Source organism: Perna viridis, chromosome 8 (assembly GCF_037379345.1).
Source record: "Perna viridis isolate PV_CMFRI_1.1 ecotype Kerala chromosome 8, ASM3737934v1, whole genome shotgun sequence".
Lineage (NCBI taxonomy): Eukaryota > Metazoa > Mollusca > Bivalvia > Mytilida > Mytilidae > Perna > Perna viridis.
Genome location: NC_142452.1, coordinates 10,393,999 through 10,517,825, shown reverse-complemented (window position 1 = coordinate 10,517,825; position 123,827 = coordinate 10,393,999). Strand labels below are relative to the sequence as shown.

The 123,827-nt window shown below is 32.5% G+C and overlaps 6 protein-coding genes across 24 annotated transcripts; 3 read left to right on the top strand and 3 right to left on the bottom strand.

The window, feature by feature from the left end:
- Positions 1-7,482: 7,482 nt before the first annotated feature.
- Positions 7,483-24,829, bottom strand: LOC148609280 (phosphoglycolate phosphatase-like). Of its 2 annotated transcripts, XM_088540731.1 has the most exons (8): positions 24,708-24,829; positions 22,746-22,813; positions 22,155-22,247; positions 19,927-20,064; positions 18,672-18,737; positions 17,782-17,929; positions 10,518-10,659; positions 7,483-7,722 (listed from the first exon to the last, which is right to left on the bottom strand). In XM_088540731.1, the coding sequence occupies exons 1-8, from the start codon at positions 24,784-24,786 to the stop codon at positions 7,533-7,535; spliced, it is 924 nt and encodes a 307-aa protein (XP_088396857.1). In that variant the 5' UTR covers positions 24,787-24,829; the 3' UTR covers positions 7,483-7,532. The 2 variants fall into 2 exon arrangements, with proteins under 2 accessions (XP_088396857.1, XP_088396858.1); XM_088540732.1 differs by lacking the exon at positions 18,672-18,737.
- A 184-nt stretch (positions 24,830-25,013) lies between these two features.
- Positions 25,014-96,176, top strand: LOC148609277 (C2 domain-containing protein 5-like). 12 transcript variants are annotated; one of them, XM_088542740.1, is made up of 34 exons: positions 25,038-25,144; positions 26,741-26,863; positions 30,412-30,519; positions 30,788-30,874; positions 32,079-32,119; positions 33,123-33,253; positions 33,560-33,655; positions 35,090-35,245; positions 36,111-36,171; positions 36,494-36,622; positions 36,789-36,800; positions 37,012-37,032; positions 41,339-41,487; positions 41,677-41,777; positions 44,912-45,020; positions 46,839-46,953; positions 47,604-47,807; positions 48,407-48,511; positions 50,168-50,257; positions 51,836-51,893; positions 52,989-53,042; positions 53,403-53,477; positions 72,551-72,613; positions 72,921-73,019; positions 84,272-84,376; positions 85,222-85,350; positions 86,121-86,207; positions 86,525-86,614; positions 88,385-88,487; positions 91,156-91,257; positions 91,516-91,559; positions 92,257-92,382; positions 92,953-93,099; positions 93,689-96,176. In XM_088542740.1, exons 3-34 carry the CDS (start codon positions 30,430-30,432, stop codon positions 93,824-93,826), a joined length of 3,117 nt encoding a protein of 1,038 aa, XP_088398866.1. In that variant the 5' UTR covers positions 25,038-25,144; positions 26,741-26,863; positions 30,412-30,429; the 3' UTR covers positions 93,827-96,176. The 12 variants fall into 12 exon arrangements, with proteins under 12 accessions (XP_088398868.1, XP_088398864.1, XP_088398859.1 ...); XM_088542733.1 differs by lacking the exon at positions 36,789-36,800 and having other exon boundaries at positions 25,027-25,135; positions 41,156-41,487; XM_088542741.1 differs by lacking the exon at positions 36,789-36,800.
- LOC148609279 (uncharacterized) lies at positions 56,760-67,762 on the top strand. The gene is made up of 2 exons (XM_088542744.1): positions 56,760-56,880; positions 65,229-67,762. The coding sequence occupies exon 2, from the start codon at positions 65,294-65,296 to the stop codon at positions 67,748-67,750; it is 2,457 nt and encodes an 818-aa protein (XP_088398870.1). The 5' UTR covers positions 56,760-56,880; positions 65,229-65,293; the 3' UTR covers positions 67,751-67,762.
- LOC148609278 (uncharacterized) lies at positions 73,650-80,761 on the bottom strand. 3 transcript variants are annotated; one of them, XM_088542747.1, is made up of 7 exons: positions 80,688-80,761; positions 80,269-80,350; positions 78,228-78,355; positions 77,585-77,683; positions 76,456-76,554; positions 75,216-75,317; positions 73,650-74,435 (listed from the first exon to the last, which is right to left on the bottom strand). In XM_088542747.1, exons 2-7 carry the CDS (start codon positions 80,318-80,320, stop codon positions 73,950-73,952), a joined length of 966 nt encoding a protein of 321 aa, XP_088398873.1. In that variant the 5' UTR covers positions 80,321-80,350; positions 80,688-80,761; the 3' UTR covers positions 73,650-73,949. The 3 variants fall into 3 exon arrangements, with proteins under 3 accessions (XP_088398873.1, XP_088398874.1, XP_088398871.1); XM_088542748.1 differs by having other exon boundaries at positions 80,660-80,694; XM_088542745.1 differs by lacking the exon at positions 80,688-80,761 and adding an exon at positions 80,537-80,664.
- Positions 96,177-99,052: 2,876 nt separating the features above from the next.
- Positions 99,053-113,033, bottom strand: LOC148609276 (uncharacterized). 4 transcript variants are annotated; one of them, XM_088543379.1, is made up of 8 exons: positions 112,855-112,979; positions 109,141-110,543; positions 107,727-107,878; positions 106,262-106,441; positions 104,779-104,914; positions 104,359-104,472; positions 103,982-104,140; positions 99,053-102,255 (listed from the first exon to the last, which is right to left on the bottom strand). In XM_088543379.1, the coding sequence occupies exons 2-8, from the start codon at positions 110,510-110,512 to the stop codon at positions 101,462-101,464; spliced, it is 2,907 nt and encodes a 968-aa protein (XP_088399505.1). In that variant the 5' UTR covers positions 110,513-110,543; positions 112,855-112,979; the 3' UTR covers positions 99,053-101,461. The 4 variants fall into 4 exon arrangements, with proteins under 4 accessions (XP_088399505.1, XP_088399503.1, XP_088399504.1 ...); XM_088543377.1 differs by having other exon boundaries at positions 99,054-102,255; positions 112,960-113,033; XM_088543378.1 differs by having other exon boundaries at positions 99,054-102,255; positions 112,876-113,003.
- Positions 113,034-113,141: 108 nt separating this feature from the next.
- On the top strand, positions 113,142-123,431 carry LOC148609275 (uncharacterized). Of its 2 annotated transcripts, none has more exons than XM_088543372.1 (3): positions 113,142-113,203; positions 119,211-119,373; positions 121,159-123,431. In XM_088543372.1, the coding sequence occupies exons 2-3, from the start codon at positions 119,212-119,214 to the stop codon at positions 121,951-121,953; spliced, it is 957 nt and encodes a 318-aa protein (XP_088399498.1). In that variant the 5' UTR covers positions 113,142-113,203; position 119,211; the 3' UTR covers positions 121,954-123,431. The 2 variants fall into 2 exon arrangements, with proteins under 2 accessions (XP_088399498.1, XP_088399499.1); XM_088543373.1 differs by lacking the exon at positions 113,142-113,203 and adding an exon at positions 113,302-113,514.
- The last annotated feature ends 396 nt before the right edge of the window (positions 123,432-123,827 follow it).

Below are 123,827 nucleotides of genomic sequence, written 5' to 3'. Positions count from 1 at the left end.
AGTCTAAAAGGAAAGTCTTAAACGGACGCCTCAAGTCAAGATGAAAATAATATATAGAAGTAAAAAGCACAGAAAATAAATTTGTTGACATTATGAAAATCCATTGTCTTTAACCTATTTATGTCGAAATCTGCTGTCTTTCTGCTTATTTCACTGATAGAGTTGAAGCTTTTAGACCATTGACGTATCCTGGCTTCCTGTTAAAAAATAAACGCATGGATTGTACTATATGCATTTGCAAGCTTCTTGTCTAGATACTAGCGACAGTGTCGATGTAAACGGATGATATCGAAGTATAAGAGATCGGACAAAAGTTCGTTCAACCAATACTTGATTACTATAATTTCATTTAGACTAGGAAAGATCTGGGATTTCAAACCATTTTGAGAAAATTTTGTGAAATTTGAAGAGATCGCAAAGCAAAATTAAAGCTTAAATCTTTTTTGCCTCCTAGGTAAGCATATACTTTCCCACTTTGGCGGATTGATATTATTGGTCTGTTCGCCGTAACTGTTTTGGTGTCTTCAATCAGCGCACAGATCAACTAATCATACCCGTGAAGTTGGGTGTTAGCTATGATTCATTGCCGATTATACATTGTTCTCTTCACTTTCAGCTTCATTAAATATAAGTTTGAATCTGATAAAAGTTGTCCAAAACCGTTTAATTTCGAGAAAATTTCCTTTCATCTCAGTATCATAGCGTTGTTCAAGGGGAGACTGATTTTCAAAGTGCAATCAATTTTACCCTTCCACTTCACCGACGCCTTGCTGTACAAACGAATGACTGATAAAGTTCTGTTAATGTGTGACCAAATATGACTCCTCCAACATTCTATATGGAAGAATAATTTTGATGCAATATTACAAATCTGATAAGCTCTTTTGAACAAAATAATAGCCTTGTGTTAATGAATATTTTACCGATAAAATCTGATGAAGAATATTTATTATTTGCATTTGTGACAAAGAAATGGCGTTTGAATACCGCCCTGAAAAAAAAGGACAATGACAACAACATCAAACCCAATACACGTGATCAGATAAATATGTTAGTACAAGTTTTTTTTTTTACTTTTTAAAAATATATATTATATAAAGAAATATACTACGTGCGTTTGTGCCTTAAAATCGGTATATTTGACTGTTACTTGGTCGCACACAACACGAAAGCCAGAGTAACACGAATATGTTTAAACGTATTTTCTCCACTTCAGGATTCACTCAACTGACATAAAACACTGTGCTAAAATGTTCACTTTAGCTCAAATGTCTTTTTGATGTCCCCAAACTTCATACATCCTTCCACTGCATACTGCAAAGCATGGAAGTCCTGTTTTCTTAGACGAAAATTAATTCTCTGATAAAAAGGACATAGTATATCGCTTATCGTGTAAACAGTCGCATGTTTTGAAATTATCTTATCCTGTGAAAAGTGCGATGTCACTCAAAGAAGCACCATTCCGTAAATTGATTCCATACCAAAGTATAGATAAACCTTCAAAGACCACTAAATTATTAACGCTTAACTTGGCCCAATTATGCAGATCTAAATTTATCTTTTGATAAATGGAAAGTGTTCCCACACATTACAAAGGTATTACGTTCGAGATCTAAAGCCCGACCAAGATAAACCTTATTAGGGTCACGTAAAAGTCTTTATCAATCTTGAGTTCCGTAAAAAGTAAAACTGCACGTCATTACCATAATTAATCGAATTGAGTAAGAAATTGATTTATGACTGACTGATATTATAATCCTTGAAGTATCAATGAAGAACCAACAAAAACCATGTTAAACATTTATGATAAAAAACACTTCCCCTTATCTAAAACAAAGCAATTTCACAGCTCGTGATGATATTTCCCAACATTATTGACTCTATACTGTACAGTATATACACCAACAAAAGATACCAGAAATTAGCAAGTTATTTTTTTCCTTCATATACCACGCTGGAGCACTAAGGAACGGATTCCCGACCTCTTACGTTGTAGGAGTAAGAGAGTAATCAAGGGAACCAAGATTCTAGCGGATATCAAGAGAATGTAATCCAGGGACAAAGACCTGACATGGAAAACAAACCAACACGACAAAGAACATAAAATAACCAAAATAATACATACAAATAACATATGTAAACTCGGACTACTATAAAAACTGGGTGCATGGACCTGGTGCACCGGTAGGGTAAGCGTCTTCTGCTTTTCTAGAAACACCCGCCGAGTTGCTAATAAAAACTCGAAGTCCAGGGTGGATGAAATAGGAAAGGAAAACTATGACACGTTGAACAAATCAGTTTTCATGGTGCAGATGGATACACCGTAACGATCCACGGGTTCATGATGACGACCATAAAATTTCTGTAGTGATGACTTCAGTTTTGTAACAACATAACCCTTGTTCCAAGAGCCTAATTGTAAGAAGTCTAGCGCGATACAGAAAGCCTGCATAGTTAAATAAACTAATAGTGGATATTGTAATTGTATGTTGGTCGAGAGTTGACAAAAAACCACAATGCAAGTGGAAAAAAGCTCTACATCCAAGACTTTTAGAAAAGTTCAGCTTATTTTTGCAATTAACCTTCCATTAAATCTTACCAATATTTGTCAAATTTGAACCTGGTCTTCCGTAAAAATAAAATAATTATTACTCAAAAGACAAGCCCTTAAACATTTTATTAGGGAAAGGACTGATAAGCCATTCCATAACACTGTCACCATAGCAAGATTTTGACTCAAGAAGGCTATGGTAGGAGTTATCATAAGGATTATTTCAGCAATTGAAAGTTTTTATCTGTCATAGTTTTCAAGAAATTGACTGAAAACTGTAAAAAAAGAAAAGAAACAAGAGGCGCCCAGGAACCTGAATCGCTCACCTGGTTATAGATTGTCTTTCAAGGGCAATAAATTTAACAATGAGTTGCCCAACAGTTTTGAATCAAGAAGACTTTGGTAGGACTATCATAAAGTTCATTTCAGTGACTGAAAGTTTCTATCTATTATAGTTTTTAAGATATTGGCTGAAAACTGTAAAAAAAGAATCTTTTTTCATCTTTCAAGGGCAATAACTCTTACAAGGAGTCACCTGATAACTTTGATCGTTGAGATCTCACTAATCACTGCTGGGTCAAATGGCCATCCTCCTATGTAGTACCAACAACACACTGAAACTAGATCTATGCATTGTAAGTGCATTATTTGTGTGTATTCTGATCAAAAGTAGTCAGAAAATGTGTCTTTAAAATCATATTTGTAACTTACTACAAAAGTGTATGAATATTGTTTACATGTGTGAGTAATTTGCCTCCATGATGTCAGTTTGCAGAAAAGGTAAAAATATGGATTTTCAGTATTATTTATTTAATTAATTTTGTGAAGAATTTCTACAATCATCATACCATTAGCATAATTATTTTGAAAGCCTTATCTTCCAAGCTTCGCAAGTATGCAACTTTAAGATGTCATTTGTCCTGGGAATTCACAGTGAAACTTTGAAAATTACTTCTTTAACGTGAAAAATATGTGAAAAATTGTCTGACCCCTATGTTCTATTTTTAATAACGGCAGCCATGTTTTCCAATGAATCAAAAATTCCCATGTCAGTTCTATGCAGGATACCCCAAGGAACATTCATACCAAGTTTGGTTCCAATTAGTCTAGTTGTGTCAGAGGAGAAGATTTTTCAAAGAAATAATATTGAAAACAGCAAAAACGTCGAAAAAAGGCAATAACTCCAACATGGCTTAACAGATTAAAATGAAAATTTGACCTCTGATAGATCTCATCATGCTGAACACTTTTCCAAAGTGTGAATTTGGCTAAACCTGAACAATGTGGAGATATATGCGAAAAAGTATTGTCTGACCCCTATGTTCTATTATTAGCAAAGGCGGCCATGTTTTTTGATGGATCAAAAATCCCCACCAAAGTTCTATGCATGATACCCCAAGGAACATCCATACCAAGTTTGGTTCCAAATGGTCAAGTAGTGTCAGAGGAGAAGAGTTTGAAAAATTGTTAATGATGACAATAACGATGATGGACGACGACGAAAGACGTCAAGTCGTGGCAATAGCTCACCTGGCCAAAAGTTGATTTTTGGGGTGTGACCTTTTTACCCCTTGAAACTAAAAAGATTGACATATCTGAAATCTAATGAAAAATGCAGGCAGGGATTTTCATAAGCAATAACGAACATATTAATAAAAAAACCTAAATCGGCCCAAATGTACCCCTTTTTAATACAAAACAATAAGCCTACCTTGTAAAAAAATTGACATAAAAATCAGAACAATAAACTTTCTCTATTAATTCTAATGATAACACCCATTTTCCCACTTTAAGCCCCTTATTTCTACAAGGGATGGGGCAAAAACCTATAGGGTCATCCGTCATATCCCTAGTAAAAAAAATTCATATAGAAAGTTTTACTCAAGTTATTGTAAATTAACTAAAGTTAAGGTATTCCAATGACAAGACCAAAGAAATTCCCAGTATCTTTCTATAGATCTATCTCTTCCCTGAAATTGTTTCTTTCTTTTTTTTTAAAATATGTCATATTTAGTTTTATGTAAAAATAATCTTTTTTACACAATATCAAGCACAATTTGCTCATTGAATCTCTATGTTTTTATGTTTTATAAGACTTCGCAAGATGACTGGAAAAGACACTCTGTGTAATGGATATAATCTACCTGAAATTACTACAGCAGTTATATCTATCAACAGTTCCTCCTTTCTGACAAGATAACAAAGCTATGAATATCCAGGGCTGCTTCTCTTCAGTAAGTCATTTATAGTTGAGATAAGTTCTAGGTATACACAGGTGAGATAAGTTCTAGGTATACACAGGTGATTTTTATCATCCATAAGAGATCTAATACCCAGTATATAAATTAAAGTTTTAGCTTTTGAGTTTGGTTAAGCTGAGCAAAGACTAAAAAATCATTTCTTTTGGAAGATAAGTTTTAACACCAGTACAATATTACTGTGGTTATCAAGTTACTCAAAGCATGTCATAGGCAAAGAAACAATCCTTTTTAAGGAAAACTCAGTAAAGTGTTTTGAGATTATAAACAGGGTTGCAATTTTGAAAAAAAAAAAATCTCAGCCAGTTGAAACACAACTATAAATGATTTTGCTATAAAGACAGTGAAATCTGAAAATTTAGCCAGCCCCACTCATAGACAGACGGACATACAGACAGAAAGAAAGGCCAGTATTTGAAACTCTGCTTCAAAAGTAAATATGTCACATGTAATATATCTATAGCGCCTATAAAATTGTGCTTTCTATAAGCAAAAATACCTCAATGACATGCATCAATCCAGCATATAAAACCCACAAAATAAGAAAAATATATTCATTTAACTTTCAAAAAGAAACAAAAAATAAAAAAAAATACCTTGCTGGGTGTAGCTAGATATGCCCACAGAAGTTAAACCCTGAACAAACTTCAAGCTTGATACGGCTCTAAATTTTTTTGGGATTATATATTTGACACGAATATATAAAAATCAAAAAAAATTTACATTAATGAAAAAACCCACAAAACTTCATGAAAATTATTTGAGGCATTTCAAAGTAATTGTGCAATTACAGGAAATCCCCCCTTTTATGAATGAAGTCCAAAAACTTAAAAAAGAAAAATAAGTTCCATAAGAAATTCATAACAATTGAAATGGAAGCTATCATCAATAGTAATATACTATTTTCCAAAGTTTCATGAAAATGGGTGCAACCACCACTGAGTTAGAGTGAAAAAAACAAAGAAACAAAGTACCAAAACTCTACATTGTAAATCACAAATTTACAAAAAAATGATCAATATAAATAAAAAATTCACCAAGGTTTCATTGACATTGTTACAAGGATTTTTAAGAAACTCGGAAAAACATAAAATCACCCCATTTTTGTACAAATAAAGTCCCATAAATCAAAAGGAAAAGGCGGAAATTAAAAAAAAAACAGGTGAAAGGGAGCTCACATTAAAAAAAAAAGAAACAATTCAGTAAAGTTACATAAAAATTGGTGGCTGCATTTTTGAGTAATTGTGCAAAATGTGAGCAACCGAAGGACACCGGTATACATCTAGACAGACCTGTGTATAAAAACTATAAAATATTTACGTAACAATATGATATATCTATTGCATAATAGCTGGTAGTTCTATAATAAACACATTCTTATTGCTCAACCTAGCACATCATTGTTACAAATAATTTGCCTGTTGGACAAGTTATGGGAATTTTAACTTGATCAAAAAATAAAACGTTTCCTCTGGTGTGATACTATAATTTTTTGGCAAGGTACTGTAAAGATGTAAATTGTTCCTGTCATTTCTCAGCTTTAGTCTTATTTTTAATATTAAAAGATTGAAAAAAAAATTTCAACAAATAGGCATAAAATCTATCATTATAATTTCTGAATTGAAGGGACATCTAAACATTGAAGATAAAAAACACATCCAATAGTACACAGGAAAAACAGCAATGAACATATTATGGGTGAGATAAGTCATGTATGTTCTATGTCCATATTAAATACCTATTACAGATGAAAAAGTCACATCTGTGAACATCCATCCATCACTAATTTGTCTGTGTATAGTCAATAAAATGTTCGCCAGGATTTTAAAAATTAGTTTTTCTGACCTTTAGATGGGATGGGATATTATCATACTAAAGTGAAACATTTCTCAACCTATTGGGGTTTAGAATTTCATTCCATTTAGAAACATATTTTGTTAACAAAGGTTTAAATAATTTGTATTGATTTAAAGGCACTTTAAAGTGTGTGGTTTAAACAGGTTTTTGGATTACCCAGTGTTGAGTTAAGACAGATTTTGGGATTATTCAGTGTTGAGTTTAGACAGATTTTTGGATTATTCAGTGTTGAGCTTAGACAGGTTTTTGGACTATTCAGTGTTGAATTTTGACAGGTTTTTATATTATCCAGGGTCAAGTTTAGACAGGTTTTTGGATTATTCAGTGTTGAGTTTAGACAGGTTTTTGAATTATTCAGTGTTGAGATTTGACAGGTTTTTGCATAATCCAGTGTTGAGTTTAGACAGGTTTTTGGATTATCCAGTGTTGAGTTTAGACAGGTATTTGGATTATCCAGTGTCAAGTTTATACAGGTTTTTGGATTATCCAGTGGTGTGTTAAGACAGGTTTTTGGATTATTTAGTGTCAAGTTTGGACAGGTTTTTGGATTAATTAGTGTCAAGTAGACAGGTTTTTGGATTATCCAGTGTTTTGTTAAGACAGGTTCTTTGGATTATTCAGTGTTGAGTTTAGACAGGCTTTTGGATTATTCGGTGTTGAGTATAGATAGGTATTTGGATTATCTAGTGTTGTGTTAAGACAGGTTTTTGGATTATTTAGTGTCAAGTTTTGACAGGTTTTTGGATTATTCAGTGTTGAGTTTGGATTATCCAGTGTTGAGCTTACACAGGTTTCACTGCAGTTTAGAACCTGACAAAGAATCATTATAAATATATTAACTATATAAAACCTAAACAAATAGATCATTAAGATTGATTTATAAGTTCTCCTAAGTCTCCTAGTTTGTTACAGTAATATTTGGGTAGATTCAGCTTAGAATCGTCAGTATTGGCTGTTTTCTGGAGCTCATCCAGCTTCTCTTGTGTCATATCTCCAGTAAAGACAAGTAGTGATTCCATACCACAAATGTTGGCCATGTGGATATCTGTGTCACATCTATAACAACAAATATAAATAGAAATGCTTTTATGAAAGTAGTTACAATATTTTGGATGTTTTTGCTGCAAAATTTAATTTAAAAACTGTTTAGCCAACCAAATATGGCATTGGTTTTAGATGTATTCATCTTTAAGCCAGAAGCCTAATAAAACAAATCAGATACATTTTAAGACTGTTAATAATTTCACTGTCTAAGTTCTAACATTAGGAATGTATCATCTTCATATTTGGCTTAATAAAATTTCTTTCTCTTGGACCATAACACCATGAATATTTGGATCTGACTTAAGTTTAACAGCTAACAGTTCAACATCTATAATAAATAGATAAGGTGACAATGGGACCCCTTGTCTACAACCATATAGAAGAAAGTTGACATATTAACATTATTTATTAAACAGCTTTTGGCATCTAAATAGAAAGTCTTGAACCACCTGCAAATTGATGGACTACTTGTCTGATAAAAAAAACTTCAATGGCCAGTCTCAAATTTTAAACTTCTGGGATTAGAATTTTCATACAATTTAGATGATATGCTTCATATTAATTATTCTAAGAGGGTCAATGAAATGTCTGGTATATTGAAGTCATGGGAACATAGAAAACTCACACTCCTTGGTAAGGTTACAGTTATTAAAACTCTTGCACTTTCAAAGATTATACATTTGTTGACAACTTTACCCAGTTTCTCTTAAAATGGTATAAATGAGATTAATTCTTTATTTTACCACTTTATTTGGAATGGGAAATCAGAGAGAATTACGTCTAATACACATATTGAAGATTTCAAGCAAGGAGGATTAACATGGTTCATTTGGAGTCATTTGCTTATTATTTAAAATTGATGGGGTATGTAAGGTACTACAAGATATAGGAGGGACATGGCAGTCACTCTTACTCTCTGATTTAAGAATGTTTGGGGTGAAAGAGGTTTTGTTTTTACAAAAGGAAAAGTTGAAAGAGTTGTCAGCTTCTATTCACAAACATGTCTATAGAGATTTTTTTCCCCCAATGTACAAAAGAGATTCTTTCTCTAGATATTTTGAACTTTGTACCTATGGTAGATTTTATGTTATATGATTGATGGAAGCATTATGGTGTTCACTTTTTAAAGGATATAATAAACTTTGAAAATAATAGCTTTTTCACATTTCAAGAGTTCAAAAACAGTTTTCACAAATTAATTTTTGTGTTACTATAGTATCCTATCACAGATTCCCATCAGCATTAAGATTTTTGTTAAAGAGCACTGTAATAAGAATACTTTAGTTAATTTTCTTTTTACTGACACATTTCTTGAACAGTTTTATTAAGTTAAAAAGTTATAAAAAGTTTTTATATAGTCATCTTATCTGACATATTTTGTCAGCCAATAAAAAAAATTTTGAAGTGGGAAGAACTGTTAGAATCAGAAACTAAAGACTGGCAAAAATACTTCATTTTAACAAAAACATGTTGTTCTGACAGTAATCTGAGAAGTTTTCAATACAAACTACTACATCGTATCATTCCTACAAATTCCTTCTTATACAGGAGCAAGCTAAAGCCAAGCAATCTGTTAAACTAAATGAATAAATCATCGAGCATTTATTTTATGACTGTCATATCACAAAATATTTCAGGTTATCATTTTTGCATCAAATACATTTGTAAAACAGAGACATTGTCCTTACTAAGCAGTAAGTATTATTACGGTTTGCTACTTTAATTAGTTGTTTATAATTGCAAAAAACTATCTATATAGATGTTAATTGAAGGCCACCACACAAAATATGGTTGGCCTCTGAAACTGTATTAGACAGTACCAATCTCTTGAAAGTTGAGTCACAAACAACAATTTTTTATTTGAAAAATTTGAAAAGGATTGGACTCTTTAATAAGCTATTTTTCCATCATAATTACACTACACAGGGATTGGACTCTTTAATAAGCTATTTTTCCAACATAATTACACTACACAGGGATTGGACTCTTTAATAAGCTATTTTTCCATCATAATTACACTACACAGGGATTGGACTCTTTAACAAGGTATTTTTCCATCATAATTACACTACACAGGGATTGGACTTTTTAACAAGGTATTTTTCCATCATAATTACACTACACAGGGATTGGACTCTTTAATAAGCTATTTTTCTATCATATTTACACTACACAGGAAAATTTGTATTATTGTTTTCACTTTTCTTTCTTGATGTTTTTAACAATTGAAGGTCTGCTGTGTCATTTCTTTTCTTTGGATATATTGCAGTCCAACTTATATATTATAATGAATGAGTGGTAAGTGAATGATATGAGAACGGGAAATGAATATATTTATTTTTTTTTTCATTTGTTATTTTGTAAATATGTTTAATATATCTATAAAATGTTTGTATATCAGTGATAATTTCTGCATTAAGAACTCCTTGTACACCATAGTCAGGTGGTGATGTAAGGGAATTGTGCAAAATCCTGACAACTAAAAAAAAATAGAAAAAAAAATTAATAATGAGAATAAGTATGGTGTATGTTTCAAAGAGACTGGGGTGAAAACTGCCTATCACAAAATTTAAAATTTAAAATTTATGATGAGCATTGCAATAGATTATAAAGAAAATCTATAAAACAACTAGTATTATCAACTGGCTATTGTGAATAACCAAAATATAATAACTCATGCCAAGAACAGTTTGAGTTTAACTCATGTGTGGAACAAGTTCTGCACACGTTAAATCTAGGTATTTTCAGCACTCATGGATATATTTTGGTTATTCACTCTCCCAAATTAATTATCCTATTATTCTTACCTGTCTCCAACCATCATACACCTAGCTGGGTCAAGGTCATGATCTTTCCTTAGAAGGTCGAACATGAGTGATGTAGGTTTTCCTACAACAATGGGTTCCCGCCTTGCTGGTATCTTCACAGACCCTACTATTGCACCAGTCCCTATAAATAGAAAACATACAAGGTAGAGAAGAAAGTGGACACAGGAAACATATGAAAGAGACCTACTAAATAGTGAAAAAGTAATCTATTGGCCTTCAGTGAACATTGAAAAAATCCCACATTCAGTCTGTCTTTCCCTGGAAAATGAAATGTCATATATAACAGTTCAGCAAAAAAAGTTATCATCACACCATAAAACATATAAAAAACCAAAATTAACAAAGGTTTGATGTTCCTGACTTGGGACATAGTTTAAATAAACAATCAATTGATAGTAACTTTATTTGAGAAAGTAAGGGTAATGATCAATCTTTTGTACTCTGTATAAGTTATCAGCCTGAAAATAAATATACTTCAATTCCCAGTGGTAAATCAAATAACATTTAACATGCCAAACAGTCATTATAGTGGTCAAAATTATTAATACAGATAAAACACTTGGTTTAGTGCTTAATTTTGCATGAACAAATATACTAAATAGAGCAAGTAAGAATATGATATTTCATGTAGACAGTTTTTGCTCCATTTGCTTCAGTGTATTGGGTAAGTGTGGAAATGGAGAAGTCATTTAAATTTAGGTTTGAAAATCAAATTTAAAGCAAAAATGTGTTAACATGACACAAATGCCTGCTCAGCTTTACCCAGTCCCAAACATGAAACAGCACTTATTTTAAAAGTTCGAAACTAAAAGTACATGATCAGCAAGTTTTATACAGAAAGCAATACAAATAGAATAAAATGCTTTACATGGTGTGATACAGAGGCCAACCCTGAACAGTTGGGGAAAATATGGACCCACCATTCAAGCTTGATACAGAGGCCAAACCCTGAACAGTTGGGGAAAGTATGGACCCACCATTCAAGCTTGATACAGAGGCCAAACCCTGAACAGTTGGGGAAAGTATAGACCCACCATTCAAGCTTGATATTGAGGCCAAATCCTGAACAGTTAGGGAAAGTATGGACCCACCATTCAAGCTTGATATAGAGGCCAAACCCTGAACAGTTGGGGAAAGTATGGACCCACCATCCAAGCTTGATACAGAGGCCAACCCCTGAACAGTTGGGGAAAATATGGACCCACCATTCAAGCTTGATACAGAGGCCAAACCCTGAACAGTTGGGGAAAGTATGGACCCACCATTCAAGCTGAATACACCTCAGAATTTTGAAGCAAAGTGACTCCTTTTTACCCTTTATTCAAAAATTGTTTGAATTCACAACCCATACAATCAATCCCAGCCTTCATTTAGAGTTAAGGCACTATGTGATATAATTTCAGTGAAATCCATTTACTTATAGTTAGTTATTAACAAGACAACAGAAAAATGCTTGTTTCTGCTCATAATTCCCAAACAGTTCAAAACAACCCAAAAATCCATCCCACTCTTCCTTTTGTGGTATAGCACTGTGTGACACATTTTTAAAAAGGGCTTTATGCTTAAATTCAATGTATTGTCTGACTGAAATGTCTACAGATGAGGATGACAACAATGAAACAGCTTAGATAGTGACAGCATGATACCTTTATACTAATTTATACCACTACAATTTTTGTTGTTGTATAAAAATAGCTCCAATGAAATCTAAACATACCATATGACAGGCTGATAGCAATATACAGATTTAAAGTCAATATATAACAGTGCTCTTATTTGACATAAAGTTGATATACAATGAAGGCTAATTACAGCCACAAGAAAATGGGGTTGACCAAGCATTTTTACTGGTGGAGTTCAGAACACTATTATTGTCTTAATACTGTGATAATTAAAACAAATAATGTTTCAAGTCAGATAAAAAAACATTTTTGATTCCATGCCATGAAATCCTGGCAATTTCTAAGCAATGTAACATTTGTAATTATACAATAAAAAAGTTTTATACAGTAACTGACTTTATATACCACCTGTAGAAGGTCAATGTAATTTGATTGCTCAAAGAAATATTTGCAGTATAAGTATTAGAAAAGGACAACAATTATTATAAAGTACAAGTAATACCACTAACAAATAAGATACCCCAAATTGGGATATTTTGGTGTCACATTATTTTGGCAGTTTTCTGTAAAATGTGCATGTTTAATTTTGGAGCATTCAGAATGATGAGTGTTTTATTTTTGCATTATCTTCATGGTGGAATCAAACTGTCCTTTATTATCCTAAAAAGAATCTAACACTACAAGTGTCATATTCATGAATACGTTTTACCTGGGTACACAAAGGATCAATTTAATTGCAGACACAAATTACGATATTAATCTTGTTTTTGTCCACACGTACCAATACACTGATACATACTGGCCTCTTCAATTTTTTGAAAACATTATATATTTTGTTGTGCTTAACTTTGGCACTTTCAAGAGATGTGCCAAATAAACCTAGAAAAACTACAGCAAAAATTTGTCCATTTACAGTATTCATCACAGATAAATTGATGGACATGGATAGGGATGCCAGTAACAAAGCATATGCAGCATTACAATAGGCAGCTAGTGGTAACAACAATGGGAAGAAATTATAACAAAAAAAAAAAAAACATGGAGAAGAGGCTGATGTAATATTAATGTGGAAGTGAAGAGATATCGGCCACAAAATCGTTGAAATAATTGTCCTTTGACCTCAAGACAGTATTGGAGATAACTAGACATAGGTATAGAGAGAAAAAGATGAGGAAATCATTTTATAAATATTCACGAGAAGGAAAGTAATAAAATCATACAATACTAATATAGTTGTCATAAAATGTATAAGGACATATCAGACAAGAAGTATCTTTGACATGGAGAAGAAAAAAGGAGTATCAGACAGCACATCAAAATACTAGTCATTGCCATGCAGGCTGGGATTCATAGGGAAAAATAGCTTTTTTGCATGAAATCTTGATTTTTCAAAAATTCTACCCCACAAATGTTACTACCTCCCTTCACTCTGCTTTCAATTCTATCAACCCTTCCTAACCTGAAATCCTGAATCTGCTCTTGCCATATGTACCTTGGACTAGAAATTATATAAGTACTCCAATAAAGGAAGAGTGTTTTAAATCTCCTATCTGAACTTTTGTTACATTTGTTATAAATTTTATCAAAATCAATTGGGAAATGTAGGTGTGAAAGATTTCAATGAAATCTCAATTCCATGGGAGATAACTCTTCAGTATCAGGTGTGTTCTTCTTATACAGAGAAATGATGTAAGCATTTATTTTTAAGTATGACTATTTCTTGGTCATTCTTAAACTTAACTGTTTTGTATAATTGGTACTATTGCAATAAATATGAATATAAAAACTAAAACAGGCCTTATCCTGTAATGGACCATTTCTACTTTGAAAGTTATTTCAATTCCATTAGAAATTCACATTAAGTCTTTAGAGAATATTGCCCTATGTACTGCACATAAATTGAGTTGTTAGTTCATGAAAACTATAAGAGAATACATGTGTAATATGTTCTCAAAATGCTAGCAAATGTCTAGTAAATGTTATCATTACTAAAGAGTAGTACAAATAAACTTACTTAAGGATGTAAAGAATGGGGAAATCAAATTATGAATATTCATGAGAAGGAAAGTAATAAAATCATATGATACTAACGTAGCTGTCAATCATAAAATGTAAAACATACATACGGACATATCAGTTAATTGGTGTGACATAGCAGATAATTACAATTATTTCAATTAATTAGACATTAAAATCAGCAGATCAAAAGAAATCATATGCTGTACCTGTTAAAATTATGAAGACAACAGCAAGCATGTTATGTTATTAATTAAATTTAATTTAATTGGTTCACGAAACCAAAATTTAAAGCATCTACATAAAAACCTAACAGATATTGCATTCCTGTCTTTGATTGGTTATAGGTATAAATTGTAATAAATTAATTTCACACTTTGTCATTGGATGAAGAATGCTGTTTTTATTGACAATGTAAATTATATCTTTAAGTTTAATTGTTTTCCTTACTCATCCTAATTGCTTTGATTTGCACTTTATAATGTTTAGTCATGAAAGAACAAAGAAGTATAAAAATCAGAAGAGACATACAATTCTAAAAAAACCTTCCTCAATGTGTCATCAGGAACTGTTTGAACATGAGTTAATGAACAGTTATGTAAATGGTCACTTTTATGTTGACCAACTAATTATGTAAAATAAACTTTTATAAAAAAATGATCTCAAATTTCTCTTGCTTTATTCTTCTTTGATAACTGTACAGGTGTACATCTTCAAAGGGATGACACATAAAAGGACAACTTCTTCTTACTAATTACTTATGAAATTATTATTTATGTAATTAATTAAAAGAGTAAAATATTTGTCCACTATTTTTAGGCAAGTTAAATAGGGCAGCCATAAGCCTCAGGGTCAGTATTCCAAAAAAAATTGTTACTACTTAGTATACATGCATTAACAAAACAAAATTTCACATAACTTGCAAGTATAAGATTCATTTAATTTTTTTTTTAAATGTCTATAAATGTAGAATCTTTTTTATGCAGCAGTTGATAAATACACATTTCCAGTAGAAACAGTAAAATATTTAATTTTGAAAATGTACAAATATGTCAAATGATTGCAAATGTTTTGTTTTATTTTAATTCAAAAAGTTACATATTTTGTTATGAGTTGTTAAGTTGTTTGTCATTACAATTGCACGGGGAAACCAAGAGATTCATAGATGTAAATGAAGATGAAGCTTTATGTTCTTAATTACTCTTTTGAGTCTCACAAGGATGGAACAAAAACCGACAAATTTATTTTCAAAAGCAAATAAATCATGTGATGAAAATTTCAACAAAGAATGATTAATTTGAACAAAACAAAAAAACAAAGGGCAAGAGTATATCTGATACAATATATATTTGTATAAAACTGGTGATATATATGATCACTCATAAGAGAACAGCCAGGGTCATTGAGGCCACATGGTGTATAAAGTCGTACATGCATTTTATGAGCTTGATGAAACTACATCCTTATTCATTGAAATAGTTTTTATTCACATAAGAATAATGCAAATTAAACAATTCTTCAAAAAATAAAATTTCCTTGGCCATTTCCGGCTTTTTTAAAAAGTAAAACTTCATAACACGCAAATGTAAAATTTGACATTTATACAAATCAGAAGGGAGCTTATTTCAATAGATATGAACAATTCTCCAAAGTTTCATTAAAGTTAGTGAAAGTGTTTTTGAGTTATTGTTCAAAGTGTGGACGACGGCCAGACGAACAATGGTATACCATAATACGTCCCATCTTTAACGGGAGTATAAAAATAATACTTGACCTTTGTTTTGTCACATGAAATAGCATATCTAAATTTGAAAAGAATGTGCTAAATAATTTTCAAGTTATTGCACAGGCAAGATTTGGTAGCCACTTACCTGTACATCCCTATATAATAACTATTTTTTTCTTCAGAAAATCTGGTCAAAAACATGATAAATCAAAATATTTTATCAGCTTTCTTTTAAACCAAAAAACATTCACTTTTGCAACCTCCTTCATTACTATCATTGTTTTAATTCACTATCGATATATACATGTACTGGATGCATTCACACTATTGAGATATATAAGTACAGGATGCAGTCACACTATTGAGATATACAAGTACTGGATGCATTCCCACTATTGAGATATACAAGTACTGGATGCAGTCCCACTATTGAGATATACAAGTACTGGATGCAGTCCCACTATTGAGAAAGTTGAGAAAAGTTATGGCCAGCACTCTCTGATTAACATATCAGAGATAATGAATTTCCATAGTTTTCTGTATTTTTTTACTTACTTCTAGAACTTGACTAAAGTTCATGACTAATTTTATTGTACTTGAAATTGCCATTTGTTTTACTGACTATTGCCTTGAGTGTCATATTAATGACCATCAACACCTTCTAGTTTAATAAGTTGTTGTAAATTTGTATACCTGGAAATAAGTTTTATAACAGTAAGATCCTAAAAACAATATCTTCAGGTGCTGAACAGGCCAAATACCGGTAGTATACTGAATTACAGAGAAATAGCGTATATCAGCAAAAAAATTGTATCTACCATGATTGATATTTGTTTAAATGGTTTAAAATTAAAAAAAATACCAATCATATACCAATCATCTACCACATGGTGGGTTATTTTGGCAGGTATAAAATTTGGTGATTTCGAGGCAAACAAGGTATGCAAAAACTTTTGGGTGATTCTAATTTTGGCAGATGCTAAGTGGTGCACTAAGGACTAAAGCCCATAATAAATATTTTGAGGAATTTATTTTGCCGTTATGGGGATTTTATACACTGCATCTTCCCCAAAGAAATTGAGATAAAGGACACTGCAAACACTATGAAGTCAGCCTCATATCTTGACCTAAACTTAGAAATCAATGGTAAAGGAAAACTATTGACCAAACTTTACGACAAACGTAATGACTTTTCATTCAAAATTGTCAACTTTCCTTTCATCTGTGGCAATATCCCTTCAGCACCTGCGTATGGAGTGTTCAAATCACAACTAATACATTATGCCAGAGTTTACATACTATATATACTTTTTACAGTTAGGCTTCTGGAACAGGGTAATGTTGCTTCAAGATTGAAATCGTCACAACAGAGATTTTATGGTTATCATGAACATGTGGATTGTTATGGTTTATCCATCTACTCCATGAGAACTAATTTGTTCAACATGTCATAGTTTTCCTTCCCCCTTTCCTCTACCCCAGATTTAACTTTATTTGAGCAATTCAGTGGGTGTTTCTAGAAAAGCAGAGGACGCTTACCCTACCGGTGCACCTGGTCCATGCTCCCAGTTTTTAGTGGAGTCCGAGTTTACTTTTGTTGCTTTGTATGTATTATTTTGGTTATTTTATGTTTTTTGTTTTGTGTGTCTGTTTTCCCTGTCTGTTCTTAGTCCCTGGATTACATTCTTTTGATTTCTTCTAGAATCTTGGTTGCCTTGACTACTCTTAAGAGGGACCACTAAAATATGCCAAAATTAGCACCCCATGAAAATTACCTGCCAAACCATAACAGATGCAACAAGAGTACATGGTGGAAGAAACTTAAGACATGAGAGATCTGTAAATTCAGATAATTTTGACAATAGATTCGTAACATTACCTGGAATTACAATATCCCCAGGTAAAGGTAGATTTGTGTCTTCATTTGTAGCTACAAAAACTGTCTCTTTTCTTTTCAGGTAGCTAGCAGCCTTCATGATCTTGTAATAACTTATATGAGGATCAAAACCAACTAGTACACAATTCACCTGAAATAATAGTGTGAACAGATTACTTGATCCTGTGTTAGGTTAAAATTGTCCTTTCCCCATTGCTAAATTCTTAATGAGTATAGTATTGAGCATCTAAAAATATAACACAACCACAAATTGAGGTCTTAAAAAAAGATTGATCGAAACCACGAAGCATACCATCTATTTAAGAGATTATCATTCTCCTATTGTGAAAATACCTCAAATTCAATAACAAACCTAATATACTGAACAATTGTACCATCAACCAAGAGAACTTAAAACCACAATAATTCAAGAATTTTTAACACAATTGTACTATTTCATGATGTTCAAAATATTTCATTACAACATGACAAAAAGTAATAAATTATCATTTTCCCCATAAACCACATCTATTTGTTGGGCATGTTTGACTCAATCAATTGAAATTTATTCCATTAACTTAATTTATTTTAAACAGTTGTGCACAGGTGTTAATTTTTAATTTCTATAAAGAATCATGAAATACACTTTAAGTAAACCATAAATAATAGGCCATGTACAGTTCAGTTAATTGAAAAAAAAAAAACACATAATAAAATTGGTAATGAATTGTCTTAAGTTTAGATTTGAAAACTTTTTTCATTACGAAAATTTTTTATGTTGATGAAAAATCAATTTATAGATACAATTAGCTTCCTCTCTCTTTACAAAAAACATACCACTAAATATTTACATGTATCAGATTTTTGTTCAGTTTTATTTTTATTGAGATTACCTCAGGATCTAGTGGAAAATTTCTAGGAATATCGGATTGTTCCTGAGAATTCTGTACAGGATCTGGCTAAAATAAAATATCACTACAAATAAACAAAGTACCAAACAAAATGTACTATGTGTTTTTGTTCACAGTATTGATATCCCTGATTTGTTCATTCTTGGCCATGGAGTAACAAATATTGGTATTTTATTCTCTTCTTAAAGCATAAATTGCATTGACTTAAAGACAACAGAGGCTTAACACACTGTTTTAAAGTTTAAATTAACAGACATTACAGTGAAGAAGCTAAGAGAATACCCCTGCTTCAAACTGAAATAAATGTAAAATGGTTTAACCCTGAAGTTAATCATTTACATTCATTATATTCCTTCATACAAATCTACATATAATAACCTTCCTATAAACCTTAAATTCTCTTGAACACTTTAGGGGGACCAAAAGAATACACCCTACTCACAGTAGTAAAGAACCAGGTTAAAAAGCAAAAAAAATAATAATAAGGCATGTTTCAAATTACAAGGCCTTGATAAAGATCAACCAACAGAAGTCATAATCAGCTGCTCATAAAACATACACCACTAAAAAACAATGACCCATGTTTAGTCCATATGTAATTCATCAATATACACAGGCACCAAAAATCAGATAATACATGTATCTCCAGAGTCTAGTCACCTGATGGTGTTTTCAAAGTGATTTCACATAATGGCTGAAATTCTCCCTCAAATCAGAGGAGAAAAATCAAACTTAATCAGTAATTATTAAAGACAGATTAACATAACGAAAAACAATTCAATACCTGAATATGTAAAACTGCCTTGTCTAGGAAGGTGAAATTGTTATGATTTTTAGAAATTCCAAGGGCTCTAATTCAGGAAAAAAATCAGCATGGTGAAATGAAATATAAACTTAACTACAGATTCAAATGCCAAAAATCAGTTCAATGTCTAGCCCTGGTGCCACAAAACTTTAAAAATACTTCTTACTGAGAAAATTGCTTTCTTTCTTAGTAACTCCCATCAAAGCCTTTAATTTGATGATTTTGTCAGCAGTTCAAAATATTCTCAGAGCTTAAGCATTTTTTTTCAGTTGTATAGTGACAAGGCTACTAAGTAATTGTAAAATAAAAACATCTAGAAAATGTTTGTTTCAGAACAGTGGAAACAAGAACGCACAGGACAGACTACAAATACATAACACTGCATAAAGATATTTATGACTACTCAATAAATTAATTATTATCATAACTTACCCCTATTCCCAAATGTTTAATTCCAAAGCTGTCTAATTCTGTTCCCATTGAGACATTACCTACAACATACACTTTCCTAGGACCTTCTAAAGAATTAATGTACTGAGCTGCAGCATGGGCTGTACATATAACATCGTCCTGAAATGTTAACATAACAACCAGTTAATGTTTTGAATAAAATAAAAAAAAATTTGGAGTTATCTGCCTTTACCTTGAGATTGACTGCTCACTTTCATAACATAACTATAATAGTATGAAGTTGATCTTCTTTTTAGTACTGAGACACCAGAATATTGATGTTGTGTTTAGACATGATTTCTTTGGATTGACATTATGTATGGGAACTCATTTTTATTACACAGCATCTTGATTTAAAAGATTTTAAGAATTTTTTTCCCACATATTACAACATATTTCAATAAGACTTTATAAAACATAGTCCACTACTGGCATGGAAATAAAATACTATTAAAAACATGCAAAATCAGGGGTTCAAATTTACTTTCAAGAGTGATAGGTCCCGGACTCATTTGCATTGTAAATGAAAAGTCCTCTATAAAAAATTGAAAGGTCCTCCATAAAAGTAAACATAAATATGGTAGGTCCTGGACCCAGGTAAATGACATTTCAATGGTCCTGCATCAGAAATTGAGGGTCCAGGACATTGGACCAGTGCTAATTTGAACCACTGCAAATGAAACTCAAAACATCGAACGTAATTCTTAAAAAAAAAAAAAATAATGGTTTGACAATAAAAACTATGAAAATCAACAAATTCTGGACTCAATCATCTTCTTCTTCTTTCAATTTTCAATACCACAGAACAAGCTGTAAGTTACATGTACGAACTAGTTTTTGCTCACAATGACAAAATTTTTGGGTTATCTTTCTTCTATCTGTATGATCTTGAATAAGTTACACTCGAAACAATTTTTTTGTGAGGTACCAATTTTCATGGCTTTATTAGTTTAGTAAAACCAGGAATCAAATTACTGATGCAAGCGAAAATTTCAATCTCAATGTGACATGATACCAAACCCACAGATTTAAAAACCCAACTAACTAGCACATTTTCAAAAATATAGCATCTAAAGGAACATTAAATGCTATCTCACCACATTGAAAAATATTTTGGGGGTTAGAACAACTTAAAATGGTCGTAACTTTTGATCAAGCTGAAAATCAAACTTATTTTATGATACTCAATAACAAAGTTTGAAAAATATCCTTGAATCTGTTCTTCTGTTATCATCTAGAGACCTTTATTAAGGGACAGACAGACGGACAGACATACGGACAGACAGACGGACAGACATAGGGACAGACATCATGACAGACGTATGGACAGACAGCAAGACAGACATACGGACAGACATATGGACAGACAATTGTTTGGAGAGTATCATATAATACCTCAGTACTTCTTATGGCAGGATATAAAAACCATGAATATTATGCCTAAAATAAAATTTTATTTTAAGATTTCATAGTAATAATAGTTTAGTGAGATTTACAGAGTCATTGCACAGGACTGTTGATAAGTAATTAATTAGGAGATTTTTGATAAACATTAACGAGGACATAATTTCACAATTTTTTATCATTACAATGCCTGTGTTCAGTTCCCAGTTATCAAGAGACTGCTTGCAATTGCAGTCAAGGACTGATAAACTTGCAGATAATAGCTACATGTAAAAGACAAATACAGATCCTTCAGAACAAGAACATCAATAGAATAATGCTGTAAATCAAACACATTCTGTTTTGAACTAGACTGACATGCTGGGGTAGAATTTTTAATGTTCTAGATTAGGCCAAAAATAATAATAGTCTCTTTTCCTACAATCAGCAAAAAAAAAAAAGGGTAGGTACATGTAGGTAAAGAAATTATTTTATTTTTCAAAAACATTTTTACATTAAGCTAATGGGGCAACAATCTAGACTTTAACAGTGCTTGAACCAAAATGCCAATAAAATGTTTAGGGTAGGGAAAAAAATAGGGTAGGTAGGGTAGCAGGAAACTGACAATTTATTTTTTTTTTTGCCTTAAAGACAGCAGCTGACAGGAAGGGAAGTAACCCAACACAACACAGATTCATTCTGACTCAACACAAACATAACCGTCACTTGGTTGTGTAGCACAACATTAAGTTTTTCTTTTCTTTCCGTTGAAAAGAAGGTCGTCACTTAACAAAAAACAGATATATATAGAAATTGAAGTGACTTACATCAGCTGCCTGAAATCCAAGACTTTTACATTTCTGCACATACTTGGCCCTTGTCTTACCACTATTGTTTGTGATGAAAAATATTTTCTTACCCTGAAAAAATGAAATAGCAGTCACTCACATATAAGAATCAAGAAATTTTACTGACAAAATCCATTGATCTGATCACAGCAGTTTTTTTCATTTTCAAAGTACATATACTGGCCTTTACAAGACAAAAAAAACAAAAAAAAAACCCAAAACACTGTTTAAACCATACAAAATTGAAATGTTTAAACAGGCTGCTGAAATGTATGCTTTTTGACAGCTACATGTATCTTTCCTTAAAAATTAAATTGTTTATGAGCAGGGAATAAAATTTTACTCGTTTCTGCAAATGATGTTTTTTTATGGCACTGCTTACGGTAGTGCATAACTAACTGCCTGAATCTTAGACAGTAATAATACACCATGAAATACTGTGCATTTTTGTCATCTTATTGTAAACAATGTTCCTAACAAATAATAATGTTCTTTTTGTTGTGATGATGCTTAATCTAATCAAATAACATACATGTACTACATATGTAAAGTTACAGAAATAAGACTTACAAGTTGTCTAAGAGCAGCAATAGTATCAGCACTTCCTGGGATAGGTGTATTTGATTCCCAAAGCACACCTGTAATACACACATACAGATTACTGTGTTCCTAAATGTACACTGAAGTTTCTTATCCTATTTTATTATATACCTGGTATCATGCTTCTTTTTTTAAACAATGTAGTAACTCAAAGGGAGTTTTCAGTTCAACTAAACTGGTCCTAAAGTGGGGAAAGTTACAATATGCTTTGCAGAGTGCAGCTAGATATTTCTGCAGAAGTCAAACACAGATGGGGCAATACATAAACATAAAATTCAAGCCTGATACAGCTCTGAATCTTGATTGTCATTTAATATTACACAGAAAATATATAAAAATCCAATATTTATCAATACATATTATTAGGGTCCTAACCTGCCTTGGAAAAAATGTAACTCTGATTTTATTATCCAAATTGAAGCATAGCTTTTCTCAGATAAGAAAGGCAATCATTTTCTTGTTTGGAATTTGCATCTGAATTTTGTTTATGTCACATGATATGCGTAAAATATTCCCACCATCCATGGAGAACTGTAATATTTCTGGTATCTGTACAAATTGATCTGACCGACTAAAACTGAAAAGAATGTTGCTTGAGATGCCCTTAAGGGTTAAAAACTGTAAAGTATGGCAAAGTGCTACAAAGTTATCAACCATTTTGAAAGTGAGGGAAAAAAGAGCATGGGGTTGGGATTTTGGAAAAAAAAAATTTTCTAAGTTACTCATTCATTGAAAAAAAAATTCCCCCATTATTTAACAAGGCAGATTTTCAAATAAAATGATTGATTTCCCTTGCTGCTGAAATACAAATAAAAATATTGCACTTGCGAAACAAAAATTCTCACACCCTCATCCCCCTTTTGTAATGTGCTTTATTATTTTTACAAGTCTGGCACAGACGGTACATGTATGGTTAAGCTCATGGTGCTCGCTGATTTAGGCAATGCCTACTCCATATTAGGCTTTGTCATAAGGATCATTTAAAAAATTGAAGTTTATTTCCTTCTATTATGTTTTTTCCAGTTATAAGCCAAAAACCACAAAATTTGTCATTTTTGGCCTTACAAGGGCAATAACTTTATCAAAGAGAAGTTACACAACTGGGAACATATGGGAATTTCTGTAGGCCTGTTCGTAAAGTGTATTTCAATCACTCTACATGTATATCTTCCTATCTATTATGGTATTAAAGCTATACATGTTAACTTATAAGCTAAACACAGAAATCACCAAATTTATTCTTTTCTAAATGTCTAATATGTTACATATTATGCCATCATGTAAATGCCTTGTATGACTTAGTCCTTGAGCAACGTTTTTCATTTAGATGTTAAATTTTGTTTGTTGGGGTTTAACGCCCGAGCAGCTATTTATATATTTCAGCCATATTCAGGTGATGAACATGAAAGGGATGATAAAATGAACATGAAATGATGATGGAATGAAAAAAGGGATGGGACACAAGGATAATAGGGGAGACTAATTTAGATTGCCACTAGAAAATGGGGGGTGGGTAGGGTCCGGTGGAGCCCTATGGTTCCTACTCCAGGAGAATACCACAGTAGGGTTCTTTAACGTGCAAGGAACGTGGCATCTTTCCCAACACGGTGCACCACTATGGTTTGCAGTCAGGTTTTCCGTATTATAGCCTGACAACCCCAGCATGTCACACGCCAGGGGTACCCCATTCCAATACCTGGGGCACACAACCCAGTTGCCCAGTGGGCAAAGCACCCTAGCCCTCGGCTAGGACTCCGAGCAATATTTAATTGCCTTTTACGACAAGCTTAGCGCTGCTGCAGGTCTACTCTTTTGACACCCGGACCTGCACGGGGCTAGATGTTAAAAGTTTGTGATCAAGTTTTAACAAGTCAAACATTTTACAGTTAATGAAATATGCTTCAGTAATGCATATAAAAAATAAAAGTCTACCGTCACAATCAAAAAGGAAGTTATCAATGTTTTGGAGTAGTTTTATTACAACTGCCCGGTCAATCTTTCTGCATGCCATAATTCTTGACCTGATCCGGATCTTTAAAATGGGGAAGCTGTCAACGTACATTCGATGACACAAAATAAAATTTATTTATATCCTCACATCCCCTGAAAGTTGTTTCTAAGTCAATTATATTAAATAGAAGCTAACAGTAATAAATGCAAGAATATGTTAATTCATTTTTGTTGATGGTGAAATGGTTTGGTGCTTTGAAATGGCCCTAAATCAATATCATTTGGAACACTTCTGGACTCATTATAAATAATTCAAAATGGTGGTGACCTAGCTGACCGAGCACCTTGCAGACGAAAATTCTCCGTGATATGCCGTCGTAGACAAACTCCCAGTCAAAAACACATTTAATGTACACCCTGTAAGTTATAAAATGTACATTTGAAAACAGGAATAAAGTTGTCACTTCTAATTTTACTTATTAACTGATGAATAAGCTAGTCCTATTTCTCTCTGACTCTGTTAAGTGTTATTTGTAAATAAGATCTACATGTATATTTTGGTGGTAGGATATATATAAATAAATAGTTTATTTTTGGTGATAGGATGTACTTCTACTTCTACTTCTACCAGTTCGCGACTGCCATCAATTACTGATGATACTGTCACTTTTAGTGCGCAATGCCCTATTTTACTTTGTAGCCATTAATTAAAAGAAAAAAAAAAAAAAGTGTGCTGTACAATTAACTGTGCAAGTAAAAACAATTTGATTAATTTAATCAAGTAAATGAGCCTTGAAAGATTCAAGACTCTTGGCAGAGGCAATGTCAGTGGGCAGAGCATTCCAGTCCCGGATGGTTCTTGGGTAGAATGACTCTTTCCTCAGTACTGTGTTGCATGATGGTAATTGGTAGGAGTGTAGGCCCATATTTCGACTGAGTCTTACTGGACTGCTCAATCTGTTGGTCGCGTCGATTTTCACCAGACCATTTGCCAGTTTGTACATTAGTACGAGTCTAGCTCTCCTCCTACGTTCTTCTAGTGTTGGCCATTTTAGATCTTCTAGCATGTTGGTAACAGAAGAAGTGTTGTGGTGTCTGTTCGCTACATATCTGGTGGCTCTACGCTGGACCATTTCAATCCGGTGATTTCAGTCCTCTTTCAAGTATGGGTCCCAGGTTGTGCATGCGTATTCCATGGTTGGTCTAACTAATGACTGGTAAGCTTTCTCCTTAATGTTGGCATTTCTGATGTTAAGATTTCATCTCAAGAAGCTCAAAGTGTTGTTTGCTTTCTTGCAGATGTTTGATATGTGCTGGTTCCACTTCATATCTGATGTTATAGAAACACCTAGATATTTCACAGTTGTTACGTGCTCCAGTTCATGACCATGGAGGAAATAGCTGTTCTGAATAGGCTGTTTCTTTCTTGAGATTGACAGAACATTGCATTTCTCGGGATGGAAGCTCATTTTCCATCTTTGTTCCCATTCTGCCAATTTATTTAGGTCATCCTGTAGACCATCTTATCGATATCAGATGTTATTGTAAGATATACAATAATGTCGTCTGCAAACAATCTGGTTTTTGATATGATGTTTTCCGGCATGTCATTGATGTAGTATAAGAACAAGCTGGGGCCCAAAACCGATCCCTGAGGAACACCAGATTCCACCTTTATGTATTGGGATGTTTCTCCTTCTACAACTACTGCCTGATTTCGATTATTAAGAAGGCTTTGTATCCATCTGTTGGTGTTACCTCTTATCCCATAATGATGTAATTTGTGGGTCAATAAGCTGTGGCACACTTTGTCAAAAGCTTTACTAAAATCCATAGTCAGACAGTCCGTTTGTTTACCGTTGTCAAGGTTTCTGGTTATATCATCAACAAACTCAACAAGTTGAGTGTCACAGGACAGACCTTTCCGTAACCCATGCTGTAGTGGATGTAATATATCATGTCTGTCAGCATGTGCCATGATGTTGCTGGTGATGATATGTTCCATTATTTTGCAGGCAATACAAGTCAGAGATACTGGACGATAGTTTATAGCCTCAAACTTCTTGCCTTTCTTGAAGATGGGACAAACGAAGATACTGGGTATTTCTCCTGTGTTATAGGACTCTCTGTATATGATGGTAAGTATCGGTGATAGATGAATGGCCAGTTCTTTCAGGACTCTTGGTGTAATATTGTCCGGTCCAGGTGCCTTGTGAGGGTTCAGGTTTTTCAATAGTTTAGTAACACCCACTTCTGTAATCTGGATGTCTGGCATGGTATCGTATGTACCTTTCATAATACAGTTGTCAGTAAAAGATTCAACTGATACTTCGGACTTGATTGAAAATGCCTTCTGGAATTGTTTATTTAAGATGTTAGCTTTATCTTTGGAATCTGGATGTAACGTTCCATCTGCTTTCAATGGTGGTATATTGTTGTTATCTGATCTTTTATGCTTTATATAGGTCCAGAAGCGTTTCATACAGTTTCCACTTCCTGCACGGTCATCTGTTTCTGGTGTCACTATGCCCTCTATATACTGCCAATATGCTTGCCTAAGTTGTCTCTGTGTTTCCTGTTTTAACTTTATATTTCTCCTTATCCGCTTTGTTGCCAGATTTCTTCTTTCGTTTACAGCATCGGTCTCTCTTACGGATCAATCTCTTTAAGTCTCTGTTTATCCATGGACATCCATCTTTATTTTTTGCTGTTTTGTGTGGTATGTTTCTTTTCATGCTGTCTTCTAATTTAGACTGAAAAAGGTTCCACATACAGTTCACTGATTCCCCATTGCTCTTCGTATTGATGATTTCTTCATGGATGGATTTGACATCATTGACAACATTTTCCCATTTTGCTTTGCTATACAGTGGAATCTGTCGTGGTTTCTGTTGTTGTCTAGCTGGAATGATATCTATTTCAGTGTAAACAATGTCATGGTCAGATATTCCTGGAATGATCTCTGTCCTACGGAAACTAGTGGGGTGGTTTGTGATGACGAGATCAAAGGTGTTGGTACCTCTAGTTGGTTCTTCTACTATTTGTGTAAGACCATGATCGTCTAATATGTCTGTAAAATTATGATGAATTTTTGCATACTGAGTGTTCGCCTTTAGTGTGTTTCCTTTCCAGTCCCAGCCAGGAAGATTAAAGTCTCCAGCTACCACTACGAAAGCATTTTTTATTCTGGAAGCTCTTTCCAAGCTCTTGCCAAATTGGTTCATACTCTCTTCATTGGATGTTCTAGGGTTGTAGTAAGTGCAAAGATATATAGCTTTGTGGCCGACCAGCTCTAACTTGCACCATACTATTTCACAGTCAGTTTGTAGTTCCGGTGTAGCTGTAGCAATGTAGTTGTTTTTTACTGCTATAAGGACACCACCGCCTGATAGATTGCGATCGTTTCTGAAAATGGTATAGCCTGATGGAAAAATCTGTGGGTCTTTTATACTGCTATTAACCCAAGTTTCTGTGCCAAATATTATATCTGGGTTTGTACTGCTAATCATGTTGTCGATCAGATGTTGCTTTGTTTTAATGGACTGGAAATTTACATTTACTATTCTTAGTGGTTGTTGTTTTACTCACTTTGATGTTGACGTTGTTCTCGTTGGTGTTGACGTATGCACTGGTTTAATTTGGTTAGATGGAACTGGACTGGCAAAGGAGGTGTCTGATAACACACTAAACTGGTTTGATGTAATGAAAACCATGGAGAAGCAAAATGATGTATAGTTTGGGCAGTTACAGGCAAGGCAATCCCAAGCGACAGCAGAGTCGTTGACATGTTCTAAGTATAGGCTAGATCTCATGGACTGACAATTTGCATGATACCATTGGTTGCATGTATCGCATACAATGCCTTTATCATCCCATGTAACTGGCTTGTCACAAGTACCGCATGGGTAAATTGATCCAGATATTGATGGTCCAGGATTGATGTTTACATCATTAGCCATTGTGATAAGGAACATGGACAGGTATGCTAAGATGATACTAGGTCGATGTTTTGGAAATGCATGCATATCCCTCCCATTGTTCTGATTAGTAATCACTCTAATAACAACACAGTCGTAATCTGTTGAACAGGTATGGTTGTTTACGATGATAAATGTGTGAACTTCATCTCTCAGATGGATAGATGTGTATCAGATGATGAAGCCTTGTGTTAAGATGACTAAGATCAGTTTTGGTGTCATAGACGCCATTATTGTTTACGGTCCCATCAGAGAAAAAAGAAAAAAAAAAAAAAAACTGATGGTGACAACTACTGGGCAAAATTCTGTATGATGGCCTTCAAGGTGTGTTTCTCTGTGTGATGTTTGTGTAATGCAATCTTACCCACTGACCACTACAATTTTGTAATCAATTTAGGATTTAGAAATGTGAAAAATATCGAAAAATATCAGGAGCTGTTCAAAATTCCTGCCATTTTGTTGGGCATGCACACATCACCTTCATGTATATGGACCACCATGTCCATCCATCTGAATGTCAATTTTTCTGTGGTGTACCCTGTAAGCACAACTTCTAAACAGTTCAGTGGAATTCAATCTAATTAAAATTAGAATTTAGATCTATATCTATTGCTCCCCATTTACTGATATGTTGCATGGAGCAAGTGAGAGATTTTATTAATAAGATTGAGTGGATTTTGATGAAATTGTTATCACAGATGTGCACAATTCTTTGAAGGCAGATGTGCTTGTGAGAGTAGATTATCCAATTTAGGGATTTTCATGTTGAGAATGTCCAAATGAAAGTGTTATCTTGTTGCATTCTTTTACTTGAATTAAGTTCATGAGGCCATAGGGCTAGAGTCTTGTGTAGATGAATATTTATATTCATTACATGAAGAGATGAATATAACCCCAGACTCTACACAAGCCCCTGTGATTCGGCTGTCCCTATCACGTATACTGAATTTTTAAAATTTACTGTAATAATATTCTTTAAATGTTGTATTGCAATTTGGGCAGTTAGACATACAATCAGTATTATGGATATAGTGTGCAGCTAATGCGAAACAAAGTGCCATAGAAATGGATGATTACAGTGGAATTTAAAATATTTCTTACACCTATCCAGTCAGTAATTAACATATATTTAAGTTAATAAATTAGTAAACATGATAACAGGGAACACTATTTGTTTTAACATTTATCAAGAAAGGAAATAATAGTAAAGTGACTTTTATGGCAAGCCAAAGTGGACAAAAATGAGCATTTTCTAATATTAAAAAATGATTTTTTAATATTACAAATTCATTTTCTAATATTATATATTCAAATTGTGTAATATTTTATAATATTACTAAATCAGGAATTTGTAGTATTAGAAAATGAATATTTAATATTACAAAATGAATTTCTAATATTAAAAAATCTTTTCTAATATTAAAATAATGATTTTGTAATATTAAAAATTCATTTTCTAATATTACAAAATGTTGATTTTGTCCACTTTGGCTTGCCGTAGACTTTCTAAAAAAATAACATGAAAATCAACTGTTATTCCCAATCAAAATTTAATAAATAAGAGAGATGCTCTGTAGGATATGTAGAGTGAGTATTGCTATTTCCTCATTTCTCTTTTTAATTGATGAAATATTTTATAGAACATGATTAATGCTGTTTAATTTATATTTTTTAAATATTAGTGTGTATATATCATTTGCTAATTATAGGAGAATTGAGATAAGAAAATGCCTGGAAAGTTAAAAGTGAGAATACTGGCGGGCAGAGATTTGCCTGTAATGGACAGATCCACTGATTTGACTGATGCGTTTGTTGAGGTTTGTATAATGGTATTTGAATCTTCTAAATAGATGTTCAGAATGATTGAAATACTTTGTGATTTGAAGGACCTAAAAAGAATTACATTGATAAAATAACTAAATAAGTGTCTACTGCAAGTACGTGATGCTTGAATCATTTTAAAAAAAAATGATTTCTTAAAAAAATGATTTTGTCTATATTCAGGATGTTCTATACATTTCCATTTGACTTGGGATTTATAGAAATCAAACATTATTGAGAAGGTATAGATTTCCTATATTGCAGGTCAAGTTTGGGAATGAAACATTAAAGACAGATGTGTATAAGAAGTCATTAAATCCTCACTGGAATTCAGAATGGTTTATATTTGAGGTAATATATATGTACTATAATTCATGATATCATGCAAAAGATCATAAACATTAATTTTTCTATGACTTAACCGATTTATGTACTTCTTGGAGGGCTAGATATTTGCGATTTCACACCATGGACGATGTGATATGAACTAATAATATGAAAACTTGGTTGTTGTGATTGGTTGTTGTGTGATGGTGTTTCATTTTCTATAAAACCTGATTCAGTGATTGGTCAAAAAGGATGTTGTGACATTTCTAAAATTGTTCTCCAAACACCATTTGTGACATCATAGAAGGACAATTGCTAGAATTCCCCCATGACTGATGCCAAATGGCTAAAACATACCAAAAGAATCGTAGAGAAAAAAGTTTTTATGACTAGTGAAAGTTGAATTTTGCAAAATATCAAATGTAAAAGTTATTTGATTTTACATCAGAACAAATGAGCCATCGGCTTGTTATGATGTTGAAATTAAATAAGTTGAGTTGATATGTTGATATTTATTAACTAAATGTCTTTATTTTCAATTAAGGGCCCTGATGGTTTACAGTTTTCAACAATTATTTTAATTCCATATGAAGTACAATAAACAAATACTACAAATATGTATATAGATATATATATAAATATAATTTTGTGAATGATAACTGTGTTTTTGACAGGTTACTCAAATGGTAAAATAATTTAGCTATGATGTCTTAACTGATGGCATTATAAAGTCCTTTTCCATTAATTTCCAAATACAGTTCAACATGTTTGAACTGAACTGGTTTTTTTCTTGAGATGGAGTTTCCATTGGCATCTCATATGTGTATTACATGTGTTATGTAAATAATTGAGACTATAACATTTCTTCATGCCTGATAAGCCTGACAAGTCTGACATGCCTAACAAGTCTGATATTCTTTGTAAAGAATCAACATAAAATGTTATTATTTGCTGAAAACTTGTGCTGGTCACTAATTATTGTTTGAAATACGTTTTATGGAAGGATTGAAAACAACCTTGAAAATGAATTACTTAATAAATAAATAATGTGCCTAGCATATTTAATGTATAACTGGTGAAAGAGCAAAATCGTATATATGAACAACAAAAAATGTTTAATTCATTCATTGAATATTTTCACTGGCATTTGATATATATTACTATTTATGTATAAGGAACTTCTATGTACATTTGTCAGTAAGTATTTATTTCAAAGATATTTTTGTAGGTTGAAGATGAAGTGTTACAGGATGAACCACTGGAGATAAGGTAAGTTTATGGATATACTTCTCTTACTCTGGATCAAAGACATTTCATCCCAGCTGTTTATTTCCACTTTTCATATCTTTATACAAAATTAGTAAAATGGATTTAGTCATATTTTTGAAGTTTACTTTTCCTTTTGAGTGGAATCTTTTGTCTTTGATTAGAGGTCACATGCTGTTGTCTCTTCTGATTTAAGAGGTCACATGCTGTTGTCTATTCTGATTTAAGAGTCACATGCTGGTGTGTCTTCTGATTTAAGAGGTCACATGCTGCTGTCTGTATTCATTATGATTTGTAATTATTATAAGTCATATGCATGTTGTTTTCTCTATTTCTTGTTATGTCACATGCTGCTGTATTTATTTTAATGTCATATTTTGTCTATTTGTTGTTATGTCACTTGTTGTTCTCTCTATTGATATGTCATATGTTGTTGTCTCTCTTGATATGTTACTTGTTGTTGTCACTATTTGTTGTTAGGTAACACGTTGTTGCCTCTATTTCTGGTTGTGGTTAGGTCACATGCTGTTGTCTATTTGCTGTGATGTGACATTCTGTTGTATCTATTTATTTAAGAGGTCACATGCTGTTATCTCTATTTTATTTTCTGAGTCTTATGCTGTTGTCTCTATTAGTTTTAGAGGACACATGCTGTTGTTTTTAATCTTGGTGTTGGCCAATTCGAATCCTGATATATTAGGTATATTTTTATGAATTTTTAGAAAGGTGACCGGTGATAGGGATTAGAGGGGGCATGTGCTTTTTATCACATATCTGTCAAAAAAGTCCCATTAAAATCAGAATTTTTTACCAGGAGTGTTAAAGAATGGCCCATTGAAATTCTGAAGATCATTAGAAATGGCCCATTGAATTCTGAACTTTATTAAAAATGGTTCTTTCTCAAATGGTTGATCCCAGTCACTGGGTCACTTGACAAGACTTACAGAACATATTAGTGATTTATATGTGAATCCATGTGTCTTTAAATGTTCTGTTATTGTTTCAGAGTACTAGATTATGACACCTACAGTGCTCATGATGCAATTGGTAAAGTTTATATAGACTTGAGCCCCCTGCTGTGTAAAGAGACACCCAATATGATCAGTGGATGGTTTCCTATCTACGATACCATGCATGGTTAGTAACTGGCTAGAGAGATACTATGTAGCTAGAAATATGTACATTGATAGAACTCTACTCTGCAGATTTTCATTTTTTTACATACAATTTAGGAAATTTTCTCAAAATTACAAAAAAATAAAATATCATTTTTTTACTAAAATGACAAAATTGCAATAATTAACATATGCATAAGAATCTGCATTTACAATTAAAATGCCACATAAATTGTGGTTGTATTTCATTGCGAATATTGAACGGTTTGTAAATTTGTAGGCTGTACACATGTATTTGAATATTAAATTTATTAATTATTATATTCAGGTATAAGAGGAGAACTTAACATAATTGTTAAGGTGGAATTATTCAGTGACTTTAATAAGTTTAGACAGTCATCATGTGGAGTTCAGTTCTTTAGTAGTAAGTATTTGCACTAATTTATAGCTGTTATGTAAAGTTTGGTAGGTGTAAAGTTTTTAAGATCTGAAGAGATGTTCTATTCTCCTCCTTCATCATTTTCAAGTAAAAATTTAGTGGCAAAATGTGAAGTATGTCTTGAAATGAAAACACCTATAAAATCTATTGAAGAATGTACTATAAGGCCACAATAAAAAATTTCCTAGATTCTCATCCAACTTTTCTGAAAAATTTAGGTGAGGGGTGGGGGGGGGGATAATTCTATTTGTAATTCTAATTTTATTTCCAACTGTCACTCATGCTGAAAATTTAGTGTTGATGTTATCATTATTTGTGTGTGCTTCGTGATCAATTTTTACCAGTACAAACATATTAAAACAGCTTCATCAAAGTGTATGTGGTTCTACTGCTACACCCTTTCCAATTTTCATAGATTTGGAACCATTTATCAAAGAAATAGCATCAATGATTTACAAATTAGAAGTTCCTAAATAATGATTATTATACAACAGACACGACATGGAATGTTTCAGAAAGTGTAAGTTGCAAATCATATTTCAAAACATATTTTGGAAATTAAAAAAATTTGGGGCAACATGAAAAATTGGGTCAGGCAGGGATGAGAATCTTAGGAATTTTTCTATTATGGTTTAAATAAAATTGCACAAAAACACTGATCATATGGTAAAGGAACCCATGATATTCTGGGTAAAGTAACATTTGAAAAAGCCTTAAATTTCAACCACTAAACGATGATTTTAACTATGGAATAATACCACCTTGGAAGTTCCAATACTTGATGACTTTAACTATGGAGTAATACCCTTACAGATGTTCCAATGCCTTAGGGCTTTAACTATGGACTAATACCACCACAGACATACCAATGCCTTATGGCTATAACCATGGAGTAATACCACGATAGATAATCCAGTGCCTTATGGCTATAACTATGGAGTAATACCACAATAGATATTCCAATGCCTTATGGCTATATCCATGGAGTAATACCACCATAGATGTTCCAATGCCTTATTGCTATATCTATGGAGTAATACCACCATAGATATTCCAATGCCTTATGGCTATAACCATGGAGTGATACCACCATAGGTGTTCCAATGCCTTACCGCTATATCTATGGAGTAATACCACCATAGATATTCCAATGCCTTATGGCTATAACCATGGAGTGATACAACCATAGATGGTCCAATGCCTTATTGCTATATCTATGGAGTAATACCATAGATATTCCAATGCCTTATGGCTATAACCATGGAGCAATACCACCAAAGATGTTCCAATGCCTTATTGCTACAACTATGGATAATACCACCATAGATATTCCAGTGCCTTCTAGCTACAACCATGAAGTAATACCATCATTGATATTCCAATACCTTATGACCTTATGACCTATCTTGTTTTTTTTAGCTGCAGAGGTACCGAGTGGTTACAGATTACAGATGATACATGGGTTTGTTGAAGAGTTGGTTGTCAATGACGACCCTGAGTATAAATGGATAGATAAAATCAGGACACCAAGAGCATCCAATGAAGCTAGACAAAGACTGTTTTCAAGACTCTCTGGTAAGATATGGCATCATATTAATAGTAACATGGACAAGATAAGCTAATGGTGAAAAGAATTAAAAGTTTACAGAATGTTTGTTTTGAATACATAAAATTAATTTTGAATTTATGATTTTATCTCTTCTATTGTTTTTTTCCTGACATCTTTTGTGTTGTTGATTGCCAAATTTGTGTCAGTACATTAAAAATAATCTGGAATACAGTAAATGTATTAATTATTGCTAATTTTTGTTGATTCTGTCAAGTCAACATATTTGTGCACATCAATTTTTGCGGTTTCATAAAATAATAAGCTTTGAACAGTGTTAAAAATCAATTTGGCTGGTACTCTTTTTCATGCTTTTCTTTTCACTGCAAAAATAAGTACAAAGCAAAAATTTATATTTTTACAGTAGTGACTTTAGAAAACTTTTAAATGAATTGTGTCTTAGATTGCTTTTTTTAACATGAAAGTGCTCACATATTTGCATTTCAAATAATGTGTATACAATTTTTCCATATACCTTTTCCTCTCAATTTGACAACATTTCTAACATGTTAAACCTATGTAATTAACTGCAATTACATTATAACATAATAAGTATGGAAAGGAAATTAATCAACCTTAATGGTATAAACAAATGATAAATATATTCTGGTAGTAAACAAATATGAAAAAAATACAGAAATGTCACTATTTAGTGATGAACCTTTGGTTCCATTGTTGTGTATGTGGACAAATTATTAGAATTTTCAATCAGCAAATTCTTCCTGGACCAGAAACCATTCTAACAGTTTATATTTTTCATAAATATTTATCAGTACATGTATATATTTTCTTGTTTACTGATAAATGACATTTACTTTAAAGCTAATTTTGCAGGGGAGCTTCAAAGGAAAATTGGTGTGAAAGTCTTGGATTTAGGTGGAAATGCTTTAATTGGGTATGTTTCAATAACGACTTAGATATGAATAATTTTTTTTTATTAGTGTTATTAAGTTGTTATATGTTCTCATGCACAGTCAACACTCAATATATTAATTTAGTGAACATAAGCATCAATCATAATATTAGATAACCACTTTTGTTGGTTTGTATAACTTTATCAGTACAATAATTATATTGTCTGAATATAGCTGAAATATTGCTGCTCGGACGTTAAACCCCAACAAACAAAAAACAATAATTATAAATCTTGTGTTTCTTTTTGTCTCACTGTGGCATGTCTTGACTAGCTAATGGGTAAAATATCCCCCACTCGTTAGGTATTTCCAGTGCTTTGATTTGGAGGGAGAATCCGGAATAGTGGCTCGAGGGATAGGAACTGTGGTTAACATTGCCAAACTTCATCAACAGCCTCCTTCTCCACAGGGGGTATCACCTCTTCTGAAAGAGTAAGTAGATGAGTTATCTGCCCTAATTGCTTTATTATAATAGGTTCAAAGTTACGAATTCTTTAATACACCAATATTGCTTGATAGTTCAAATAGTTATCAATAGTATGGGTTATGTATTTATATTGCATTTTGTCTATAATTTTTTATTTCATTTTTTTTCTAGTGGGAGACACAGGTAATTTTAAGCTGTCATTTAGAGCAGCAGGGCTTGGGTGAAAAATGTTTCTATTAAAGAGGTTGATTTAATTTTGGATAGTATATCTTTAAAAAATGTGAAGATTGTTTTCTCCATAACATCAGTCTAATTTACATACTTCTCTTGTTACAATTTCCTATGTGAGAATATACATGGGCAACATTGAGGTGATTATGATACACATTTGTAGGGACATCAAATACAGACTTTGGTAATTGAATGTGATGACATTGTTGATAACATAACATCAGGCTTTCATTTGGTCGGCATACCATTTACAAATATTTTAATAATACATTTGAGTGTAGTGTAGAGCTTGTAAGTCTCATTCTTCATTTATTTTTTATCTATAAATTCTACTAAAATACAAAAATATCAATCATATATATTTGCAAATTTCTTTATTCTGTACAAATGTTCCAAGGAGTAACCTCTCATCAGCAGCATTATAATCAAATGTATAGGAAGTTCTTAATCCAAAAATTAATTATATACAAGAAGTACTCAAAAACCAAAATTATTGAAATAGGAATGGAGGTTCTACTATGTGCAATACACGGAATGAAGCATCAGTGTTTTAGGTATTTTGAAATTCGTAATACACATGTACTGCAAATCTTGATAAATTTGATAAATAAAATCTGATATATTTTGGGTCAGACAAGTCTGACTACTGGATTGGTGAATATTCTGAAATGGTCACGTGACAAGACTTACAAGCCCTATTGTTAATACATATTTCTTTTTTTTTCTTGATGAAGTAATGCTTTCTTTCTGTGTGCAGTCACTGAGATTTAATTTAAGAACTAGTGTGTAGTATGGAAAAATAACTCAGCTGTTGTTACTTATTTGGATTACTTCTATTTGTATGGTTCTGTTTTGCCAAAAGACATTTTACTAGTGTGTTCTAAATTAATAGCAAGTAAAACTGGAGTCATTAAATGATAAGTTTTAAAACCTTACATTGAAGGAAGTTTGATGATTGATTGGATGTTTAGATTGCTGAATATGACACGTATGTTAACAGATAATGACTTGATTAATGTTCTAGTTGTAGCAATATTATAATCATTCCATTGTTCTCCTTGATATGTTTTATTATTGTCTTTTCCCTATTTTAGAAATATCCTTGAGATTATTAAATATATGTTTGAGTTAATCATCAAATTATTCTATCCAGATTGGAGAAATACAATAATCTATGAGTCATAATGTAAATCCTGATCCTCGAATTTTTCAAAAGTACTGTTATTTGTCTTCGACAAATGAAGCATTTGTTTCTCTGATTTTTTTATCTTGTAAAAGCACAATAGATTATTGCAGTATGGCTTGTGGCTTATCAGAAACTTCCAGTTATAGAATTGTAAGTCTGTGTGAAGGACTGTCAGAATATCAAGTGTTTCAGAAAAAAAGTTAGTGATACATTACACATTACATCCACTATGTAGTTAACTTACCATATTCTTAAAAACAAATAAAGAAAGTATTTATCATGTTTTTTTCAATACAATACAGAACCATATACACAGGCAGACAGACCAAAATGTTTTGTACAAGAAATATAAAGAAGGAGACTCTCTGTAATTCATACTTCGTTATTTCTATTTTTAACCTGTTGCAGAAAAATATTTCTACTCATGTGTGAGGGCTTGATTTATCCTGCTGGTTAGTTGATAATGTTTTATTTTGCAAGATTATTTTATTTAAGGTTTATTTATTTTATGACTACAAAGAACATTCAACAGTAAAGGAAAATAGAAGTTTTCATTAGCATAGATTTGACTGTTTGTTGTTGTTTTGTTAACATTGTGCTATTAATGACATGTTGAGTGACATTATTCAGGGAAGGTTACCATTTTCAGGTGAAAATGTTATTTCAACAATAAAAATACTATTAAAAAAGTTAGAGATAGAGAATCTAATTTGGTGAACAGTTGACCTTGTTGACTGTCATATTTCAAGAATCTCAAAAGTTGAACTTCAAAACTTCTTGCCACTGCATAGAAATTTACATTTCAATTTGATTGAAAAAAAATCAACTGCTTGCAGAGAAAGATTCAGTATCTCACTAAGTTATTACATCATGTTATAGAGATCATCCATCATTGGTTGAAGACATTTGTGTGCTTATGTTTACTGAGTACCCCTGCGCTTTGATATTATGACAACTGCTTGATTTAAATTCATTAGTGCCTTTTCAATTTTCATTTCTTTTTTATGCATCATGTTTGCTGTTAAAAAGGAAAAGATGGTTGCATTTATGGTAGAATTTCCTTTCATTTTTGTTTCGTTTTTTTTTAAACAAAAGCACAGATTACTTAATTTCAATTATCTATTTGCATCCTGAATTATGTTTTGCATGATGCATGTGGCACATGCTGTTGTCATATTGTATAATGCATGTACGTTTGAATATAATGACAAATGTTAAAATGTTTGTTTTTCCATGGTTGTGCTTAATTTATAAAGTAAAGAATAATTATGACAAATATTGGATTACTTATAAAACTGCCACATCGACTTTTAGTTACTGTTAACCATGAAATTTTTGTTTAATTCTTACTATTTTGTTGGTAAGACCTGACACGTAAAAATTCATCTGTCGTTAATGTTTTTTTCTTAAAACATTATGATTTGATTTGAGTAATAAAATAGATTGATAGCCAAAACAGGGTTGGGGGATGTGAGAATTTTACCCAAAAACTTCCTGGTTTACAGTAGATAATGCAGTGAGTTGTATTGATAATCACATAGTTAGCATAGAAATCTGTTTACATACAAAATTATCAATATCAAGCTAGTTAATATATTTCATTTAAAATGTAGTTTAGATTTAATATATAAACAAAGAAGTTCATCAGTTATAATTGTTGTAAATATACCATAAACAAAAAAGTTCATCAGTTATAATTGATGTAAATATACCATAAACAAAGAAGTTCATCAGTTATAATTGATGTAAATATACCTCAATATATAAATTTAGTTTAGGTTAATTATAGCTATGCTTTTTTTACTTCTTATTGATTTACTTGCCATTGGTTCAAATACTGGAGATATGGAGGTCGTGAAAAATGGAATTAAAATGCTTTGGTTAAATTTTTGCATACATATGAACTCTGTCCAGAGGTGAGCAGAAATCTCATTTTCATTGATTTCCCTCACCTAAAATTTTAGCAGTCTAATTGGCCCCTCCTATATTTATTTGTTTTCTTGGGAACAAAAAAAAAAAAAAAAAACAAGGTCTAATTTTAATGATAGTGAAATTTTAATTGCTTCCTGTGGGGTTCTGTTTATCACTGAGAAGATACTTGGGTAGAAGTTGAATGTTGATGCATTCTCCTCTGTAGATCTATGACCACTTCCTGAATTACTACTTTTCACTTCACTAGCTAAAAGGCTCTGCTATTCAGGATTTGACAAAATTCATACTCATGAGCACTACTCATAACAATCCATGAAGCTGTGTTAGTTGTACTGTACTAATTTGCATAAAATGGTGGGCTTAGCACTGAGTATGGCACAGATGAAAGGCTTTGAAATAGGGAACATATCCTCTGTGCAGGAGATTGATGCAGATGTTGACTGTTCACATCAGTTCCATTTACCCCAGCCCGGAATAAAATAAAGAACCCTCCTGGTCTTCTAGCCCCAAAATATCCCAATTTGTCACATGTGTGCAAATTATTACAGTGCATCTCTTTGATCATTTTATTTTCTTTGGACATATCGGTATAATATGTCTTCCTTTCTACAGTATTTACCACCAATCTCTACTACACATTGGTGTTATGCATTACTGGTAAGTGTGCACCATTGAATATCAGTTTGGTGTTATATTTTTTTTGACTTGTGAAACTTTCTTAACCTGCCGAACTTTTTGCAGGGCTTTTGTCATTTTGCATAGTTTTCTGTTGGTTCTACGCTAAACCTTTACATTTTTTGGCGCTTTGAAGGAAACTATTATTTGGCCTACTCATTATAGTTGTCAAAATGACATCCTGGCTGGTTTATTTTGATAAGGATCAACAGAAATCTGAATAAAAACAAGTGTACTACTATATAACATTTACTGGGTAGTATTTTGTTGAAAAAATCTGTAATTCTTTATAAATATTCTTCATCTTGGTATTACCAAGCTAGAAATAGAGATACATATAGTTTTGCCGGTGTCTGATAATGATGCTTTAATGTTATACATCATGACCAGTTTAGAAAAGTTTCACTGTTATGTTAACAATACTTTTAAGTTTTTGGTGTTAGTTAACAATCATTTTAGTTTTTACTAACTGTACTAATGTTGTGCTTTTGTTTTCTTTCTCTTTTCTTTCCAGTTTGAGGCTGTATACAACACCTCATAGACACACATTACAGAGTGTATCTCCGCCCATTCGGTACACCCAGCAAAGTGTAACTCCACCCTCTAGACGTGCACGTAAACATTCCATTGGCTCTCCCCCTCCCTCTGCTCCACCCTTCTTCTCCAGTAGCCAATCAGCATTTAGCTTTGCTTTCAGTTCCCCAGTTCCTGAAGATACAATGCCACCCTCATCACCCCCAGTTCATGCTGTCAGAAGTACAACTTCCCCTGTAAAGATGGTGACCCCTTCCCAAGGAAACAGAAGATCTTCAGATTCAGATGTCAGCACTAACACTCCACCTAAAGGTGAGACCTGTTACAGCCTGTAATGCGAGTACTCAGTTTTTATTTTTCATAAACAGATTATGCATGAAGTTTGCAATCTATTGTATCAACAGATTTTCCTGTTGGTAGGGGACTATGTATTACCATGTATTACTTTCAGAATGCTTGTTGTTTTTGTTTTTACATATCACAAAATTAAATTTTTCATAGGATCCAGTTTGACTGGAAGTAGTGGTAGTGGTAGTGGTATTGGGAGTGGTGGAAAATCAGCTCCAAAACTATCAGCACAGCAGCCTAGTATTGATTTAATGGTATGTACCAAAACTATCTCCACAACAGCCAAGATTCGATTTAATGGTATGTACCAAAACTGTCAGCACAGCAGCCCAGTATTGATTTAATGGTATGTACCAAAACTATCTGCACAGTAACCCAGTGTTGATTAAGTAGTATGCATCAAAACTGTCAGCACAGCAGCCCAGTATTGATTAAATAGTATGTACCAAAACTGTCAACACAGCAGCCTAGTATTGATTTAATTGTATGTACCAAAACTATCTGCACAGTAACCCAGTATTGATTAAATGGTATTTACCGAAACTGTCTGCACAGCAGCCCAGTATTGATGTAATGGTATGTACCAAAACTGTCTGCACAGCAGCTCAGTATTGATTAAATAGTATGTACCAAAACTGTCAACACTGCAGCCCAGTATTGATTAAATAGTATGTATCAAAACTGTCAACACAGCAGCCTAGTATTGATTTAATTGTATGTACCAAAACTGTCTGCACAGTAACTCAGTATTGATTAAATAGTATGTACCAAAACTATCTGCACAGCAGCCCAGTATTGATTAAATAGTATGTACCAAAACTGTCAGCACAGCAGTCCAGTATTGATTAAATAGTATGTACCAAAACTGTCAGCACAGCAGCCCAGTATTGATTAAATAGTATGTACCAAAACTGTCGGCACAGTAGCTCAGTATTGATTAAACAGTGTGTACCAAAACTATCTGCACAGTAACCCAGTATTGATTAAATGGTATTTACCAAAACTGTCTGCACAGCAGCCCAGTATTGATGTAATGGTATGTACCAAAACTGTCTGCACAGCAGCTCAGTATTGATTAAATAGTATGTACCAAAACTGTCAACACTGCAGCCCAGTATTGATTAAATAGTATGTATCAAAACTGTCAACACAGCAGCCTAGTATTGATTTAATTGTATGTACCAAAACTGTCTGCACAGTAACTCAGTATTGATTAAATAGTATGTACCAAAACTATCTGCACAGCAGCCCAGTATTGATTAAATAGTATGTACCAAAACTGTCAGCACAGCAGCCCAGTATTGATTAAATAGTATGTACCAAAACTGTCAGCACAGCAGCCCAGTATTGATTAAATAGTATGTACCAAAACTGTTGGCACAGTAGCTCAGTATTGATTAAACAGTGTGTACCAAAACTATCTCCACAACAGCCAAGATTCGATTTAATGGTATGTACCAAAACTGTCAGCACAGCAGCCCAGTATTGATTTAATGGTATGTACCAAAACTATCTGCACAGTAACCCAGTGTTGATTAAGTAGTATGCATCAAAACTGTCAGCACAGCAGCCCAGTATTGATTAAATAGTATGTACCAAAACTGTCAACACAGCAGTCTAGTATTGATTTAATTGTATGTACCAAAACTATCTGCACAGTAACCCAGTATTGATTAAATGGTATGTACCAAAACTGTCTGCACAGCAGCTCAGTATTGATTAAATAGTATGTATCAAAACTGTCAACACAGCAGCCCAGTATTGATTAAATAGTATGTACCAAAACTGTCAACACAGCAGCCCAGTATTGATGAAATGGTATGTACCAAAACTATCTGCACAACAGCCCAGTATTGATTAAATAGTATGTACCAAAACTGTCAGCACAGCAGCCCAGTATTGATTAAATAGTATGTACCAAAACTGTCAGCACAGCAGCCCAGTATTGATTAAATGGTATGTACCAAAACTATCTGCACAACAGCTCAGTATTGATTAAATAGTATGTACCAAAACTGTCAACACAGCAGCCCAGTATTGATTAAATAGTATGTATCAAAACTGTCAACACAGCAGCCCAGTATTGATTTAATTGTATGTACTAAAACTGCCTGCACAGTAACTCAGTATTGATTAAATGGTATGTACCAAAACTATCTGCACAGCAGCCCAGTATTGATTAAATAGTATGTACCAAAACTATCTGCACAACAGCCCAGTATTGATTAAATAGTATGTACCAAAACTATCTGCACAGCAGCCCAGTATTGATTGAATAGTTTGTACCAAAACTGTCAGCACAGCAGCCCAGTATTGATTAAATAGTATGTACCAAAACTATCTGCACAGCAACCCAGTAGTTATTTAATGGTATGAATAACTCAGTATTGATTAAATAGTATGTACCAAACTTTATCACAACAGCCCCAGTATTGATTTCTATAATATTCACCAAAACAGCCTGTGCAACTATCTTATAGTCTTAAGTATTGATTCAGTGGTGTGTCCCAAAAAACTGATACTGAATCATTGGTACAAACAAAAATACAGTACAACATTTTTTTTTTTTATTTTCATGGTATTTACCAAAACGGTGTCACAGCAGCCTAGTAAAATCTAACTTTGTATAATTAAATACTGTAAATGAAGAAATTGTTGCCTTCATTGATTATTGTGATGTTGACATACAATTTGATAATTTGATTTTGAATTATTGTAACTTTGAGAAAATTGCCAATCAGTAATGTCAAAAGTCCAAAATGTGAGTCTTTATTATTGCAGTTTTAAGTTTATTGTAATTATCACAATCATGAAAACCGTCACAATAATTTTTGAATTTTCGGTATGCCTATTATTGTGTTTACATTGATAATACTGTCACCATTATAATCTCCATTAGTAGTTATGCTTTATCTTGGTAATATCATTTTTTTTCCTATCAGTTTTTTTTACTTTTTATTTTACGTGCTTCCTGTATTAAAGTTGGATCCAAATTATCAATGACAGTTATTAGAACAAACTTGATATATTTAGTTGCATTTAAAATGTCTTGTGGACTCTCAGGTTGCATTATAAGGAGATGCCTTAAAAAGTATCTTGTTTTTCTAAGTATGAATATTTACAGAAAAAATGCAATACTCTAAATTCAGAAACTATTTTGTTTTTGTTTGTTTTACCAAATACTAAATTTTCTTTTTGCTGTAGATCTCCCTTGTAATAAATTCCAAAATATAAGTTTTAATTATTACCACAACAACCCATCTCAAATTTTTGCCGATATTAAATAAATCTCACTTGTTTCTGAAATTTCAGTATCTCATAAATGTGGAGAAATTTTACTACTTAATAAAAACTTTTATTTTATTATATTACATGTCTCTATTTACAGGAATATCCATTTTTCACCATGACAAATTTTCCTGCTGGTTTTATTTCACATCTTGGTGGTGTGGTGTCATCTAAATCTGTCAAACTGCTGGACAAAATCCTCAATCCAGGTAATAGAAATATGAGACATTTTAATATTTTAATTGCAGTTCAATTCTTACTTAAAAATAAAACAGGAGATAAAGGAAATATAAATGATGATATAGTGTATTTATGTAAGATTTAGTAAAGGTAATCATGCTTTAAAATAAAATTATTACTACAACGCTTCTCTGGGATGAGTGCTTACAATCTCCATTGGCATAAAAGCATTCTTTTCTTCTATCATGCACATTTGTATTACTGTATAGCAGATTTTTCATTGGTGAATACTTTTGAAATTTGTTCTATGAGGAAAAGTATTTTAATACACCCGTCTAAGACGGGACGTGTTATAGTATACCAGTGTCCATCCGTCTGTCCGTCCGTCGTCCACACTTCGGACAATAACTCATAAACACTTTCACCAATTTTTATGAAACTTTGGTGAATTGTTCATATCTATTGGCATAAGTTCCCTTTCGATTTTTATAAATTTCAGATTTTTTGTTTCCGTGTAACGAATTTTTTACTTAAAAAAAAGGGGGATTTTCAAGTTTTTGGACAATAACTCAAAAATGCTTCCATCAACTTCAATGAAACTTTGGTGAATTGTTCATATCTAGTGACGTAAGCTCCCTATTGATTTGTATAACTTCAAGATTTTTCATTTCCATGTTATGAATTTTTATCCCTAAAAAATGGGAGATTTTCAAGTTTCCGCACAATTACTCAAAAACACTTTCACTAACTTTTATGCAATATTGGTGAATTGTTCATATCTATTGAAGTAAGCTCCCTTCCGATTTGTATAAATGTCAAATTTCACGTTATGTGTCATGAAGTTTTACTCTTTGAAGAAAAAAAATGGCAACAGCTGAGGAAATTTTATTCTTTGAAAAATCGTTTAAAAAGGACCATTTGTTATGATGATCGACTAATAAATATAAAGGTACCTGGTAACTTTGTCAGAAAAGTGTGTTTTAAACAAGATAGAAATGTATGGGTGAAAAATCAAGACAACTAACTTAGTTAAAATTGTGGTAGCCTTGATAGTGTCAAATTTTTTGTGCATTTTTTATTTACTTTTTTTTTAGGGGGGAGGGTATTCACAGTATTTCTAGTTGATCATATAAATTCATTAAAAGCATAAGGACAAGCTAAAAGGGCAACGGGTGTATCATGCGCTTAAAGCGCAACTGTTCATTGGTATAGCCAAAATGTGAAAACAGGAAACAATCTTCATTGACAATAATACAGAACAAAATACAATAACACATACAAACTGAAGATAAGGAAAATTAGACATGATACTAAAGCATTTACTATACAAGAAGTGACATCAGGTGCTCTGGAAGGGTAAGTACGTCTTAATTGTCCAGTGGCACTGTCACATTGCAAGTGAAGAAAATTAGGTAAGAGTCTAGCCACAGAATTAATATTGTGACATCTTGTAATGATGATATAAAAAAGCTGAACATAAGTACTTATCAGCATATTGAAGGAAAGCTTTGTTAACTAGGCTCATCATGTTTTACTAATTGATCTAAAATTATTTCATGTACTGTGTAATCCTGGAGTCAAATCATAATCTAACCCATCAAATTCTTCCTCATTATACAATTCATTGAAATTAATAGAAAAATCTTTAGATAGGAGGAATCCTCAGTGCATTATTTAGTTTCATAATGAATAGAAACCTGTCCAAATTATACTTCTATGTGTCTGTAATTATTGGTTAAAAACATCAGTTAACACAGGTTTATAATTGGAATGTATACGTTTCCCTGTAAGTTAATTTAAATTTGACAAAATTTGTATGAAACATTTGTTATTTGATTGTCTTACAGAGGAACCAGAAACTAGAGACATGTGGTGGTTGGAGATCAGGACTGAAATAAGATCTCATATGAGAGCTATGGGTTGTCATGCTGTGCTGGGCTATATAGAACAGACATCTATTTGGTATGCTCAGAATGGTCATTTTTTTTCTTTATGTGGAATTGACACAGTCTTTATAGCCCTGATCTGCTGTGATAAATTTAAGATTGTTTAATATTGTTAGCAACTTCTTGCACTTGTAATTTCATTTCTTTCTACTTGTGTTTTTTGCTTGTGCGAGAATTGGAAGTTTACATTAAAAGATAAAACAATTGGTTAGCACTGAACATTACCCAGTTTCCAATTCAGACACAAGGGCCTGTTACAATTGATTGTATAAGATTGCTAAAATTTTTAGAGAAACTTGTAGAACGAAAACATTACCACACTTCCTGGTAACCAGTTGTTTTGCTCGGGTCATCACAGTTACTATAGAGTAATCATATAAAGGTAAACAAGATTCTAGCAGAAGTCACATGATTTTAGAGCATATCGCATTCATGCCTTTTCAAATGTTGAAAGCAAGCCAAAATCAGTGGCATAAAAATATTTGATGATTAGCGACCTTAAAGATTTCAGTCTTTGATTCAAGGATAGTTGGTTCTTTTTTAAGTACTGAAATGCTGCTTATCAATGGTATGTGATGCCTTGAAAATTTATGGTACAAAACTTGCAGCATGAAGACTTAGGATAATCTATTATTCAGACTTAAGTCATTATCTTTGGTATTTCAGTGATGAAATAATAGTCCTTTCAGCAACAGGCACGGCCGCAAGAGTACAGGTGACCTCTGACCCTATCCTTTCATCCAAGTCTGTTTCGACACCGCTGGTTCCCAGTTTGGATAGGTTGCAGCTAGACAAGGATGGTATCAAGAAACTTTTTGTAGATGTCAATCTAGCCAATCAGAATGGTCAAAGCAGACTTAGTTATGAACAGTAGGTCACAGAATTGGAAAATGAGTGTCCAGAATTTTTAAAAGAGACAATAAGCCATTAATATAAAGTCCAAAACAAATTTGCTCTCCCATATCTTTACAGTTTCAATTTTGTAAACAAATGTTTGAAGAATAAAGAAGCTGATAGCATAAGAAGCACTAAAGTGGAATTATCTCATAATATCAGTTGAGCCTTTGAAATTTCATGGAATGGATTTTTAATGTTTAATTTATCACATTTTAAGTCAGTCAATAAAAATGCACCATTAAACAACATGAAGGTGATTAAATTTCTGCAAGATATTTCCAACCATTTTACATTTCCCTAGTTTTATCATGGGAGAAGTCGATTCTCCGCCAGCCTTTTTAACTATTTCTCCAACTTCTGTGGTAAAATTTACCTAAAGTTAGCATGTTGAAAATGTATATTTTACAATCAAGTGGAGAAATAATTCAAACCTCTAATTACTGAAGAAGTATCTGAAGTCAGCAATTGTATGGAGAATGATTGTTTGAACTTACACAATTCAGTTTTGTTAATGCATGTTTATCTGTTCACAAAGAAACAAACCGTAAACAAGGCGTGTTTAATATTTACAGAGGAGATGATATGTCGCCTACCTTCCTGTGTTCTCTATGTCATATACCATACATACCATCATCTCTACCGTTCCCAGTTAATCTGTCCTCCTGTGCTATTTGTAGGTGAGTATGCATATACCATACATACCATCATCTCTACCATTCCCCGTTAATCTGACCTCCTGTGCTATTTTTAGGTGAGTAGTCATATACCACACATACCATCATCTTTACAGTTCCGGTTAATCTTTCCTCCTGTGCTATTTGTAAGTGAGTAGTCATATACTGTATATACCATGATCCCTACCGTTCCCAGTTAATCTGTCCTCTTGTGCTATTTGTAGGTGAGTAGTCATATACCATACATACCATCATCTCTACCATTCCCCGTTAATCTGACCTCCTGTGCTATTTTTAGGTGAGTAGTCATACACCACACATACCATCATCTTTACAGTTCCGGTTAATCTTTCCTCCTGTGCTATTTGTAAGTGAGTAGTCATATACCGTATATACCATGATCTCTACCGTTCCCAGTTAATCTGTCCTCTTGTGCTATTTGTAGGTGAGTAGTCATATACCATACATACCATCATCTCTACCATTCCCCGTTAATCTGACCTCCTGTGCTATTTTTAGGTGAGTAGTCATATACCACACATACCATCATCTCTACAGTTCCGGTTAATCTTTCCTCTTGTGCTATTTGTAGGTGAGTAGTCATATACTGTATATACCATGATCTCTACTGTTCCCAGTTTATCTGTCCTCCTGTGCTATTTGTAGGTGAGTAGTGGTATACCATACATACCATCATCTGTACCGTTCCCAGTTAATCTGTCCTCCTGTGCTATTGTAGATGAGTAGTGGTATACCATACAGACCGTCATCTTTACTGTTTTCAGTTAATCTGTCCACCTGTTCTATTTGTAAGTGAGTAGTGGTATACCATACATATCATCATCTCTACTGTTCCCTGTTAATCTGTCCTCCTGTGCTATTTGTAGGTGAGTAGTGGTATACCATACATACCATCATATCTCCTGTTCCCCGTTAATCTGACCTCCTGTGCTATTTGTAGGTGAGTAGTCATGTACCATACATACCATCATCTCTACCATTTCCAGTTAATCTCTCCTCCTGTGCTATTTGTAGGTGAGTAGTTATATACCATACATACCATCATCTCTACTGTTCCCAGTTAATCTCTCCTCCTGTGCTATTTGTAGGTGAGTAGTTATATACCATATATACAATTATCTCTACCGTTCCCAGTTAATCTGACCTCCTGTGCAATTTGTAGGTGAGTAGTGGTATACCATACATACCATCATATCTCCTGTTTTCCGTTAATCTGACCTCCTGTGTTATTTGTAGGTGAGTAGTCATGTACCATACATACCATCATCTCTACCGTTTCCAGTTAATCTGTCCTATTGTGCTATTTGTAGGTGAGTAGTTGTATAGCATACATACCATCATCTCTACCAAAATTAAGTTTAAATCTGGTATTTTGCATTAAAAAAAAAAAAAAAACATGGTCACAAGACATTTGTTATTGGTCCCTTGTCTGCCAATCATTCATCTGTCAAATTCTGCTTTTAGGGACTGTTTTTGATGTAAATGTAATTTTATGTAAATGTTCATGAGGCAAGATACCATAGCTTTTGCCAGATGCTTGCAAAGGGTGATAATGATGCTTGAGAGATTAAAAGCAGTACATAGAACATTCACAGAAATATTGACTTATACTTTTCAGTATATCCTTATTTATTACAGGAAGAAGAAAGTACCAGATGTTTTATTCACCACTATAGACCCACCATCTGAGATACAAACCTATGGGAGAGGTTCTCTGATACAAGCTAGGTTAGTTGAGACATCAGAACAATATAGCTATCTGTTTGGCTTTAACTTTTATTGAAGAATAAACCCTGCTTTTTATATCCCGTTTTTATATCGGCATATTCTTTTTTGAATTAAGTTCTGTAATTATGAATGATTATACCCCCCTCTTGTAGGAGGGGGCTATACTGCAAAATTTTGTATGTCCATTTTTATATTCATCAAAAACAATTTTTGTTTTATTTTCTCTGATTTCACTTGACAGAATAGTTTCAGATTTGGTACAGAGCTTTACATAGAGTGTTGAATATTCCTTAGGATATCATGTACATGTACAATAATTGTGTTGAGATTTATGATCAATGCAAAAGAAAAAAACATAGCCACCAGTGCTAAACATAAAACATATAAAATTTAGCAAAAATTTGGAATGATACAATATGCCTTATTTTAGCTTTTTCATACATGAAAAGAGGATTCAATGCTTTTGCTTTAAACCTTTGCAATCAGAAAATTCAGAAATTACTGTCATGTTATTATATAACTAATAATGTAATTGGGGCCACCATGAAAAGTGAAAGACACCCTATTGTGATCAATATGTCTGTCCGTCTGTAACAAATCATATCCTAACTGTAACTTTTTGTCTTTTGATGTAGTCTTTTGATATTGGGCATGAGGGTAGATCAGCTCAAGAGGATGTGGTTGTTGACCTTTCACCTTGAACTTTGACCTCTAGATCAAATTAATGATTTTATACATTGCTAATGTACAACATTTTTGCCCACAGAGATGGATTCCATTGCATTGATATCTAATCATAATTTAAAATCATTTTATTTTGAGTATCATAGAAATTCTTACATAATATATTACTTTATGTAAGTTCTATAAAAACTTTCACTGTCTCTAAAACTGTGTATTCTAGCAACGTGTTTGGTCTGATTTTCTCCTCAGAAAGTACATCACATTGGTCAGGTTATTTGTTTATTCCATTAATTTAGATTTACATGTTAGAATTAGTTATAATCAAGTCAATATGATGATAATAATTTAGATTTACCTGTTAGAATTAGTTATAATCAAGTCAATATGATGATAATAATTTAGATTTACCTGTTAGAATTAGTTATAATCAAGTCAATATGATGATAATAATTTAGATTTACCTGTTAGAATTAGTTATAATCAAGTCAATATGATGATAATAATTTAGATTTACCTGTTAGAATTAGTTATAATCAAGTCAATATGATGATAATAATTTAGATTTACCTGTTAGAATTAGTAATAGTCACGCCAATATGACAATTCATTTGTCTTACTGTCACTAAATTAAAAATTCAGTTTGAATTATTACCAGAGTGCCAAATCCTAGATTGCTGATTCATATATTGTCTGATTTCATTACCATCTTTTAACTCTAATATAATAACTGTTAGGAAAAAGGGTACAATAACTTCTGAATTGGCTGCATTGTATTCATAAAGAATGAACTTCTCTCAGCTTGATTATGCTTGTAATACCATTCTATCTACCATATTTCTGTTTTTATGTTTATACTTAATCCAATATTACAAGTCCCTTGTCCAATCTTTTTAGGGTTTGTAAATCTAAGTTAAAAGCCAAAGGTGAACTAAGTGCCAAGGAAGTCAGTGATGTAAGTATTCCTTTGAACCATGATCAAATGTAGAAGACTTATTTTAAAATGAGTGACATACAGATCAAAATTGATGTAAAAACTACATGGGTGAAAATGCTTTCAAATTCTTAATGTTGCAAAATAAGGAGATGTTGTTTCTCTATTGACTTCATTGAAGACCAATGGATGGCCTTTTACTGACATTTTTTCATTGAAGACCAATGGATGGCCTTGGACTGACATTTTTTCATTGAAGACCAATGGATAGCCTTGGACTGACATTTTTTTATTGAAGGCCAATGGATGGCCTTTTACTGACATTTTTTCATTGAAGACCAGTGGATGGCCTCTTACTGACATTTTTTCATTGAAGACCAATGGATGGCCTTGGACTGACATTTTTTCACTGAAGACCAATGGATGGCCTTGGACTGACATTTTTTCACTGAAGACCAATGGATGGCCTTTTACTGACATTTTTTCATTGAAGACCAATGGATGGCCTTGGACTGACATTTTTGTCCTGTTGAGGATTGTTATCTCTTTGACATATACACCATACCTATTCTTGTTTTATTCAATAAAATTTTCACTCAAAAAAGTTAATGTTTGCAGGTCTTTTTTATTAATTTTCTGATAAATGATTTGAAGGATTTGACCATTGATAATAAATAAAAAATTATACTGTATAATGATTTTGTGTAAGCCTATATTTTCATTAAAATGTTTGAATAACAGGAGACAAGAAATGTAATTTTTAGTCAGTATTAGAAATGAACATTTCATATGTTTGTACTCATTTCATTAATTGATGTATATGCAGTAGATTGAATATCTTCTTTTTGTAAAGCTAATCTAATTACCAAAGATTTAAAGTGAGTGTCAGTGTGATCTTCTTTCAGTAGAATTTTTAGGAATAGATAGTCTTGGTGTTCAATAATTAGTATATTGACTTCTTACAAGGATTATTTCCCTTGTCTCACAAGAGTTCACAAACTGAGTATAATAGTAGGAAGAAAATTGGGTAGAAACAATTTCTAGTATTAAGAATTACCTGGCAAATGCAGCTGCATTTCCTCCTTTTCTCACATCTAAGTAATTGTTATGTTTTAGAACCTGCCATTTCTTGAGTATGAACTTCACAACCAGCTAATGAACAAACTAAAGGTATGTATATTTATCTGGAGAGAAGTAAGTGTTATGTAATTGTGGTTTTAGGAAACGTGAAAAAATATGATTGAAGAAATGCACATGGAAATGAAATGAAATGGTGTACTCCATCTATTTCCACTTTTTTACATCCTTACCTGACTTTTAAATAGGGGAAATAGAAGGAATTAACAAATGATTTTTATTTAAGTTTTAAGTTAAAAGACGAGGTGAAAAAAAAATTGATCCATGGAATAAAAAAAAGAACACAAAATAAATTATCAACCCAGACTCCATCATTAAGTTGGTCTAACATGAGTTGTACTGGTATGGTATTTTAGTACATCTTGTTATGTTGGATATTTGTACTATTTTCAGTTACGAGGGATGAACGGACTGTTTGGTTTAAGGATACAGATATCTGTAGGAGAGACATACCTTGTTGGTGTGGCTGTAAGTAACTATATTGCATTACATACTGCATGTACTTTGTTTTGTGCAGAAAGGGAGAAAAACATGTCAAATCAGTGAGGGAAATAAAATCAGGGGAAAATGCATGGGACAAATTGTTGATTATTTATGAATGAACCATTTTCAAGATGGTTCATTCATAATTAATGTTTTCAAGCCCCAAGTGTGTGCCCTGTAGTTTTCATTTTGTCCTTTTCTCGGTCAATCTGTCTTAACTTAAATCTCAAAACCTATACATAGGGTTGATTGAGAATTTGTCTATGTAAGATTGCTTATTTAAAGATGTGCATTTTTAATTTTGATAAGGATTTCTAGAAAAATGTTTTTCTAATGCTAAATTACAGATGTTAAGAATTAAGATTTTGGAAGTACATAATTTGAAAACTATACCCTGAGCTGGTATCAACAACCTATTAATGGGTCTGTCTAAACACCACTTAGCCCGGGCTAAGTGCACTTAGCCCCTAACAGTGCACTTAGCCCGGGATGGGAACACTTATATGTGCATATTAGTATCAATAGACAAAATTTGAATTATGAAGATGTTGTATTTCGATTTTTGTAAGTATCGCTGCAGCAATTATTGATTTAAATGTGTTTTAAGATATCATAATGACACGTGCCTGTATATCCAAGTTCAGTAGACCGTGAAGGATTATCACACCTACACATTTTATTACTAGTTATTCAGATCATTGCGTTCTTTTAAGGGGTATATTTCTGGACAAAAAAGAAACAATGATCAAATAAATCTTACTAACTGAGTTAATTTCCAATGTGCAACAAGACGACCGGCGATACATTGGGGGCGATATATATATACTCAGCGGTCAGAATTTGTTCAGATATTTATTTCGTTCCATATCTTATAATTTTATAATTTATATTGTAAATACGGAAAGTGATAAATGCATTACCTAAAAAAGAAACAACAATCTTTCATCTAAATTAATAATAATTAATATATATATATATATATTTATATATACCTCTTGCAATCTATGTAAGACCATGTCATAATCAACGGACGTAGTTGATGATCCCCAAGGACGCCATATCTCGTATATTTTGTGAAATTTATATTGTATATTGTAAATGCGCTCGCTATGAATGTCCAGAATACTGATGTTCCATATTTAAATGATATTTAATTTTACTCAAAAAATCTTACCAAAACAAGAAATCTTTTTAATATTGCGACAAAAAAAGACTGTTTTTATATTTTATTCTTTATCGTTCTTTGTCTAAACTTAAGATGTTTTTATGAGATGAACATCAAAGACCATTTGTCCAAGCTAGTGCACATTTATTTTTCGCCAATTCTATTGAATGGGTCATTATTGCATATAATTGAAGACAAACAATTAATCATAATTAATTGACAAGCCATATATTGCTTGATTAACTTGTTAATTTGTATACGCATGATAGCACACGAAATTGCCGACACACAGACAGCGCGTGCCGTTTTAAAAACCGTTTTTTCTTAAAATATAATAACAATATCTCTAAACAAAGTTCAAATATATAACCATATCTGACATATCTTTTCATCCCAACCTTCAAAAATATAGATATTAATCAATATTTGGGGCTAAGTGCACTTTTAAGGGCTAAGTGCACTTAGCCGGGGCTAAGCGGTATTTAGACGTACCACCTATTAATCTGAAATCACAGATAAAAGGTCACAAGAAAAAAGTCTCTGGAAAAAAGTCACAATTTTTACATATGTGGATTTTTTACAGAAAAATATCAACTGTCAGTGATTTAAGTGTATATTGAATAATTCAGTGATGATTTTGTATTATATCTGTTGATTTCTGAAAAGCTGTAAGTTTAATTTTTATCAAAAAATAATAAGATAAAAAAAATGATTTAATGAAATACAAAAACTATACATTTTGAAATGATTTTTTTTTCTGACACAGTTGTTATAATCTTGCTTTTTACCCTTTGATCTTAAGGATGCTCTTCTGTGGAAACGCAGGTCACCTAAAGCAATTCTGTTTGCTGATTGGCCAAATACTGATAACTTGTATCGAAAATTAAAATTGCATGCCATGTGTTTTTTCTTGAAAGAAATATAGATACTTAGAAATAAAAAGAAGAAAATTTTACTGTGTCGGCTCTCTTTTTAAGATAGTACTTTTTTCAATTGGCAAGGAAGCCATTTAGTTTCTTTATTTAGTGATTAGGTACATGTATTTAAAAAGGGGGGAGGCCAAGTCTACCAGAAAAAAGGTAACAATACCCAGCAAAATTTTACAATTAATGAATTTTTATACCACTATTGTGCACAATACTGGTATACCAGTATTGTGATCATCAAGTACAGGAGATCCAAGGATTCATATTATTCTTAGTGTCAAAACTTATTTGAATATGTAAATAATTGTTTTCTTTAAGTTAAAAAAGAAATAATTATTTATTTTTATTTAAAAGTACTACATTATGAGTAATAAATGGTTGCAATTACTGAGTAATTACTGTGCATTCTTACATGTTTAGATGGTGATTTAAATACTATATTGTCCAATTAATCAATATATGACAAAATCTGACACTAACATATAATCTATCAGTTTTTTTTTAAATATTTTAACTGCAAAGTATTTTATTAACTATAATCAAACTGCAAATTTATGCATGAAACTCCCCTTACAATAACTGTTGCAAATGAGTATACATCTGAAATACCTTACATTGATTATTTATTATTGAATTATATATATTTTTAAAAAAATTTCTGGGATTGAATTTGAGATTTTTTTCCAATACCTAAATCTAGAAAGTACTGATAATTTACACTAGCTAAATCTAAGTTTCTTGGATTAATTCTGAACTGAACCTATGAAATGTATAGAATTCCACAATAAAAGTATAGCTAGTGGAAATAATTTCCACAAGCAAAACTGATTTTAGCTTGCATTAAGCGAGTATTTGAATTTTATCCCTGTTATTTTTACTGATATTGTGTTGAAGAATTGAAATTCAATACAATACAATACACCTGTTTGTTTACATAATGCTTAATGACCATCAACCCAATATGTATGAAGTCATACCCCTTCCAATAAACAATCCCCCACCCCTGGTCAGGTAAATAAAGGAGAGGGGCCATAAAGCACCTGCCAGTGTGGCTTCAGGAGTCACAATTTGACACCGATGTTTATTCCACTATAGTTTCAACCTCTTCAATGTATAAATGTCGGACTGAAATGAAGCCATCTTTTTGTTTTGTTTATTCTAGAAAATAACAGGCTTAATTTTATAAAAGAACTTTTTTTAAAATTGGTTACATTTCACCATTATGATGTGAAGATATAACTACTGCTGCATTACAGAGAAGAATAAAGTTGTAGTCCTGATCATTTTGCTGAATTTGGTAAGTTTTTTGTCATATGTATTGAATGACCAATATTTGTGCGTAATTTTATTTTTTGAAGGAGTTTAGTTGGGCTTGTCTTACAACATTTTCATTATACACCTAAGCACAACATTGTGACTTTAAAATTTGATTGAAACCTGGTTGCCCTTTGTTTTCAACTAAGGCCACAAAATTTAAGATATTCTTTGTATCCATGTTCATTTTCTATAAATTTTTGATTTTCGGTACTTTTTCATAAAAGAGGGATTTGTTTTTCCTTTTCATGCTCAACCAACAGGCTTATTGTGTGCTTTTTATTTGTTTTAAATCTTTAATAGCAAGTATACAAAAATAATTTTTACATAAATCTGAATAAAATGATACATATACTACAATTTCCTTTGATATTAACCATTTGTAGACAATAAAGTGTAGGTACCTGTTTGATCAAAATTAAAATTGACCCTCAGGAAAAATTATAGTTTTGTGTATTATATATAAAAATGTTCAGTATAAAAACTTAACAAGTTAATAGCATATCACATGGATTTTAAAATGTAGATACAAAATGTTCATATTTTTTACAATAAATGAAACTACTTCAATGACTTAGTGTTACAATAACATTCACTATTAAAGTTTTTTTAGCTCACCTGGCCAAAGGCCATATGAGCTATTGCCATCACTTGGTGTCTGCTGTTGTTGTTGTAAACAATTATACAAAACTCCTTCTCCTTTGATACTACTTGACCAATGAGAACCAAACTTGGTACACCTTGGGGTATTGTGCATAGAACTTATGTGGGGATTTTTGATCCATCGAAAAACATGTTCGCCGTAACTAAAAATAGAGCATAGGGGGTCAGACAGTAGTTTTTTGCATATATCTCCTAAACTATTAGGTTTAGCCAAATTCTTACTGGGGTAAAAGTGTTCAGCATGATGAGGTCTATCTGTGGTCAAATTTTGATTTTGATATGTTAAGCCATGTTGGAGTTATTGCCCTTTTTCAACTTTTTTTTTGCTATTATGAATGTTATTTCTTTCAAAAATCTTCTCCTCTGACACCACATGACCAACTGGAACTAAACTTGGTATGAATGTTCCTTGGGGTATCATGCATTGAACTGTTGTGGGGATTTTTGATCCATAAAAAAACCTGGCCACTGTTACTAAAAATAGAACATAGGGGTCAGACAGTAGTTTTTTGCATATACATGTATCTCCTAAATTGTTAGGTTTAGCCAAGTTATTTCAATTGCTAAAATGATCCTTATTTTTAGGACTACAATAGTCTTTGGGCATAAAATTTGTCAGATGCCTTCTTATAAGAGTTATTGCCCTTGACAGGGGAAAATGGCAGTTTTTTTTTACAGAGAGGGAGCCTCTTGTTTTGTAATGCTTTCACCAACTGATTTTATATTTTGTATGTAGTCTTACTATGAGAAGTTACAGATTAAATTGTACTGTTGTTACAGTTGAATGATTTTTAGGGAAGTAATGGCCCTTTGAGAAAATTTCAGTGAATTTAAAGTTTTCCTCACTTTTTTTTTGCGGGGGACATTGGAACGCTGTTTTATTTTGACTACTTTTGTTGCATACTTCTAGGTTCAGTGTGTTTTTTGGTACTACATAGGGGGGTGGCCATTTAACCTGGAAGTGGTTAGTGAGACCTTAAACGTTAAGATGTTGATTTTCAGTATTTTTTATTCAAGTAACTTTTGTGAAGAATTTCTAAGGTCATCGTACCATTAGAATAATGATTTGGAAAGCCTTATTTTCCAAGCTTCGCAATGGTAAGAAACTTTAAGGTGTCATTTGTCCTGGGAATTCACAGTGAAACATTGAAAATTACTTGTTTAACTTGTAAAGTAATGGAAATGTTAGAAGTGTTGAGACCATAAACTAAATTATAGCATATTTCAGAGAAATGCCTGTTTTGATGTATGCCTTTCCTGGTCATTATTTCAATTTTCGCATAATATCAGTATAGTGATATTGGTAATCTGGCTATAGTTTAAAAGGTGCATTGTACAAGATATTATAAAAAAAACCCAACATAGCAACAAGGTTTTTATTAGTAAAACTGACTCATAACTTGACGCCATCCCTGAAATACCTGACATCACTGCTTGGGATATTTAAAGTACTCAAATGGTCATACAGCACAGACTAAGAATAACACAGTGATGAAATAAGCATGATATTAATTGTTGAAATCTGTCCTTTTTTCATAATAATAAATGATATTACTATTATAACTTAGTGAATTATCATAGATATTAATTTGGTGTGACAAGTTAGTTATAATTGTCATTTTTTAGTAATTTAAGGAAAATATCACCAAGGGGCATGATATAAAAAAGACCATTTCTTTGTAGTCCCATGTCTGATTTTGATAGTTTTGGTCTTATTAGACTCACAATACCACAAGCTTTCATAAAATTAAAAAAAAAAGAAACATAAAAACCCATAAAATGTTTTTAAGCCATGTTGGAGTTATTGCCCTTTTTTTGCTACTTTTAAAGTTATTTATTTCAGAAATCTTCTCTAACACTACGCGACCAAAAACATGGCTGTCGTTACTAAAAATAGAACATATGGGTCATACAGTAATTTTTTTGCATGTATCTTCAAAACTGTTAGGTTTAGCCAAATCCTTTCTATTGCAGGAATGATCCTTTTTATAAGGCCTACAAAAGTCTCTATGGATCAAAGTTATCAGTTGAAATATGAAAAATGATGTTTTTTTAATCTTTTAAACTATAATAGAAGAAACTATCAGTTGCTGGAATGATTCTTATGATAAATTCTTCCATAGTTGTCTTGAGTCTTGAGTTTTTGGAGAACTACTTGCTAAATTTATTGTCCTTGAAAGGCAAAATTTAACCAGGTGAGCATTTTTGGCTCTTGTTTGATGCTTTTTGCTCTTTTTAATGTTTTCTCTTACAAAAATCTTCTCCTGTGCAATTGGTATCTAATTTAGTATGAATGTTCATTAGGGTATTCTGCAAAGATCTGTTGTAGGGATTTTTGATGAGTTGAAAACAGCTGCTGTTACTAAAAAAACAAGGGGCCAGTCTGAAGTTTTTTTTCTACATCTCCAAAATCATTAGGTTTAGCCAATGTCTTTCATTTGCTTAATTTATACCTATTATAAGGCCTACAACAGTCTGCATTTTATCAAAGTTGTCGAGTTATTGTCCTTGACAGGTGAAAAATGATGACAATTTTTACAGTTTTTACCCAATATCTTGAAATCTATGATAGATAGAAAAAACTTACAATTACTGAAATGATCGTTCGATGGTGCCTACAATTGTTTGTAAGGGGGAAAATGTTGCATAGCAGTTTTCTTGAAAACTATAATAGATAGAAAGAAATTTTCAGTTGATGAAATGATCTGTATAGTAAGTCGTACCAAAGTCTTCTTTTGAGGGAAAATTGTCTTACAATTCCTCGTTAGAGTTATTGCCCTTGAAAGGCAAAAATTTAACCTGGTGAGCCAGATTAAGCCCCCTGGCAGCCTCTTGTTTATTTTTGGCCCAACGTTAAAAATTTGTACATATGAAGTGTATTTTCAATTTTCTGCTTTGTTATGCCCATAAAGAACTAAGTCACTTTACTTAAGTGTGTCAAAAACTAATATTGTGTCCACTAAAATCTTGGTTTCCTTGATTAATCTTCCACACTTACCCAAAAGTTACAGATTTTGATATGCTGAGGTTGTGTCATGCTGCCTCCAAGTAGCTCTTTATTATTTATAAATATCAAAGGCAAAGGTTATCATAAAAGCGAAACTGTTGTCACCTTGTGCTATATTATGTCAAAACCATTTGTTGTGTCCATGATGTTATGCTAAAGTCTGTCAAAAGTAATACTTGAGTGAAACTGGCAGCTGCACTTTTCAGCTGATATTTAACATCTTTTAATTTTTATACATGGGCACTAGTACTTTTGGACAAAATGCTATGCATTTATTCCATAGTAACAAAGAAACTGTTGTGCATAAAAATATCTTTATCTTTCAGTTTCATTTCATAACTTTTTTTGTAATTTCAAAATTGTCAACATAATATTCTAGCACAGTGCTTTTTTATATTGAAGATGTGGAAAAACTTGCTAATTTTTTCCTGCATTTTTTGGATATTAAACTTGGTCTCAAAAGCCCATTCCCCATCCTTTCACTGTGCTTTCATTTATGGAGAAATGTTTTGCTCGATATGTATTTTCATTTCTTGTTACTATGTTGTGGATTATACCTTCCCAAACGAATGAAGTTTTGAGGGGTATATAGGAACATCCTCCTCTGTCTCTCCGTTTTTCCACATTTCTTGTAAGTGCAACTACTCCTGGACATTTTGATTTAATTTAACAGGAAAATTGGATATCATATGTAGATATGCATGAAGAAATGTAATTATTGTGGGGAAGAATCCAAAGGGAGATAATCCAAATTAAAGGGGTTTGAATGTTAAAACCTTGTATGTGTAACTCCATATAAACTTTACCGTATAAGGGAGATATGTCAAATTAAGGATTTGCATGTTTAAACCTTGCAAGTGTAACTCCTCCTTAACTGCTCAAGGCATTTTGATGAAATTTTTTAGGAAGTTTGAGTATCATATATTATTTTGCCTGAAGAAATATAATTACTGTCAGAGGACTGCAATGGGAGATTATCCAAATTAAATGTTTTAAATCTTGTATGTGCAACTTCTCCAAAACTACTGGCATTTTGATAAAATTTTATAGGAAGGTTGGGTGTCATATGTAGATGTGCATGAAAGAATATAATTACTGTTGGATGACACCAAAATGAGATAATCCAACAAGTGTTTTCCACACAAGACCATTTGAAGCTAGGTGTATTCTCTTTGCTTGCTCACAGTATTTCTTGTGTGATTAGTAACTCAAAAAAAATTTTGAATCTGTATTATTTAAACTTTGCACAGCCTTCAGGTACACATTGAAGAAATGATAATTTAGTAATCAGTTTTACCATGAGTATACTTAATTAGCCTTGGACTGTGTTCATAAATTGAAAATATGCACTCAATGTGATGACTCAGGTCCACTAAAACTTATCCAGTCTATTTGAAATTTTAACACATTGTTCCTATGAACATGGTAGAGGGCGTCAAGTCTTCAGAGATTTTTTACCCAATTCTTTTGGAAGGAAAAAAAGTGTTATCATTAGAATTGATAGAAAAAAGCTAATTGTTTATCCAATTTACATGCTTTAGACAATCTGTTCCTTTTGAAATTCTGTTTTGAAAATTCTAACAGGGTAGGATTATCTTAAACTGTTTTGGAGATAAGGGGTACAAAATTGGGCAGTGCCCAAATAACCTCTTTTTTGGGTCATATTTCAAAATTTTTTGTTTTAATAAATACCTTATGAAAATCCCTGTCTGCATTTTTTAAATCAGATTTCAAATATTCCTGTACCATTTTTGAGTAAAATGAGTCAATGGGGCCACACCCCAAATATATAGTCTTTTTTCTGGTCAGATTTTGAATTTTTTTTTATTAATTTTCAAATTATGTGCTATATTGTGTCCAAACCAGTTGTGGTCTCCATCATAAAGTCCCTATGCTTTAGTGTGTCAAAAACTAACATTATGTCCACACTTGCCCCAACTGTTCAAAATTCGCTCCCTGGGATCACATGATGCCGCACTATGCAAATTAATATTGGAGGGTTGTCCCACCCCTTTTGGAAATAATTAAGCCTTTCATTTCTTTCTGCAGCATAAACAAAATGTGAGAACTTAAAAGCGAATACTAACACTAACTTGGTATGAATGTTCCTTGAGGTATTCTGCATAGATTGATTGATTGATTGTTGGGGTTTAACACCCAAGCAGCAATATTTCAGCTATATTCAGGCGATGAACATAAAATGATGATGAAATGAAGAATGGGACGGGACACATGGATAATGGGGTCAACAAATTTTGATTGCCACTGGAAATAGGGAGAGGTGGGTAGGGTCGGGCAATGTAGCATCCTGTGGCGGAGCCGTATGGTTCCTTCTTCGGGAGAATACCACAGTAGGATTCCTTAACATGCGAGGAACGTGGCATCTCTCCCAACATGGTGCACCACTATGGTTTGTGGTCAGGTCAGGTGGGGCACACAACCCAGTTGCTCTGTGGACAGAGCGCCCTAGCCCCCGGCTAGGGTTCTGAGCACTATTTAGTTGCCTTAGTGCTGCTGTAGGCCTATTCTTTTGACACCCGGACCTGCACGGGGCTCCTGCATAGAACTAATATGAGTATTTTTGATCTGTCTAAAAACATGGCAGCCGTTACTAAATATAGAGCATAGGGGTCAGACAGTAGTCTTTTGCATATATCTCCAAAGTCTTTAGGTATAGCCTAATTCTAACAGAGGTAAAAGTGTTCAGCATGATGAGATCTATCTGAGGTATGATTTTCATTTTAATCCATTTAGCCATGTTGGAGTTATTGCCTTTTTTGATGTTATTTCTTTCAAAATTCTTTTCTGACACTACTTGACCAATCAGTGTTCTCCACAAGCCCTTAAAGTACTGCACTTTACAGCGCTATTGAGTTAGAGCGCTGTGCTATTGACCTCCCTTGTTATCTTGCTATCAGCACTGTGCTCTGAAGTTTAATATGATGATTAAAAATCAAAAATGATTGGAAATGTGTGTGCCCCAAGGTCATTTATGGCATCCTACAAGGTAATTAGCATAACAAATAGCAGTAAACACGCTATGGTCTGTTGATCATTTATTTTATTCCCAAACATTATTTATTCCATCAGATACTTTCACTTTATTCTTTGAAAAGAAAAGGGAAGTGGCCGGCCTTGTTTACATTTTCATGTTTTTTGTGTATTTGCACATGTTTTTGGCAGGAAAATTAGTTAAGAAATAGATATTATTAGCCAACTTACTACAATATGTATAGAAATACCCATCCTTTATGAACCGCAAATTTCGACAACTGGTCACTATGAACTGGAAATTCCTGAAATAAATTTAAGTTGGTTAATAAAAGTATCAATGCATGGCCTTTTTCATATTGGCCCTGTAACATGCCCTTGGTATTAATAATGGCCTCGTATGGCTGTAATGGCCATTATTTATACCTCGGGCATGTTACAGGGCCAATATGGAAAAGGCTATACATTAATACTATAGTAAAACACCCCGATTCTAAAAATAGTATCACAGGTGTGATGAAAGTTCTGTCATGAATTAACTTTATTTTAACATAACAGTAATTAAAACAAACAATGCAACAAGTGTGTCCCCCTTAAATAACAAGAATAAGATTTATGTTTTTGACTTTCTGAAATTTTGGCAAGATGAATTTGAAGACCAGTGTAGTCTAGTACATGTACCTGTTAGAGAATTCTAGATCTATAAATATATTGAAAGTCAGAAAGAATCCATAAAGAATTTGATAGAGAATGCTCTTAATCAAGTGAATATCTAATTCATAAAAGGTCTAAAACAATGGGTCTGCTGTCAGCAAAAATTTGCAGGTAAAACATCAATGAAGAACCCTGGATGTGTATAAGTTGAAATGTTAAGAAGAATTACTTATAATATTTGTGTAAATATGAAAAATAAAGAATAAAAAAAGTTAAAGTTATAATTACTGCAATGGTAAAGTATTCATATAAACATAAACAGCAAAGTACATTTTGAATACACAGATCAATTTTTCAATAACACATAAAATACAAAGTGGCAAGGGACCTATTCATGTCATGTCATGCTGAATATAGCACTATCCTAAAATCCTTGGGAGAATGCTGCAATTAGAACCAAATTTGGTATGAATGTTCCTTGGAGTAACCTGCATAGAACTGCATGACGTGGGGATTTTTGATCCATGGAAAACATGGCTGCTGTTTCTGACAATAGAACATGGGGGCCAGACTGTAATTTTAAGCATATTATATCTCAATTTTTTTCAGTTGCTGAAATTATTCTTTTTATAAGGCCTGTAAAAGTCTCCTGGGATAAAAGTTGTCAGTCGACACCTGTTATTGCCTTTGAAAGGTGAAAAAATGACATTTTTTTACAGTTTTCAGTCGATATCATGAAAACTTTGATAGATAGGCAGAAACATTCAGTTGCTGAAATGATCCTCATGGAAAGTCCTACCAAAGTCTTCTTGAGTCAAAATTCGATATTTTCAGTTTCTTGAAACATTACTTGAAACATAGTGTGTATATTCTAGTGGAAAGCCATGCATATGTATGCCTGTATGTCTATCACACCTAGTAAGTGCTTTCAGGCATATATTTCAGAATGGATTTGGATAAAATTTATACCAATGGTTGCTACTATAAATCATGCAAATTCATTTTTTTCTTTGTAGGCCAAGGATGATTTCCTGCCAGACCTTTTATTCTCAAGAGTCTTTTAACCAACAACCACACAGAAATGCCTATTCAACAACATTGCTCAACACCAGTAAAGTCACAGAGGTTGTCAGACTACTGCAACCAACTGTCATCTCCTGTCTATACTACAACCAACACTACAGCTTCAACACCTGACAGACTAACGGTAGATAGCACACCAGCATCCTGTTCTTTTAAAGCCTTTCTAAAGATGTTTGCAAGTAAAGACTGTCAGAGTACCAATTGTTCCTATCTGACATCATCAGAAGACGAGTCGCCATATTTCAACCTTGGAAGTGATGAGTCAGCAATTACTTACCCATTAGACCTCAGTACAGATTACTCAGACTCAGTATTTGAAGACTCCTGCAGTACTCAGTCATCAGAATCTGTTTTGAATGAATCAAGCACCCACTCATCAGAGGCTGAGCTTAACCAAGCTTTTTGTTCAGGTCCAACATTTATACCCATTGTCAACCAGTCTCCTTTCTACACCAGCTTTCTGAAGATACCATCACTCTCTGACCAGTCCAGTAATGACCAAGCCATATCCCCAGTGACTACACCACAGTTATCATGCACTAGCAACACAGAACTAATACTTCAGTCACAGCTTAACCCTTCTCAGTATCTTGATCAGAGTAATCAACTGTCTTCAGCCTTTCACTCCATTCCAGTTCATCATGTACAAGCCAGACACTACTATCCATATGCTCAATTACACTATGAACAACCATACAAACTCTACCAGTCATCAGGTCCAGTGTTCAGTCAGCAAACATCAGCAGTCTGTGACACACTACCAATCATCACCCAACCAGGAAGCAGTTCCTATCTGACATTGTCCAATCTACAACAACCAGAGGACCACTACTCAGTACCAGTTCATTTTCCAGGAGCAGTACTCTACCAGACTGTGTACCAGCCTGTTAATCTTTCAGCAGACTGTCTTTTTCCAGCTCCATCAGTGAGAGAACATATCCAAGCCATAGAGAGAAGAGTTTCAGAACAGTCCAACCAGAGACTTCCACTAAATATACCAAAGAGTTCCAAGTCTTTACCACAGTATGTTCCAGGTAACCAGCCTTCAGCAGGAAAACCTACTCTATACACATGCCATAGTTCTGCAACCTCTGACAAAACCATTCCAGTTTCTACCATTCTACCAGCCACAGCATTCATCAACCAGGTTATATCACCAGTTCCAACTTCACCTTCATTAACCACAGATGACTGTACTAAGCAGACCCAGACTGTCATTGACCAGCATCAAGCTGACACCATCCAGTCTTCTCTAAGCAACAGCCAAGTATGTAGCATCTCAGACCAGATGCTTTCAGCATACTCCCACTTGTCATCACCAGAGAAATCTGAGTTAGAAGTTCAGACATCCCTTCTAAGTGATGCTGAGCTCTGTGAACTGCAAAGTATTCTTCAAGACTCCTTCATCAGCATGACAGAACCCCCATCAGAAGACAGCAAGAAGACTGAGAAAGTGTTAGCTAGTGAGTTGATTGAGACATTGAACCAGACCTACAACAGACCAGTCCAGAGGAACTCCCTGCATGATGAACTTATTTCACTCACCACAATCGACAGTGTAGAAGTCGTACCAGAGCAATCCTTTGGTCCTGACAATGTTAAAGTAACAGCTCCTCCAGCTATTGAGCAATTCAGCACTAACAACTCATCATCAGTAGATCTGTTGCCAGATCCTATCACAGCACCATCAAGAGTTTCACCTGTTTTAACAAGGTCAGCTCGTAAGCGGTTGTTTCCTTCAACACCATCCACTAAGTCAGCTGATGTCAGTTTTAACACTTTTCCATCTCTTCATGACACTTCTGTAGTCAAGAAGAGAAAGACCTGTACTAGCTGTGATGGTCCAGTCTCAGTGTACCAGATGTGTTCTGCTGCTACTCTCTCTGAAAAGGTTGACAAGTGTCCACAGATCAGTCCTTCCAAGATTGCCAGATATATCAATCAAGCATATGAGGGGCAGAAGATTACAAATAAGTACCCAGCCAAGAACAGCAGACGTAATATAGAATCCTTGCTAAAGATTCATCCTTACAGACTTAAGGGATCTGTTCATGTCAAGACTCTAGCTGGTTACATAGCAGAATATCAAGACATTCAGTATGCTGACCCATTACAGTTTTACGACCCAGTCACCATGGAATTTACTGACCTAGCTAAGAACTTTTGTGACCCTCCAAAGCCACATATATTTGCCAGAGATCTGATGTACCTTGTCTTCACCATTGGTGACCTCAGCAAGTGTCTGGTTCCTGGTACTGGACTAGAAGCTTTAGACCAGAACATCATGGCTGCTATCAAAAGAGAGACTATCAACCACTTCAGTAAGAAGCCCAATTACAGTGAGATCAGCTGGGAACATGACTGTAAACTTCCTCTCCAATATCTCATCAAAAGTCTCTTCTTTAAGAAGATGAAAGAGTCAGCCTTCCACAAGCTTCTACACAACAACATCTGAGAAAACTTTATTGTGCAGGTTATTGTACAATGGACACTTCATTAGCAAAAAGCAGACATTTCTGCAAATGATCATTCTTTGTAAATGTGTTTTTATCATTTTACATGAAATAAGTAAGGAAGTTTGTTATTTTCTGAAGAGATGTTGTGGTGATATTATTATCTATTGTCCAGATAAATGGAAACAGATGTTTATAATTGATCAAAGGGAGAACTTTGAGGATTTCTTCTTGTTATGTATTTTTCTTATATGGTAAAAAGAAAAATAGCTCATTACTTTAGTAATTTTGCAGATATCTGTAACTTTTATACTTAAAAAAAATGAATGTATGTACATATTTTTTTGCTGTGAGAATCAGTTCCGAGTGAGATTGATATTGCTTGAACATTTTATTTATGTTCCAAGTGAGATTGATATTGCTTTATTATTTTATTTATTGCTTGAATGTTTTATTTATTGTGTGACAGATTTGTAAATAAATGTGTGATGATGTTGTGCAATAAGATGGTTGATGAGTTATGCAATAATTGTGCAATGTTGTTTAGCTCTGTTAATGAGTTGTGCAATGTTTGTACAATGTGGTTTAGCTGTGTTAATGAATTGTGTGATATTTGTGCAATATAAAAGATGGTTTATGAGTTGTGCAATAATTGTGCAATGTTGTTTAGCTGTGTGGATGAGTTGTATGATGATTGTGCAATGTGGTTTAGCTGTGTAAATGAGTTGTGTGATATTTGTGCAATATAAAAGATGGTTTATGAGTTGTATGATGATTGTGTAATGTGGTTTAGCTGTGTTGATGAGTTGTATGATGATTGTGTAATGTGGTTTAGCTGTGTTGATGAGTTGTATGATGATTGTGCAACGTGGTTTAGCTGTGTTGATGAGTTGTATGATGATTGTGCAATGTGGTTTAGCTGTGTTGTTGAGTTGTATGATGATTGTGCAATGTGGTTTAGCTGTGTTGATGAGGTATATGATGATTGTGGTTTAGCTGAGTTGTTGAGTTGTATGATGGTTGTGGTTTAGCTGTGTTGTTGAGTTGTATGATGATTGTGGTTTAGCTGTGTTGATGAGTTGTATGATGATTGTGGTTTAGTTGTAGTGCTTGGTCTTATATGAAATGTTTGCAAGTGTGTGTAAGAATGAATGTTTTCTGTGATTATTGTATAGTATTTATCTTCCTTATAAAGGAATTCAACTTCCATACTGTAGAAAAATGAATTTAAATATTTTATAAGAAGACATCTTTTCTTCCTTTTTGAAAAAATTCAAAGAAAACAAAGCTGTGATGAACTTACTTTTCCAATTTGCTGTTTGTATAATTTTTGCTAATGTTTTGTTCTGTTCAAATATTTATTTTAATAATAAAATATTTTGAAACCTATATTTTAGGACATTTTTTTCCAAGAAAACATGCCTATGGTAATATTGAAGGAAAAGGAGGTGAACTTTGAACTTTGAGCTATTTAGATGAAATTTAGTAAATAAGTTACAAAATAATCAACTTTAATTGTCAAAAATCATAAACATTGTAAAAAATAAAGTATAAATATAAAAATATACCTTCAAGGATAAATTGCAAAGGAAAAGAATACAGAAAAAATGTTAGTAAAAGATTAGACCATTTCATAATTATTTTCTGGGCATGCTCAGATTGGTAATTTTGCTGCTACAATATCCTGTAGACATATGGTTGATAACTGCTTATGTTTTTACATTAAGGTGTAGAATTTACTTTGCCAAAGTATCAACTTAGCCTGTTAAGAGAATTATCATGATAGGATCTATTGTTAATGGAGAAAAATGAATAAGACAAAGATATTTCTAGAAGAGTAAATCAGCATTGGTTTTATAACACTGAAACTTAAGCACACAAAATTAAAAGCATCACTAGGAACCACTAATTACAATTTTATAAAGAACAAATTTATTAGGATGTTCAGTAGACATTGCAGTCAGCACAAGTTTGAAGTTCCAGATTTCTTCTATGGGCTACAACCAATAAACAATACAATAAGATTATAGACAGCCTGAGGAAACCTAAACAGACTACCAAGACATTTTAAGTAGCAGTCTTTATAAAGGTCAGGCAGGAGGTGATACATGTATTTCAAAATCCCACAAAACATATACATTGTATTATGTTCAGTAGGTTTTTCTACTCTATGAATCACCTACCATAAAAAGCAACAGAATTTTATACGGATTGTTAGCTAAATACAAAGCATTCATGATATGGAGAAAAAAGTTTTTTAGTTAAAAAATTGAACTATGAACATAGTGAACATTATTGCAGGTTGACCTGGAAGAAATAGTTTTAAAAACTTTCTTATAAAAGTCCACATCATTTATCAGAAACCAAGCAAAACATAAAAAATGTGATCTGACAGTTTGCAACTTTCCAAAAAATAATGTTAAAAACCCATGAGGATACAGAAGGGAGCAACACTATAGATTTTTTTGAAATTTCATACAAAATTTTATACAAAAGAAAAGAAAACATGAAAAGATATAATGACAGCTTTTTTTATATATAACAATACAAATATGGCTGCTTCGTCAAAAACTCCTCAACCCATTTGTTCAAAACATGATTCTGCTGGATTTATCCACTTGATAACTTGTATAGATTGTACTAGACTCTACCAATGGAAAAATTATGTCTAGTGGTTAATGCTTTTGAATACAGGAATCCGTATTTCTTGCCCCCCCCCCCCCTCAAAAGTAAGAAAGAAATAAAACATGACATAAAGTACAACTGTAAATTGCAGGAAACAAGTTGATCTCAGTCTTGGCACAACAATATTGACTTCATTATAAGGCTTACAGTCCACTACAGGCATTAAAGGAAACACCTTTCTTATATATTCTCTGGATATAGAACAGTATTTAGACTGAAAAAAATACTCAGAAAGAGGAGTACATTGAACTTTGGTATTTAATCTGTTTAAACATGTTAGAGTGTACATCCACACTAATCTATCAGTATCAACTACATGTACAATGTTATTGATTCACTCTACATAGAGCTTGTAACATTAGCTACATGTATCGAAAGTGTGACTGTTTCATTGTGTGTGGAGCCAGTGACATCAGCAACATGTACATTGTAACTGTTTCATTGTGCATGGAGCCAGTGACATCAGCAACATGTACATTGTAACTGTTTCATTGTGCATGGAGCCAGTGACATCAGCAACAAGTACATTGTAACTGTTTTATTAACATGGAGTCAGTAACATCAGCTACATGTACATTGTGACTGTTTCATTGTACATGAAGCCAGTAACATCAGCTATATGTACATTGTGACTGTTTCATTCTACTTGGAGCCAGTGACATCAGCTACATGTACATTGTGACTGTTTCATTGTACATGAAGCCAGTAACATCAGCTACATGTACATTGTGACTGTTTCATTGTACATGAAGCTAGTAACATCAGCTACATGTACATTGTGGCTGTTTCATTGTACCTGGAGCTAGTCACATCAGCTATGTGTACATTGTGTATGTTTCATTGTACATGGAGCCATTAATATCAGCTACATGTACATTGTGACTGTTTCATTGTACATGAAGCCAGTAACATCTGCTACATGTACATTGTAACTGTTTTATTTACATGGAGTCAGTAACATCAGCTACATGTACATTGTGACTGTTTCATTGTACATGGAGCTAGTCACATCAGCTATATGTACATTGTGACTGTTTCATTGTACATGAAGCCAGTAATATCAGCTACATGTACATTGTGACTGTTTCATTGTACATGAAGCCAGTAACATCAGCTACATATACATTGTAACTGTTTCATTGTACAAGGAATCAGTGACATCAGCTATATGTACATTTTAACTGTTTCATTGTACAAGGAACCAGTGACATCAGCTATATGTACATTTTAACTGTTTCATTGTACAAGGAACCAGTGACATCAGCTATATGTACATTTTAACTGTTTCATTGTACAAGGAACCAGTGACATCAGCTATATGTACATTGTAACTGTTTCATTGTACAAGGAGCCAGTGACATCAGCTACATGTACATTGTGACTGTTTCATTGTACATGGAGCTAGTAACAACAACTATATGTACATTGTGACTGTTCTTCAGTACAGTGTGTTGGACTACTACAAAGCTTTTGATTGGTCAATTATTCTTATCCTAAAATGCATGAAACGTATGCCATCAATCAATTAATTACTATGCAATCAGACCTGAAACATTCATCTAAAAAAAAACCACCATTCTGACAATATAATTTCACTCAAAGAAGGCTTATCTTCTTGAATTATCTCTGCATCAGTGGATATGTTCATTAAATTTAGGTACTTGCCACTAACTGCCTATGAAATAGTTTATTTTATGAAATTGATATGGAAAATGTTGTCTTAATTTCCTAATTCTGATAGTACAAATGCTTTAGTCTAAATACACTGTCAAAGTAGGGAGTCATTTCATACAATGTTTCACCCACTTCCTGAATCTTACAGACACAGACACTTGATTCAAACTCATTCCATACATGTTTGTAATTTGCGCTAAGGTTAAATGCTTGCTTTGTTTGGAAGGTACTAGATGTAGGTCTAAGTTGAAATATTTCTCAGTGACCTACATTTCAAGGTGTCACTTTTATTGACCACTTTTCTATGGAGCAAACATGACATTTTGGCACATGGACAAAACTAGCGACTATACAGTACATAGACTTAGAGATCTTTGAGATTTTCATACTTATAAGTATGAATATTTTCAGTACCTTTAAATATGTGTATTTTATCTTTTCAGACTGCTACTGCTGTATTCCTGTCAGCTCTACCCCCTCCTCCAATACCAAAAGTGTCGGGACCAGTAAGTACTAGTAGATGTATTTATTGGGTCTGCCAACAAAACTGAGTCATAGACTTGTTTTGGATAAACAATACTTGTTAAATCATTCACATCTGAATGAGATAAGACATTCTAATTAAGATGTTGTAAGTTTTCAAGTTTAAATGATACACGTTTCTATTAGTTCCTATTTAGTACTTATTATTTTTATTTTGATCATGTCATATCAGGCCCAGTGTTTAAAGTTTCTAGTCGACTATCACCAATTATATCTGTCCAATTTAAAATGAACTTTATGGAGCCTCTTTTTTATATTGTACCATTTTAGGTAACATCAGATAGGGAGTGTAACCAGCTAACAGATCTACAGAGAAGGATTGTAGAAACAGTACAGAGAAACAAAGAATTTCATGACATTGGTAATTTGGTAGGTAAATTATTTCTTGATGTAGTTTGTGATTCTATATCAATGAATAGGATGGTATTATAACATACTGTAAATGTATTAATTGTCGTGGATGCTAATTGTCGCGGATGCTAATTGTCGCGGATTCTGTCAAGTGAACATATTCACAGTTTCAAAAAAAAGGTTACCGATAGCATTATTTGATGTTAAAAATCAATTTCGTGTGTACCATTTTTTGCAGTTTTCTGTCCACCGCAGACACTGCAAAAATTAGTACATTTACAGTACTTATGCAATTAAAAAGTTAATCAAGGTTTTGCTATTCCGGAACAGATTCAGAAATTTATTTAGAAATAAATGGTTACCATCCAGAAAATTACAATAAGGGGGTTCTTGGCTATCATTTGGTAGTTTTTGTTCAATTTTGCTAAAAAAAAAAAAACACACTGCTCTTTTACACTTACTTCTTCAAGGCTATCAGTATATGTTTGCCAGTGGTTTGTTTTCCTCTAAAGGTTTGTGCTCAGAAGTTCCATGAACTTATTGTTTTATCCAAATGATTGTATGTGTTCTAATTTCTTATATTTATTATTGAGGATTTGAACAATGCTTTGAATGTGTTTTTATTTGGGCCACAAAAAAACCTACATATTTATTGAAAAATTTATTTATGCAATGCAAAATTTCTACATTAAAAATATTCATTCCCCTGGAACATTTACAATTAGCATTAAAGTTCATCACCATTCACAATTTTGTGATACTTGATCTAAAAATTTTAAAGAACAAATGCTTTAATAAAAACATGATTGAATAATGACAGCAAGTCATGCCTAATAGTCATTCATAATTTGTTTTTATTTTGTTCTCAAAGAGACCTTTCTGCTGTAATTTGCTTTACAAATTTAGATATTTATAGAATTGGCTATGAAGCAGTTTCTGTCAGCCATTTTACTTCTGGGTCAACCTCTCAAATACATTCATTTTCATCCTTTCCTTATGCTTTTTAAAGGTTTCTGAAGACAGGTCCTTTTGTTCTGGCTTTGTTTTTGTTGAATCAGTTGACTCTGATTTTTCAGCCTCTACAACAGGGGGTTTGATTTCAGCTATGCCGTTTTTGATTGGTGGTTGCTTGGCAACTTCTTTTTCAAAGTTAAACACATATTCCTTTGGTTCTGATTTTGGATAAACTTTGTCAAATTTGAAAGGTGTGAAAATTTCATCCAGATTTTTTTCAGCTGTATCAAATGCTTTTTTATCTTTCTCTGATGTATCTCCAGAATATTTTTTAAGAATTTCATCGAGCTCTGAATCACCAGTAGAACTGCTTTCCTCAAATTTCATATCAATCACTCTTTCAGGAAATCGTAGCTTGTATGACTTGAAAGCATCTTTTGTTTCTTGGTTTGATGCATAGAATTCAGCATTCTTGTTTATCTGAAACATGTTTAGAAAAATCAAAATACCCAGTAGTAATTTTTCTAATTAATGAAAATAGTATAGAAAAACAGAAATTTTACTTAAATAGTTTTTATACATGTGTCTGTTATTTACCAGTTTTGTTTTAAGAACTGGTTTGTACTCAACTTGGGAAATGTTTTCTATTTGTATTGACCTTGTTGGAACTATGGATATGCCTTCCTTGGAAAAAATATTGTGGATATATTCTTCAACTTATGCCTTATGCCATAAGAAATTTTGTGCAATATTTTTTAAATGCTTCAAAGTTTTTTTTAATTGATTCTACGCTTCTCTTAATACGAAAATTCCAAAATTTAAATTACTGGCCACATAATTTTATCATTGATTTACCACACACTGGCCATTGATGTTGCCTTATTGTACCCCAAACCTGGATGTTTTTTTATTATAAAAGTAGTTTCTTCATATCAATAAAAAATGCAGGCTATGTGTTGGATAAAATGAGGCCCATTGTGGTTCAAAATTCTATTGTGATGTCTGTAAAATTGTAAAAACTTCTCTTTAATGTACGAAATAAAATCATCATAGGTTTATGATGTTGTGTATTGGTTTTGTAAGACCTTTGAAGCATATCATATCAGGTTAAAGAATAAGGATGCACTGAGAAAAAAGGCAAACTTTAACAAAAATACTCTGCAAAATTTAACACCATCTGCAGCCCCATACCATTTTAGGTGTCATTTGAAAGGGTGTGAAAGTCCAAAATGAAAAAAAGAATTTCATGAATGACCCTACCTTGTCTAGCGCATTAACATCCGCACCATGGTCTAGAAGTGCTTGTACAATCCTGTGATGTCCTTTTTGTGATGCTTCATGTAAAGCTGTCATTCCACTAAACTAAACAAATATCATCTCATTTTATAAGAAACATGTTAATGGTTGAATTACAAAATTCATCTGTTATCTCATAGAAATATGAAAAAAATGTTTTTTTACCTGTCAGTTCAAAATAATAATTTAAGCTTCTCACCTGGATGCCAACTCTATTTTTCAAACTCTGGGTAATGGTTAGTAGCTATTTAAGTCTAGAAAAATTTTCACAGAAGTTGGTCAAAGGGGATATTTTTGGGGTGAGGGATTTCCACACGATTACTTACATCAGGGAAATAAAACAATGACCTAAAAATAAAACAGCTAATCCAAAACAAATAATTTTGACTGTTCATTTGTCAGAAAGAAAAACATTTGAATTTATATGATTTAAGCACTTGTACTTTCCCAGGAACCTTCTGACAATAGACATATATCTCCTTTCTTGCAGCTTTCAGACAATAGTTACATTGTCCTTCCTCCAGCCAAAGAGTTAAATTAATGACTGTAATCATGTTAAATTAAAATAAAAATACTAACAAGTAGGCGAATACCATAACTGGTGTGTTTTAGTAGTCTGTAGTTAAAACATATTTTTTGGTCATTCCCTCCGTGGGACTCAAATTTCGTACCACTGTGACATCTATGGCAACACTGTCTGCACTAAGTCCAGTGCCCTAGACCACTATTTGATGTCACAGCGGTACGAGTTCGAGTCCCATGGAGGGAACGACCAAGAAATATGTACAAATGGGTCAAATGTTGAAGGTGTGTTTTTGGGACTTATGATTACAAAATGAGAAACCGTTTGGATTTCCTTATATATTCAAATACTGATTTAAATATTCTTACATTTTGATCATATATCAGTCTACCTAAAAACACCCAAATAATATCCAAAAAATATTTTTTCTGGACTTATTAATTAGTAATTAGTGTATTGCTAAGCAATCCCCCAAAATTAGAAAAGCAAAATTTTTTGCTTTAAATTGCAAAATTTAATAACTATCATAATAACCCACCATATGTTATGTTTTTCAAGAATTAAAATCTCAAATCTACAAATTAAATTCATTTATGATTAAGGGAGCACTTTCAATTTTTGGGGGTATTTTATCTTGATACAAGGCAGGACATGCCATTGACATATTTGTAGTTAACAGACCTTTGACATAGCATTGACCTTGCAGTTGTGTCGTAATAACTCTCTGACAATTTCTAAGTTTCCATTTTTGGCTGCTAAACACAAAGCTGTTTGTCCAGCCTGGAATATAAAGAAAAAAATGACGAAGTCTGTATTTGTAAAACACAATGCTGCTTGTCTACCCTGGAATACAAAATATGGTTAGTATTCATAAAACTTCTCTTCGATCATATTGTTGTCATAGGTTGTAATGTTCAAAAATTTTAAAATGGGAGATCCCCCTCTCAAACTTTTGTCAAAGGGAGAGATTAGCCAAGTTTTTGTTATCACGGCATGTTTTGACAAGAATTAAAGTTATCTGTTACAGTTTTAAGCTGAACATTTAGAATAAGATGGGAGAGAATTATCTGATAATGCCACTATACATCCCACTTTGATATGGTCATGAAAGTGTGGGATTGTTGAATTTTTCATGAAGTATCAGGAGGCTTGTGCTAAAAGTGTGAGACTTAATGCCTATTTTGAATTATGAACAAACTGTAATGGTTATTGAATTTATTGACTCTACCTCTTTGCCTTACTACTTCTCAGACTTGTATTAAGTTGGTATTTTTTAACCGAGTGGTGATACTGATATCAAAGTTATTGATCATAATAGATCAAGTTTATAATATTCACCTGCTTGATGTATTCTCATGTTAATATTCACCTGCTTGTTGTATTCTCATGTTAATATTCACCTGCTTGTTGTATTCTCATGTTAATATTCACCTGCTTGATGTATTCTCATGTTAATATTCACCTGCTTGATGTATTCTCATGTTAATATTCACCTGCTTGATGTATTCTCTTGTTAATATTCACCTGCTTGATGTATTCTCATGTTAATATTCACCTGCTTGATGTATTCTCATGTTATTTCCATGTGTTGACTATATAAAGTATAAGCTACTACTTGTATTTTTACATGAAATGAAAGTAAATTTTGTTTATCTGTAACAGGAATACTTATGGTCAAATTACATTGACAGAGAAATGAAAAAAATGATATTGACAGCAGATCTAGCCTACGTGGGTGCCACTTGTAAAATATCTGTACTGTGTATGTAGACTGTCCCTCCCCTTCCCTGACAGCATTCCTGCTACTTACATTATTAACAGAGTTGACAGAAGATCCAGACCTCAGCAATGCCACCACAATATCTGTACTGTCTACATAGGATGCCATCAGTATTGGTGTCATTCCATTCTTGAAATAGATATTTTAAAGATATATAGGAATGTATGACTGCAGGTTGTAGAGATGACATGTTTTAGTGATCTATTCTGAAGTCACCTAAATTATAGCATCTTCCACTTAGTTGAGAAAATCACTTGTAACATTCATTCCATAGGTATTTGAGTGTAAGTCAGTTGTCAAGTTTATTACCTGAAGAAGTTCATCTGGTGATGGTTGTTATTGTATGTGCTGTTAGTATGTTTTCTTAAAATCAAATCATTGACAGAAGTATTATTTGAAGGAAGGCTTCCTGAAACAATATCCATACTATAGTTTATAGTTGTGAGCCAAAAAAATATTATAATAAAGAATATCTTCAGTCTTTGCTAGTTTTAGCTGCACCAACTATGTAAGACATGTAGCTGTATGACTTTTAACCTCATGGATTTCTGTGATATCTGTAATGAACACAGGAACTGTTTGACCAAATTAATTTGTCAAAGTTTTCATTTTCATTGTGTCATATAAACTGACAGAAAAAAATGTTAAGCTTGGTGATAAATAGTAAACTTACTCTGTCAGGTAAATTAACATCTATGCCATCGTTAATTAAATTTCTGACAGCTCCAGCATCCTTTCTCTGTAAGGCAGCCCAGAACTGTAGTGTCATATGATCTTCTATAGGGTTAGACATTGCCATTCCTTTTCAATGGAATTATTAAATGAGAATTTATAGTTATATGTCTGTCTGTCTGTTTGATTATTTATTTGCCTGTATGTGTACTTATTTTGTAAAGACAACTCCTTTTCAGTCATTCAAGGGTTGAAGATGTATATGAAGCATAATTATTATATGTTGTTTACAAAGGAAGGTTGATAGGCTTTACTTGGTTAAATGTTAAAGAAAAAAAAATCATCAATGATGAATGAATATAATTTTAATTATGCGAAGATGGTTCTTTTTAAAGAATAATGGTGCATAAAAATTTTGTACTGCAATCGTTCTATTTCAACAACAGCAATGTGTCGACAGTATATACCAGGTATATTGATGATTTACTGTCACTGACAGTATATAACATTTTGGTTCCAACTACTTTTCTACCCTTGTATGAACTACCTGTTTATCGTAGAGTAAAAAAATATGGGGCCACTACTAAATGAGAAATGTAATAAACAAGTATAAAAATGAAACTTGATTTAAGAAATGATCGAGATAGCAGTATAAAGAGATTAACAGTATACTGACTAGAAATTAAAACAAAATTGGCATGAATTGAAAAAAAGAATGCTTGGCAAATGCTTCTAGGCCTTATCCGTTCATTGTTTTTGTATCAAGTCAATACAGTGTTATTTTCTATATTATTGTTAAATACTATCAAAGGGGCATAATACAGTGAAGTGTAAACATTCTCTATCCCTTTTGTTGAATTTCTAGATAGAATTTCTTATACAGTCTATAAAATAGAATTGTTGATAAATTAAAATAGAACTTATATTCTGCAATATTTAAAACCACTCTTGTAATGAAGTTTTGAAAACATGAAAGTTTCTATATGATAAATTGTATTTTACACGTAGTTTATCATTAGATGTAGAAAGCTTAAAATTTCAAAGATGGTCTAGACAGTTGTGGTTACAGGATGCCAATTTATTTTCAAAAATTATTTTTTGTCACTTGAACTATAAAATCTGTTGCCACCCAGTTTATCAAGTTTATATCAGGTTTAGTTATTGTCTGGATTACTAATCTCTTTGCTGGAGGATATTAATGGTATTTAAGACATTAACTTTTCAAATAAGCCGCTATATCATTAAATGGTTGACCGACTTACAGTTATTGTCATGGTAAATCCTGTATAGCATTTAGAGAGATTTTCTTGTTTTAAATAATTCAGATATTAGTGTCTTGGGCTCCTAGTACCAGTAATTTTCCTTGGTGAGGGGCGAAGGCAGAAGTTCCCGAGGATACTCACCAGTCCAGTAGTCAGACCTATCACAATTACATCATAAATCATTTACCAAAATATGCAGCATCACAAAATTCAAAATACTAAAACATATTGGCTTCATTAATTCATTCATTCCTTCTGTTTGTTACATAGAGGGGTACCCATTTAGTATTTTTGCATTTTGGTAAGGTGTTTATCATGTTATGAACAAAAAGTGATATTGAAGACTTCATTCCACTTTATTCCTCATAATTCATCTGTTAGTTTTATTGTGCTTTGTTTTTGTCAGAGATTACCAAATAAGTTAAATTCGCCACAAATCAAAGTAATTTCTTATACACTTTACATTGCCTCCAATCTCAGTGGTTCTGCCCAGAATGATTTGAATTTCACCACTGTTCAGCATTTGTTTTTTTCTTATGCAAACTACGTGAATGTTATAGCTGAAAATGACTTTTGCTTATTAGAAATTTTTTATTGGGATACTAGTTATATAAAGTTAAAAAGGAAGAAAGACAAACAGTGCATACATTCAGTATCACATAGAGGAATATTTTTAATTTAATTTCTACACAAGTATTAATGAGAGAAACACACAAATATAAGTAAATTTAATATGTACTTGAAGAAGAATAAATAATAATAAGTATTAATTATACTCACGCTCCCTTATGGCAAATATATCCACTTTCGGTGTGGTTTTTTCTGATGCCATGTTGAGTCAAAGTTATATTCTATTGAATTTCTGAAATCAAGAAAGAAATAATCATATTGTTTTATCACAAAAAAATCACTTCACTGTTGATATATTCTTTTGAGAGGTTTTGTCATTAAAATTTCAAACACTATTATCCAATAAAAACTTATTGCTGAATTAATGCTCGAAATAAAAAAATAATACCACTTAAAATCACTTCAACCATCCAAATACCTGTTTTAAATCCAAAGTCCTGTTTTTCAGATTGAAATATTTAGTCCCTAAAAGTCGTATAAATTCAAATATTTCCATAAACTAGAAAGTTCTGTTTCACTGTCTCAGTAGCTAAATTTTTACCTGTAAGGTGTAACAAGACTTTACATACCTGGATACTGAGTTAGAATGTTAACACACCTTTGTATTACGATTTTTCTCTGAGGTGTTTGCTTCAATAAACCATTAATCTTTAGATGATGTTGTCATAGCTCCAAGGTATCATGTACTGTCACAACATCCAAATGATACATTTTTGTGTGGATATTAGTCTGTATGGTGTTAACATGTAGAATTTTCTAGAAAGAAAATAGAAATAATAAGATAATATTGTCTAATTCAAAGTATTCAGTGAAATCTGTCTAAACTGAACTGTGAATAATGTGATAGCCTGTCTAAACCAGACACTTAGTAAACTCCCTTTATTTATAAGTGTATTTTGAACCTTTATAAACCTAACACCTGTCAAACTAGAAATGATTTGATTTAAATAGGTCTCACTGTATTTATTTCATAGAATTTAATTCTAAAAAACAAGGTATTTGAGTTTTGAATTACAGGTATTTTGGATTTAAGAAAATAAGTGAAATAATTATTTATAAAACTGACCCCTACTAAGGGTGTTAGTCATGACATCATGACTTAGAGGGGTTAGTAAGTTCTTTGACTTTTGTTATCCTACTAACCCTACCCCTTAACCATGCCGGCATGACTAACCCCCTTAGTAAGGGTTAGTTTTACAAATTTATTTTTTGTCATTTTCCTAATTATAAATAATTCCAAATTCAAACAACACCTTGATCAACCGAAAATCTGATTTTCTTTTAATGAAGATCCCATCTAAATCTGTATAAATAAAAATCATAGAAAATGAAGTCTAACTTCATAAATCATTGATATGAATTGATGTTTGTAGAAGATAGTGTTTCACATAATTGATCTCTAAATACTAGTTATTTTCTCTCGCAATTTAATTCTTCAAAAAAAATCCCTTAGTTCTTAAAACCCTAAAGGTACATGAGGAGGGTAACAAGCAGAATACTTCTGAAAAGCATAATCTGATCCCTACAGGATAAGATGATGTCATCATGAATGTAATTTATAAACTGGAGGAAATATTAAATGCAAAATTTTTGCAACTATTGAATTGTATTTGGATGCAGGTTATTGTTGAAGATTTAGTCAATCTGTCCTTTGATATTTTGTCATATGATGTCATCCTCGAGTCAGATGCATGTTTTGGGTGTGGATGAGATTTTATAATTTGACATAGTTCATCATGGTCACATTGAGTTTGTCCTGAGGATAAACATTGTACAAGGTGATTTTAGGTGGATCTGTCTGTATTTAAGCAATACACGTACATGTATTACATTAGATTATAAAAATAAGAATTTGTTTGAATGAAAATTTTCCTACTTTTAAATTTTCTCTTAGTAACATTTAGACCATAGGCTTGTTCTTCCCATCTTGTACATTTTTATTGACAATATATTCTAGAAAATATATTTTTGAATTATTTCTCTCATATACTGTGTATATAACATATATAGTTGTCTTCAATCCTGTTGTTAATTTCCTTCAGCCTTAAAAAATAATTTAAATTTGGTTGACATTAGTATGAAAGGATATAAAATTATGTTCTTAGGTATAACTAACATGTCTGCTTACTAATATCTGTCTAGGTTTATATGTATGTTGTATGGAACATATTCCAGCAGTCTGCACGTGCAATGTATGAAACAGTTTTAGTCCTTTAATTCTGAAATAAGTTCTTATAGTTTGTTTTTTTTCAAGAAATGTCCCCAAAATGTCCTGAAAAATCATAACTGTATGAAATACAACTAACCACATAAAAACCCTGATACCATCATTAATGTTAATTGGTATATTTAATCTGAGTCAGTAATTAATGGGTCCTCAGGCATAGAACTAAGTTTTAGTTGTTGTAGGTGACAATGATACCATTGCAGCCTCCCATTGTAATACAGTCTGTTGGAAGACCCTAAAAAGATGAAAGATTAATATATCAAGGGCCTAGAATCTTCTAATGATTCAGCTATATGACCAATATGTTATGCTGTTTCGAGTCAAAAGTCGTGACGCTAAAGTTGTTCATGTAACAGATCGATAAATGTTGATCCTTAATTCCCCATTATCTATTTTTTATTGGGTAAACTTGAGAAGTAATGAAATGTGATCCCTGTGGTCTACAAGCATGTTTTAACTCCTTCACTTCCTAGGAGAGAATTTAGTGATGTAAAGTATGCAGCTTTAACCCATATCATGGAAGAATTTTTCAGTCATTCATATTTGATATTTGTTACTAACAGATGTCAGTGTATATACATCATTTCTAATAAAGATATTTGCTGTAATTTATTTGCATAAATCACACCTTAAAGTGCTTTGAGGGCATAAAGACAATTTCCCTTGAATCCATGTAAATATTCAATATTAATATAACTCTGTAAAAATTACATGACTGGACATCATTTAAAAAAAACAAATACCTGTAGCAAATCATTAAAAATTCTTCTTTTAAGGTAATTAAAGGCATTGATTTAGAAAACCTGAATACTTTTTTTTCTTTTTTGATAGTTAATAAAACAAGTATTTTATGGTTTGAAGTAGTTAGGTTAGATAATTTTGACATGCTTATTAAATCCTGCATTTGACATTTCCTAATTTTAAAGGTTTAAAGGTATTAACTTTTTTATATCTCTGCTAGACAGTTCTGGAGTATATTGCCAAATATTCCTTATGAACTTTGATCTGAGTTGGACAAAATAGTAATACCAGGCAGACACTAAATTCCAATGGATATTCTAATGGGTTTCATGAATATCAGTTTCATTAACTACTCATAATCTTTGGAATGCTTGACAAAAAGATGGATAAAATCAACTTTATACACTCAAGAGAATTTTTAGAGTGATCTAAATACAAGTTACAAGGATTATTTTGTTATTGTGCAGGACATGTTTATGTATTTACTCTTGGTTTAGAGACAATCAGAAAATTGAATCACACTTGCTGCCCTAATATTTTGTGTGGAGTGTCCTATGTGTATATATGTGGTCCTGAATGGTCCCATATATTGTATCAAATGATATGGTTCAAGCTACAGCCAAATTTGCTTGTGAAAAAGAAAAGCAAGAAGGCCTATGGAATCAATAATCAAAGTACTTTTGCCTCATGTGAAACTCATGTCCCTAATCTGTCACACTTTTGTTTTAGAATATTTTCAAACTACAACAGCATCTGTAGGGCCATGAAAAGTCAAAGTTTTTTTATGATGTATGATATAATGAGAATAGGTATGGTGAATATATAAAAGAGACTACAATCCTAGCGGAATGAAAATGTCTGCTTTAGGCCAGCATTGGTCTTCAATGAACGATGAGGAAACCCTCACACCATAGATGTGGGGGTTCCTCTTTGTTTTGTATACCTTTCAAGAGTTATGAACTGTATTTACTTGGAAAAATTATTATTTAGAGGTACCAGTATCTTAGATGACCAGATTGACTCTCTATGTCTTAATGCTGTTAAGTCACGGTAAGGTTGTATGGTTAGTAGTAGATGGTTCACATATGTAATTTCTTCAGTGTGTGCCAATGTATTGGATATATTTTTCATTTTTTACGAAGGTACTTTGGTAAGAAGTTAAGAGTGAATATTTTATTTTTGCAGGACACAGGTCAGACAAGTCCTAGAAGTCAGCTGACTGATGATAGTGAAGATGATGTATCTGATCTGGAGATATCTACAGGGAACAAAGATACATTCATACTAGAGGTTTGTATTTATACTGTGATGGTAATTCAGTGTTTTTTTATATCTTTCCACCATAAGAATCAGTATTCATATATATGTACTAACTTTTATTCTTGTAACACATGTTTATCATTTATTATTTGTTCTTTTCAGCGAATAACAAAGACCTGCTCGTAATTTTTCATTAGTTATTAGCACAATTTGCACTATTTACACATTTAAGTAGAACCGGTGCACAGAGTCAACTGTTATCATGATACATTTTTTTTTTTACCAAAAAACAGTTTACACATTTAGAAAATTAGGATTACTTATGTAGATGTGTATGATACACTCTTAGTTTCATTTAACTCGTTGATGAAATTATGAATTTTTATTTATATTTCTTGATTATTGATTGTGAGTAGTTAAAAGAGCTTTACAAGGTACCATTTGTCATGTTTATGAGTTACATGTCAACACTGTACAAGATCAAGTTCACAAGTTTCAAAGCTACAACTGAAAATTGATGAATTACAAAGTAAAATGATAGAATTTGAATCACTTTGACATTATGTACATAATGCTTTGTGAATTACAAGTATTTATACCCCTAGAAGAAAATTTTATAGGGTATATCATCTGTACATATTTCTTGTATAAAGTGCAACTCTTTGTAAAGTGCTCAAGGGATTTTGATGAAATTCTGTAGGAATGTTGTGCACCATATGTAGGTGTGCATGAAGTAATATAATTATTGTTGAAGTACTCCATAGACAGATAATGCAACCTAAGGTTTTAATATTTATCATTATTTGAAGTGGAGGAAATTTTATTTTTGAGCTTGCTCACAGTATTTTTAGTTTTAATGTGTATTTCATTATTAGGTTGATGATACTAAGGACCAGAACATAGCATCATTACTGAAGGATTCTGTCTTACCAGAATGGTTCCAGATGTGTAATACACAGAAAATACCAGGAACTACACACCAAAACATGATCTGTAATTTACAGGTAGAAAATTTATATTTTATAGGAAAAATAAATTATGCAAGCATAGAAAATAAGCTTTAAAGAAGGGATGAATGTCCATGAATCATTTCCATTTTGTAGGAGAAATCAATGCTGTCAGTTTATAGTAGAAAATTTTAAAAATTTGTGAAAAACTTCTAAGATTATTGTACCATTCGTATAATTATTTTGAAAGTCTTATTTCCAAGCTTTGTAATGGTACATGTATATATATGCACCTTTACAACATCATTTTTCCTTGGAATTCACAGTAAAACTTCTGAAAATAATTTTTTAACATATAAAATAAGGTATACATTAGAAGTGATTAGTGATGTCCTAGACTTTGTCCATCGTCTTTAAATTCACTTTTGAGACAAATTTTATAATAGATTGTATATGAAATTGACACTTCACAAGAGATAATTATGATTTGGTTGATTTGCAAGGAAGATAAATGAATATTTTTTTTTAAATACACAGTTATAAAAAGGACTATAGTAATGTAAATATACAGCATATGGAGACCAAAAACAGTCATTTGTTTGAGTTTTTTTTGGTATTTTTTGTATTTTTTGTATCTTTTATCACCCATGCCATTGGTGGTGTCTGAAAAAAATCTGCTGTGACATGGATTTAATATAATTCCAGCTACCTTATAATGATACAAATATATTTTTAAATAAAACAGGAAAAAAGAACAACTAAGTTCTAAAGAGTTTATACATGTATCTCTCCCCATGACTAATGAACATTTTTTTTTACAACTTTAGATGTTCACACAAGTGTTTAGGAGAGAATTTAATCCAGCTATCACCAGTAACAGTGCTTTATCAGATATGTTTGAAAATCTTATAAAAGTGAGTTTATGAGTCTCAAAATTAATTGTTTGAAATGATTTTATGGTTTCTCTTGATGAAAAAAGGAATAGAATAAAGTGCATTATCAATAATTTGTTAACAATCTAATGAACATATGTGTTACTTCATAGAAATTATAATTGTTTTATTAGATGTTCCCTTCTTTGTCAAATACTATTGCCATCTGAGAACCACTCAGTAGTAATATAAAAAATTGAATGACTGAAAACTCTTGTTCCATCTTCTCCCATCATTTCATTTCCTAGTACATATTGTAGTCAAAAATCATGATGTTCTACAAAATTATTCTATTTCAGAAAATATGTTTTAAGTTGAGAAAGATGGCTCCATGTTGTGTGTGTAATCTAGACTTTAATGTTGATCTTCCTGAGGAAAATGAAATACAGGTAATGTATTCTGTTTTTATTGATATTACCATTAAGTGTATCAGATGTCCCTAAGGGTATTCACCAGCCCAGTGGTCAGACTTGTCTTACCCAGAATTATATCATTTATCATTTAACTAATTTGCAGTATCACAAATTTCCAAAACTCTAAATTACTAAGGCTTCTTTAATTGTTTGCACATGGTAGAATCTCTCTGTGATTGATTTGGGTTCCTATTTTGATAATTTAGGTTTTGAGTACTTCTTGTAGACAATTATTTTTATATTCCTGCTCCGGGGGAGAGGGGGATATTTTTTTTTTACATTTTCTGTGTTTTTTTTCTATCAAGGTTGTCTCAGCAGCTACTGGTCACATTGGCATGAAATTTCATCACATTCTTTCTGTACATCTTGTTGAGAGACATTTTCATAAAAATTTCGACAACAACTTTCTGATTACCAAGGACTTAGTTTATTTTTTTACTCTATATTTTTGAAAGTTGAAATTTCTGTCACACTTTTCTCATCAACTACTCATATCAGCAGCTTTAAATTTTAACTTTCTTGCTGTGTGTATGCCATATGATGGATCCATATTTGGACAAATTTGTCAAGAACCTCCTGTTTACCTAGGACTTAGTTTATTTTCAATATATTGTGACTGGAAGCGGGAGTATTACTAGTGAGCCACCACCTACAGATATCTTATTGGATTTAGAACTTTGAAATTCTTCCTATGTATTTGATTGTAATGCTGCTAATGAGAGTTTACTTCTTGAAACACATGTATAGCATATTAATATCTGCAGTATAAATATGATTAGTACTTTTATATTTACAATCAAAATTAAACTTTTTAGCTATAGTGACTTGTTTCAGCAAGTATCGTTTTTAGGTCATTGCTTATATTATACTGTTAAAGGTTTTGGTACTAAAAAGGAAATATTCAGCATTGAATGTTCTACATGAAATAATCTGTCTACATTTTTCACAATGTCATGATTTGTCTTACACAGGAAAAATCCATGTTTTATAACATATGGAAACATATGTTTTAGACCAATATGGAAATTTACGTTTATGTGCCTATAAAATTACATGGAAGCAAATTTTTTTTCCTAAATTATATGAAAACCATACCTTATCATACATTAAGTCCTATGAAAGATATATTATTACCATTTTATTTTTATATGCCAGTACCTTTTTAAATGAATTAAATTGTTTGTCATAAACATATATTTTTCAGGTGTTTTCAAAACATATGAAAAATATATGTTGTAATTTTTTCTGTGTACAGCACATATGTGAAGCCACACGGATTTTGTAAATTGTATATGAAACTTCTTACAAATAAGCTAATGTAATAAAATTATGTTGCCACAAAAGTAAAGTCATCACTGTAAAGGGTTTGCAGTCAACACCATAAACTTATTGATCATTATGGTGTAGCCATCTTCACCCTGAGAACAAATTTATTTGTGATGCTGTAGTTTCATCTTTCGTTTAAAACTGGTATTAATTCTCATGAGCGACTTGGTGGGTATTTCTAGAAAAGCAGAGGATACTGGTATATGCTTACCCTACCAGTGTACCTGGTCCATACTCCCAGTTTATGTGCTCATTTATTCTTTAGTTTCTGTATGTACTCGTATAGTTAATTTGTGTTATTTATAATGTTTATTCTGTTTTGTCAGTCTAGTTTTGTCAGTGTAGTTTTGTAAGTATAGTTTTTGTCCCTTAATTAATGACTAACCTCATTCTGATGGTCTACTTACCTTTACTTTACAGATAAGTCTGACCGGGATATGTGTTGGACTTAGTGAAGTTTCTACCAGGAATTCTTCCAGTATAGACCTACCCATTGTTGGCAAAAACAACCTTTTAAAAACAAGTAAGTAGGAAACAGCAACTGAGTATTTTTCACAAAACTAGGAAAAATAATAAATAAAATATTGCTTTGGAAATCACTTTCATAAGGAATATGGAGTTGGCAAAAATAACACTACATGTGGATGCAAAAGAAAATAAATTGTTTGTGATATTCTGAACATTGACTCTATAACATTCCAATATTATGATGGTATGAACTGAAATGTCTTTATTTCAAGTATTTCTGAGTAATAAGGATATAGCAGACTACTTATATACTGTAAAGGGGTAACATACAAATTGTACGATTTTGCATTGTATTGACCATTCGTGATTGGATAAAACCATTGTTCCAAATAACCGAAGCAGCAATATGCAAATGAGTATGATACACAGAAAATCTATCTGCCATTGATGAAAATATCTCAATGAACAATATGCAAATGTCCATAAAAGGAAAATCCATCCACCAATGAGATTGACATTGAGACTAATATAGAACTTTCAAACAATTTGACCTGAATGTCCTGACAAAGATAATTCAAACACATCAATGGCCAGTGTTTACATTTGACCTGAACACCAAGACAAAAATAGATTTTACCTAGTAACTACCAAATAATTTCCAAATAAACTTTGAAGAAATATAGTTTCCTGCAAAGATTAATTTATTTCTCCATAATATAGGTAAGCGAAATCATACAAAAATGTTATAAGCTCCTGTAACCATCTATAATTATTTAGAGAGTCAGTAGATCTGTTGGAAGGATTTGTTGGAACGCCTCACCCTCCAACAAAATCTACTGATTGTCTAAATAACCATAGACGGTCACCTGAGAGCTTATAACTTAAATTACAAGTTCAAGCTCTGAAATTGATAAAACTAACTTTTTATCATATACATATCCCACAAATGAATCATGTACGGTGATACATGACTACTAACAATTATATACTGTTCACAAATACAAAATCATTAAATTAAGCTATAGCACATAAGTAAATAAATCTCTTAAAATTGTACCAAAAACAGCCAAACCCTTGATGGAAGGTTTGGATTGATTTTAGAAGTTGTGACTAATTTGAGGGCCACAAAGGGGCCACTTTGATTCTTGTCAAATTCTTAGCCTATGTCAAATTTAATTGCAATTGCAATTCAAAGCTGTATCTATCTTGAATGGTGTGACCATATTTGCCCTTACTGTTCAGGGTTCAACCTCTGTGGTTGCATGAAGCTGCCCCTGTGTATCATTTTTAGCTCACCTGGCCAAAGGCCAAGTGAGCTTATGCCATCACTTGGTGTCCGTCGTAGGCATTGTCATGGACAAATTATTAAAAATCTTCTTATCTGAAACTACTTGACCAGCAGGATGTAAACTTGGTATGATTGCTTCTTAGGGTGTTTTGCACAAAATGACCTTTGGGATTTTTGATCCATGAAAAAGAAACATGGCCGCTGTAACTGAAAATAGAACATAGGGGTCTGAATTGCAAATAACCTAAAAAAACCGTTGCCTGTGAAATTCTGGCATGGGATGATATCATTCAGCATCATGAGATGGACCTATTCTGAAATTTTCAAAACCATTTGTCAACTGATGTGGGAGTTACGGCCCCTAATACAGTTTTTATGGTTGTTTTTCACATGTACAACTTTGAAAATCTTCTCCTCTAAAACCATCAATTGATCATTTAATGAAAATAGGCATATTTGTCCTTTAGTGTATTGTGCACAAAATAACTGTTGTGAATTTTAATCTGTGAATAGATATGGCTTCATCTACTAAAAATGGAAAATAGGGGGATGGAAGACAGTTCTTTGAAAATAATTTAAAAATTGTTGCCTTTTGCAAAATTTTGGTTCAGGTCATAAAAATACTATTGAAAGCGTTTCCTGCATTTGACAATTCACTTGATTTTAACTGTTTCATTCCTCAAGTTTTTCAAAAAAAGCAAATGGTTAACCAGGTGAGTGATTCAGGCTCTCGTGAGCCTCTAGTTAACTCACCTGGCCAAAGGCCATCTGAGCTGTTGCCATCACTTGGCGTACATCATCATCATCGTCCATCGTTGTTGTCTGTCGTCGTTGTAAACAATTGTACAAAACTCTTCTCCCCTGCAACTACTTGACTGATTAGAACCAAACTTGGTATAAATGTTCCTTGGGGTATCCTGCATAGAATTGATGTCGGGATTTTTGATCCATCAAAAAACATGGCCCCCATTACTAAAAATAGAACATAGGGGTCAGACAGTAGTTTTTTGCATATATCTCAAAACCGTTAGGTTTAGCCAAACTCTTTCAATTGCTGAAATGATCCTTTGTTATAACGCCATCAAAGGTCTTCAAGGATTAAAGTTGTCAGGCAACTCCTTGTAAGAATTATTGCCCTTGAAAGATGATTTTTTTTTTTTTTTTTTTTTTTTTTGGTACAGTTTTTAGCCAATATCTTGAAATTTATAATAGATAGAAAGAAACTTTCAATTGCTGAAATGATCCTTATGATAAGTCCTACCAAAGTCTTCTTGAGTCAAAATTGTTGGACATCTTGTTAAATTTATTTCCCTTGAAAGACAAACTTTAACAAGGTGAGCAATTCAGGCTCCTGGGAGCCTCTTGTTTTTTAATAACTTAGCTAGATGAAAAGTCAAATATATATTAAATAGCAATCATATTTATATTTGATTAGCTACTAGTGAGACCAGTAAGGGAAGTGATCATGATGATATGATGTTCCAAATGGAGGAGCTATCTGATACTTCATCACTCAGTATACAGGGATCCAGTCGAGGTAGGTCTGCTACATTCAAATTTCATTTCAGCATTGTATAAGCATCAATACTACTACATGTAATACAAAGAATAAACAAGCTCAGCAGCTTATAATTAAAACAATGCAATGCAAAGAAAGTTTTAGTTTCAGTGTAAAACGTATTTAAGCTAGTTATACCATAAAATTGACATTTTATCACATAAACCATTTTTTTAAAGTTGAATTTTCAATACTTAGAAATAAGAATTTTTAGGACTTTTTTTATGCTTTAAACAGGACCAAAACAGCTGAAGTCTGACCATAGCCGACTATTTCCACATGTAAGTATAGCATCATTAATAGTTCACATGCACTTTAAAGCCCAGTAAATGTACCTCATATTTTCTAGGTTTTTAATATCTGTTGTTTATTGTAAAAGCTTTTTTAGGGTTTTAGGTAATTACAACTTTTTTTTTTATTATACCTCCACTCAATGAGTGGGTGGTGTATTGGAATCACCTTGTCTGTCTATCTGTCCATCCTTCATCTGAAGTCTGTCACTATTTACCCTGGCTCCCAATGCATGGGTTGATTTCAAATTTGGTGTGAGGTTTTACATGGATTGGGCATACATTGTAGGTTAGGGAACTACCATTTTATTTTTATGGGGCTAGGATTAAATTTGAAAATTTGATCCCAGCCCCCCATAGAAATCAAATGTTTGCTCTATTACTGGCAAATGTCATCTTCTTGTACAATGTATTTCTATTATGACAATGTGTGCAGTTTCATGCATTACAGTGTTCAGAATAATTTTGTATTGATTATGGTGATAAATTCATAATTGGGCACTTTTGTTTGAAATAGATGTATAAATTGTGGTTCACATTGTGATAGTAAAGAAACCTTTATGTTATTTCATAATTAGATAGGATATCAGCATTTATAATTGTAAGTATGTTGTACATTTGTCTGAATATTACATAAAAACCATATACTGTATAATGTTAAGTGAATGAGTTTTGTTGATGTTTTTAGGTATTTCCTAAGCACAGGATCGGGGTTGAATTGACTCCACTGTCATACATTCAGGGAGCAAGGATAGAAAGATATCTAGGGCATTATAACTTTTTCTTTATCAGGGAAACTGGAGCACTTAGAGAAGTATGTTTATAAAAATGAAAATAAACATTTTGTACAGATGACTATGCGTTAGATGTATCCTGTCAGTAATGTTAGTTAAAAGTTAATACATTTGTATACACATTTTAAAAAAAACATGAATATAGTGATATATACACTGCACATTTAGTCTTTAATGAATGTCTAAAATATTAATTGTAAATAACAGTCCTATAAATATCCTTTGCATAAAAAAGTTGGAAATAATTTTTGCCAGCTTGGAACTTTCTGTTTAAAAGAAGAAGAAATAAACTAGAAATGGTAAATACAAGTAGAATGAGTTTTCTTGGACACGCTCAACATGCTTTACAAACATTTGTATATTCTGTGAAGGTATTATTGTGCGTGGAGTATCAGTTTTCAAAATTTTCTCAGGTTGGTTAAACTATGAAATTTGGTTCCAACAAAAAAGAAATTTCCCATTCCTTTGTATGATATCAAATCCACAAGGTCAAGAATCTACAAACTGGTGCTTTTTTTCTTTAACCACACACAGTGGTACCTACCAATAAAAGAACTCTCACAATAATTAACTGTATTACTTTTTTTCAGATAGGTGGTTTAGGTGGGTTTATGCAGACATTTATTGCTGAGGTTTTATCCAATGTTAGAGCCACTGTTTCTGGGCTTGGTGGAAATGGTTTAGTGGCTTATAGAATGACACAGTGTGTTCTGATGTGTAATCATCACAAAAACCAGGTAATTGTCCAATATAGAATGACACAGTGTGTTCTGATGTGTAGTCCTCATAAAAACCAGGTAATTGTCCAATATAGAATGACACATTGTGTTCTGATGTGTAATCCTCATAAAAATCAGGTAATTGTCCAATATAGAATGACACAGTGTGTTCAGATGTGTAGTCCTCACAAAAACCAGGTAATTGTCCAATATAGAATGACACAGTGTGTTCAGATGTGTATTCCTCACAAAAACCAGGTAGTTGTCCAATATAGAATGACACAGTGTGCTCTGATGTGTAATCCTAAAAAAAACCAGGTAATTGTCCAAAATAGACAGACCCTGATACGTCTATCTAGTATTCATATCTGAAATGAGCCTAGATTTTTTTACTGTTAAAAAAAATGAAATGGAGTTATAGGCAGTTTGTACTGTACAGAGTTGTCTTATTTAGATTAAGCCATTGATGTGAATTTCTGTTATTTCTGATTGTGTTTTAGGTCATGTTACTGGCAAAAGGTTTTTTAACAGCACTTTAAATACATCTCAACCATCAAGTACAGTATATCAGTAGTACATGTGTATTAAAACAAATCTATTTTTACAGGCACAATGTTTGATCAACGTCAGAGGTGACACTGTCAGTTTTAGTTATGATAATGAAATTTTTCCTGTGTCGTCAGAACCATCCAGGAAGAATAGTGACTCCCCGATAATTATAAACACGGAGAGAATTAACAGCTGATAGTTAGTTTAAAGTATGGTAACACCATGATATGTATTTTATATAGATACTAAAGATACTTTGAAAATCTTCTACTGTGAAATCTTACCAAAAGAATTCTTCAGCTATAGCCCATAACCAATGTTTTGAGGAAAGTAGTCATAGGTCAATTTTTAAGAAGAAAATTTCTTATTGTCAATGTTGGGCTTAAGCTGATTATCTGCAATTGAACTTTGATGTATGTCTGACATTTGGTGAAATTGGATTGACCCTGCAGGATTTATTTTAAACAAAACAACCTATAACCTGTCAGTCAGTATTTGTTGCTTAATTGCCTGTGATGATGGTCCAAGGTAGGACTACAACTGGTCAGACAAATTTACATATTGGTATTAGTAGGACAAGGGCCTTCATCAACAGTTAAAATAAGGGTAACTTTATTATACAGTTCTTAAAGTATATGCTGCTTTGTATTTCAAAGGACAGTGAGGCCACTTAGGTTTAAAATACAAAAACCTATATAACAAACAATAAATGCTCTGGTCAGAGTTTTTAAGTTGGCCTATAGATGTTTGATCTGTATGATGACACACACTGCCAATGAATTATTGAATTATGGGTTGTATAATATTTTATTAAATTAATCAATGGTTTTGAAATAGTCCTGTGGTCTGTTGCGTTATTAGGAAGATCTTATTGTAGAGTCTTCTGTCTGTCCAATTTCAATGGTCTCCAGTGACAACCTGAGAATGCATCAATGATTTTTTAAAATTTTTGCACAGTTGTTAAGTATCATAAAATAAAGGATAAGTTCATTTTTCTTCAAATTTAAAAAAATGTACTTTTCAAGTTAGGCCATTCAATGACAAGTATCCAATGAAAAAATATAGAAATTGAAAGAAAAATACTATCGGTAGTTATGATGACCTGCTAACTCGACAAGAAACTGCAAACTGATGATGTATCCCTGACTTGACCTATTAACAGATAACCAGAGGGACTCTTGGGTTATTGAATAAACAGCTGGTCTTAGATAAGACAGCATGAACTCTTAGAGAAGTAATCAACAAATGCCAGTTATTAAAATAATTGTTATGTTAAGTTAATTTTTCAACAAAATTCAAAATGTAGTTTTTGAGTTAGTCTATTTTGAACATTTTGCCGTCCCCCTTTTTTCACCATTACTTGGCAGGGTATCACTTAATGTTCCATTAATGTCCTATTTTTATTTGAAGATTTCTATAAAAAGGTTTTTTTTTTTCTTTATGTGAAACAACATAATATATTGGTAGGTCTACTTAGTGGAAATTTATGCGAGGAGACCTACCTAAATGAAACTCTGAATAAACCAGAAACATGTTATAACCAGATAACTATGTCAGTTTTAATGTGAAAGTACCTTTGTTCATGGGTACCAATTTTTGTGGTATAGGGGAATATGATTAATTGTGGATTCTTGAATTAGTTGATTTGACAACTCTATCATACAAACAAATGGAAAATTTCCTTTTTGTTGGGAACCAATTTCATGGTTTACCAAACACATGAAATCCACAAATATTGGTACCCAATGAACAGTAATACTCTCATAGTATTAACCTGATTAAACCAAACATCTGCTAGTATGAAAAGGGTACAGTTTAGACAGATTTTACTGTACATATCAAATGGAGTGTTTTTGTCAGAAAAAAAATTAAAAATACCGAATCATAAAGAGAATAAAGTTTTTGTCATAACAAAAATATGAAAATACCTCAAGAATGCGGCTTTTGATGAGTAATTTTATTGCACCATATCTTTAACAAGGCATTTACTTATTCTGTACTCTAAAGAGTAATACTCTATGTTAATCAAGATTTAAGATTTATTATATTATCAGGAGGCTACATGGAACCTAATTCTTGATCCTCAGCCCTAGGAAGTATGAGGCAAAACATTTTCCTTGCTTTTGTTGTGATTTAGGTTTTACCCAATCATTTTTCCTTGTGGAGTCAAATTCTAGAATCTATGAATAGGCTTTGTATGTGTCTGCATTTCATGCCTAACCTTTAGATTCATTGAAATCTGTTTAATGGTTTATGAGGACTGTCAGGATACAAGGATAGAGAGATTGACAGGAAGGTTAGGTATCATTTGTAGATTACTGTCAGATGCTTGCAAAGAGAAATCTTCATAATTTAACATGTTGAATGGAGATATCACTCTGTAATGGCACTAATATTCTTTGTTAATAATAATACATTACTCTAGTAAGAGAACTTGAAAATGAATTCTATGTGGCCTTTTGTAATGTTTGTTACTGCCTGGTGTTAATTTTGTTTTTATTTTGTACATATGCAAAATATCAAGATTAAAGAAGTAAAAACCACAAGTTTTCTTGTATTATTATTATGATTTAGGAAAGGTTGATTTGTTATATTCAGGTTAATTTTAGTTTTAGAACCAGGGCAGGACCAGTTAGGTTGTTTCCAACTGTCCTGTATTTATAGGACTGCAAAAATTTCATATGGTATATCACTGTGACATTGTCTGTAGACAATTGGTTTTTGCACAATAACTTGAAAATCAGTTAGTTGATGTGTATAAAATATGGCAAGGTTCCAAATCATGATATTTAATTTGAGGGTATTGTCCCAACCAGTTTAGAATTAAGGAAAAAAAATGAGGATTTTATAGAATTTAACTATCCAAATCCAGGAAAAGCATAGATATGTTTATGATATTGGATATATGGTTAGACTTGAACCTTTTATAAATTAGGGGCCAAAAACGTTTTCCTTTTGTCCTGACAATAAATTGAGTAAAAGTTAATGGATCACATCTCACAACTCATATGATATGCCAGAGCTTGCCAAAACTACGCAGACTTTTTGTATTGCACTGGAATGCTAACAAATAGGCTTCTGGAACAGAGTTATGTTGCTACAAGATTGATTGAAGTCATCACTACAGAAGTTTTATGGTCGTCATTATGAACTCATGGATCGTAATGGTGTATCCATCTGTGACATGATAACTAATTTATTCAACGTGTCATAGTTTTCCTTTCCTCGTTTGTCTACCCTGGACTGGATTTTTTATTAGCAACTAGGCGGGTGTTTCTAGAAAAGCAATGGACGCTTACCTTACCGGTGCACCTGGTCCACGCTCCCAGTTTTTAGTGGAGTCTGAGTTGCTCATTTGCTTTTGTTACTTTGTATGTGTGATTTTAGTTTCTTCATGTTCCTTGTTGTGTATGTCCGTTTTCCATGTCTGGTCTTTGTCCGTGGATTACATTCTTTTGATTACTGCTATAAGCTTGGTTCCCTTGATTATTATTTGAAATTGTACCACAAGGTGCCATACCATATAAAGAAAGGTGAGGAACACAGAGCCACAAAGTAATTACTTCAATTCTGTTTTTTTTTTCACTTATTATATTTCCATAACCATTAGGTTTAGCTAAATTCTTTCAATTGCTGAAATGATTCTTATTTTAAGGCCTACAAAAGTCTCCAGGGATCAAAGTTGTCAGACGACTCTTTGTAGGAGTAATTGCCCTTGAAAGATGAAAAAAGACGTTTTTTTTATGTACAGCTTTCAGCCAATGTCTTAAAAGAAACTTTCAAGAGATGCAATGATCCTTATGATAAGTCCTACAAAAGTCTTCTTCAGTAAAATTTTTGGGTAACTCCTTGTTAAATTTATTGCCATTGAAAGACAAAATTTAACCAGGTGAGCGATTCATGCTCCTGGAAGCCTCTTGTTTCAGCTGATTTTAATGTTTTTCGTAATTTGTTCCACTTTACAAGGGTTTTAAGAAGATACTTGGAAGTTAACTCCATCATTAAGGATTTTTACTGTTCATGTTCAGTCATAGAAAATTTGCCCAGTGACCCCACTTTACTTTTGTTAATTTCATTCAACATGCTTAAAATGTTATTTGATTTTTTTTGGGTCCAAGTCCTCGTTATTTCTTCTAGGTTTTAATAGATAAAACATACTAAGACAAAACCTATGGAAAATCAAGATGCTTATATCTGAAAAACGAAAACACTGACCCATCAACTCTTTCTTCTTGTATTGTTCTAACATGAAAGATCTTGATAGATTTCACCAACCTATTAAATCCTTGCTATCCTTAACCAGAGCAGCAAATATCCTTAACTGTTTTTACTGAAATTGAATTTCAAAATATTGTGCAATATTGTATCCAAATCATTTATTGTGTCCATAATGAATTGCAAGTCCCCAAGTTTTAGTGTGTCGAAAAGTGCCCATACTTCCCCAAATGAACAGAGGTCAAGTGGGTGTGGTTGTATCATGCTGCACTCAGTGAAGCTATTTATAGCTTGCTCGCAATCAAAATTGAAGCCGGTAGCAAGTTTGAATGGTGTGTCCATATTTGCCCCCAACTGTCTGCAATCATATCATACTGTGACATGCAAAGCATTTTATTTTCTGTTGCCATTTGTTATACAGACTTTCCTTTTGACTATTGTCTAGATATTATAGGTTCAGTCATTTGTGATAACCCTTAATTTGCTAAGTTCACGCCAACTAATAGTTAATCCAGCAGGCTTATTTTAGAATATATTGGGATTTTAGGTTCAATCCCTGGATGAATCAAGACTTTCAAAATGTTGGCCACTGCTTTACCACCAAGCATGCAGTTTTTAGAATTGATTTGTTGCCGAGTAGCAGAAAATGTGAGTGGGGTTACATGTCTATCCACAGGCTCTTGCTTCTTTGAGCTAGCACAATGAAAATCTGGTTCAGCATGTTTGACTAGTACAAATGTAAGTACAAAGCAGGGTCTGTCTGATTGGTAAACTTTCTTGTCCTAAGATAAATGAAATATCTACCATAGGATGTTAAACCATAATCAATCAATGTCACCATTTTCCTTAACAATTTATGGTTCAACAACTGTATAGTTTTATCAAGTTGTTCGTTCATGAAGCATTTTATTATTCATATTAATAAGGGTTTTTTTTTTTTTTTTTTTTTTTTTTTAAAGTTCTGTATTTTTAAGTGTTATGCTTTTGGTCAATAGTTTTACAATTAAATTTGAAATATTGTTACCAGTAATTTTTTGTGAACTTCATTTGGATTTTTCCTCTGAAAGGAGGTATTAGGTACTGAACTGTAATAAAAAATTCTCTAAAGATTATTGCATTAACTTACAAATATTGTTGCAGTTATGTTTTCTTGGTTGCATCACGGTACTGTAATCAGATATGATTTTACCAAGCCAATAAAAAAGTGAAATTTGGTGTAGAGAAAACAAACGTTATGGCTAAGTCCAAATGTAAATGCAGAAAAAAATATGACTGTAATAGAAACTAAGAGAAAAATTCACATCTGTTTGCTTTTGTTCACCTTGAACACTACAAGTTCATTTGTAAACAACTGCACAATAAGTATAATGACCATTTTAATAAGAGATTGCTGCCATCATATGCAACATAACAACATAAATGCTCAGTCACTTAAATTATCTACTTATTTGAAGGAAATTTATAATACATTTGAAAAAAAAGATCATCATTAATAAACAGAAATAAATCTCATCTGTCCTAAATACATGGTTGCAGTTTGTGAAAATTTGACAGTGACATTGTAGTGATATTATTGTAACTACACACTAAAAACAATTGACTTAGCATGTTAAACTAACCTAATCAGAAAACCTCAAAAAGAAATTTCAAAGTACAGGAAGATGATACAATATTTGCCCCATCTATATAAAGAGACAAAAATGTTTCATTCTCTTTAATGAAAAATGACCAAGTCCTATGAGACAGAAAGATGATATTGTACAGCACCCAAAATTATGCATGATGTATGCCGTATACAATTCTATATAAGGCCACACATCAAATTTGAATTTAATCCATTCATTTAATGCTAAGATAATTCTGGGATTATTTTACGAGGTCAACAAAGTGGACATTGGCATAATTGGAAGTAATTATACAGTAAAAAGAGAATCGTAAAGGTAAAATCCGGATTTGAAATAACGGCATTCCTCTAAAAAGCAAAAAAATAATCCCTGGATAGTTGCGACGGACTTAAGACAGTCAACAAAGTAATTGGAATATACTACAAACTTATTGAATGGGAGTATAATCAACTGTGAAAGTACTTATATTTGTGAGTACCAACTTTTGTGCTTTATGGAAAAATTATCAGTTCGTAGATTCTTGAAATCATGGATTTGACAACTCTATCTTACAAACAAATGGGAAATTTCCTTTGCATTGGAAACCAAATTTTGTGGTTTACCAAACCCATGAAAACCAAAAAAATTGGTACCCCATGAACAATAATACTTCCACAGTAATTGACTTAGCACAAGTGGTTTATATTAAATTTATGTTATCAGAAAGCTAAAAATTAACATCTACATGTGGATGATGACACTGGAAATGTTATACCGAAGTCTTGCTCTTTGTTGCAGGTTAGACAAAATTGTACAGAATAAATACTATCTGCAAAAAAATTTAAGCAGGATTTAAGAAGAATTTCTACAAATATATAGCTCATCAAATTGCACTAATGTTTGATCTTTAATGATACTACTGACTTTGTTTACACTTTATATTGTGATATGTTGAAAATATTGGTAAATAAATTGCTAAAATCAAGTTAGAAAATCTATCAAGCAATTACAAGTAACTTGAATACATTTTTGGCAAAAAAAGGAAAACAAAAAAGATTACAAATGAGAGTTCCTTCAAATACTTAGATAATACTACTTAACCAAGTAAATAACAAAAGACATTAACTAATATATCTAACAGGCTTCAATGTACAAAGTATCTAAAATTAGACACATGTATCTTTAACAAAGAATACTTAGACATAAATGATACAGTTCATTCATTCCAAATCAACATAAGAGATTTATTTTACATTTGATAGTAGCATGTTAAAAACATTTAACATGTGTAATATATGTACATGTTGATCTATACATTATAAAACATTCATGCCATGTGAAATTAATCTGTTTACATCATACCTTAACATACTGAGATAAAAAAATAACATTCTATTTGCTTTTAAGAAATACAAATCTGATTCATACACATTAATTGCACTTTAGGAATGGCGAGAAATATAAGTGTCCCTAAGAAAATTAACTTGGTACCTCTAAAAAAATATTTTATAAATTAAACTGAACATCAAATCAAAATAAAGTATATTTATAGTTTGACCTTACATTTAATTATATCACAAAATGGTCATGACGGTTTTCTTCATCAAACTGTCAAGGCTTACAGTTGTTTTAGGAAAACTTTTTGTTAATGGAGTGTAAAAGAAATTTTCAATGTTAAAAATGTATAATATGTGTAGCTGATTATTTCAAGTTCAAACAGTCAAAATTAAAATTTTTCCTCCATGAACAAATAAAACAATCAAGTAATTTCTTAAGAATAAATAATTTCAAGAAATGCTTGTAACAAAAATTTACCAATTTGAGAAGGCTTGGTCCCAAAGAAAATTAATAAATGTGATAAAGGAAAATAACTTTGTCCAAATCAAGTTACAGGGTTTTACACTGTACAAGTGAAATAATAAAAATAGAAATATAAAGCTAGTGTATTAAGCTATTGCAGAAACATCAAAGAAAATATTCACCAAGTTTACAGTCAAACATTCAATAAAGAGTCAACTATTATCTAAATGAGCATGAACTGAACTCCAGTTCAGGGCAGATAGATCGACCGGCAACACATCTGCTTCCTCAACCATATGGGCATCAAGTGGATATTCTGCCAAGAACTTTGACAGATTATATGAATTGTCATGGCTAGAACCTTTAATTGGAGTCAAACCAATGAAATTGAAGTCTATCTTAGGGGACAAAAGTGACATTGGGGACTTTTTAGCAGCTGCCATTTGAGGAGAGTCTCGTAAACATTCTAGAAAGCTACTGTCAAGAATATTTTCACTTTTCAGTGGTGTAAGACCTGAGAAAGGTGAGGGTAGCTGTGGAGACAGTCTTGAGTTTTTAAGAGGTGTGGAGGTTATTGCACTAGATTCATCTTCCTTTACATTATCATCAAGCATCTTTCTAACAGGTGTAGGTAAATCCTCTTCTAACTTGGACACAAATTTAGCATACTCATTTTCTTCATCTGAACTATCCTGCATTAATTCTCTTTCTTTTGGAACTAATTTTTGTTTACGTCTAGATTTAGTTCTCCTTAAAGGTTGAGTATTTTTGGCATATATTTTAGGCTGGGGCAGCCCAGTCTTTGGCTTCTTAGCACAGGTCTCATTATCACTTCTGTTGCCCTCACAATGAACCTTGTGTAGTTCATTGTCTGTTTCACTACTGCTGGCAAATTGAGAATCCATCCAAGCTTGTTTCAGAAGATTAGGTGGTGACATTAGTAATGATGGTGATAACTTAGGAGCAATTTTCCTTGTTTTACCCTTCTTAGAATCACTTTGAGAACCTAAAATGAGAATGATTGATAAAGATATGAAAAAATACAGTACACAGTAAAAAGCGAGTCTAACAGACTTCAGAGATAAAGTGTCCCTATTCCAATGTTACATATCTCAAACACTAAAATTAGTCCAATAAGGATGAAATTTTTGGAAGTAATAAAGATTAAATCAAGATATAATGTTAATTTTTTTTTTACCTGATCCCAAGATTAAAAGTCAGATCTGATTTTATGAGGTCAACAAGCAATACAGAAACTGGTAACATTGTAAGTAAATATACAGTAAAAAAATTAAGACAGTAAAATCTGGATTTGAAAAAGCAGAATTCTGCTTTAAAGTGGAAGAAAATCAGGTTTGTAAAGTGGGACCATCATCTAAAAAAATTAAGACTAAAGATATGAAAATGGAAAAATATACATTTACTTTGTAAATGAATAGAACAATGCCAACAAAAATAAAACTTGATTGTATTTCAAAATTCTCTACTACAAATTTGATATACCAAAAACTTTAAGTCACAAATTAATTTCATGTGTAATTGCACATTACATTTATTTTTTTTTATTATAATCTTAATCTATACTTCTAGAACAAGACCAATAAATGTCTGAACCCACATCATCATATTTTTGTCAGCACATAAGTGTCTTCAATATTATATAAATACAAACCAAGACAAAAAAAATACATTGTGGGTTATAAAATTCCATATGTAATGTCCTAATGATAGCATATACTTCTGAGAAAATGGCTATTAAAGTTCAATATGCTAAAATAGTAGGGAAAAATATAAAACTTCTCTATAAAGAGGTGCACAGCTTTAATACTTTATGAGTTACAGATTATACAAAGTAGATACCATACACAACATGAAAAAAATGGCTAAGTTCAACATGATCAAAATGTAGGAAAAACTATTGGTAATTAAATTTCTCCATAATTGGAGGTGCACATCTCAATATGTATATAATCACTATGCAGTTTGAATAATATTGCTTTTAAAACATTTTGAGTTACAAATTACATTAAGTGAGTACCCATTAATGTGATAGAAGAACATTGCTTTAATACGATTTGAGTTACAGAATACACTAAGTGAGTACCCAATTATGTGATGGAAGAAAAGATGGAAAGCCGTGCAGCTACTAGAACTGCTGTCATCATTGATGACACAGGTAGTAAGTTAATAATTCATTAAAATGGAAACTGTAAATATGTTTTTCTGATCCTTGGTAAATCATAAATGATTGTATTTTTATTAAAATTAACAATATCATAGAGCAAGCAAATCTAACTCATCTAAAGCCAATTAATATACTTTGTAAACAGTTAGTTCAAAATAAGTGGTGTTAACGTTGTAACTAACTCAATAATAATTACAGTACGTCAGTTTATTCAGAGGATTTAGAATGTAGAACAAGGATAGAAGCATATTGGTATAACAGAAATATCACTAAAGTTTCAAACACAAGCTGTAGGACACTGGTTGAAGTCACGAGATACATTATTTTAGGAGTTATTTTAAGTCTAGGACCTACATCTTTTTTTAAATCTAGAAAACTGTTAGTGAAGGATGACAGTATGATGCAATGATTAAACTATAAGCCTCATTTAAAAGGGGGTTGCATAAAAAACCTAAGTTGCAAGCACTAATTTTTGAGAATTTTCTTTTAGTGTTTGTCATGTTTGTATTTCCAAACAAAAAACTATAAATATTAAAGCTGGCCTTACTTTCACTACTAGTTGATTCCTGTGAGCTTGATAATGGCATAGAAAGACTTTGGCTTTGAGTAGTCGAGTTGGTGACACCCTGGATAGGTATAAGTGCATAAGTCTGAAGAGATCCATTATTTACAGGAGAGGGTCGAGGTAAAATGGGCTGTGGTCCTACTGAAAAATAAAAATAAAATCATTTGATAAAATGAAGGCTTCAATCATTTCAAGTTAACGATATTTAACCAAATACTTTATCAACTGTTCTAACAATTATTTTAAGATACTTTTTCATTCACTTAAGACAACGACCTACAATACTAAATATTCAAACTGAAACACAACTTTACATAATTTTATCAAATATGCCAATACATGTTTATTAAGACACTTACCTCTTTTTTTACCCTGAGTAACTGTACATGAAGTAGAGGCAGTGGATTGAGGAACAAATGATGGAAGAACTGGAATCATTCCACCAAATGGTGCTGGTGGTTCCACTTTTTCCTCTGGAAATAAAAAGGATAAATTTACCAATGTTATACAAACTTGGCACAGAAGGTGTGAACATTCAATCAGTAAGAAATTCTTATATTTCTAGCAGTTTGCTTTGTGTTTATGAGTACATTGAAATATGTGCCATCAAATATATGGTGGTGATGCAGGTCCATACATTTATTTAGTTTTTTTAAGACTAAAATTTGTTTGCTCTTCTCAAAACAATAGATTTATTCACATATGCTTGCCTTTCTTATTTTGCTGCATGCAATAGTTGCAAAATCTACGTTTCAAAATTATGGAGACAAAAGACAGACCTTTTTTAATGTCTCTTCCTGGACAGGACTTCAATTTTTCAGGACAATCATCCCGAACAGTCCAATAGGACCCATGTTTCTTTGTTGTCTCTCTTTCAAAAATACTGTATAAGGAAAGATTGTGTCGGATTGAATTCTGAAATTCAAATAAAAGAAAATCACAAAAAGAATCAGGAAAGTGCCAGGGTAATCTTATATTAAACCATGGAGTCTGATATGTTGAAGAAATAAGTGCAAAAAGATTATCAATGTATCAATCATGTCTTTAAATCATAAGTACCTCAAAACTGATGCAAAAGGAAATTTCTTTCTAAATAAAATCCTACAATCTAAGCTACCTGCTTTATAGGGAAATATTCTGACTACTAGATGCATGTTTGAAAAGTTAGAAATCAATACATTGTACTGTAATTTTGTGAAAAAAAGTTTTAATGAATCTGTTTTAACATAAAACTTAACAATGAAATCAGAACTGTAAATAACTGTCAAAGTCCCTATTTCATAACAAAAATTGCCACATTCAGAAATGACATTAAACAAATTTGTAAAAATAAAACTTGACCTTTATTTTATCACATGAATCAATACATTGTACATCCAAATTTGAAAAGAAACTGCCAAATACTTTACAAGTTATAGTACAAACAAGGGTCAAAGTCCCTATTTTTGTAACAAAAAATGGCCACATTCAGAAATAATAGAGTGATATTTGAAAAAAATCAAGCTTAACCTTCATTTTATCAAATGAAACAATAAATCCAAATTTGAAAAAGAGTCTGCCAGAAACTTTTCAAGTTATTGCACAGACAATGATAACCATTTTTCCCTTAGAAAATTTGGTTAATAAAATTTCTTAATATTCCACTTGAATACAAAACAAAACAGATTTACTGACCTATAAGAATAAGATTTGCTTGTTTGTTTGTTGGGGTTTAACGTCTGAGCAGCAATATTTCAGCTATATTCAGACAATGAACATGAAATGGATGATAAAATGAACATGAAACGAAAAAAAAAAAAAGGATGGGTCACAAGAATAATAGGGTCGACAAATTTTGATTGCCACTGGAAAAAGGGGGGATGGGTAAGGTAGGGCAATTTAGCCTCCTGTGGCGGAGCGCAAAGGTTCCTACTCCTATCGAATACCACAGCAGGGTTCTTTAACGTGCGAGGAACGTGGCATCTTTCCCAACACGGTGCACCACTATGGTTTGCAGTCAGGTTTTCCGTATAATAGCCTGACAACCCCAGCATGTAACACGCCAGGGGTACCCCATTCCACCACCTGGGGCACACATCCCAGTTGCTCTGTGGGCAGAGCGCCTAGCCCCGGCTAGGTTTCTGAGCACTATTTAGTCGCCTTATACGACAAGCTTAGCGTTGCTGCAGGCCTATTCTTTTAACACCCGGACCTGCACGGGGCTATAAGAAAAAGAAAGCAGAGAAATGTAAATCAGGAGTTAACTGTAATGTTACTACTTACCCTCCACCCAGGTTTTGCTGTGTATTTGTAATATGGGAATGTGTTTTCTATCCAAGCACAGATGTCTCGTAATCGCATTCTTTTATCTTCTTTACTGTGTAGTGCCATCTGTATCAAGGTCATGTAGGAAAATGGTGGACGCTTAGTCTTTCCACATTCAGCAGCAATCTGTAGACAATTCTGATACATTTACATGTATTATTATTAATTTTAGTCACCCTATGTAATGCTTAAAATATTTTTGCACTGGGAAATCGTAAAAAGAAAGTTCCCATTGGAATTCCAATTTACACCTACACACAGCTGTCTCATTGAAAACATGGTTAAATAGAAATTCATAACACATATTGGTTCAAAAACTATTGAAAATGACCAAGTGCAATCAGTCTTCACACTAAACTTTTAAGGACACAGGCCATTTGGGCCACTACAATATTTAACAGGCCCACCAATTAACATGCCCAATTTCTGTCTGTAACAATAATAGTAAAAATATCAACAGAAACAGAACTATGACGATCTTCAAATCTGAACTAAAAAGAATATGACACAAAGGCACATTAATGACCAACATCCTTTGACTGTGGACAGGCACATGAAATCTGCATTAGGGTTAAAGTAGTTCTTTTTAAATAAAGGCCTTAACTATCCCTCTTAAAAATAAAGTCAAAATGAACTAAGACAACTAACAAACGCATGTAATGTAGTTCACTCAATATTATATTCAAGTCTCCACATGCAATACCTAACATATACCATATAGATAATGGTGCTTCCCAGAGAGCAGCATGATATGACCACAGCATGCTGAACTCTTGTTTACTTGGGATAAGTGTGGACACGATAGATTCTGACACACTTAAGCATAGCGACTTACAGTTCATTATGGACATAACTGGTTTGGACACAATATTGCACAAAAATTTACATTCAATCAGGTATCTAAGAAAGTTTTCATTAAGGATGCCTTATGACCTTTGCCTTTGCGATTGAAAAACACAGGCAGAGATTTTCATGAGGAATAAAATTTAAAATTGTGTCAAAATCAGACCAGAATATATATATAAAAAAAAGAAGATATTTTTGGGGCATGGCCCCTAATAAAATGAGAACTGTATGAGATATCTGAAATCTAATTGAAAATGCTGGCAGGGATGTTTTAAATGAAAAATTCAAAATCGGATGCCTTATTAGTCAAAAGTGGCGAGAGATATGCGAAATACTGCAGGCAGGATATTCTTAAGGAAATAAAAAAAAAATATTTCAAACTCAATTTTTACCCAACATGTCTGACAAACTTTGGGAATCACTGCACATGCCAGCACGTCCACTGATCAATGTGTTAGAAGCCCAGACTTGATTTTAGACACCACAAACTTTAAATACCCTTTTATTTGATGACTGTACAATAGTAGGTTAGCTTTTGATAAATTTTAAGCATGCATGGAAATTCAAAGTATTTTACCCTAACAATATCTTCTGTGCTCATTCTCTTCCATTGAATTGAATTTCCATTGTGGTTAGACTTTGTAGATTCTGGTTTGTCTGCCTTAGTTGGATTTCTCAGCTGTATGCCACCAAGCCACTGAATGTTAGTTAATGAAGTGTCCAACACTTCTGAAATATCAAAAATAGGGCATCTAATGGGACATTAAATGATACAAATGTACCTGCCACACTGATTATATATATAAATGTTGCCTGTAGGATTTAAAGAGCATAAATTGAAACATGTTCCCTCTTTTTTTTTAATTTAGCTGAAAATAAAAGTTAACCTGTATTTCATAGTATTAAACAACTGAGTGAAGTTCAAAGGAATTCTTTTATTCATTGTCAAGCTATCATCTGGAAACGTGTAACTGTAAAAGAGGGGGATGGTAGAGAGTCAGAAATGGTATTTTTTTGGATTAAGCTGAAAAATGAACTTAACCTGCATTTTATAGTACTAAACAACTCTGCAGAGTTTCAAAACAAATCACTGAACCGTTCTCAAATTTATCATCAGGAAAGTGGGGACAGATGGTCAGGCACACCACCACAAAATTTACCTGGGAGTATATATAGTACACCCAGAGAGTATAAATTCTCAAACTCCCATTTTTGTGTCACTTTTTGGAGTGACCTTGGCATACTACCTCCAAAAGGCAATAAAAAATACTCACAGCTGGAAGTTTTTTATTGCCCTGATTATCCTTTGAAGTACTACCAACATTCTGTCTTACCTGTCAGGTGAACATGATTACAATACACAAGGTAATAAAATACATGGAGTGACTCCGAAATACTCCCAGATGAGAGAAACCACTTGTAGGATTTTAAAAGTGGACTCTGTAATCTGTGATCCCACTGGACACCGAAATATAAGTAAGGGAATTCTCCCTCTCTGGGAGTACTGTAACTCTAATACCATGTGACTATATGTGGCGGGGTATAAAAAGGGGTTTTAATTGATTTTGTGCATTCCATTGTCCTGTAAGTACTATATTGATATAAAATATATATACATGTATACATGTATTTGGGCAGAGGAACACAATGAAAGAAAAGGAGGTCATTTAGTTCATATAATTAAAATTGAATGGGCATTCTAATACTTAAGGGAAATAATTTCATAGTTTCTTAAAGCATTTCAATTAAGATCAAACAAAAATGTACAATGTTTGTACAAGCATTTTAAGATATATCAGGCAGTATTCACAGTACTAGTTTTTATTTCTATTTTCATCTGAAGTACACGGGCATATGATTCCATCCTAAAACATGTTTTCTAATTGAAGTGAACTACACTTTGAAGGTAAATAAAAGAGGGCTAAACTGATGACATCACACTAACATGTTTAAATCAAGCAGTAGTATCTATAGACAAAAGCATTTTATACCTTTTTCATTTCTAAGAAAGGTTTCATATGAATTTTGTTTGTATGTAACACATCCAGTGGTCTCCTGTGGATTAGTACAGATAAAGCCTTGGGAATTACTATCACCATGTTCTACTACTGGCATAAGGGATGAGGTTTGCAGCATATGGTTTCCTCTAAATTGAGGATCTAAGGAATCAGATACTGAAATATGACCTATGGCATAGTTTTGACTGTCTCCATGTTGTACCATCACAACAGTTTCTTTCTGTTTTACATCACAATGAATAACAACATCACCTATCTTTTGTGGAGTTTTCTGCTCTAGAGCAGAGTTGTCTTTGAAATTCTTTTGTTTGTTCTGCTGTGACTTTTGCTTAGAGTTGGTTACCTGCACTTCAGGCAATGTCAAATCCATTTGCTTTTTATTTGGTGCTTGAATAACTATCCGATTTTCCACATGTTCCCATTTAAATGGTGGTGTTTTAGATCTTGATGTTGAACAAGGTAATGTTGAAGACTGAGGTAAACATTCAACCACTTGTGTTTCAGATGACAGCTGCTTTCCCTGTTCATGAGAGTTTTCAGGTAATGAGAAAGCATCAGCACCTGTGAATTTTTTAGTAGAAAATACTGTTGGTGAATCAATTCTTGCAACATTTTGGAAACCAGCTGCCAATGATGACATTGGTGATATATTAACATACTGATGTGGCAAAATATCACTACCATCATATAATGTTGAAGATTGCATTAAAATAATCTGTCTGGTAGCCGGATGATGAAACCCTTGATCAGAAGTAGGTAGTGGACTGGTGTTAGTAAATTCTGACAGGTTGCCACTTCCTCCACTGAAGTACCCTGACGATCCAGATAGGTCAAACTTGGATAAAGGTGTGGATAGAGTGGGTGGTATGACCATATACCCAGCAATTGGTTCCGAGGATTTCTTGTATTGTTGTGGAGAACCATTTTCGGCTTCTCCATATCCTTCATCTAATGACTCTTTCTTTACAACACTTTCACTGTCACCTTCAGTTTCATCATCAGTAAAGACTTTTACAGATGTTTTAGTGCTATCATAATCTTCAAATTCTAGGTTGGAGAAGTTAATTTTGACATCTTCATTACCGGTTTTTAATCTTGGAGGTTTCTGGTTATCTAATTTATAATTACTTGTCTCCACATTAGGTTCTTTATTCGGCCTTTGTGCATTCTTTTGTTCTGAGGACTTATTATAATTAACATCAGTATCAAAAACTACAACATAAGCATTTCTGCCTCTATCCTTTATAACTTTCTCAGCCAATTCTTGAGGCAATGGGTATACTGTTTTCCTTGTAGATGTCTGTATTTTTGGCTTTATTTGATGCCCCCCATAACTGGTTGACATCTTACTTTACAATTCAAGAGAAAGACATTACCTGAAAATAAAAAATATTTCATGTACATGCTATTTTTAATGCAATGGCGACAAACCAAATGATGTTTTCGGATCTCCTAAAAAAAGATACCAACCAGAGGAAGCAGTACGAAATTAACAATCAAGAGGAAATTTAAATATAAATGGCTGAGATAATTCCACTGGCTTTGTTTTAAAGAAAAAAGAATTTACAATGACAAGCAACACATTTAAAAGATTTGAAAATGAGAACATGTGAAATTTAGACAGTTTATCTAAGCTCAAGAATGTAAGAAAAAGAATGTACAGAATAAAACCCCATGAAAAACCAGATGCATACTGCTTTCTGTGATCATTTTCCTCTGCAATGTTTTTTTTTTAAATTTGTCAAAAACATTTCATTTGACATAAATGTGGAGATTTTGTTTTGGATTAAATTTGCTTAGACAAAGGGTCCCCCCATAGACTGTGCAATGAATTTCATGGATTGTAGAAATGTTCACAATACAAAGAATGCATTAAGAATAAATTAATAACCCTTAAATCATATGTATTTTTTTCTTTTATATATGCAGGTATTTTTATCCACTAATTTTAATAAGTTCTTGTATTTTTAGGTACATGCACAGTTTGATATATAGAGTGTATCTTGTTGGAGAAAATATGTTCATCTTTTTTTCACTTTTTATTTTTGGAGGGTAAAACTTAATACCTTGAAACTTGTGGTGGGGCATAAAAATGATGGTGCTGAGCCAGCAAAAATTCCTTTGTCATTTTAATTTAATTTTAAGATAAGTTTTATTTAGTCCACCAATTTACCAACTGAAGAACAAGTTATAATTTGCATAACACATTGGTCAAGACGTTCTACAAGAAAGACTATCAATATCAGTGAAATGTCCATTCAAGTCAGTGGTTAATTTAGCCATATTGTTTTTCAAATGTTCTCTACATGTATTCTCAAGAAACAAATCCTCAATGACAAAATCATCCTTAATGAACCTTTAAAAAGTTATTTTTATGCATACATTTGTGTATTTGTCCAAAAAGAACTACATGTAAATTTGAACTTTATAAATATTTACATTCCTTTTATTCTATATATATAAAAAATACTGATGCCATTCTCCAATATTTTATCTTTAATTTGGTATACCACTGATCAAAATTCATCAAGTGGTTTTTACAAACACCCTTTAAAGCAAAGTTACCCTATTGTCAACAGAGAAATTTGAGAAAATTGGCCAAATATCAATGGTAGTGTTCTATATAGATATATACAAATAACTTCCCTCTAATACACACATGTACATTCCCTGACAGCTTATACTGATATAGTATTTTTTTCAATAATGAACATTTGGTACCAAAAAAATGTAGGATCATTAAATTACAGGATATCTACATGTATATCGCAACAGTAATTGTTGTATCAGTGTCTGGCATGTTTAATTAACTAACAATGCCAGTGTGTTAACCTTAGTCAAAACTATAAATCAAAATTGTTCAAAATGTCATATTAACAGAACTAGGTGGTAAATTATGGCTTTGGTCAATCTACAGGAGTTTGCTTCTTTTACCGCAGGCTCCCTACCATATGGACTTGGAGACAGATATTCAGACAACATATGTAATAAAACAATAGGATAGGACAAGTAAATTCAAAATTTGACTTGCTCTCTAAGTAAGAAAGTAATCCTGTATGGCACAGCAGGGTTGGGGGATTTAAATAGCCAGTTAATTGACTTGGCTAAAGGATTCTTTAGCCAAATTAGTTTGTTGATGGCTCGTCACTGAGCAGTCTAGGGTTTAATCCTAGGTGGCAGAGTATAATTTTGTGGGTCAAATCATGCTCTCCAGTTACATTTGGTGCCCAACTAAAAACCAACAGGGTTTGGTTAGCTAATGAGCTAGAGTTGTTCGTGATACAAAGACTTAAAGTGGGGGAAATGAGGCAAGACCATCTTGCTGTATTGTAGTAGGTAGTGATATTTAAATAGCCAGTCAATTGACTTGGTTAAAGCAGTCTAAGGCTCGATTCTTGGTGGCGGAATATCATTTTGTAGGTCAAATCATGCTCTCCTGTTACACCTGTCCTGTCTTAACTCTACCCCTATTCAAGGCTGTTGATGCAAAATTATATGGCCTGGTCACCTCCTAAAACAAAACACTATGATATGAGATGATTTTGATGCTTAATTATCTATGTTTAATACTGGGATTTAGAATTAATTCGTATTTCGATTACGAGATAACGTGCACATGTAAGTCTTCGGTTTGTCGACAACGCGCTCATTTAATTTTTTATAGTAAGAACTAAATGCTTTTTTTACCATTAAAGCCTTGGTAATTACATTTTTTTCAACGACAGAATGGTGTACACTTCACTGTTAGGATAACCATAGTTTGATAATGAGGACAACAAAGAGAAAACTAACGATTTAAATGTCGATTCAAGTTCAAGCTTGACTGTCAGTCCTCCATATTTTTGAATTTCGGAGCACATTCCGTCAACGGCCAATGAAATTTTAGCAACGCAATATCACGCAGTAAGGCGAGACTTTGTATTTCATTTCCATTTCCAAGGGTATCTACGATTAGTCGGACTATTTTTAGTATCCAATCAAATTATCTGTTGCTTTTTATTAATTTGTTTACAAATGGCGACCATAGAAAACACAGGTTGGTAAATGTGTCCTGACATGTTTTTGTATTTTTCGTACTTTATTTAAATTTAAATTCAATTTGAATTAACGCCCGCCAGTTGGCACAGATGACATTACTTTTAGCTGTGTCTTCCTGGCTAATAATTGTATACAAATTTACAGTTTTCGATTTAAATTAATTTGTTTTTCACTTTTCACTTGCACAGTTTCAGGATTATTTAATTTTCTCTTCAATATTGCCATTTCCGTTTATAGGAACCTATAGTTCACTGTGGACACGATGACTGGTTGAACACAATATAGCACAAAATTGAAATTCAATTGAAGGTGAAAAAAGTTCTGCTCTAGCCTCTACTCCTTTAGCTGCACAAATGTGGCCAGGTTAAGGGAGGTGCAGTTGCTGCCATGTTGGGTGGGGGGGGGGTGTGTGTGGTTAAACCAGAAACGCTCCAGGAGAAACATTAATTTATGCTGCCTTTCATATGAAAAAAAGCCCTGTTTTATTATTCTAAATACCTTCCAACATGGTTTAAATCGTTCTGATGTGTTCTATCTTCAATTGATGGACTTTCACTGTTGTATTAAAGTAGTTGGACACTGTCGAAAAAAAAATAATGATAGTAAAAATTTGTTTCAAAATAAATAATTAAATAATCAAATAAATTAAATTAAAAATGAATGGAATAAGTGTGTCTCGTCAATGTTATCACTTAAAGGAGATTGAATATCCTCACCTAAGTTGATATCAAGTAGGGTGTCCATATCCAAGCTTAATGAACCTGTTTTGACATGTATGAAATGCCTCAATTTTTCAATTTCCATATCATCATTATCACATTGACATACATGTACATGTATGTAATGTTCTGATGTTTCAAAGTATCACAAGTGCATTTGTTAATCTCCACATACCTATTAATTGGATGTTGATATCCCTTTAGGTTTGAGTATCCTGATCTGAGTCCATTTTAGTTGGATGGTCTTATTTCCTTTTGTATTTGACCTGATAGTGATGGTTATATTTCCTTCCCATGTCACTCATGTCCCATTTCTTCTGTCATTTGATTGTGACTGATGTCCCAGCGGTGTGAATAATATCTCATTTTGTTATAACTGTTGATGTTTGGTTGCATTTTTTCTGCATGGTCTGCCAATTTGTTGCCTTGGATGTTTATATATTAACCAAAATGCCTTTATCCTCCATTTTCTTTTTTCTTGGTTTGATTTCATGAATTGTTTGTCTGTTATTTTCTGAATTCCAATTTAGAGTGACTGTGCCAACAGATGACTGTCTTAGAATACATTGAGTTTGTTTCATTGAGCATTGAGCAGTATTTGTAATTACATGTATCAACTTTCTCCAATACAAGCTTAATTGTAACAAGCTCTAAACGAAGGTTGAATCCTCTGTTTGAGACAGCATCCTTTAATTGTTTCCTGTTTGTCTTTATAATAAATAAAGGCCCCTGATCTGCTGGGTCCAGGGTTCCCCATGCATGAACCATCGCTAAAGGTTTGGCAGTATTTGGTGGTAAATTTTTCCTAAGATAAGTTTGAATTGTCCTAATAAATGCTTTCAATTGTAATAATGAAAAGTGTCTTTGGGCCAAATTGTCCAGCATTGGTAATAATTATGATATCTATAAAATGCAAAACATACAAATTGTATTTAAAGATTTTATTTTGTTTTTCCTCATTCTGTTTCGATTCATTATGTTTTGAATTGTTTTGTTTCGATTCAGTTTTTATCGATTCTTTTCTTTTTGTTTTGTTTAGTATTCATTTCACAATTTATTAGTACCCAAGAATTATGGATAATACCTATTATGTCATTTTTGTAAACATCTGGGTTTCATGCTATTGACTGTTTTGGCCATCCCTATCTTGGCCAAAGCTATGATTCAATTTTTATTTAATCTTCAAAGCTAGGGAATATTTCCCAGACTGGTTTGGTTCACAATTGCATTTACATCCTTAGTATATGCAAATGTACATTGTAGCTGTCATGATGCTATTTTTAAGCTCCTGAATCTGAAGGTAAAAACTGTACACTAATGCTTTTTCTGGCCATAAGTATACTCAGGGTTCTTGTTAAGGCACGTACATACATTTTGGATGCAAGAAAAACTTGCTGGACGCACCTAGTTAAAACATCGTGCGTCCACGGGACGTGTCTAGTTAAAACATCGTGCATCCACAGGACACGTCTTCACAATATCAGTGGCATACTAACATCAGTAATTTATTTAAAAATCATTAAAACTGTCCTAAAAATTGTGAAAAAATCTCTTTTTGTGACAACCTGGAAACCGGAAGTTTACATAGTTAATTACACATGATGTTCATTATACAATTTTTTTACCAAACAAAGTTAAGTTACTAAGTATATGATAAAAAACTGTGACAAATAATTTCAATCTCATTTCTTTAAATAGAAGAGTCATAAATATGACAACAGGTGTTGCTGTCTTAACAGGTAAGGGTATGTTTTATGACAGGTAAATAATCTCCAAGGAGCAATCATTGACAATTGGGAAATGAATCCTGATTGGATATACCACTATTTTGTGAACATCAAATCATTTTTTAAAGATTAATTTCTACTCCACAATTAATTTGAAAATACTGTCATTTTAACAGGCCTCAAGTCTGTAGAACCACATGTGTAAACAAATTTTAAAATTATCACTGATTATACAAAATGAGTTACCTCCCCTGCAGTCTTCACATTTCAACAGTGCATTATTTTTCCCATAAATTTTGTTTGTAATAATTAAAAAAAAATACTATTTCTGTAAAATTGTGATGATTTTGGAAATTCAGTATCAACTTGCTTGAATATTTGTTACATGTCCTCATACACTGCACCTCATGGTATGCATTTAATTAAAAGTATGAATTTCCCAAGTTTCCAATTTATTTTCAGGAAACTCTAATAAAGCATATTCTTAACTTGAATTTCATTGTTATTGTTAATCTTTGATGAACTGAAAGTGTAACTCTTCAATATCAAAACTTGGATCACACCCCCTTATTATTATACTGACATCAATGGGAAGAAGGAAATTTGTTCAAAGTATTCTCAAATAGTAGAAACAAATTTGAATGTAAATGTAAGTTTTTTCATTTTTTTTTTTTTTTGAATTTGATAAAACTTAGGAATTTTAATTAGGTTTGGAGGAATCCATCACAAAAAAGGGGCTTACAAATTTCAGTGCATGTACAATGACATGTTGTTCAACTGAAAAAGTGTTATGTATTAGTTATGAGATTTTTAGAAAGTACTGTTATCAGTATTATTAAGTCAAATTAATATCACAAACCGGATTAACTTTCCCACAGTATCGTGCAATTATAAACACAGGTGCATAGATGTATGGCACTGATCACCAGTAGTTTTTTTATTTACTATTTATCTATTAGATTAAAGATAAGTAATTTTGTAGCCATTACAAATTAGCGAAGCTGACATTCCATGTTTACATCATATGAAATGTTATTACTAGATTAAGGTTATAGGATGGGAGAATATTGTGGGAGGAGTTAATAGTTCTGATAGTGAAAATAAGATCAGATCTAGAGAGAGAGAACAAGTGTTAACATCAGAGCAGTTAACATCATCAGAGCAGTTAACGTCATCAGAGCAGTTAACGTCGATAGTGTATTAGATAATCAAAATCAATCTAATAAAAAGTGAACTTTATTTTTGGACGTAGTATTGTTGCAACAAAAAGGGTGATGGTGACAAAACATATTATACAGTACAAAAACCTCTTGCAAAGTAAATTAAATAAACCTACATTACAAAAGGCACCATAATGCTATAGTGATTATCTCATTCATACATTCATACAGTAAAACCCATGCAATTTGCAAGATATGTGACGTCCCGAACATAACGGTTCATACATTGTCCTGCATAAAAACCTCCATGGGGATTTGCAAAAGTTGGCAGGTATATTAGTATTATAAATGTAGTTACATGTAGATACATGGAACTAAATACACATTATGTATTGAGTTATGTCATGAAGCCAGCAAACAGAATAACTTTGTTTTAAAAAAAAACAAAAGATGCTGAGTTTACTCTTCACAAGTTAATACGGATGACATGCATAATTGAAGTGAGATATGGTTTTGAATGATTGTACATACACGTATGTAGTACTATGTACGCACTAAAGTAATGAATGTAGCCCTTGAACTGGTTTTGAATAAGGAAAAGTGTGGGACCCTCCAAGTTCATCTGGGACTCACCTTTCCAAAAAGTGATGAGTCCCAGGACTCATCACGTAAAATTCCTAGTGAGAACCCTGATACTGGACCCAGTTGATAATACAACCATTAATGAAATACTGTATCCCATGGAAATTTATTTTTATTCCATGGGAGGATTTTTTTAAAGTTTTTCCACACTTATTAGATTATTTCAACTGCTTGATTAATGATATCACTATGAGTTATTATGAAACAGCAAGAGATAATCCTCAAAGTCCGTTTCTCATAATCCCTACTTTGACTTTTTTTTTTTTTTTTTTTTTAAAGATTTTAAACAAAGGGAAGTCACTTTCTACATTTTTGTAATCTGATAGACTGATTTACTGTCAAATTGGAGCAATGGACAGAGTAGACTTCAAAATCAATTATTCAATTTGTAAGAGTTTCGATAAGTACTTGGATACTTTTAAATAACTTACTCCAAACCATTCAGATACTTACTGAGGTAAAAATAGTTTCCAAGAAAAAATGTTTACTCTTTTCCCTTTTCCCAATGAGACCATCAACCAGGTTGTAGTGTTTATCTAAATAAAATTAGCTATAACTTGTTTTATCAGTGTACTGTTCACTGTTGATTTTTTTCAAACTGCAACAAGCATTAAAAAGAAAATGCTTTGAGCCAAAAAAAATCCTTCTGTACATTTGTACATCACTTGTAATTATGCAGTAAGTGCATTTTGACTGCTCATATAGAATGGTTGTATTATAGTATATAAAAATTTTTGATCGTATAAGGCATTTTTAGCTCAACTGTTGTTGTCGTCCGTCGTCGTTAATAATTATACAAAACTCTTTTCCTCTGACACTACTTGACCAATTAGAACCAAACTTGGTACGAATGTTCTTTGGAGTATCCTGTATAGAATTGATAGGGGGATTTTCGAATGCCTGGCTGCCGTTCTAAAAAATAGAACGTAGGAGTCAGACAGTAGTTTTTCGCATATTGTATCTCCAAAACTGTTCAGATTAGCAAAATTCTTTCAATTGCTGTAATGATTCTTATTAATAGGCCTACAACACCGACACCTTGTTAAAGTTATTGCCATTGAAAGGTGAAAAATAACTTCTTTTTTTTCAGTTTTCAGTCAATTATAATAATCTTGAAAACCATGATAGATAGAAATAAACTCTCAACTGTTGAAATGATCCTTATGATTAGACCTACCAAAGTCTTCTTAAGTCAAAATGATCCTTATGATAAGACTTACCAAAGTCTTCTTAAGTCAAAATTGTTGTACAACTTCTTGTTAAATTTATTACCAGGTGAGCGATTCAAGCTCCTGGGAACCTATTGTTACAATACATTTGTTCAAATACTCACACCAGCTAGTATTTTGTCAAAGAACCCAATGTACGTCCACATTGGGATGTATCAGAAATGAATTTAACATATCAAATGCCGACTTTAATATAGAGTTAAGTATACACAAAGAATAAATTTCCTTGTTGTGGTCCTTTTTGGAACTTTCATATGACAAGGGACATGTTGTAACGTTTTTTTGTTTCAGATATTTGGTGTATTTGAACAGGAACTAAGGTACATATGTATAGTTACCAGATTTTGTTTTCAATGTATATTGATTTACGAAAAATCAAAATTGCTGACTTCTGAAAAAGCATTTTTTTCTTTTCTTTCAAGATTTTACAGGGATATTACTTACTCTGTAGTAGATATGCATTGCTGTACAAATCTTCAATGCATGAAGATATGGAATGCATTTATTTATTAAATTTTTCTTTTGTAGAATGCCAAGAAGAAGAAAATCTCTTTACAATAATAAGATTCCACTGATTTTCACAGAAAGTCCTGTAAACAAACAAAACAATGTTCCATCTCCAATATATTGTGCTAGACATCCAAGAACTGCCCAGTCAGTTCCAGTTGAGGAAATACATGACCTGACATGGGTAAATATACTTTTATGATTTTTATTTGTTTTCTTTCTTAGATAAAACTGCCGGTTGATATAATGCCATATGGACCATATCGCTTTCAAATTATGATCATGATGTCATAATTTAAGAAATTGTGTATGTTTACTATTTTCTTCACACGAATGATCTAGAGTAAACTATGTATTAAAAAGTATGATATAGCAAATAGTTCATGCTACTTCAGGTGAAATGGCAATATATGGACCGGTTGGTCACCCCAACAAATTCAATAGACCTCAGCTACATTTCGGTCTATATAATTTTTGGGGGTGACAAGATCGGTCCATATATTGCCATATGACCCTTCGCATTATGAACTATTTGTTAAATATTCGACTTTTAAGATTTTTATTTGTTTATTTTCTTAGATAAAACTGCCGGTCGATATAATGTCATATGGACCAATTACTTTCAAAGTAAAAACATGACGTCTTAATTCATAGAAATTGCAAAAAGGAACAGATATGGTGAAATGCAACAAATGCACCATGGTATAACCTTTATTAAAATATTAAATACCGAGATCACCAAAAGTGTTAGAGTAGTGTAAATCCATGGTAACAGAATGATGAACGTCTTCAAAAGAAAGTAAAATATCAAATAATGACATGAAGACACATTTATGACCAACATTATCAAACACTATTGACATTTGGGCAAAATCATTCATTTCTAAACAAGTTTAGCTGCAAGCACAGCAGACAACTTGGAAGAAGTGGACAAAATTGACAAAATTAGATTATGGCAACAAAAAATCACTTTAAAACATATATATAACGTATAATTTGTCAATAGTTTGTAGAAAATTTTGAATTCAGTCTTGAACTTGATATCACAAAGCAATAAATTGTGTGATAAAAAACAATACAGGGCCAAAATTTACTGGAAGATTTAAAAAAAAAAAAAGTAAAATGTATATGTAGGTAAACACACGATCACAATAGTACAACGTTTTCAAATTATAGAAAAATGAGAACAGTCAAAAATAGTTGCATTTATTATAGCTGGATCTTCATCAGGATATTCATGTACCTCAAATATAGGACATATTTTAAGAGCATTTTATTTGATAAAGTATAGACTAAAACTCAATACAAAATGTGTTTTGGAAAAAAGTCATAAACATATTGAAGTGTGCTATGATTAAAGAAAAAATCATTATCAACACATCCACCTCCTAAACTTTAATATTTTTAAGCTTTTAGGATGTTGTGCAACTTTCTCTACAATTTTCTTTCACATGAATAATCCAGAGCAGACTTATACTTTTTAAAAAGTATGAGAGAATAATCAAGGGAACCAAGGTTATATCGGTAATCAAAAGAATGTAATCCAGGGGCAAAGACCAGGCCAGTCCATATAACTTTTTTTGGGCAACTAACCAGTCCATATATTGCCACTCGACCCTCAGCATCATGAACTATTTGCTAGATATCTTAAAACATAAAGTACTTGTATTATTATGAACTATTTGCTAAATATTAAAATAATGTACATGTATCATTAAAAAATACTGGATTCTGAGTTTTTCAAACAACTGTCAATTTCAAATTTATCAAAGTCATTTATAAAATGTTATTATTTGAATAAGTTAGTGTTCCATTTGTTATGACCTTGCTTGAATGTGTTGTCTTTCCAAGAAAAGTTTTTATTTGTACTTTAAGAGCATCTTCAGTTGAATTTACTTGTCTTTTCTTTATGTTGTAATGTTGTTTTATGCCAGAAATGTTCACAAATCATTCTCTTTTCTATGATTAGGTTTCTCCACAATTCCAGTCTGTACAAGGGTCAACAAGAAAGATAAAAAAGCATAGAAAACGTAGGAGTACAACTGGACCAAAGTGTACTTGTCACCATGGACCTCAGAGCAATACTGTTACACCAAAAAGGAATACAAAATTTACAGCACTGAAATTTGTTGGTGAAAAAACACCACCAGTTACTATAATAGAGGACGTTTCATTTTCGTTTGATGAAGATGTTCAAAACATTTCTCAAGATCCAAAGTCTCCTTGCTTAAATAGACCTGATAGATCCACAAAAAGAAGGAGCCGATTAAGGAGAAGATCTGTTACTGCATTAAATGATAGTAGAAATACTGGAACTAAGAATGAACAAGTACATAACAATTCAACAGACATTGATCATTCTGATTATAACTTTGAAGTTATAAATAGAAGTATTCACACTCCAAAGACTGATATAATTCCTAGGAAGAAGCCTGTGGATGGAAATGTATCACATGCCAGCAGTGTTCCCAATAGCAATGACAGTCAGCTGATTTCTACACCTGTCCATCCACTGGGATCCCCGGTTAAAAGATTATTCAATTCCATGGCTGAAGTTCCCAAAACAGATGTGTTCACTTTGATAAAGAACAGGAGAAAAGGAAGAAATAGTATGCTGCTGAAAAATCTATACACGTCAATATGCTTGTCTCCAGTACAAAATGACAATGTGCGAGTTCTTGTGGCTGATACACCAGAATCAGACTATGGTGTTCCTTATCATCTTAGAAGGTTGAGGAGGAGACAAAAGCAACAATATACATAACACAAGATTTCCTTATTGTTATTTGTAATTTTGAAATGCAATGAATTTCCTGGCATTTATTCGGAGATTATTTTATTGAAAATTATTGGTGCTGATATATTTTTTTTCTATTTATTGTACCCTCTCCCTGAATCAAAGTAGGGGTATATAGTGCTGTCTGCCTTTCTGTATTTTCTTGTAATATTATGAAAACTGAAACTCCCATTACATTTCAATAGAACATTTTGCCGCCAATTATCTCATTTTGAAAAGGGCCTCATATTTTTAATTTTACCAACCAAATTATTATGTAAAAAATTCTTTTAAAATATTTTGAACAAATTATTATTTATATCATTTTTAAAAATTTTACTTGAAAATACATGTGTTTCTATGATTTTGCAAGATGGCGGAAAGGAATGCTCTGTGAAATAGGTACGATTTAATTTGATGAAACTTTCACTAATTCTTTATCACATGATGCCACTGTGACCTCTGATTTTGCTTTTCCATCTTAATAACTTTTGGGGTTTTTTGATGCAAAATATAGACTTTGGTTATTTGTCATCCAAGTGAGAGAGATATTTTCCAATCTCAAACTCCTCTAAAACAGCTAAAATGACTTCAATTAAACTTTCACATGATCTTTATCACAAAATGCCATTTTTGCACTTTCTGTCTGAATGATCTTTAGGGTTTCCCATATGATTTCTAGGGAGGGGAGCCTAAGCACACTCAGTTAAATTTATGTACAGTTTATCTTCTGTAATCTAGATCTTGATTGAAGGTACTTATATATACTTGTAAGGCCACAGTTATAATATCTTTATTTGTTGTTGCCTACAACCCTTAGGTCAATTGTTAGAGGTTTCTTGTTTTTTATAAAAAATATTCTTATTGGGCTTCTTGCTGTTGCATATACATGTTTCTCATTGAAACGAGTTACATGTACTTGTATATCATGCTTTACCTGCTTTTGTCACTGTCCGTACTCTCTAGATTCTGAATTCAGTCGTTTAAGGAAGTAGACCTAGTATAAGGGACACAACTCTTACAAATTATTTTTACTTCAATCTCATGTAAGCATCAAAGTAACTTGGACTGATTTCATTCGGTTTCAAATGAAAGCTTGATAGGCTTTGGTGAAATTGAATATGATGCAAACATATCACTGATTTCAATAGTTATGTCCCTTACCCTGGGTCTACCTCCTTAACACAAACACTGACCAAAGAACAAATAAAAATATTTTATCTTAAAAAACATTTATAAAATATCAAAGAATGAGAACATTTAATGACATTGTAACTTCTTTTTTTATGTAATGAAGTTGTACCTCCCGAATTTGTTGTAAATGAAAGTTTTTTTTCAATTTCTCAGAGGTTTGTACTTTTATTGTAGTTAAAATCAGGGGAAAAAACACTGGTGCAATACAATATATAGAAACAGATGTTTGTTATTTATAATACGTGTAATACACTTATTAAAAATGTGAATTACTTTTTGTTCTGAGCTTGAACTGGTTAAGTATTAGATCAGCAAAGTCTGTCCTATATCACCAGAACTTCCACTTTAAGTTTTATGGTTCTTTGGTATGATGGTCTCCTAACATGTATTCTTTTTGGTAAAATTTTGCATTTTTGCAAGTACAGTAGAGTGTCAGAAAAGAATACTATAAAAATAGGAACATAACAATCATTTTTATTGAGACTATGTTATCAAGTCCATTTTCCTGTGTGTGATGTTGCAGTGAAAAACATCACCTCTGTAGTATTGTCATGTGACTCAAGCAGATTGAAGAATGCCATTACTAATTTTGCTTTCTGGCTGCCAGGATGGAAAACAATAATAGAGATCATTTCAGTAAACAATTGATTTTTAGACACTTTTCTCTG

Bases quoted from the DNA above. Each gene is read 5' to 3' on its own strand.
- LOC148609280 (XM_088540731.1), bottom strand. From the start codon at position 24,786: ATGGCATGCAGAAAGATTGACCGGGCAGTTGTAATAAAACTACTCCAA. The intron at 18,738-19,926 runs GTAAGTTATGAT...ATTTTATTTTAG, and splicing joins TTAAACATTTGGGAATAGGG to CCAGATCCTGTACAGAATTC. The intron at 10,660-17,781 runs GTAATGTTACGA...TTCTATTTATAG, and splicing joins TGGGGATATTGTAATTCCAG to GGACTGGTGCAATAGTAGGG.
- LOC148609277 (XM_088542733.1), top strand. From the start codon at position 30,430: ATGCCTGGAAAGTTAAAAGTGAGAATACTGGCGGGCAGAGATTTGCCT. The intron at 53,043-53,402 runs GTATGTATATTT...TACTATTTTCAG, and splicing joins AGCTAATGAACAAACTAAAG to TTACGAGGGATGAACGGACT. The intron at 91,560-92,256 runs GTAAGTATAGCA...TGATGTTTTTAG, and splicing joins ATAGCCGACTATTTCCACAT to GTATTTCCTAAGCACAGGAT.
- LOC148609279 (XM_088542744.1), top strand. From the start codon at position 65,294: ATGCCTATTCAACAACATTGCTCAACACCAGTAAAGTCACAGAGGTTG.
- LOC148609278 (XM_088542747.1), bottom strand. From the start codon at position 80,320: ATGGCATCAGAAAAAACCACACCGAAAGTGGATATATTTGCCATAAGG. The intron at 78,356-80,268 runs GTGAGTATAATT...TCCATTGAAAAG, and splicing joins TATATTTGCCATAAGGGAGC to GAATGGCAATGTCTAACCCT. The intron at 74,436-75,215 runs GTAGGGTCATTC...AACATGTTTCAG, and splicing joins ATGTTAATGCGCTAGACAAG to ATAAACAAGAATGCTGAATT.
- LOC148609276 (XM_088543377.1), bottom strand. From the start codon at position 110,512: ATGTCAACCAGTTATGGGGGGCATCAAATAAAGCCAAAAATACAGACA. The intron at 106,442-107,726 runs GTAAAATACTTT...TAAATGTATCAG, and splicing joins GCACAGAAGATATTGTTAGG to AATTGTCTACAGATTGCTGC. The intron at 104,141-104,358 runs GTAAGTGTCTTA...TTTATTTTTCAG, and splicing joins TACTCAGGGTAAAAAAAGAG to TAGGACCACAGCCCATTTTA.
- LOC148609275 (XM_088543372.1), top strand. From the start codon at position 119,212: ATGCCAAGAAGAAGAAAATCTCTTTACAATAATAAGATTCCACTGATT. The intron at 119,374-121,158 runs GTAAATATACTT...TTCTATGATTAG, and splicing joins AAATACATGACCTGACATGG to GTTTCTCCACAATTCCAGTC.